This window comes from Balaenoptera ricei, chromosome 4, assembly GCF_028023285.1.
Source record: "Balaenoptera ricei isolate mBalRic1 chromosome 4, mBalRic1.hap2, whole genome shotgun sequence".
NCBI classification, from domain to species: domain Eukaryota; kingdom Metazoa; phylum Chordata; class Mammalia; order Artiodactyla; family Balaenopteridae; genus Balaenoptera; species Balaenoptera ricei.
This window is the reverse complement of record NC_082642.1, coordinates 77,205,947-77,325,116: the sequence shown is the minus strand read 5'-3', so window position 1 is coordinate 77,325,116 and position 119,170 is coordinate 77,205,947. Positions and strand designations below refer to the sequence as shown.

The 119,170-nt window shown below is 40.3% G+C and overlaps 2 protein-coding genes and 1 non-coding gene across 6 annotated transcripts; all 3 read left to right on the top strand.

Moving 5' to 3' along the window:
- Positions 1-15,436: 15,436 nt before the first annotated feature.
- Positions 15,437-39,367, top strand: LAMP3 (lysosomal associated membrane protein 3). The gene is made up of 6 exons (XM_059922049.1): positions 15,437-15,485; positions 22,197-22,927; positions 23,808-23,936; positions 33,532-33,589; positions 36,674-36,844; positions 39,228-39,367. The coding sequence occupies exons 1-6, from the start codon at positions 15,437-15,439 to the stop codon at positions 39,365-39,367; spliced, it is 1,278 nt and encodes a 425-aa protein (XP_059778032.1).
- A 16,690-nt stretch (positions 39,368-56,057) lies between these two features.
- Positions 56,058-118,820, top strand: MCCC1 (methylcrotonyl-CoA carboxylase subunit 1). Of its 4 annotated transcripts, XM_059920595.1 has the most exons (19): positions 56,058-56,280; positions 58,647-58,693; positions 61,535-61,671; positions 64,748-64,843; positions 76,630-76,751; positions 77,169-77,316; positions 77,405-77,526; positions 85,312-85,423; positions 87,002-87,083; positions 94,557-94,684; positions 97,858-98,041; positions 100,282-100,391; positions 102,157-102,373; positions 104,776-104,862; positions 110,060-110,109; positions 113,300-113,437; positions 114,736-114,843; positions 117,588-117,659; positions 118,447-118,820. In XM_059920595.1, the coding sequence occupies exons 1-19, from the start codon at positions 56,192-56,194 to the stop codon at positions 118,573-118,575; spliced, it is 2,178 nt and encodes a 725-aa protein (XP_059776578.1). In that variant the 5' UTR covers positions 56,058-56,191; the 3' UTR covers positions 118,576-118,820. The 4 variants fall into 4 exon arrangements, with proteins under 4 accessions (XP_059776578.1, XP_059776579.1, XP_059776580.1 ...); XM_059920596.1 differs by lacking the exon at positions 61,535-61,671 and having other exon boundaries at positions 56,191-56,280; XM_059920597.1 differs by lacking the exons at positions 61,535-61,671; positions 64,748-64,843 and having other exon boundaries at positions 56,191-56,280.
- TRNAR-UCU (transfer RNA arginine (anticodon UCU)) lies at positions 64,881-64,953 on the top strand. The gene has a single exon. It is a non-coding gene; the product is annotated as a tRNA-Arg (tRNA).
- Positions 118,821-119,170: the final 350 nt, after the last annotated feature.

Genomic DNA, 119,170 nt, shown 5'->3' with positions numbered 1-119,170 from the left:
GCAGGGCCAAATCCAAAGCTGAACCCCAAGAACTGTGCGAACAAAAGAGAGAAAGGGAAATTTCTCCAAGCAGCCTCAGCAGCAGTGGATTAAATCCCCACAATCAACTTGAGGTACCCTGCATCTGTGGAATACCTGAATAGACAATGAATCATCCCAAAATTGAGGCGGTGGACTTTGGGAGCAACTGTAGACTTGGGGTTTGCTGTCTGCGAATGACTGGTTTCTGATTTTTATGTTTACCTTAGTATAGTTTTTAACGCTTGTTATCACTGGTGGATTTATTTGTTGGTTTAGTTGCTCTCTTTTTTTTCTATTACTTTTTTATTTCTTAAATTTTAATTATTTTTTAATTTAAAAAAAATTTTTTTTTCTTTCTTTTTTTTTCCCTTTTCTTCTAAGCCAAGTGACTGACAGGGTCTTGGTGCTCCAGCCTGGTGTCAGGCCTGAGCCTCTGAGGTGGGAGAGCCAAGTTCATGACATTGGACCACCAGAGACTTCCTGGCTCCAAGTAATGTCAATTGGCGAGAGCTCTCCCAGAGATCTCTGTCTCAACGCTAAGACCCAGCTCCACCCAATGGCCAGCAAGCTACAGTGCTGGACACACCATGCCAAACAACTAGCAAGACAAGAACACAACCCGACCCATTAGCAGAGAGGCTGCCTGAAATCATACTAAGTTCACAGACACCCCAAAACACACAACCAGACGCAGCCCCACCCACCAGAAAGACAAGATCCAGCCTAATCCACCAGAACAGAGACACCAGTCCCCTCCACCAGGAAGCCTACACAAGCCACTGAACCAACCTTACCCACTGGGGACAGATACCAAAAACAACGGGAACTACGAACCTGCAGCCTATGAAAAGGAGACCACAAACACAGTAAGTTAAGCAAAATGGGAAGACAGAGAACTATGCAGCAGATGAAGGAGCAAGGTAAAAACCCACCAGACCAAACAAATGAAGAGGACATAGGCAGTCTACCTGAAAAAGAATTCAGAGTAATGATAGTAAAGATGATCCAAAATCTTGGAAATAGAATGGAGAAAATACAAGAAATGTTCAATAAGGACCTAGAAGAACTAAAGAGAAAACAAACAATGATGAACAACATAATAAGTGAAATTAAAAATTCTCTAGAAGGAATCAATAGCAGAATAAGTGAGGCAGAAGAATGGATAAGTAACCTGGAAGATAAAATAGTGGAAATGACTACCACAGAGCAGAGTAAAGAAAAAAGAATGAAAAGAATTGAGGACAGTCTCAGAGACCTCTGGGACAACATTAAATGCACCAACATTCAAATTATAGGGGTCCCAGAAGAAGAGGAAAAGAAACTGTCTGAGAAAATATTTGAAGAGATTATAGTTGAAAACTTCCCTAACATGGGAAAAGAAATAGTCAATCAAGTCCAGGAAGCACAGGGAGTCCCATACAGGATAAATCCAAGGAAAAACATGCCAAGACACATATTAATCAAACTATCAAAAATTAAATACAAAGAAAAAATATTAAAAGCAACAAAGGAAAAACAACAAATAACACACAAGGGAATCCCCATAAGGTTAACAGCTGATCTTTCAGCAAAAACTCTGCAAGCCAGAAAGGAGTGGCAGGACATATTTAAAGTGATGAAAGGTAAAAAACCTAAAACCAAGATTATTCTACCCAGCAACAATCTCATTCAGATTTGATGGAGAAATTAAAACCTTTACAGACAAGCAAAAGCTAGGAGAATTCAGCACCATCAAACCGGCTTTACAACAAATGCTAAAGGAACTTCTCTAGGCAGGAAACACAAGAGAAGGAAAAGACCTACAAAAACAAACCCAAAACAATTAAGAAATGGTAATAGGAACATACATATCGATAATTACCTTAAATGTAAATGGATTAAATGCTCCCACCAAAAGACACAGACTGGCTGAATGGATACAAAAACAAGACCTGTATGTATGCTGTCTACAAGAGACCCACTTCAGACCTAGGGACACATACAGACTGAAAGTGAGGGGATGGAAAAAGATATTCCATGCAAATGGAAATCAAAAGAAAGCTGGAGTAGCATTTCTCGTATCAGATAAAACAGACTTTAAAATAAAGACTATTTTCGAGAGACAAAGAAGGGCACTACATAATGATCAAGGGATCAATCCAAGAAGAAAATATAACAATTGTAAATATTTATGCACCCAACATAGGAGCACTTCAGTACATAAGGCAAATGCTAACAGCCATAAAAGGGGAAATCGACAGTAACACAACCATAGTAGGGGACTTTAACACCCCACATTCACCAATGGACAGATTATCCAAAATGAAAATAAATAAGGAAACACAAGCTTTAAATGATACATTAAACAAGATGGACTTAATTGATATTTATAGGACATTCCATCCCAAAACAACAGAATACACTTTCTTCTCAAGTGCTTATGGAACATTCTCCAGGATAGATCATATCTTGGCTCATAAATCAAGCCTTGGGAAATTTTTAAAAATTGAAATTGTATCAAGTATCTTTTCAAACCACAACACTATGAGACTAGATATCAATTACAGGGAAAAAACTGTAAAAAATACAAACACATGGAGGCTAAACAATATGCCACTAAATAACCAAGAGATCACTGAAGAAATCAGAGGGAATCAAAAAATACCTAGAAACAAATGTCAATGAAAACACAACGACCCAAAACCTATGGGATGCAGCAAAAGCAGTTCTAAGAGGGAAGTTTATAGCAATACAATCCTACCTCAACAAACAAGAAAAATCTCAAGTAAACAACCTAACCTTACACCTAAAGCAATTAGAGAAGAAAGAACAAAAAAAACCCCAAAGTTAGCAGAAAGAAGGAAATCATAAAGATCAGATCAGAAATAAATGATAAAGAAATGAAGGAAACAATAGCAAAGATCAGTAAAACTAAAAGCTGGTTCTTTGAGAAGATAAACAATATTGATAAACCCCTAGCCAGACTCATCAAGAAAAAAAGGGAGAAGACTCAAATCAACAGAATTAGAAATAAAAAAGGAGAGTAACAACTGACCCTGCAGAAATACAAAAGATCATGAGAGATTACTACAAGCAACTATATGCCAAGAAAATGGACAACCTGGAAGAAATGAACAAATTCTTAGAAAAGCACAACCTTCCGAGACTGAACCAGGACAAAAAAGAAAATATAAACAGACCAATCCCAAGCACTGAAATTGAAACTCTGATTAAAAATCTTCCAACAAACAAAAGCCCAGGACCAGATGGCTTCACAGGTGAATTCTCTTAAACATTTAGAGAAGAGCTAACACCTATCCTTCTCAAACTCTTCCAAAACATAGCAGAGGGAGGAACACTCCCAAAGTCATTCTATGAGGCCACCATCAGCCTGATACCAAAACCAGACAAAGATGTCACCAAAAAAAGAAAACTACAGGCCAATATCACTGATGAACATAGATGCAAAAATCCTCAACAAAATACTAGCAAACAGAATCCAACAGCACATTAAAAGGATCATACACCATGATCAAGTGGGGTTTATCCCAGGAATGGAAGGATTCTTCAATATATGCAAATCAATGTGATACACCATATTAACAAACTGAAGGATAAAAACCATATGATAATAGATGCAGAAAAAGCTTTTGACAAAATTCAACACCCATTTATGATAAAAACCCTCCAGAAAGTAGGCATAGAGGGAACTTACCTCAACATGATAAAGACCATATATGACAAACCCACAGCCAGCATTGTCCTCAATGGTAAAAAAATGAAACCATTTCCACTACGATCAGGAACAAGACAAGGTTGCCCACTCTCACCACTATTATTCAACATAGTTTTGGAATTTTTAGCCACAGCAATCAGAGAAGAAAAATAAATAAAAGGAATCCAGATCGGAAAAGAAGAAGTAAGGCTGTCACTGTTTGCAGATGACATGATACTATACATAGAGAATCCTAAAGATGCTACCAGAAAACTACTAGAACTAATCAATGAATTTGGCAAAGTTGCAGGATACAAAATTAATGCACAGAAATCTCTTGCATTCCTATACACTAATGATGAAAAATCTGAAAGTGAAATTAAGAAAAGACTCCCATTTACCATTGCAACAAAAAGAATGAAGTATCTAGGAATAAACCTACCTAAGGAGACAGAAGACCTGTATGCAGAAAATTATAAGACACTGATGAAAGAAATTAAAGATGATACAAATAGATGGAGAGATATACCATGTTCTTGGATTGGAAGAATCAACATTGTGAAAATGACTCTACTACCCAAAGCAATCTACAGATTCAATGCAATCCCTATCAAACTACCACTGGCATTTTTCACAGAACTAGAATAAAAAATCTCACAATTTGTATGGAAACACAAAATAGCCAAAGCAATCTTGAGAAAGAAAAACGGAGCTGGAGGAATCAGACTCTCTGACTTCAGACTATACTACAAAGCTACAGTAATCAAGACAGTATGGTACTGGCACAAAAACAGAAATATAGATCAATGGAACAGGATAGAAAGCCCAGAGATAAACCCACGCACCTATAGTCACCTTATCTTTGATAAAGGAGGCAAGCATATACAGTGGAGAAAAGACAGCCTCTTCAATAAGTGGTGCTGGGAAAACTGGACAGCTACATGTAAAGGAATGAAATTAGAACACTTCCTAGCACCATACATGAAAATAAAATGGATTAAAGACCTAAATGTAAGGCCAGACACTATAAAACTCTTAGAGGAAAACATAGGAAGAACACTCTTTGACATAAATCACAGCAAGATCCTTTTTAACCCACCTCCTAGTGAAATGGAAATAAAACCAAAAATAAACAAATGGGACCTATGAAACTTGAAAGCTTTTGCACAGCAAAGGAAACTGTAAACAAGACAAAAAGACAACCCTCAGAATGGGAGAAAATATTTGCAAATGAAGCAACTGACAAAGGATTAATCTCCAAAGTATACAAGCAGCTCATGCAGCTCAATACCAAAAAAAAAAATAACCCAATCCAAAAATGGGCAGAAGACCTAAATAGACATTTCTCCAAAGAAGAAAGAACATATACAGATTGCCAACAACACATGAAAAGATGCTCAACATCACTAATCATTAGAGAAATGCAAATCAAAACTACAACGAGGTATCACCTCACACTGGTCAGAATGGCCACCATCAAAAAATCTACAAACAATAATTGCTGGAGAGGGTGTGGAGAAAAGGGATCCCTCTTACACTGTTGGTGGGAAAGTAAATTGATACAGCCACTATGGAGAACAGTATGGAGGTTCCTTAAAAAACTAAAAATAGAACTACCATATGACCCAGCAATCCCACTACTAGGCATATACACTGAGAAAACCATAATTCAAAAAGAGACATGTACCGCAATGTTCATTGCAGCTCTATATACAGTAGGCAGGACATGGAATCAACCTAAGTATCCATCGACAGATGAATGGATAAAGAAGATGTGGCACAATATTACTCAGCCATAAAAAGAAACGAAATTGAGTTATTTGTAGTGATGTGGATGGACCTAGAGTCTGTCATACAGAGTGAAGAAAGTCAGAAAGAAAAACAAATACCATATGGTAACACATATATAGAGAATCTGAAAAAAAAGATGGTTCGATGAACCTAGGGGCAGGACAGGAATAAAGATGCCGATGTAGAGAATGGACTTGAGGACACAGGGAGGGGGAAGGGTAAGCTGGGACAAAGTGAGAGAGTAGCACTGACATATATACACTACCAAATGTAAAATAGATAGCTAGTGGGCAGCAGCTACATAGCACAGGGAGATCAGCTCAGTGCTTTGTGACCACCTAGAGGGGTGGGATAAGGAGGGTGGGAGGGAGATGCAAGAGGGAGAGGATATGGGGATATCTGTATACATATAGCTGATTCAGTTTGTTATACAGCAGAAACTAAACACTGTAAAGCAATTATACTCCAATAAAGAGGTTAGAAAAGAAATACTACACAGGGGAATTCCCTGGCCATCCAGTGGTTAGGACTCTGCACTTCCACTACAGGGGCCACAGGTTCGATCCCTGGTCAGGGAACTAAGATCCTGCAAGCCACATGGCATGGCCAAAAGAAAAAAAAAACACTACATGTTCTACTCCTCTCTTGGTTGATCCCAATTAGTAGATTAAGGGAGCTGAGAACTCTTTCAGGAAGAAAGTCTGTATACTTTTGTTAAGCTCATGATTTCCCAAACTTATTTGACTACAGAACCCTTTTCTTAGTGGAATATAACATCCCATGTGTAAAGGGAAAGAGTAAGCTGCTGTAACAAAGATATCCAACAATAGAGTGACTTAAAGAATATTTCTGTCTTGTGAAACCACCTGGGTTGGGCCTGCAGGCTGCTGTGCTCCACACGGTCATTTAGTGGCCCAGGTTCCTTCCTTCTGGTTTTTCTGCCATCTGCTAGAGCATTGTCTTTGCCTACATCATCAAAAGCAGGTCTCAGGAATGTCCAGTTTCCAGATCGCAGGAAGGGGAAAGAACTTGGAAGATACGCATGCGTAATATTTTAAGGCCCAGTGTGCAAGTGGCATGCAAAATCTTTTCTTATATTCCCTTAGTGAAAGCTTTGTTGCATGGCCACACCAAGCTGCAAGAAGTATTGGGAAGCTAGCTAGGAGGCCATTGCCCAACTACAACTTTATTACTGTGCGTCAGTGTCACCCAGCCAGCCTGCAGCAGAGGAGGAACTAGAATCCATGTTTTCCAACTCCTAGGCCAAGATTCTAAGTTACCACACTAGCATTTGCTTATCAGTCAACAAGTATCAAGTGTCTCTTGAGTTCCAAGTTTATTGTCAGATGAGGATAGAAAGCTTTTTAAAATATAGTTTCACTAATCCTCTAGAAAATATTTGTCAATTACATCTTTAATCTGGTAGCTGTTTTTGTTTATGGATAAGCTTTTCAAATATGGCTATTATAAAAGTAGCAAGAATTGTAGGTGTATACCATAATATTTTAATTTGCCAGGGAACATATACCATGGAAATTAACAAAAGGAAACCAGGGTAGAGAATCTTGAAATGGACCCAGATACATCTCAGAATTTATAAAAAAGGCATTTCAAATTAGTTCTGAACCAAAAAGATAAATGTTTTGTAAAAGTGGTGTTTGGACCACTGGATAGCAATATGGAAAAAATAATAGTAAGTTTACCTCAGCCCTTAAAATCATTCATATCAATGCCAAAACCTCGGCCTCTGTGCACTGGTGCCAAATCGAATCTCAGAGACAGAATTTTGGGTGAAGTAGAAAGAATAACTTTATTGCTTTGCCAGGCAAAGGGGGCACAGTGGGCTTGTGCCTCTCAAAAACAGTGTGTCCTCATCCCAAAGGGATTTGGTGAGCAGTTTTATAGCAATGGTTCAAGGCCAGAGTTGCTGATAAGGATTAGGGTGTGTGCAGGGCCTGCACTCCTTTAATCTGGCCTCAGTTGGTCTCCTGATGAGCTTCTGTGGTTCCTTTAATCTGGAATGAAGAATGCTAACATCTTCCATTTGTTGGACGTTTTAATTCTGTAAAGAGCTTAAAGATATTGTTATGTGTATCCCTTGAGGTGGAACCAGGACCTGCCCCAGGGCTGCACTATTGTTTCTTGACTGCTCCTCCTTTGTCTCTGCATTGCTCCCTTCCCACAGGGTCCTGCTTTGTTTCACTATTGTTCAAGTGTGTGACTTAAAGAAATCATGGGGGCTTCCCTGGTGGCGCAGTGGTTGAGAATCTGCCTGCCAATGCAGGGGACACGGGTTCGAGCCCTGGTCTGGGAAGATCCCACATGCCACAGAGCAACTAGGCCCGTGAGCCACAACTACTGAGCCTGCGCGTCTGGAGCCTGTGCTCCACAACAAGAGAGGCCATGATAGTGAGAGGCCCGCGCACCACGATGAACAGTGGCCCCCGCTTGCCACAACTAGAGAAAGCCCTCGCACAGAAACGAAGACCCAACACAGCCAAAAAAAAAAAAAAAAAGAAAGAAAAGGAATCATGAAAGTCACAACATTTTAAAAAGAATCTTGAATAGGATAAAGTCTTTCCAGGCAAAAACTAAAACCAAAAGCTACAAAGGAAAATCTTGACAAATTAAGCTATGTAAGAGGCAAAAACTTATATGTAGAAAATAGGAAAAATTAAAACTCAAAAGGTAAATACATTCTCAAAACATATGACACAAGACTAATTTCCTTGGTGTACAAAGAGTGTTTACAAATCAATAACAATGGAAAAAGAAATGGGCAAAGGACATGAATACATAGGGAAAAAATTCAAAATCCAGTAAATATATGAAAAGAGGCCAAACAATGATATATCATTTTTCATTATCAGACTGTCCAACATTTAAAACTTTGATAATACCCAGTGTTGGAGAAGCTATAGGAAAACCAGCACTCTCATACACTGTTGGTAAGAGTGTAAATTAGTACTATCATTTTAGAAGAGAATTTGTAACAGCTTTTAAAGTTTAAAATAAGTATATGATTTGATCCAACAGTTCCACTTCTAGGAATTTATTTTAATGATCAACTCATACAAATGAGCAAAGAATTATATGTACAGATGTTCATTTTAGGATCACTTTTAACAGGAAAACATGTAGTGAGAAATTGGAAACAACCTAAATGTCTGTGGTTGTGTAAAAATGTATCCCCAGATTGAGACTCCTTCCTTCAAAGAGTGGAGTCAAATTACCTTCTCTTTAAGTGTGGGCTGTACTAATGACTCAGGAAATAGAATGTGGTGGAAATGATGCTCATTGACTTTCAGGACTAGGTTATAAAAAGCATTTTAGTTTTTTCCTCATTCTCCCTCTTGGGTTACTCACTGTAGAAGCCAGCTGCCATATTGAGAGGACACTGAAGCAGCCCAAAGGAGAGACCTGCGTGGCAGGAACTGAAGCCTCCTGCCAACAGCCATGTGTGTGAGCCCCTGGGGGGTAGACTCTCCAGCCCTAGTCAAGCCTTCAGATGGCTTCAGCTCCAGCTGATGTCTTGGCTGAAACTTCATGAGAGACCTGGAGTGAGAAGAACCCAGCGAAACCACTCTTGAATTTACTACCAGAGGGCCATGAGATAATAAATGTTTGCTGTTTTAAGCACCTAAGTTTTGTTAACAACAGATAACAAATATATTAAATATAAAAAGCTGATTGATAAAATATTGTACTGACATACAATGGAACTCTATGCAGCTATTAAAAATCTTCTTCTTGAGATGTAGAAAGCTAGAAAGAGCACTATCCCCACACTTGCAAGATCAGATAATCTGGAAAATATGCAAATCCACAACTTTTTGTGGACCCATGAGAGAGCTGAGTTCACCCGACACCCATATAGCCTGAAGACCAAGGAAAGAGAGGCACCTACAAAGAGAGATGGAACTCCAAGCACTTGCCTACCTGGAGCAGGCACTGCTATATGCTGACAAAGAGAGTTCTGCTAAATTTGTTAGTGGCCCAGTGTAGGCTTGCAAGAGAAAATAGAAACCCAGGGACCACAAACATAATGAATATTTGCATCCACGTGCAGACTTTTCTCCTCCAGTGGTCTCACTGGGCACTCACAAAAAAGATTAGTAGAAGTCCTGAGAAAGCATCCTTGAGGCCATAGCCTGGGGAAGGGGAATATCAGTTGCTGCAGGAAAGACATGAGACAAGGCTTGGATCCTATTGCCCCATATTTCTGACAGAACAAAAGTAGAACCAGCTGCCCAAGAACAGGCAATAAACACACCCTTACAGGGCTGGTAAATCCAACTGCAGTTGGGAAAAAATAATGGAATAAAAACCAAACCTCTGATCCTGGGAGAGAGGTGGAAATATGTGCTGTGCCCAAAACTCCTGCTGGGGGAGGGATAGAAACACTTTGAAGGTCACACCCCCTCAAGACCCAGGGACAGAGTGCCTGCCTGCCTGAGACTTAGAACAGAGCACCTCACAGCTCAGTCCCCAGCCCCAGGCTAACAAGCACTGACTATCAAGTAACAGTGGAGTCTGCTGGGAGAGCTACAAGGGCATGGAGAGACTCTGACACATACCAGGGAAGACCTAAAGCTGAGGGTGCAGCACACATTGAGAAAAACATTTGGTCAAACAATGCCATACCTTAAACACAGGTAACACTTGAGGAATCTGAAGTGCATGGTGTACTTAGGCTAACTGTAGCAACAACAAACTCAAGGATCTACACAAAGGAGTGAAGACTGCAGGAAATGGTAATCACATAAGTAAGTATTGAAGCTTTTTCCCCTCATTATTTATGTCTCCTTAAAAGATAATTGACTATTTAAATAAAAAAAGAACAAGAATATGTTGTGGAGTTTATAACATATACAGAATTAAAACGTATGACAAGAGAACAGAGGCCAAGAGGGAAAAAACTGAAGTACACTGTAGTAAGATTCTTCTATGTGAAGTGGTATTAAGATCATCTGAAGGTACACTGTGATACTGTAAAGATATATACCATAAACTCTAAAGCAAACCCTAAAATAAAATGACAGAGTTATAACTAATAAGCCAACAGATGAGATAAAATGGAATATAAAAAAACAGCTAATCCAAGAGTGGGTGGAGAAAGAGGAGAAATGAGACCACGAACAGGTAGGAAAAATAGAAAACAGTTGCCAAGATGGTAGATATAAATGTAACCATATCAATAATCATGATTTGAACACCCCTATTAAAAGGGGGTTGTTATCAAATTGGATATTTTAAAAATAAAAGAAGAAGAAAAAAGACTTCCCTTGTGACCTACAAGAAACCCACCTTAAATATTGTTAAACAAGGAGGCCTTTAGACTGAGGTGGCTTTAATGCCTTAGTAGCCTATGTAAGCAAACCAAAACCTACACCGGAAATGCCTCAAGGTTAAGAAACTGAAACCTAAGGACAACCAATCACAAACAGCCAGCTTGGCTCTCTCAAATAATGCAAGCACTTAAGCTATAACAAATCAAATAATTTCCTTGCTTTGCTTGTGCCTCTTCTCTAGAAAAGTCTTTCCCCTAGCTTTTGTCAGCGGAGCTCTCCCAACTACTTCTGGTTTGGCCCTGCCTGATCTGAATTGAGTTTTGCTCAAATGAACTTAAAAAGTTTTTAATATGCCTCATTTTATCTGACAGTATAAAGACACAAATATATTAAAAGTAAAAGGATGGAAAAAGATATCCCAAACTAATAACACTCATTAAAAGAAAGCCAGAATGACAATGTTAATATAAAAACAAAGTGGGTCTCAGGACAAAGAATCTGACCAAAAATCAAGATCATTTAAAAATAATAAAGCGGGGCTTCCCTGGTGGTGCAGTGGTTGAGAATCTGCCTGCCAATGCAGGGGACATGGGTTCGAGCCCTGGTCTGGGAAGATCCCACATGCCGCGGAGCAGCTGGGCCCGTGAGCCACAATTACTGAGCCTGCGTGTCTGGAGCCTGTGCTCTGCAACAAGAGAGGCCGCGATAGTGAGAGGCCCGTGCACTGCGATGAAGAGTGGCCCCCGCTTGCCACAACTAGAGAAAGCGCTCACACAGAAACGAAGACCCAACACAGCCATAAATTAAATAAATAAATAAATATTTTAAAAATGTATATTAAAAATAATAAAGCGGTTAATCCATCAAGAGGACATACCAATCCTAAATGTTTACACATCAATAACAGAGCTTTGGAATACACAAAGCAAAAACAGAACTGCAAAGAGAAATAAACAAATCCACAATTTAATCTGATATTTCAACTCTTCTCTTGTAAGAATTGATAAAACAATAAAGAAAAAATCAGTAAGAATATAGAATACTTGAACAACACTGTCAACCAATTTAACCTAATAACATTTATAGAACACTGAATCCAACAACAAAAGAATACACACATTCTTCTGAAGTTCACATGGAACATTTAACAAGACAGACCACTGTTATGGGCTGAATTGTGTTCCCCCCTGCTGTTTGGTCCCATCCTGTTGATGGTGATGCTCTTGCCTAGGAACTAGGAACACCTGAGGCACTCACCCAAGCTTGTGGGGCCAGTGTTGTGGCTGGACTAGTCCGTGTGGTTCTTATAATGGTTGCAGTACACACTTCAGCCAGAAACCATCAGGGAGCTTTGAGGAACAAGATTTACTACTCATAGGTCCTGGCGGGTACACAGCACACTCAAGGGTCATGAAGCAAGGTCACAGGTTGAGAGAGACAGAGAGCACAAACCTGGGGCTCTGCCTTTGTTAGGGCCCAAGGGTGGGGTGTTTAGGGTTTCACAGGTTCACTCTTTATTGGTTAATTTAAAGCATAAGAGAGGGAATTAGGGAATGGAAAGGGAGAAGCTAAAGAATGTTGAAGAACAAAGTTGGAGGGCTAATAATACCTGATTTCAAGGTTTATTGTAAAGTTACAGCAATCAAGGCAATTTGATCTTGACATAAAGATAGAAAATTATATCAGTGGAACAGTATAGACCCATATACATGTGGACAACTGATATTCAACAAAGGTACAAAAGCAACAGAGTGAAGAAAGGATAATTTTTTCAGCAATGAGCTAATCCACATCTCAAATCATATGGAATTCTCAATAAGAGATTTCTCATCAGAAACCATCAAGGCCAGAAGGCAATGAGATGATATATTAAAGTGCTGAAAGGAAAAAGACTGTCAATTAAGAATTCTATATCCACAAAACTGTCCTTCAAAACTGAAGGAGAAATTAAGACATTCCAGATAAACAAGAACTGAGATAATTTGTCACTAAAAAACCTTCCCTACAAGAAATGCTAAAAGGAGTCCTTCAGAAATGAAAAGTTACTAGACAGTAACTCAAATCCACATGAAGAAATAAAGAGCACCAATAAATGTAACTACATAGGTAAATATAGCAGATATTATAAATATATTTTTTTTGTTTGTCATAGTCAGCTCTGGCTACTGTAACAAATTACCATAGACTGAATAACTTAAACAACAGATTTATTTCTCACAAGTTTGGAGACTGGGAAGTCTGAGATCAGGGTGCCAGCATGGTGGCATTCTGGTGAGGGCCAGTTTCCTGGCTTGTAGACAGCTGCTTTCTTGCTATATCTTTAAGTGGTGGAGAGCAGAGAGAGAACTAGCTCTCTTCCCCTTCCTATAAGGACACTAATCCCATCATGAGGGCTCCACCCTCATAATCTAATTACCTCCCAAAGTCTCCACTTTCAAATACCACCACATTAGAGCTTCTGTATATGAATTTTGAGGGAACACAAACATTTCCTCTATAGCATTGTTTGTAACTCCTTTTTCTCTTATCTGATATAAAAGATAACTTCATAAAGCAATCATTATAAACCCATGATGGTGGATATACAATGAATAAAGATGTAATTTATATGGCAATAAAAGGAAGGGGAGACAATGGAAATAGATAGAAGCAAAGTTTTTATATACTATTGAAGTTAAGATAGTATTAATCCAAACTAGATTGCTATAGGCTGAGATGTACAGTAATCTTCAGGGCAACCACTAAGAAAATAACTCCCCAGGCCCGTCCAGTCAGGCTTATCACCACTCAAGAGATTTTGCTCCTGTGGCCAGCAGAAAGGGCACAGGCTTCAGGGCCAGACAAGCCATGATGCAAATTTTAGCCTGTTATGTGATGCTGGGTGGTTCATTCTCCACATCAGTAAAGTGGGGATTTAAAAAATCTACCCTGTAGAGGTGCCATATGCATTACACAGTGTCAGGCACATAATAGGGATTCCTTATATGGAAACCATTATTACTGCTATTATTATTATTATTATTATTGCTATTCTCCAAGTACCCAGATCCTCTATGACCTTCAGTCTCTCCAAGGTTCAACCCCTATAAAGTCATCTCTGACTATTCCTTTCCTCATCTAGTGTGTTTCTAAGTAGCAAACAATTGGTCACTCTCTAGCTATTTATATCAATAAATGTTGTTTCTCAACTAGGCAGTAAGCAACTTGAAAGCATATATTATATTCTAGTCCAGAGCACCTCTTCAGCGGTAGTACAGCATAGTGCTTAAAATCCTAGACTTTCAAGCCAGACTGTATTCATAGCCCAGCTTCTTCATTTATTATCTAAGTGATTCTGGGCAAGTCACTTGACCTCTCTGTGCTCAGTTTCCCCATCTGTGAAATGGGACAACAATAATACTATAGTGCCCACATAGAGTGGCTGTGGGGCTTAAATGGAATAAGAAGAGCGTCTGGCACAGAGTATCTGCTTAATTATTGTCTGTTGAATAAAGTGACTCAAAGTCCAGAATTCTATATAGCGAGTAGCTGAAATTAGGTCAACTGACACAAATTAATCTTCACCTTCCACCATAAAAATTCAATGTGGAAACACACCCCTTGCTTTGGTAAATTTGCTTGATTAGAGCAACATAGTAAGATAAAAAAGTTGCCAAAGTTGTTTTTCAGGAAATTGTCTGAGACTAAACTGAAAGCCCTAAACCTAGTAATCAGGAGGGTATCCTCATAAACTGCCTATATGTGTGTTCCTCACGGGGACTCACAGCTCTGGGAGAGAGACCACCATTGTTTTGTCTAATTAGTAGAGGAAGGAGATAAGACATGAAAAGGTTACCTTTTGAAGATATTCAATATTATTTGTGTTCCAGGAAAACCATCTGGGAGTAGTCATTATTATCCCTGTTATACAACAGAAGAAACAGAGGCTCAGAGAGGTTACCCAGGGTCATACAGCCGGTGAGTTGGCAGGGCCAAATTCAAACCCAGATCTCCCTGATTCCTAAGCTCACATGCCCCCCCCTCCCCACAATGTGAGGTTCCCAGGTAAGGCTGCTTTGAGCAGAGAACAGGGCTGCCTCAGACTTCTTGTGAAAACACACAGAGACAGACAGCACTCTACCCACGGAGTTTTGACTCCTGCTCACCCTCAGGACTGAGGGACTGGTTTTCTCCTGGCTGAGAAGGGTCTCTGGGTTTACAGAAATGTACTCAAGGTCTTAGAGAAAAATGGAGACCCAACTTATGAGAGAAGGAAGCAGGCACTGCCACAGATCCACCACCTCTTGTGGAAAATGATCTCAGATGCCCTTCACCTTGGCTGGGGGACATGCCCCATCCCCCATCCCGTCGCTCACAAACACTAAAGGCAGAAATGAAAGTGCCTGCCTTCACACAAGGGCCACTTATGGTTTCCCTCCCCGCTCAGCGCACCACTTGGGAGGGCCTTTCAGTTACTTCTCATAACGCAAGTGACTTTGTTTTCTCTGCCACCAGTGAATAAGGGGCAGAAGGAGGTGTCTACTTTGTTGCCAGAGCCTGCCCTGGAATTAGCCTTGCACCATTCGGAAGACCCAGCCGTGCTGAGCGCTGAGCCTAGCAGCCCCTTGGCGAGGCAGTGGTACTCCCTGGCTCTCCAGTCATGTCCTGGCAGCTCTCTGCAGTGGTGGTGCTCTTCGTGTCCCTGGCCGGTGAGTGACACACATGGCTTTCCATGGTGACCCTGCTGCATCCAGTCCTATTAAATGTAAATGCATTCTAGTGCCAGTGACCAAGGTGGGACAGGACAGACTGGAGATAGCTGTAGTGGCTTCAGCTACTGTGGGTATTTGACTTGGGAATGCCTCTTTATTACCTTACGTGTGGAGCACACCTTCATTTTTTTTTCCAGAGGCTTTCACAGTTTGGACTTGTTTTCCATGAGTCAGGCAGAGTAGGTGTCAACCCTGGAAGACAGTGACACTGCCCCCGGTTCCCAAATGGTCTCTAGGCACCTGATTAGGGAGAGTTTGTAGAAATCTCTTCGATTTAAGAGATGGAGAACTGAGCCAGGGCTTAGAAATGGGGCTCTTGCCAAGAGCCTGGGGAAATCATGTCATGCCTTGCTTTTTCTGCTTTTCTTAAATGGAGCGCTATGTGTATATTATGTAACAGTGAGTTGTGAAGATGAACGAGATGTGGTCTGACAAACTGTGCCATCTCAGAAAGATGTAAGCCAGGGCATCAAAGATTTCTTGTTTCATTACCAGTATAGGTCAGATCAAAGAGACTGTCTGGGAAGCTGAGATTTTAATGATTCTTTTATGTCTGTGCCCCCTGCTTTCACCAAGAACATTTTCTCCCTAGGACATTGAGTCCTCTTATGTGCTTTATCAAGTTTGCTGGTTGATTCACAATTTCTTCTACTACCACTGACTTGAACATGTGAGGGAACTAGCTCTGTCCACGTGGCCTCACTAACACGCTCAAATGGGAGACACAGCTGCAGTTGAGTGTAACATGAATTGTCATGAAAGTTGGGTGAAAGTTCAGGCCAGCTACCCTAATCCAGGCTGTTTTTCTTTGTGCCACACTTTTAGAATTAGAGTTTCACATTCTTTTGGAGGCAAAATGAAAAGTAATCATTATATTTAGCAGAGCAAGCCAATAAAAAAGCAGAAGATCTCAGTGTAGCAGTAACCCTCAGTGACCTGTCTGTGGGCACCAGTTCGATGGCTGGCAGACGACTGGTGGATTCAGGAAGGCAATGAACATGTGATAAATGCACAGGCAGGTGGAAAGGAAATGCCCACGTTGCCCTTTCGTCTCCGAGCTGTACATTCTTAGAGGTGAACATGGGTGCTCAGCTAACAAATGGCAGCCCTGAGATTTGCACCCAGGAAGTTCAGCTTCAGGGTCCATGCTCTGCACTTCTGCACTACACTTCTGCATGCGTATGTTCAAGAAATACTTGTTGAATTGCATGTGAGCGAAAACCATTGGACATTTTGCTTGGAGAGACATAGATTTTAGGTAAGCTAACTATGTAATCTTTATCCAGTCACTTTGCTTCCTGATCTCAAATTCGAACCCCATAAAATGAGATTTAAGTTTGTATCAGTTAAGTTTAGGTTCAGCTGCACATAAGAGACAAGCGCCAAATAGTGAATTAAACAAGGTAAGTATTTGTTTCTCTCTCAAGTGAAAACAAGTCCAGAGGAATTCAGACCAGGTCTGTGTGAGGACTCATTCTTGTGGACCCACCATCCAATGTGTGACTTCCACCTGCAAGGTCTCCTCATGGTTCTAGATGTCTGCTGGAGCTCCAGCCATCACATACACATTGCAGGCTGATTAAAGGAGGAAACAGGAAGGCAATAGAGAGGCCCCCTAGGTGACTGAGCTCCCTTCAAGCAGCCTTCCCAGAGGCCCACATACCCTACCACTTTTATTGCTTTGGCTTGAACTCAGTCACACATTCCTACCCATCTGGAAAGGAGGCTTAGAGTTGGGGGGCTTTATTCCACGCAGCAAGTGCTCAGCTTAAACTCATGGTTCGGTTACTAAGGAAAAAGGAGAGACTGGATTTTGGCATAGTCAGCCAGCAGTCTCTGACACAGGGCTAGAGCCCCTTCTGCTCAAGGGTTTTCTTTGAGCCTCAAGTCCCACAGAAAACTGACAGAGGCAGGATTTACATCTCTCTGCTAAAAGGCCTAAGATTAAACTGTGAAACTGTGAGCAGAATCTTGTCAAGGGCCCACCCCTGCTGCCCCACACATCCAGAAACCGTCTTCCTGCCGCATCCAGCTAGGGCTACCTCTGCTGCCCGGGGAGGTGCCAGAGAAAGTGCTCAGGAGTTAAGCTCGACTCCCTGCCCCTGGACATGGCCACAGCACTCCATTTACTCCTCAGCTGTGCTCCTTAGAGCTCTGCAAAAGGTAGCCTCTGAGACCTGCCAGGTCTGCTCCCTGCTGGCCCTCCCCTGACCCCTCCTCACACCCTCCCAAGCTCCCATAATGCTGACTCCTTGCTGTTCTGAAGAGACATGCCAGGTTCTGAAGCCCCAGGCTTTTACACATACTCTTTCTCCTGCCTGTGGGATGCCATCTACTTTCCTGTCTGCCTGAAGAATTTCTCCTTGTGATGGATTCCCCACCCCACCCCATAGCATTCGGGGCCTGCTTCAATAATAACACCTGTCACACTGAGGAGTGTAGTCCATTTCTGTGTCTGCCTCACAAGGCTTTGCGCCCCTGAGAACAAAGACCTACCCCCAGTGCCTGGCCTGGAGCTTGGCTCAGAGGAGGCGCCTCTGTATCTGTTGAATTGGGTGTGGTGGGGAAACCAAACTAAGGCTCTCTGGGAAGGCCCGACTGTCTGGGAAATACCTAAAGAAGCAGTCCTTGTGTGGTCACTGGCTTTCCCAGGGCCTGGCCGATGGGTTATCTCTCAGCTCCTCCTGCAAGTTGTAGGGAAACCAAAACCTTCTCACGCCCCTTCCTGCAGTTCACCATCTAGAGGAATACAAACAAGGGGTTAAGGCTCTGGGGTACTCATTTGCTGAGTCTCTTGGAGTGGGAGCTTGGCAAATCAGTGTGTGGACTTCAGGCTGTGTTCTTTTGAGTGGAAGGAGAACTGAGAGAGTCTGAGCTATGCCCTGCCCTTGCTTCTGCCCACTGCCCTCTTTGTGGGTTTCAGACAGACCAGTGAACTTGACTAAACCTCTAGGTCAAAGATCCCATTTAAAAACTATGACCCAATTTTGACCAAGATTGGTCATATATGTGTGGTCATAAACATAGATTTTGTAAAACAGAGTATTTTTCAGAGTATTATTTCCATTGAGTACCTAACAAACACATGAACTTTCTGGGTTGTATTTCAATGCACAGCATAGCTACCTCTGTCAAATTCCCATCTAATTGCCTGCCCATCTTTTATACCCCACACTCCTACGGGGAGATGAGGAGAGGAGGGGAGGGACCAGAGTGGAGAAGGAGAAGAATATTAGAACAATATTTCCCAGACTTGTTTAATTGTAACACACTCTGTTACTTTCAGTCACTTTTGGTCCTGCCACCTACCAGCCCAGGCTCCTGTCCACCACAAGGTCACATACCATATGGAGACACCATCACCTCCAGGCACCTCACAAAGACTTCCTATATACCAAGCACACTTGACAGTGTACCATGAGTCTTCTTGTCCTGTTTGGGGTGCTGTGCATTCATGAATGGCCAATGTGTTTTTTTCCCTTACTTGAGTTCATTCATCACTGCTGAGAGAGGAGTTCTAATTGCATTATGGGGAAGGCTCCCCCTTTGAAAGGGTGTGCTACTCAGTTGAGGAAATTCTACTCGCTTGAGAAGATTTGCTTTAGTTCATAAGCATAAGCTGTACACAGTGGGATTTTATCAAGGACCTAATCTTCCAGGAGAGCAAAAGTCAGGTGGTTCCCAGTCTCCCAGAGTTCTCTGCAGCAATCTTTGCTTTTTACTACAAGATATTCCTAGATACCACAACTGGGAGTGAATTCTATTTCTTCATAGTAATACTATGACCCTAACTGGGTTCCCGTTGGGTTCTTGCTGTTCAGCCCAAATGAATTATGCAAGTAAATCTTCAACAACTGTCAACCTTCATAACAATCTTGAAAGGGAAAATCTTGCTCCAAGCTCTACAGTATGAGCATGAAGACTCCATGTATGATTTTACAAAGATTTGTAAAGTAAATCTGTAGCCCATAAAATCTGCAACTCTCAAATATCATACATTTCAATTGTCCAAATAAACATTTTAGATACAAGAAAAGACTCTTTAGTAATAGCCTCACGTAACTTAATGTCATTAATAATGTCTTCTTTAAAGGTTATCAAAGGCATTTTGAACTGATACTTTTGTCCTTCCCATTTTGCAAACCAACTGTGCAGAAATAATTTATAAGTGTTACTACTGGGCTTAAAGTTAGCCTTTTCTTCTGGAAAATAATCACTCTTTTAGCATGTGGACCTTTGAAAGACTCACTGAGGACCACCATTATGAGGGTTTAGTGAACTGGGGTCACTGGAGGGGCACCCTACTCTCCTCTCCTCTGCTTTTGTCTCTTCTCTTACCATTCTTCCCAGTGACATGCACCACCTCCACCCATCCCCAGATCCAAGGGCAGACTTTGGTTCAGACAGGGGCTTGAGTTTCAGCTTCAAAATTTACTAGTTGTGTGATTATGGTCAAGTTAATAGAATTTTCTAAACCTGAGTTTCCTCATCTGAAAGACAGATAAAGATTAGTACCCATCAGAGGGTTTTTGAGAAGAGCTGGTGAAAGAAGACCCTTGACCTGAGGCCTGCCATGTAGTAAGTGTTCAGTAACTTGGAATTTTTGTTGCTATGGGGAAAGTACCCACCTAGAAATGTATTGGATGAAAGGGAGAGATAGTAAAGGTGTTTACGGATGACTTTAATTAGATATGAAATTCAGGACTCTATAAACACCAGCATAGAGTGATCTTCTTTCCCTTTTCCCTGTGTTTTTCCAAGTCACTGCCCAGCACCGGGCAGTAACAGCTCCAATGAGTGAAAATACAAGGCGTAAACATAGTGAAACCATAGCACTGAAGAGACAGCGCCATCTCTCAGTGTACCTCATCATAAGCTCCCAAGGGACATCATCTGCAGTTGTCTACTTTCTGGCTTGCTCTGTGCTTGGAAGGAGACAAGGATAGAACTATTCTGGTTGAAAAAGATTCAGAGGCCTTCGGCCCTGAAGGGATAGCCCAGGAGAGAACCTATGACAATAATACACACTCTAGGTATGCTTAATATTCCAGGAAGGCTTTCACTCAAACCACCTTGTTTGAGCCTGTTAATAATCCTAGGAGGTCTACAATGCTATAACCACCATGTACACATTCAGTTATTTATTCATTCATTCCGTATCCACTGAAAACCGTCTATGTGCACGCACTGGTGGTGAAAAAAATTACCCACAGTTCCCACCTTGAGGTTGCTTTTCATCTAGTGGGAGAGAGGCACAATTAATAAATAAACATATAATCAGGGCTGATATTCTGCTGGTACACACTGTCTGGACAGGCTTATTGTTAAATATTTGAATACCATCCCCTTATATAATTACAAGCTGTGATTAGTTCAGTGAAGGCAATGAATATAATACTGTGATGGAGAATTGTGAGGATGGGGAGCTGTTTTATGTGGGGAGGATGGGGAAGACTCTTTGAGAAGCTGACATTTAAGCCAAACCATGAAGGATGGCACACCAGATATATCAGAGCACTTATGGATTAATTTAATTTCTTAGTTGGAAAAGTCTGCACCACTCTAAAGGTTAAGTAAGGGAATGACAGAAACTGGGCTACATTTTGAAAACTGATGGCGGGCTTCGCTGGTGGCTCAGTGGTTAAGAATCCGCCTAACAATGCAGGGGACACGGGTTCGAGCCCTGGTCCAGGAAGATCCCACGTGCCACGGAGCAACTAAGCCCGTGTGCCACAACTACTGAGCCTGTGCTGTAGAGCCCACGAGCCACAACTACTGAGCCTGTGCTCTAGAGCCCGTGAGCCACAATACTGAGCCCATACACCACAACTACTGAAGCCCAAGCGCCTAGAGCCCGTGCTCCACAACAAGAGAAGCCACGGCAATGAGAAGCCCGCGCACCGCAAGGAAGAGTAGCCCCCGCTCGCCGCAACTAGAGAAAGCCCGCGCGCAGCAACGAAGACCCAACGCAGCCATAAATAAATAAATTTATTAAAAGAAAAAAAAATAAAACTGATAGTGAAATAAAAAATGGAAGTGAACTGAATCTCTTGTCATTGGAGGTAATTATGCATAGATTGGCGGAACACATGTCAAATATCCAACAGTACAATTCATACATCAGATTAGGGTTTGTACTAGATAATCTTTAAGGTCCCTTTCGAACCTGGGATTATATGATTCTCTGAAAACTATACAAGCTGTGTAAATCTTTATTACTGTTATTCATGCTGCCCCAGCTCTGTCAGGTCGTCACAGCAGCACCCTACCCAGGAGCACACTCTACCCAGGAACTGTCCGGATTCACATTTGAAGATGGAAAATGAAGAGGCATTGGCACTTAGATATCTAGCTGAGCACGCTCGCTGGGGTGATAGTACGACACCCCACACAGAGAAAGGGGAAGAACATCTCCAGTATGCTCACAACCCTGTAAAAACATGGGCGCAACCAAAACGTTAAAATTGTGGCCTTGTGGTAGAATTTTGAGTGACCTTCACTTCACTGTTAGTTCCTTGTAAATTTCCCCAAAATCTGAAAAACACATGTTAATTTTTAATGAAGAAACCTTAAAGTGGGAGTGGGGGAGGGCTTCACTCATGTGAGCCATTGGTTGGTGTATTAACATTTTTGTTTCCTAATTTGCAGTGATTTTGCATTATGGCAGTCATATGAGAGCAAAAGCGTTTCCAGAAATCACAGGCTATTCTCCACCTGCAACAGTACAGGCCACAGCCAAACCTTCTCTCCTGCAGCCAACGAACCGTGTGCCTCAGAAAACTTTAGCAGCAAGGTCAACAGATGGACATGTCACCTCTCAGATAGCTGTCACAACATCCACCTCTGAGACCCTAACCACACACACAACCATAAAGATTCTAGCGACAGCTTCCCTGGTAACTACAGACAGCACCCCCTCCACCAGCCCGACAGCCCACACCCTAGTCACAGCCCTGGCCACACCCAACAAGTCACACACGGCTGCTCCAGTCACTGAGGCTACGATCAGCCCCAGCACCAGTCCCAGCCCACCACCACCCACCGTCACCCCGCCAGCCCACAGAACTGGAGCCAGGCCGTCGACTGTTGGCCACACAACTGGGAAGACCACCCAACTCCGTAACCAGACCACCCTGCCAGCACCTTTGTCCACCTCACCACACAATAGCACAGCCAGTCGGAAGCCTACTCAACCCCCCCACACCCCAGGGCCCACCAACACAACCCAAACAGCCTCGCCTGCCACCGTAGCTCCCAGGCCCACCCTCGCACCCCAGCCATCGTCAGCCAAGACTGGAATTTATCAAGTTCTGAATGGAAGCAAGCTCTGTATCAAAGCAGAGATGGGGATAGAGCTGACGGTTCAAGACACGGAGTCGGTAAGTCCGGCACAGGACTATAGCACTGCTTCAAAAAGTTTGAGTGGGGAGTGCCTTGCTGAAAATGAACGTTCCCCTGCATCCTGTATCTTGGAATGAAGTAGGTATCTGCGGGCTCCTCTTTCTCCAAGGTGCTCCGTTACGAGGTGGATCTGTTTCAGGACACATACAGAAATAGACACTGATAGCAACTGTATGAATGAAGAAAGGCACACACCAAAATTTTAAATATGCACACCCTCCACTTTTAGCCACCATGGGCAGGGTGTTGGGTGTGGCCAGCGTTGACCCCAGCCTGGCCCTGCTCCTCTGGATGACTTCCAAGCCTCAGCAACTTTCCTGGGAAATGAGAGGTTTGCATTAGACGGTCTTCGTGGTTCCAGCCAGCTGTGACATTAATATGAAAAATCCAGGTTAATGAGAAGATTGGAGGGGGTGGGAGTGGGGCTTAGATTATTTGATTTGCTGAAAGAATCACTATAAAAATTCTTCCTTTTTTTGCACAGTTTTTATGATTTCAAGTAAAATTTCTACGTTCGGTTTTTATTTGAAACAGAAGTACATTAGATAGCAAAACCTTTCCTGTAGCGCCCAACATGTTTGCTTGAGCAAAAATTAAATTCTACATGGTTTTTCAAGAATATACCTGCCATGAATTATCTATCAAGGAACTCCTCTCTGTGAGAGCACTCCTTCTTTTAAAAAAATCTTTTAAACATAACAGTTTGGAAATGAGAGGTGTCTTCCAGGGACTTTGAAATTCTCCAGTGAGCACCCACTAGCCTGGAGTTTCAGGCTCAATTACCAGCCTGTGCTTCTGGTCTCCCGGCTAGAGTTTTCTTCTACATTCCACTGAGCCAATCTATTTTATTTGGTTTAGGTTTTTTCACCTCAGAAATACTTCAACATCGACCCCAATGCAACCCAATCCTCTGGGAACTGTGGCTTCCGAAAATCCAACCTCCTCTTGAATTTCCAGGGCGGATTTGTGAATCTGACATTTACCAAGGTGAGGCTGAACTCCTTACACTAACCTGCTCTAGCATCGCTTTCCCTGTCCCTCACCCTGGGGCCCGGTGGTGCAATCCCACACTTTAAGTTCCAGGGGAAACAGACCTCAGAGCCTTTCGAGATATTCTCTGATAAGAATGAGGGTTATGGAGATGGAGAGGAGGCAAGTGTCGACATCTTCTGTTTGCTTTCTTCCCTCTTCAGCCTCCTCTGTGCAGCCCAAGAAGGGCTTTGATGCCTCTTGGGAGAGATGTGGCCTTGGGGAACCTGGCCAAAGTGCCATTTGCAAACCACCCCAAGGAGGAAGCTGTACGGATGAACAGACCCATAGAAATACCCAGTGGGCAAAAAGAAACAGGATTACTCTGAGACCAAAGTCAAATGTCACAATAGGTTCTTTCCAACCACAGAAGGCAAAATTCAGGGACTAACCAGGGGCTGGGTTTTCCAGGCCATATGCTGGAAGGGGGTAGACAACTGAATAGAGTGGAAAAGCATGGTCGTGAGATCAGTCTTGGCTACAAATTTGACTCTGTCACTTGTTCTCCTTTTGACATCAGGCAGGCAACCTAATCTGTTTGAGGTTTGTTTATTTGTTTGTTTATCATTTTAAAAATGGGGAAAATAATGAAAGATCACTCCCGTAAAGAGCTTTGTTCAATACATGGAAAGTGGATGCTCAATAGCCAGTAGCTGTGATTACAGTGACTGAAATGGACAAATGTCTTGGGAACACAGTGATGGTCAACCCCCTCTCAAAGGAGAGACTTGCCCCTGCTTGGCCCAAAGTGTCTTTCAAATAAGCCAAGAGGACCCTTGTAGCTGGGACTCGGTGTGGGCCTCCTTCTTACCTGTCTAACGTGACCCCTGAAGTTAGAGGGTCTTGGTTAGCAGATCTTGGAGAGCAGTGAACACAGACTTTGGGATCAGACAAATCAAGATTGACTCCCAGCCATAATACTTACTAGCTGCATGACCTTGGACTAGTTGGGACATGTTTCCTCATCTATAAAAAGGAACTAGTTATAGCTACTTAGTGGTATACGTAAACCGTCTAGCACAGTGCGTGGTACATGCAATGGTCTTTATTGCATGGAGTTATTATTATTGTTATTGTTAATGTTATTGACTTGGTCTCATAAGCTTTTTTTTTTTTTTTAAACTGGAGTATAATTGCTTTACAATGTTGTGCTAGTTTCTGCTGTACAGTGAAGTGAATCAGCTATATGTATACCTATATCCCCTCCCTCTTGGACCTCCCTCCCACCCCCATCCCATCCCATCTAGGTCGTCACAGAACACTGAGCTGAGCTTCCTGGTCTCGTAGGCTTTATCCTCCTCATGATACTTTTCTCCTTAAGGTAGAGATGCCCCTGAGAATTTGGTGGTTTCCTTTCAGTACCAAATGGAAACAAGCATAGTCCTTCACCAGAAGAACATTCAGGGCAGAATAAATGCTCTATTCCTGAGCAACTGAAGTTAATCCTAAAAGGTGTCAGGGATTTTTTGAAAGTCACTTTGGCAAAATGGCAGAGGATAGGCATAAGCATTTATGCTTTTGTTTAGGGCTTGATCCCACCCAGCCCACTGCCCCTGTGAATAATTGCCTACAGAAAGGTGTCAGGAACCTCCAGTGTCTGTGTGGGGCACACAGTGGCCACTGCTGCCAGACCGCAGGCAGAACTGCAGGCAGGAGTGTCTTGGCACCTTTCGATGTCTTTCTTTGCTCCTTTCCTCTGTCTCTGGGAACGATGCCTTCAGGCTGGGCTCTATTTGACCAAGCTCCACCCAAGTGCCGAATCCCAGCAGTTCTGGAAATCCTCTGTGCCTCCAGAGCGTGGACAGGAAATGAGTGTCCAGTAGAGCTGGAAGGACCAGCAGGGCTCCCTGCCCCCAACACCTTCGGGAAGGAGCAAGGTGAGCCGCTCTCAGTCCACGGCCCCAGGTGTTGCCACAGCTGCTTTGCCTGAGTCTCACCAGCCAAACTCACCTTATTCATTCCACTGCCAGCACCAAAACCCGGAGCAGGCAACCTTAGCTATGCCCCAAGAGAAAGCAAAAAGGCTCATAGAAAGTAAAAGTTCCCACCAGCCTTAGCCCTTCTGGGGAATTTATGCATTTTAAAAGAGACGTTGTTTAAGCCAGAGCGGTGGGCCACAAATCCAAAGATTACAGGGGCTAAGCATAGAACTTAATGAGTGAAGTAGTGAAAAAGTAAAAGTGTCTTTTTCCTTGAAATGGGCAGCCCTTATTTTTTATTTTGACACCTTTGGGGAAGACTTTATTTCCCCATTAAATCTGCATAAGAAAAATGTTAGAGTAAGTGTGAGATGACAAGCGGCAGCCTCAGTAGTGAGGGGACAAGAGGGAGGGGTTGGGAGTGCCCGTCCTCCCCACCAGCCGCTCCTCAGCTCCAGCTGGCGGGGTTGGTGGCGGGGCTGGCATCTAGCCCTGGGGACTGTCACTGTCCTTTATGGTAGGTGTTCATTCTGGACGGTGGGGTTTCCTGCATGGCCACTGCCCTACTGTGCCCATTAAATATTTACACATCACCTCTATCAGGTGGTAATAAGAGACCAGTGTTTGTCAACCCTTATTGTTCAAGAGAAGGTAGAAATCCCAATCTTTTTCTGAAAGCACATGACTTTTTAGTGTTGGCAACACATTTTTTAGACATTTGAACACTCCATTGGTCAAACAAAACAAAACACAGCTGTAGGCCCGCTTTGGCCTGTGGATCCCGGCACTGTGCCTTCTGCCCTAACAGGGGAACTATGTGAAATGCATTTAGGCAGGAAAGATGTCTAGATTATTCCACAAGAGAAGTGGGCTCAACAATTCAGTCAACCACTTTTCACATGTTGCTACCTTCTACGCCAGTGCTTCTCAACAGCAACAATATTAACACTTGGATTTAAACAGATAAGTCTTTGCAGCAGGGACTGTCCTGAGCCTTGTGGGACGTTGAGCAACATCCCTGGCTGCTGCCTACTAGATGCCAGTAGCAACACCCAACCTCAGCTGTGACAACCCAAAATGTCTCCAGACATTGCTAAATGTCCCCTGAGGGGCAAAATCACCCTCAGTTGAGAACCAGTGCTCTAGAGAAAAAAGAGAGCCTTAGAAAATAGGAATACATGTTAGTTGTAACATAATAGATGTTATAAAGAGAACCAAGTTGTAGAATGATAAATGGATGCTGATTAGCAAGACTGATTTGTCAGCCAATTTACCAATAAGAATTTACTGAGCACCTACTTTGTCGCCAATACTGAGCTAGACATAATGGGAGAAATAAAAGAAATATAGGCTATAGTTTTAGGATTCAAATCATATACAATAATTTGTCATTTTTAATATTGAAATACTGCCAATGACAGAAACGTAAAGAAAAACTTGCCTCCTAAACTTGCCTCACTTGATGTTGTTGTCAGTCAAGACTTAACTTATCCATATTATTACTGTGTGACCATGGACAAGTCACTAGCTCTCTTTCTGAGCCTTAGTTTCCTCCACTATAAGATGGGACCAACCAGGACCTATTTTGTTGGGCCACTGTGAGGGTGATCTGGGCTGGCATATGTGAAACTGCTGAGCCAGGCGTCTGGAGAGGTGGGTTTCCTGTCTCGTTTCTCTCAGTTTCATTTTTTAAAGAACCAAAAGCGTTTCCATGTGAATGTCTCATTTGATTAAGGTGATGGCGGAAAGCTGTTCAGACCTTTCAGCTGCAAGATAAATATATCTCCTTTCCCCCTACTCCCCACAACTTCCTTGTTTTAAAGGATAGTTTGTTTTAAAAACATCTTTCAGTAACTTTGTGTAGAGTTTATGTTTCTGTTCTCAACACTATCCCTTTCTCATCCACCTGGTTGGAAGGACAGTGCAAGCCTCCAGCGCCGGCTCTGGGACCTGGGAGAAATCAGTCACCAGGAGAGAGGAGCACCAGGGCGAGGCAGTGAGTTGGCCAGACAACGAGGTCTGGATGTCGAATAAGGCCCACCCACCTGGTGTTTCTCCAGAGCCTTTCAGGGGCATTCGGAGCCCTCTTAGCTTATAGACTCCTGAGAACTGTTATCAGTGTTCAAATGTTAACACACACAGAGTGCACTGTTTAGAACTTCCCAAGTGTGCGGCACCATTTCCTGCCCTGTTTTCCCTTGTGGGGTTCCCTCTGCCTGGAATGCTCCTCCCACCCCTCATTCATCCTTTGAGATGAATTATTAATTCATCTTCACTCTGTGAAGTCTCCCCACCCCAATCCCCACCTCCATCCCAGGTAAAACTGGGACACTTTCTTCTCTTGGTTTCCTGACCCTCCATATATTCCCCGACCTCCATAAATGCCCTTACCACACATTTTGCCATCTTGAAGGCAAGTCTTTGACTTATTCACACTCCTCTCTCTAGTGCCCAGCCCTGACTTTATACATAGTATACCTTTAGCAAACGAATCCATAGAGGAGTGAATCTAAATTTCACAGAGAACTCTGGGGCAAGTTGCCAAAAAGTAGATCAGCAGCTCTAAGGAAATAGCCTCCTTGGCCTCTTTTTGTGACATTCAGAGCTGAGATTTCTTTCTTCATTTCTTCCTTTCTTCCTTTCTTTCTTTCTTTTTCTTTCTTTCTTTCTTTCTTTCTTTCTTTCCTTCTTTCTTTTTTAACTTTTTATTTTATATTGGAGTATAGTTGATTAACAATGTTATGTTAGTTTCAGGTGTACAGCAAAGAGATTCAGTTATACATATACCTGTGTCTATTCTTTTTCAAATTATTTTCCCGTCTAGGTTGTTACACAACACTGAGCAGAGTTCCCTGTGCTATACAGTAGGTCCTTGTTTGTGATCCATTTTTAATATAGTAGTGTGTATATGTCAATCCCAAACTCCCTAACTATCCTTCCCCACCCCCGAACACACTTAGGGTTCATTCCCTAAGTCTGTGAGTCTGTTTCCAGAGCAGAGGTTTCTTGATGAAGTCGACAACATTGAACAAAAAAGGCCTGATTGATGTCCACATCCTGAACATCTGTGACTGTGAAACTCCCACGATACATTTTGCAGAAGTTGAGGAGAGGACCCTGGGCCTCACAGTCATTGGCAAGCTGCATTCCTGGGCAGGCTTGACTGGCTGGCTTGCTCTGGGCCCAGTCCTTTGCTAAGGAGAGTGTTTAAGTTCCTTGCATTAGGATCTTTGGATGAGATATTGCAGAGTTCTCTTTAAACACTGGCAGTGAGGAGCCACGTGGTCAGCAGACATTGGTTGAGTAGTGAGATGGGACTTCTGCAAATGGTCCATTCAAATGGACATGCTATAAGTGCTAAAGTACCATATTCAGCTATTAGGAGTCCTTGGCCCCCTTTTGTCACTCTCCAACCTCAACCCCAAATGAGAAAAACATCTGGCAGAGAATAGCCCCGTGGGTGTCAAAGGAGAAAGCAGGCACTATAAATTGCAGAATGTGTGGCATGTAATTTCCCTTGGGCTTTGGGTTAAATCTGACACCTGCTTGAAGCTCTCAACCTCCCCACCACTGCCTTCCTCTGTATCCACCCCATTCCCATCCCTGAGAGCTGAGGTTTCAGCCTGGTTCTTTAATCCATAGGGCTAGCAAAGCTTAGCTCACTGGCTTGCTCTCTCTTTCTTTCTGTTTGTGGTGGATCTGAGCTCTAGGTGATAGATTAAAAATTATAATTTGAGCTCAATAAGACAGGTTTACTGGGAAGGGGAAATCTTTTTATTACTGTTGTTAACAACACCAGTTAAAATTTGAGCAAAGACTTTGTGATAAGTTTTTTACATGGTTTCTTCATTTAATACTCACATCAACCTAAGAGGTAAGTCCTGTTACTATTGTCCCCATTCTGCTACTGAATAAGAAAAAAAATTAAATTTTTGCAATGTTCACCAAGATTCAACAACTTAACCTAGGTTACATGGGAACAGAGACATATTTTTAAAATAGTGTTTAAAAATTCTTAGCAACACTTTATTCTCCCAAATAGGAGGTTAACCACTCTCTTTATGACATTTCATAACCAACTGATTTGCTCAGCAACTTTGTTCTTTATAGATGGTGTAGCCCAGGAGTCAACAAGCTATGCCCCCCCGACCCCCGACCAAATCCAGCCCGCCACCAAAAAAATGTACAGTCTATAAGCTAGGAATGGCTTTTACATTTTTTAATGGTTGGGAAAAAAAAAAAGAATATTCTGTGAAACAGGAAATCATATAAATTCAAATTTCAGTGTCCATAAATGAAGCTCTTTTGGAATATGTCACACTTATTTGCGTATGTGTCATCTGTGGCTGCTTTTGTGCTAGAATGGTGGAGTTGAGTGGTTGCTACAGAGATCCACAAAGCCTAAAATATTTACCATATGGCTCTTTACAGCAAAAAACTTGCCAACCCCTCCTACAGAATAAACTTCAGCCCTGTTACCATTCAAATTAGGCCAAATTCTGAATTTCTGAGTCTAAAAAAAAATGCTTTGCTCTAGTTTAAATAAAAGACAACTTTATTTTCTTTAACACAACTCCACAGAAAAAGTGGGTACCATGGTCTAAATAAGACTCATTTGATATCAGCAGCATACATTATGTAAAACTTGGAATCTCAAGGAAACTAAACATTCCACTGACCTCTTGTTTACAAAAGTTCACCTAACAAATGCTCTTCCTTCACCATGAAGATAGACAGCAGCTCAGTCCCAGTCAACATCTGGCTAATTTTGACTCGGTCAAAACAGAAGGAAACCTGGATACAGTCTCTGGACTCAGTCCTGTTACTTTATGAGATAAACTTGCAGGGAGTATGAGCACTGCCATCTGCTTTGGGAGACCTCACCTTGGGCATTAGCCCGATAAAGCGCCAGTTCTGGTGGAGCAGGTGCAGCCCTTCCAGTCAGGGCGTGCAGCTGGGAGGGCCCATGCTTGCTTTAATGCTTTACCTCTCCTCTTGGAATTCTTTTTTTAATTTTATTTATTTATTTATTTATGGCTGTGTTGGATCTTCGTTTCTGTGCGAGGGCTTTCTCTAGTTGCGGCAAGTGGCGGCCACTCTTCATCGCGGTGCGCGGGCCTCTCACTGTCGCGGCCTCTCTTGTTGCGGAGCACAGGCTCCAGACGCACAGGCTCAGTAATTGTGTCTCACGGGCCTAGCTGCTCCGCGGCATGTGGGATCTTCCCAGACCAGGGCTCGAACCCGTGTCCCCTGCATTGGCAGGCAGATTCTCAACCACTGCGCCACCAGGGAAGCCCTCTTAATAATTTTTGATCTTGCATTTTTATTTTGAACTAGGTCCACAAATTATATAGCTGGTCTTGCTTCCTATAGATGATTATATATAGGCAAATACATTCCAGGGAATGTGAAAGAAAGTCCTTGCACCGCAAATTTTTTCTCTATAACCACATATCCCATGAAGGAAAGTGTAGAGCAAGATCCCATAGACAAGATCTTGCTTTGTCTCACCTACAGACAATGTGAATCAGAGGTACATGCCTCCCTCCTCTGAGCTCTTTGTTCTCCGCTGTAAAATGGGCTGAGAACATTTATTCTGCCTCAAGGGGGTTGTCGTGAGGATCAAAGAAGGCAGGAAAATGCACTTAGTAAACTGTAAAAGGATTAAAGAAATAGAAAGCACCCATTCCTTACGGTGAGGATAGCTCTAGGAGATGCCCAGGAGAGGGAAGACTCCAGGCGGTATCCCGTGGAGCTCAGAGCTGGCCCCAGCCGCTGTTCTCCCGCTGCTCTTTAATCAGTCTCTTGCTGCAGCCCAAGCCATTTCCAAAAACAAAGCCCTCATGTCACTGCCCTGCTTAAAACCCTTCAATGGATTCTCTCTGCCCTTAGGATGGGGCAGGGATTTTATAACAGTGACTGTGGGCCCTGACATACAGGTCTCTCTTATGCTAAAAGGGATCCCAAGTAAAGAATATCCTGGGAATTCCCTGGCGGTCCAGTGGTTAGGACTCTGCACTTTCACTGCCAAGGGCCTGGGTTACTGGGTTACTGGTCGGGGAACTAAGATCCCACAAGCTGCAAGGCGTGGCAGAAAAAAAAAAAAAAAAAAGAATAACCTGAATAAACTGTATGTAAAAGCAACCCAAGGGCCTGGGTCACAGTTGTTTTTCTCTAAAACAAATGGATGGTCCAAGCACATCATCCACATCATCCAACTTGCCTTTGAGACCCAAGACTGAACACCTTGAATGAGGCATCTGGGTCTTATTCTTCCCCCAGGACCTAGAGCAATGCCTGGTCTGGAGTGGATATAAGAGAAGTTAAAGGCTAGCCAGGTGGCTTGCAGTCATATCTTCACCTGCCAACTATTAGGACTGTGACCTTGGGCAAGTCACTGAGCCTCCATTTCTTCTCCTAGTGGTTGTGGGGATTAAATAAGGTGAGGCACAGAGGTGCCTGCCACACAAGGTAAGAAGTGCCTGGCACGAGGTAAGAAGCCAGTGTGTGGAGCTGCTTCAATGAACTGTAGGATCTAGAGTTCAGTGCATCGATAGCAGTCACCTCACTGGAACAGTTTGTATTTCTGGAGCCCTTATTGTGTAAGCAATCATCATTTCGTCTACAAACAATATATAAATGGACTAGAATGTGGTCAAGATTATTATTGCTAAGTTCCTTTAATGACTACTAAAAGTAATTCAATTTCAGATTCTGATTTTGGTTGCTCTACTGTTTTTGGCAACTCACTTGCAGATAGTTTTCTAATGAATGTTTAAAAGCAATAACACTGTAAATCACCTACTTTAAAAATAAAAACTCCTTTTCCAACTTACCTTTCATATCTCAATTCAATTCCTTTTAATGTTCCATACCCTGAGTCTCTCAGGAAGTTATAGGGCTGTTTTGTAGGGTGTTTTGGTTTGTTTTTTGTTTTTCCAAAAGGACAGTCCCTGGATAAAACGTGGAGCACTGCTTTATAATTCTGAACACAACAACCTGGGGTCTTCTTCTAGAGAACAGCCAGTAATCTCAGGGTTAACCATTTCTTTCCAGAATCCTTCATGGTCCCATGTAACCATTTTGGAGACATGAACCCATTAATCTGTTTAAAGTAATTGATACCCTATCCAGGAAAGTCCACACACAATTTTGCGTACACTGTTTTTCCCAGGGGGTTTATGGACCCCATCAAATCCACCCACGGTAGCCTTAAGGATGAGTGGTCTCAGCTTGAATCCCTACCCTAAGATATTAATTACTAATAAGGGCTTAATGTATGCCCCCCCCAACCCATCCACCTTCCAGATGTATTTGCATTATAACAGGGGGAAACTTGGCCCAGCTGAAGGGACTCAAATCGTACCAGTGGAATTTGAATTTCAGGCTGTAGCAACAAGTATGCAATAGAGAAATTTTCAGCCAGGGGCAAGCCATTAGTTATTATCTGTTTATTGTATGATGGATTTACTTCTTTGGAAAATTTCAAACACAGTTGTGGCTCCATACCAACATACCCCAAGCCCCCATATCAATGATGTAATAGCTGGAATCCTGCCTAAACAGTCTGTAAACTAGGATCATAAACATAAAAACAGAGATTACCCAAAAGTTGACACACTGCTGTTTTACAGGATGAAAACTCGTATTATATCAGTGAGGTGGAAGCCTATTTGACCATCTCAAATCCAGGTAAGTAGTTGGAGAAGCCTGTCCTACCAGCGATGATGCTATGTTTCTGGTTAGCTCAGTTTTCATCTCGCTAATACGTGACGCTGCCTTTGAGAAACAGACTGAGAGAGCAGCCAGCATTGTAACTTTGGGGGGACTTATTATTGATACATCTCTGTGTGCTTCAGTCTGCTTGTCTGCTCATGAAGCAAGTTGGCTACATTGTGTCAAATCAGCAACAATAGAGTTGAGTGACTTTTGGACAGATTTGCTGTTAATGGTGAGGTTTATTTTACACTCTCGGAATCATGCATTCATTCTACGAAAGTGTACCTAGTGCCTGCTAGGTTCCAAGCCCTATAGTATGTACTGGGTATCCCTAATTATCTAAACATATAGTCCCTGCCCTCATGGAGCTTACATTATAGAAGTGGGGAGAGGGCCGTAAACAGATGCATTAAATTACAATATACAGTTAAATAGTGCTAGATTCTATGAGCAAAAAAAGCAGGATGAGGATGGAGAGGACTGGGAGGGGTAGTAGGGAAGCCCTCTGAGGAGAAAGCCCTCTCTGAAGAGGGGAGGTTTGAGCAGAGAGCTATCCCCATTTGGGGACATCTGGGTCTGGGGCAGCTCTTTCCAGGCTGCAGGAACTACAGCTGCCCAGGCTCTAAGGAGTGAGCTTGCTGGCGCACTCAAGGACCAGCAGGAACCAGTGTGTCCAAGAGAGTAAGCAAAGCAGCCAATGAGGTCTGAGGGCCAGCCAGGCCAGAGCACAGAGAGCCTGTGGGTAAGACAGGGTGAGGACTTTGGGTTTTATTCTAAAGTGTGAAAAGATGCCATTGGAGGGCTTGGCGTAGGGAAATGATATATCAGATTTATATTTATAAAGGTTCACTTTGGTTGCTATATGAAAAATTACCCAAAGTAGAGCAAGTTGAAAGAACTCCTACAATGTTCACTTCTAGGAAAGTAATGCTCCCAGTCAAGTTGAGGGAGTTTCTCAGTGGCCTCAGATGTTTCTCCAGAAAACCTAGACTTAGATAACACACTGTTAGTGAGCGCTTCCTCCGTGCCAGTTCGTGTACTAAGAGTTTTCATGTCTCTTTTCTCCTCTTCAAAATTCTTTTGACTGGCTTAAACTTATTCTTTTATTAATTAAGGAACTTATACTAAAGAAACTTGCCGAGAAATGAAAATGTGAAGCTATATCTATTTTAAATATTAGCAATATTACATTGGTATTGCTCAAAAAGTTGTTGTCAATGATTATCGGTTAAATGTAAGTCAGATGTCACAGTTGACCTTTTCATACGCATTATCTCAAACAAGTCTCCTCATATCGACTGGGAAATAAATATTGTGCATGCTAATATAAAGCAGCTAATGTTATCACTGGATAAGGACCAAATTTTAGCTGCTAATAGGGTAGTAATGTCTCAAGGGGCAGGAGAAGGGAAAGTCAGACCAGAAACTAATTGAGAGGCTGAGGGAGGGGAAAAATCTAGGTCCCCATGCTCAAGGCTCAGCAGTGACAGCAGGAACTGTCATACTCATAGTAATGATGATTTTCATGTCAATGGTGGCAGTGGTGGTGGTGTGAGTACAATAGTTAGTTGTAGTTACAGGGGTAGTGACCGTGGTGACGTTAGTACGAGCAGTGGTAGTAGACTACCCCAGGATATAACACAAGATACAGTAGTGTACATGGATAATTCAGTACATCATGTAGGACGTTTGCATGTATAAATGCAGGAGTCTGCAGTAAATACAACAGTAATGGGCAGGAGACACAACAGCACAGTAGTTAAGATAACAAGCTCTAGAATCAGACGGCTTGAGTCCAAATATCACTTACTAGCTGTATGTTCTTAGACAAATGTTTTCAACTCCGTCTTCTCATCTGTAAAATGGTGACAGTAGTACCTATCTCAAAAAATTTTTGTGGGAATTAAACAGGAAAATGCACGTCAAGTACTTGCACAGCACCTGAAACACAGTGAGCCGACCCTCCGTGTGAGATGTTATCTCAGATGCAAGTGAACACACCCGCAGCAGCAAGGAGAGGAGGGAACTTCCGGACTCCCTCACTAACAGCCCATGGGTGAATTCACTGAGGTCCATAGTCTGGTCCTCAGCCCAGGAAGCCATCAGCGGCTGTTTCTTCAAGGAACCTGATGTTAAACCAAGGTCATAAAACTGATGTATAAAATCAGAATGCCAGTTTGTTCATTCATCATGCTACTGTTTCTTATTGTAACTGCAAGGGGAGCAAGACAGTTGGGTACTCTGCCAATGAACTTTCTCCCATTCGGGAAACCAAACTATATTCAGAAGGGTGCCTGGTGGAGGTGGAATTAGAGCAAATGGAGTTATTAAATTTTTTTTAACATCTTTATTGGAGTATAATTGCTTTACAATGGTGTAAATATTTTAAATGTTTAACCCCATGGGCCTTGAAGCACTCACCTCCTTGAAACGGGTGTGCCTCTCATGAGACAGGGCCAGTCCTTGAGCAGGTCCTTCTCTCCCAGCAGCACTCAGGTGGATGGAGATGGGCCTCTCCCTTCTCTATGCTTCCATGAATGATGCAACAACCCCTCCCAATGATGGGCTTAGTCCTTCCGTTTGCTATATTAATGCATTCAGTGTGGTGACATGCAAATACTCTGCTTGGTAACTTTGCATGTCTCTGCTCTGATTCATTACGAGTTCATGTGATTTTTGTCTCAGAACAATCTTACTTCTTTTATTTCTGAAGTTTCTGTGGGCACTTTTTTGTGCTCAAGCACTGACAATAGTCCCCATTGACTCTGCCCCCAATGACTTAAAATAACTGAAGAAAAGATTCCAAAGAGTTTTTATTTCAATGTTATCATATTCTAATTTATGTGAGATTGCCCCCGTAGATGGCAAACAGAGCGTCAGGAAAAAGTCCCCAGACAGCACCAGGGTGATGTTTCATGAGGCGAAGGTGTCAGAACTCCGGAGAGCCACATCTAAGGAAGGCCATTTAACTGCACATGGGCCACCCAGCAACAGCTGGGGCTCAGTGGATATTTGCCAGGATTCTTACATGTCGATATTTCACCTTTGTGTTTTCAGAGAAAGTTTACCAAGGAATGAAAAGTGCAATGGTGATGTTTGAGACTGTGGCCGGGCATTCCTTCAAGTGTGTGAGCGAACAGAGCATCCAGCTCTCAACCCACCTTCAGCTGAAAACAATGAATATCCAACTTCAAGCCTTTGATTTTGAAGGCAACGACTTTGGAAATGGTAAGTTAAGGGATCATCATGTCACAAACATAAACTTCTGAGACCCAGGAGTAGTTTCAAGTTGTTTTTGTTTGAAGCTTTCAAAGGGACAAGAATCACATGAACTTCCCAGAAGAGTATGATTCCACTAAGCTCTCACGGTCAAGTTTCTCTGGCCAACCCTCCCACCCACCATTGTATGAGTCAATACCAGCCTCAAAATCAGACACTTAAACCCACTCATGTCCACTGCCCTCCCACAGCAGAATACATTCTTCTTGTCTGACCAAAATACACATTCTGACTCATTTAAACACACACACACAGTCAATCAATCAAAGAGTCAGAAAACGCCATCAGTAACCTCCCCTGAACAAGCTGTTGAATACTGGTAAACCCAGGTGTCTTTGGAGAGCACCTTAAAAATCCTGAGTATTAGTGATGTCTAAAATTCAAGATTTCAGAATAGATTCTTTCCCACTTACGGAGGGAAAAGAGAAAGTTGTGATCATTCTAGACAGAAATACACTCTGTTGGATCCCCTCTTCTCAAATCCAAGCTGTTCCACCCGACTAGTGCTTCCTCATAATTAGGCTTAGTTTCCATGCAACTTCTACTTTGGGTTTTTACCACCACAGAGGGAAGCAGTTTCTAGCAAGAAGGCCAGGGGCAGCCCAGGGTGACTTTCCAAAAAAGCCCTTTTCTCCCCACCAGGAAAACAGTATTACAAGGGTTTCTACATATGGGCAAGAATTGAACTTCAGTTTCTAAAACATCTCTCTCATAATAAGTCAATGACATTATGAGTACTTCTCAGCTATCAAAAATAGATTTAGCTAGAGGTGCAGCTGTAAGTTAAATTTCTATAACAGGAGTCTGATTTCTACTTGAATTCCACTGTAAAGCTGAAAATGTGTCTGGCAGAAAACTTCTGATATACCTGGTGGAAAGCATTCAGCAAAGGCAGTATTAAAGTGTCTCTTGCCTTGGATCCCCTGATATCTGTAGATTTGGTCTGAGTCCTACAATCTCTATCTTAATTTTGGACCTTTACCAGGGTCCTAAGATTAAATATTAAAATTTGCTAGGAGGTATTTCCCCCACTCTGTCATCTTGTCTCAAAATATCCAATTTGGGAAACTCTTTTAAAAATTTATTATGAAGACTTGAAAAACCTCTGTATTTAATCATGTGGTCTTAAAAATAAGACACACACTTGCTCTTCCTCACCCTCAGAACCTGTGTATAGAAGGAAGTAAGCAGGTCTGGGAAACCTCTTGGTGGCAGAGATGAGAAATAAAAACCTTTTAGCAGCACACCTGGCCTGCTATTAAGCAGTGCTCACGAGGAGATGTAGAAAGCTATCTTTTCATTTTTTCCTCTCCCTCCTTCACCCTCTCATATAAATAGTCACAAAACCCTATCAATTCTATCTCCAAAATATTTCTCTGGTTCATTCCACTGTCCCCGCTTCAGCTCAGCTCCTTATTCCCAGTCTTTGCACCTCAAATTTCACTAAAGGTGCTCAAATGTGAAGTTGTATGTCATCCTGTAAATAATATTTTCTACCAGAGAGTAAGAGAAGAGAGAAAAAGGAGCAAGTTAAAAAATAGAAGTTACCATACAATATGGCATTATAAAAGGCATAAGTACAAAAGGCCGTGGGAGCGCAGAGGAAGGCATGAGGAACACAGCATTGCAGGAAGGGGGTCAGAGAAGTCCTGACAGATGGGTGACCCTTCAACAGGGGCTCGGAGAACTGGAGAGGAATCCAGCAAGTGGATCGCTCAGCCTTGTCAAAGAGAACGGTCATCCGAAACAGTAGGCCCCTGACCCCCTTTCTCAACCCCTTCTCTTTAAATCTCAGAGCCTGCAAAAGCTCTCTCAGGTACCAGGAGCCCGGGGTGTCCAGCAGTCCCTTCAAGAAGCACAGAGTTTAAATAGAAAACTTTGGCCAGGTGATATGGTCCAGGTCTGTGTTTCCAATGTTGGGAAACAAGGCTCCCGTGCTTACCCTGGCTTGAGAGTCAAGACACAATTCTGATCCTGACCCTCTGGACCTAATCAGTGTTCTTCAAAGTTGGATCTGCCTCCCAGCCGTATCACAATCACCTGGGTCCCACCTCCGACCCGCTGAATCAAAACTGCTTGGGTGCGGGGCCCGGGGATCTGCAGTTTAAGACACTCCTTAAGTGATCACAGGCGCTACAAGTTTCAGCCCACTGCAGTGACCCCTTCCCTTCTCATCTTCACCTGTCCATATGTCTGAGGCAGCAGGGACAGGCCCCGCAGCTCCATCTCTCGCTCAGTTTCCTTCTCTGTGAAGCTGAGGCGGGCAGGGGCAGTATCACTTCCCGGCATTGTGGCCAGCCTGTAACACCTGTTACTCTGACTTCAATTACAGCGGATGAATGCTTCAGTGACAGAAACAGGAGAGAAATCCCTGTGGCCGTGGGCCTGAGTATCGCAGGATTGCTTGGCGTTTTGCTAACAGCATGCCTGGTGACCAGAAAGAGGCCCAGGAGAGGATATGAACGCATGTAAAGCCCCACCTTCCTCAAAATGTGCAAGGTTAAGGCCTTGGGAATGCTGGCTGCATATTTAGCCTGAAGTGAAGGAATCAACTTTTCTAGTTGCCAACCCCACCCTCCAAATCCGATTAGGAAATTAGCATTCCACCAGAGGCCATCAGGCTAGCAACAAGACAGCTCCCACCCCACTTCTTCCTGGGTCATATGGGCTTGAGTTCCACCATCCACACCTGAGAATACAGGCCTGGCTGTGAGAATTAGGGACAAGAGGCAGGGATGTGAGCAGGGTCCTGTGAGAAGGAGAAAACAAACACCCAAAGGGAAGATTGTGTGAAAGACATTTTCAGACTGCACTGCTTTTTCGTATACATTTTTAAGAGTCTCAATATCTAGTTTTTCTTAAAAACTTTTTTACTTTTAAAAAACCTATCCACTTCAAAATAAATTCTAAAGTGATTTTAAACTCCTGGATTTTGCCCAACTCCTGATTTACTTAAATGATAGTCTTGATAGACTATCTTTTTTTTTTTTTTTAGATTGACTGAAGGTCTTTTTATTTTGTTTTATAAATTTATTTATTTTATTTATTTATTTTTGGCTGCATTGGATCTGTTGCTGCATGTGGGCTTTCTCTAGTTGCGGCGAGCGGGGGCTATACTCTTCCTTGCGGTGCACAGGCTTCTCATTGCGGTGGCTTCTCTTGTTGTGGAGCACGGGCTCTAGGTGCATGGGCTTCAGTAGTTGTGGCACGCAGGCTCTAGAGCGCAGGCCCAGTAGTTGTGGCACACAGGCCCAGCTGTTCCACAGCATGTGGGATCTTCCCGGACCAGGGCTCAAACCCACGTCCCCTGCAATGGCAGGGGGGCTCTCAACTACTGCACCACCAGGGAGGCCCTGGAGGTCTTTTTAGACTATCATTTTTAATATATGGTTTTTTCTTTTTTTTTTTAATAGCATTTACTTTTTTTTTTTTTTTAACTTTTGGGTTTATTTATTTATTTATTTATGGCTGTGTTGGGTCTTCGTTTCTGTGCGAGGGCTTTCTCTAGTTTCCGCAAGTGGGGGCCACTCTTCATCGCGGTGCGCGGGCCTCTCACTGTCATGGCCTCTCTTGTTGCGGAGCACAAGCTCCAGACGCGCAGGCTCAGTAAATTGTGGCTCACGGGCCTTGTTGCTCCGCGGCATGTGGGATCTTCCCAGACCAGGGCTCGAACCCATGTCCCCTGCATTAGCAGGCAGACTCTCAACCACTGCGCCACCAGGGAAGCCCTAGACTATCATTTTTAAAAGGGCATATTCTACACTGTTATAATGTATTATTAGTTAAAAAAAAAAAAAAAAAAAAAACTAGAAAACTTCTCAACATTCCGTTTTTTAATGTAAAGGATATACCAAAGATCTTGGCAAACAAAAGAGGCTTCATAAATGTTAGTTTTCCAGTCCTTCACCTTAATTTGTTGTCTGCCTTCTTAATACCTTTTTTCTGCTCTGTCTCTATTTTTCTTTGATTTTAGTGTATCCCTGTAGATTTGTTAACTTGGGCCATCGTGGGGGGCGGAGGTAGGCAAAGCATCTAAACAGTCAGAAATGGCAAAGAGAAGAGGTAGATCTACCCAGATTATTATCCACTTTCCTTTTTTAGCAAACATTTACCAAAACAAAACAAAACAAAACAAAAAACAAGAAAAACATAAACCAGAAAATTCCTGATTGAGAGTGATTGGTGTCTGGAGGAAAAGTTCTATTACAATATGGCTTAGAATGTTATTCATGTTTTTCTATTACATTGACTGTTTAAATAGCAGAACTGGGGTGGTCTTTCAGAGAAAGGGGAGAGTCATGGACTTCTGGATGTTTTTAACTGTTTTTACTAACAGAAACTGTTCTTGTGTTTCTGTATTTTCCAGAGGTGTTATTCATTATTTTTAACAGGAAGTTTATGAAAGTTGGCAACCACTCTATACCCACTGCTTATCTAGGACGTGTACTGCTTTCCTTTGAGGTATTTTAGCTCTCTCCACTTTCTCAGAAGTGAGGGGGTGGGGAGGGCACACAGCAGCTTCAAGAGAGCTTCAAGAGCCCTTGAAGATGGCAGGAGGGTGAGGACATTCCTGTTTCCTCCTCACACCAGGAGGTGCTGATGCAAATCTGGGATGTGAGGACCCAGTGTTCCCCAAAGTGACTCGGGTTGAGCAGCAAGGGCGTGGCCTCGGAGAGGTGCCATCCATCTGTCTCCATCTCCTTCCTCCAGTGGGTGTCAGCCAGTACCCGCGCTAGACTCCCATTTCCAGTTCAACCTCAAGTGTGCTTGTTAGGTTCTAGACCGCAGAGCACGGGTTGTTTATTCACCGTGCCACTAACCACCCTGTAGAATGACTAAAGGGAGGGGTTCTAGTACAGAAATTTCTCCCACAGCAGAGGAAAACGAAGTCGAATTAAAATCAAGAAGAGAGAGATAAGGCAGTTCGCTTGAGTTTAACTTTCCTTTCTACCATCTTGAATGAGTTCTTGGGAGTGACGGCTGCTGCTTAGACTCCTGTGATCTACCCCTCCCCACACACACCAATTATCTTTAAAATTGCTTTGAATTAACATCCTAGTAACCGAAAAGAACACAGGTTTCCTTGGAATGATTAGTAAATAAATGCCTGGATGCGTTATTGCCTCACAGTTCTGCCCACTGTTGCAATGATGTCCCAGGAGGGTCCTAGAGGGGAAAGTGCTGGGATTGGGATTGTGGTAGACTGGGCATCTGGAAGCGGCCTCTTCTGTGTCCTGGGGTTCCCCCCCGCCCCCCGCCAGCCCCACCCCGTGCTGCCTCCAAGTCGTCTCTTAGGGCTGCAAGGCTTACTGCAGAGCGCTGCTTGTCCCTTTCTGAGGTTGGGGCAGGAGGCTGCTGTGTAGGACTCCGGAAAGCCTCACAAGGGGCCTCTGATCCTCTCTGGCGGCACTGGCCCCTGGCCTTTGGCTCTCCTGCTGCTTGCCCTTCCAGCTGGTTTCAACTCAGTTTCTCCCTTCTGCTGACGGTAGAACACCTGAATTTACCCCTCTCTCTGCAACCTACCTAGAGACAGTAGAAACCTTCACTAATGCCCACGTGGAGATAACCTATCCATTGTTCATTGTGTACAGTTGACCCTTGAACGATGCTGGGGGTCAGGGTACCCACCCTCCCACGCTTGAAAATCTGTGTGTGTAACAGAGTTGGCCCTCCGTTTAGGTGGTTCCCTCTGTACCTGTGTTCCTCAACCACCTGCGGATAAAGTAGTACTGTAGTATTTAATGTTGAAAAATATCTGCCTATAAATAGACCCGTGCAGTTCAAACTGGTGTCCTTCAAGGGTCAACTGTATTTCTTTCTCAAGAATATTGTTTTACAAACTGAAAGCACACAGAGGACACAGTTTGGTATCCTTGTTCCATAAGCATTTCTCCATGCTGCTAGAGGTACAAAGTGTCATTACTATGGCTGCTATCCTGAATATGCTATCAACATTACACAATAATTTACTTAACTATTCTGTTATTACTGGGAATTTTTATTGTTTCTAGGTTTTCACAACGATAACGTGAATAAAGAATTACGTATGAATTACATACAAAACAGACATTGATTAACAAATGTGTATCAATGTGTGCCCGAATTTTGGGTTTGCTTCATAAACTGTTTAAAATGGTTATAATTTATACTTCACTACTAATTCTTAATTTTTAAGAAACAAATGGGAGCAAAAACACGTAGGTTGTGAAAAAAAAATTTTAAGCACTACAGAAATATATGAAATGAAAAATTGGAGTTAAAATAGTGACTAGAATTTTCCTCACAGAATTTTTCTCCCTCATTGTCTAATAGATTGAGGGGGGGAAATTTTTTTTTTTAAATCACCAGTAGCAGTCAAAAAGACATCACCTAATGCAATAAACATTTTAAACTGATGAACAACAAAGATACAAGACTGAGAGGAAGAGTGGAGAGGGGGCAGCTGAGTGGGTTTCTAACCCTCCCCAGTACACCTACCCCAAGGAGCCATACTGTGAAAGAAACGCATCCTGTGGATGCTGACTACTATTCCTAAAAGTGGAGAGAAAAAGAGCAGCCACTTGGGACTTCCCTGGCGGTCCATGATTAAAACTCCACTCTCCCAATGCAGGGGGCCCAGGTTCGATCCCTGGTTGGGGAACTAGGATCCCGCATCTCTTCAAGCTAGGTAGGAGTAGTGAAAATGGCTACTGCGGAGACAAGGCAGAATAAACACACACTGCTGGAAATGAACTGGGAGCCAGCCCCAAACCAGAGGACACCCCAGTCTGTAGCTAGTTCCCAAGGTATAGAAAAGAAAATAGAATCCAATTAGTTAGCTCAATGGGAAACGAGTAAGATGACAACAAACTACAAGACTACAATGCAAAATTACTGCAGGAAAAAGTAATATAAGATTAAACTAAATTATAGATTCAGAGTTTTCATTTTGCAAGATGAAAAAAGTTCTGGAGATGGATAGTGGTGATGGTTGCACAAAAATGTGAATGTACTTAATGTCACTGAAGTGTACACTTTAAAACAATTAAAATGGTAAATTTTATGTTGTGTATATTTTACCACAAATTTTCAAAATTAAAGGAGGGAGGGTTAGAAAGGAATATAGTTGATAAAATACAAAGAAAACCTAACTCAAGGAACAGAGAGAAATACCTGTCAATTGGTTTTTTGACAATTAATAAGAATGTGAATTCCATATAACCAGAGCTCATAGAGGAGAAGTTATAATGAAAGAGTGAGGTAAATAGGACATTTCATTCCTAAGAAAACAAATTGAGCATCAAAGCAACACGCTTCCATAATAAATGGAAATAGTAAAAGGCAGAACAGATAGAGCTGAAAACTGAATTATCTTCGTAGAGAAAAAGACTGAGTTAACCAGTTAATAAAAATTAAGATTATAACATTATAGGGAAGCTGCTAGGTATGAAAGCTATTCAGATCATCTAAAATAAGGATAACTGGTGCCTCTGAAGTACAGAATTAAAAAATAAAAAGAAGATATATTTGATGATTTAAGAGGTTTTCCTTAAAATAAATAATTGAAGTTGCAGATTGAAAGTGCACGGTGTATCTATCCCAGGGTGGGAGGAAAAAAAAACCTGACACAGAAAGCTTAACATTAAGATATATCCAAAGTAAGCCATAGAACTTTAAAGCTAAAGAATTCTTTAGACATACAAACTCCCCCTTCCCCTAAAAAAAGCAAATCACCTATAAATGGGGAAGGTTAAAATTGGCCTCAGATTTCTTTACAATAACATTTAAAGCCAGAAAACAATAGACCAATGTCTACAAAATCCTAAGGGAAAGTGTGGCCCCAAAATATAATCTGAGTAAAAAGGTAATAGACCGATATCCTCAAACATGAAATAATTCAAGGGATACAACACAAACGAGCTCTTCTTAAAGATACAGCTTGACAATGAAATTTGATCAGAGAGAAGCCACATTACAAGCAAGGGTATCAGCAAACATCTTTCAGGAATAGAGAAGGCACAGTTTTGTTTTGTTTTTTAAGGCATTTTATCTATTTGAAGAGTTAAATATAAAAAGCATTAAACAATTATGGATCTGAGATTTTGTCGTTCCTTCTCATATATAAAATGATATATGTGCATGCTTATTCATCACAGAATTATTTGTAATATCAAAAGATTAAAAACAAACCAAGGGTCCATCAATCTGGGACAGATACATTCCACAACAGAATACTATACAGTTATAAGAAAAGAATGAGAACATACATGCTTGTGTATGTATAAGGAAAGTTATCCAAAATATATTGTTAAAAAATGTATAATGCATAATAGTGAGAAAAATGGGAAATAAAGTATATTTTCACTTTTGCTTATATCTGAAACATTGGAAATATATAAGAAACTAAGTAGTTGTCTAATATTGGCAGGGGGAACTAAGAAGGTGGCACAAGGGTAGAAGTGAAACTTCTCAATGTACAGCATTTTGTATTATTTTGACTTTAAATAGTAAATGTGTTCTAAATTTGAAACGAATTTTTAGAAATTATAGGAATTATACTTATCAAATAGAATTGAAATATTGTAAACCTGAACAATGTTTCTAAAAATATGTATAGCTATTCAGAATTTGAGTTGGGAAGACCAGAAATAGAAGGGAATCTGTTAGTGTTAATCTTTCAAAACAGAATCAATAGATAATGTCTAACTGGAAACACAGAGTTTAGAAAACATGTCTCTAATTTATTTTATAACCTCTTAATGCATTTCATAATCATTTATTTATTTTCTACTTGTGTATTTTTGTCTCTTCTTTGAACCTTAAAGAGATCTTTTATGCAACAATATTTCCCATGGCAAAGACACGTTTATTTGAAGTGCAGTAACTCCTCTAGTTTTGTTTTAGTTTTTTTCTTCCGTGAAATTCAAGTAACATTAAAATGAACAATTTTGGTTAAAATAGCATTTGTATAATCCCATTTTGATAAAACCACTTCTATTTATTTTTCTACCCATCTATTCTTACAGTTGTAAAGGAAGACGCCTGAAATAATGTTTGTCCATGTTTTACTAATGATAATTTCTGGGTAGGTGGTTTTCATGAGATTTATAATGAGCATATATCATTTTAAAAAATACAATGATTTTTCTTTACGCATACACATGAGCACACACACACACATACACACATATATGTACAGAGGAAACAAATGCCTCAAAGATTTATGGTGATTAATTCAAGTGGAAGAAACATGGTGATTGGATAACTATTTTCTTTGTTTACTTTTCTACATTTTGAAGATGTTTAAACAATGTCATATTAAATAGTATAAAACTACATAGAAAGTAAAAGTTGCCTCTATTCCCATCCCAGTCTTCCCCCAGCTTCTTGTGTATTTTTTTGCTCTAGGCACCCATGCAGTGCTTCACAGATCTTAGGTAACTTCCCTGTCAGCACATGGAAATCTACCACATTCCTTCTGATGGCTACATCATAGTCTATTGTATGAATATACAATTGTAAATTTTTGATGGATATTTAGATTGTCAATTTTCCTCTCATAAAAGGAGATTATTATTACATATTTTTGTGTACTTTATGAATATATCTTCAGTATAAATTCCTAGTGGTGGAATTGCTGGATCGATAGGTATGTGCTTTACATTTTGTTTTGACAATTCTGTATTTTTTTTCCAAATTATTTTAACTTCTTCGATTATGTTCTTTCCTATCTAAGAAATATATATAAATATTTACATGTACAATGTTATATTTAATATAACAAAATTATACATAATTTTAACAAATATGTAAATAACAAAATTATCATATACTCTAAAAGGATTCATGAAAAGCAACATTTCCCTGTCCCTCCTCTAAGAGACAAAGCACTTTAACTAGTTTTAACAGTTTCTTATGGTAACTATCTCCATAATTCTCTAAAAAATAATAAAAAGCTTATCCTACTATTTCTTAATTTATCAGCTTTAAACCTCTTGCTATGGAAGATAAGGGTTTAATACTTCTTACACCATCCTTTTTATGGTTATATCGCTCTTTTTTTTATTAAATCAATAAGGTATGCATCATTATAATGCAAATATTGTCCACTGCCAAATCAAATAGTGTACTACCGGCACAGTTCCTGTCTTGTATAGATTTCGTTTTTTTCCCCAGGAGTCTCTAATTACCTTTCCCTCTTCTCTGGCCCCTCCTGATTCTTTTTACTTGGACCTCAGGTGAGAATTGGGTTAATGGTGATTCTTGGTTCAGGGCATAATTTCAATATTGGTTCATGGAAGACCTCAAGGGCATATCCTCTCATCTATTCTTGAATAAGATATAGATATAGTTCTCCATTTATTTGTATTCAATTAAGTTCCCTTTTATTCCCAGGGCCTTCCATCTTTCTCCAGTCAAGACTGCTTACATTTTAAATGAACTGAATAAATAGTCTCTAACAGAATAAAGAAAAAACAATTTTGACAAATTTGCAAACTTTCACTTTTAAGCTCTCATAAATAATTAGGTCTATTTTCTAATATTTTTGGCTAACTAAAAACAATAAAAGAGAATTCTAAGTGTGACAAAAATGAATGTTTTAAAAAGTGGAGAAACACCACATGTTTTCAAGAGATAAGGTTTACGGTGACACAGTCTGTTTTACGTAAGCACATCCCACTTTGCAGAGAGCAACACCTGGAAGAAAACAGGACTAACAATTATTAAATATTTATTAATTTCTGAGAAGAGAAAGTTATCTTATTTCATCCTCCAACAATTTTATATATTATTTGCTTCCTTTATAAACGAGTAAATTGCAGGGTTAAATAACCCTCCCAGGTTCACACAGTTAGTGGTGGAAGCAAAAGCAAGCACAGGTCTGACTCCAAAGCTCATATTCTCCCCACTCTAGCCTGCTTTCTGGTCTGTCCTCACTAAACCTTCGTGGCTGTGTTTGTTTTTTCTCTTAGTGGACGAATGTTCATCTGACTACACAATTGTGCTTCCCGTGATTGGGGCCATCGTGCTTGGTATCTTCGCCGTGGGTTTGATTGTCTATGGAATCCGCTTAAGGCGTGAATCTTCTGGATACCAGAGAATCTAACTGGTGCCCCGAGGGAAAAGAAAAAGGTGGAGTTTAGAGAATTCTTTCATTGTTTCCAGGATGTTGAAGACTTCCCTTGGAGTGTGGGTCCTTCCAACCATGTAAACCACTATCTTTCACAAAAACCAAATTTCTGACGTAAGTTCAAGCAGTACATCAATTTCAAAATATTTTTTGTTCATTTTATGAAAGATCTAGTGAGATGTTTAAGAATATTTTCTAGTTTCCTTGAAAATATTTTAACCAAAGTCAACATTTGAGATACATTAAATTAACATAATGTATGTAAAGTGGTATATGCTCCATATTATAAACCAAAGCATCAATTGTAATTAATGTTACCTGTGTTCACATTGGGGATTTTATTTTATCCTTGATCTTTTCCACTTTTAAAAATGCTTCTGCTTTGCCAGTAAAATGTATTTTCAGTGCTTTTACTATCCATGTTTTGTAAGATGTATGTGTCTGTCAATTGACCTACCTCCTTTTCCACTTTAAATGTTTTCTAAAAATCGTCAAAAAGAACAACATATCATAGGTTGTCTAGATATTTGATGTGACACCAAGAGGAATAGATCAGCTTGTATTTTTATCTTGATGACTCCTCCAGAATCACTAAAACTAAGAATTAGATGGCTACAGACAACAGAATTAAATAATAAGCAAGAAACAATAATAATGGCCTTTCACTATTGAACACATATGTGTCAGACACTAGGCTAAGCAGTTTATGTACATCTCATTTAATTTTCACAACTTACATGTGAGTAAACTCAGACTTAAAGAAATTAATCACTTAAATGTCACCCAGCTAACAAGTGGCAGAGCCTGAATTTGACTTCCTGTTGGTCTGGTACCAAGGTCTCTGGTCTTTTCACTACACCAAATTGCCTACAAGAACAATGACAATAAGTGCTGCCTGAAGCCTCATACTGGCATATGCTCCCTTTTACAGAGGAAATTATTTTGTCCAGAATCACGAGAGATTATGGTACATGAAAGGAGGGTTTGATGGGAAATAAAATAGCCTATCTTTAATGAAGTTCTCTACTCCCTCGAAGAAAACTGAGAGGCTCTGTAAAACATTCGTTTCTCATTTTTATGGGATTGTTAAGCTGTGAGTCTAAGGATAAAGGAATGGAGTAAATTTCTCAAGGCATTTTTTATTTCTTTGAAAGAGAAATTGAACCGCTAACCAACTTTTCTTTCTTGAATGTAGATCCCCCTCTTGTGGTAACTTGCTTCTTCTGCAGTTTTATGGCCACGTTTTCACTCTAGTTCACGTTTTTCTGTAGAGCAGCCAAGAATTTTATTCCTCCTTGTTTTTACTACCAAAGAAATGTTAACAGAAAAGACCACACACCCCTAGCATTCGTTAGGAAAGGAATAATTCAAGTCACCCTGGAGAACATATTCACTTTCCTGACTTGTTCTCTTATGACTCAGTGGGGTTGGCAAGGACCTGCCTTTAGTCTTAATAGAATATTGAATTGTATTAAAAGTTTTTGTAATAAAAACTTACTTTGGAGATTTATGTCATTCGTTCCTTATAATTCGGTTTTTGTGCTATTAAAAATTTTGTTTACAACCTTAGTGGAGGTTGTTGCTTGAATCAGTAAGTTAAATCGTCTTCCTAGAAATAATTTATTTTGTTCTATTCTCCACTGCCACATTATTACTAGGTAGGAAGACCTATTTGAGAGAAACTGAAATTCTGAGAAGATAAACCATATTAAAGTTATAAATTAAATTTCTCAACTCTCAGCCCAGACTACCTGACTGGATTACTGGTTTATTTAAGTGCTGCCACAATTACCCATTCATTCATTCATCCAACCAACATCGATTAAGGACTTCCTAAACGCCAGACAGTCTGGTAGGGGCTGAGATAGATCAGAAGAGGTCCTGTGTTAGTTATCTATAGCTGTGTAACAAATTGTCCTGAAACATAGCAGCTTAAAACAACATTTATTATCTCACACAGTCTCTGAGGGTCAGAAATCTGGGAGCAGCTTAGCTGGGTGGCTCTGGCTCAGGGTCTCTCACCAGGTGGCAGTTCGGCTGTTAGCCAGAGCTGCAGTCATCTGAAGGTTCAAATGGGGCTGAAGATTCTACTTCCAAGTTCACACCATGTGGCATATCCAAAGGAATGCTCACGACATGGCAACTGGCTTTCCCCAGAGCAAGTGACCCAAGAGAGAGAGACGACCACCTAATCACAGAAGTGACATGCCATCACTTCTGCTGTATCCTGTTGGTCACATTGACCATGCCTGGTACAATGTAGGAGTGAAGACCAGGAGAGGTAGAAATCAAGGGGGGCTGTCTTGGATGCTGTCTACCCCACGTCCACTGTCAAGGTAGAATTACTGGTTTACTTCTGGGGGGAAACTCGGGTATAGAAATTCCAGTGCATACACAAAGAAAAGTGGTTTAATAGGAACCTATACAAAAGGTAATGGGAGCAGGGCTGATTCCAGCCTGCTTCCACCTCTGCCCCAGATGTAGCACACCCCCAGGAGAACAGCCTCTCAAGCCCTGGCACTGACAGTCTATGGACCAGCCACTGCTCAGGCTGACTTGCCTTTCTACGAAGGCTAGTTGTTGGCCCATGCTCTGTAATATTCATTTATAGCTTTGCCCCAGGAACTTGTCAACTCTCCTGTCCTCTGTCATAATGTAATCCAAAGTGATCTGGACCGCACAGACATCCCATGGAATATCATTGAACCACTACATTGATGACATCATGCTAATTATACAGGACAAGCATGGAGCAATTATTATGCTGGACGCCTTGGTTAAACACATGTGTTCCAGGAGGTATGAAGATTCAGGGACTGACTACTTCATTGAAGTATTTAAGGACGCAGAGGATCAAGGACATGCCAGAATATCCCCTCCAAAATAAAATACAGATGTCTTTCATCTTGCAACCTTTCCACAAAGAAGGAAACACAGAGCCAGTTGGGCCTCTTTGGGTTCTGGTGACAACATTCTACAGCTAGGAAAATTCCTCTGGTCCATTTACCAGGTGACATAGAAAGCAATAAGTTTTGAGTGGGGCCAGATCAGGAAAGGGCAGTACAGCAACTCCAGGCCACGATGCAATCAGCCCTGCTGCTTGAGCCAGACACTCAGACAGACCTTACGGTGTTGGAGGTTTCAGCAGTGAGCAAAGGTACAGCACGAAATTTTTGGCAAACTCTAGTGGGAGAATCATAACAGGCCCTGGGCATTCGGGAGCAAGGCCACGGCCATGCCATTTGCATCAGAGAAATATATACCCTTTGAGAAACAGCTCTTGGCATGTTACTGGGCCCTGGAACACTTGACCTTGGGACACTAAGTGACCATATATCCGGAATTGACCATTTTTGAGCTGGATTCTGTCAAATCCACTAAGTAATAAAGCTGGATGGGTCTAACAGTAATCAATTGCAAGATGGAAATGGTACATCCAGGATCAAGCCCAAGCAGGTTCAGAAAGCATGTATAGGTAAGAGAATCTCTTTGTTTTAGGAAATACACATTAAAGTAGTTAGGAGTAAAAAGGGCATCATGTCTGCAACTTACTTGCAAATGGTTCAGAAAAAAAAGTATGAGTATATGAGTGTGTGTGTGTGTGTGTGTGTGTGTGTGTGTGTGTACATGGAGAACAAAAGATAAAGCAAATGTGGTAAAATATAAACACTTGGGATTTATAGGTGAAGGGTACTATTCTTGTAGCTTTTCTGTAAGTCTGAAGTTATGTCAAAACAAATCCAAAGTATGTAAAAGGGTGTATAATAAAAAGCTGTCACTATCCTGCTATCCTGTCCCTGTCTTGGAGCCAACAACTTTTCTTTCCCAGAGGCTATTGCTACATACATAAGCATGTATGTTTTTTCTTTCTCCTATTCTTACACAAATGATAGAATAATCACAGTTCTGCACATTGCTTTTGTCACTCATCAATGAATCTTAATATATGAGTACATATAGTGCTGTCTCATTCTTTTTTTAGTGGCTGCATAGTAATCCATTAAATGTAACCCATACATTTATTTAACCAGTCTCTTTTAATTAGTTTGTTATTTCCAACAATGAAACAATGTTTCCTTAATAGACATCATTTCAAATATCTGTGAGTATATCTTGGGTGATTTCTAAGAAATAGCTTTGCTAGTTTCAAAAGTTTGTGAATTTGCAATTTTGATAACTATTACCAAAGTACTCTGCATAATGGTTGTACCAATTTTCACTCAATAACGGTAACACTCTCATGCCCCTAATTACAGTGTTATTAAACGTTTGATATATGCTAATGTGACAGGTGAAACATGGTATATCATTATAGTTTTTTTTTTTTTTTAATAAATTTATTTTATTTATTTTTAGCTGCATTGGGTCTTCATTGCTGCACGCGGGCTTTCTCTAGTTGCGGCGAGCGGGGGCTACTCTTCGTTGCGGTGTGCGGGCTTCTCAATGCGATGGCTTCTCTTGTTGCGGAGCATGGGCTCTAGGCGTGTGGGCTTCAGTAGTTGTGGCGTGAGGGCTCAGCAGTTGTGGCTCACGGGCTCTAGAGCGCTGGCTCAGTAGTTGTGGTGCACGGGCTTAGTTGCTCCGTGGCATGTGGGATCTTCCCAGACCAGGGCTCGAACCCGTGTCCCCTGCATTGGCAGGCAGACTCTCAACCACTGCGCCACCAGGGAAGCCCTATAGTTTTAATTTGTATTTCTTTGATTTGTAATAAGGTCAAGTGCCTTTTACATTTATTTACATTTCCTATTCTGTGAACTCCTCATATTCTTTTTTTTTTCTTTATACCTGTTAGTTTCCCCCTTAGCTTTATTGAGGTATAACTGACAAACAAAATTGTATATATTTAACATGTACAATGTGATGAGTTGGTATATCTATACATTGTGAAATTATTACCACAGTCAGGTGATGAGAATACTTAAGATCTACTCTCTTAACAAATGTCAAATATACAATACAGTATCATAATTAGAGTCACCATGCTATACATTAGATCCCCAGAACTTATTCATCTTATAACTGAAACTTTGTTCCCTTTGACCAGCATGTCCCCTTTTTCTCCCACCCCTCAGCTCCTGGTAACCACCATTTTACTCTCTGTTTCTATATATTTGACTTTTTTTTTTTAATTCCAAATATAAGTGAGATCATATAGTATTTATCTTTATCTGGCTCATTTCACTTAGCATAATGTCCTCCAGGTTCATCCACATTGTTGCAAATGGCAGGATTTCTTTCTCATGGTTGAATTATATTCCACTGTGGTGTGTTTGTGTGTGTATAGTCTTCATTCATTCATTCAGTCAACAGATACTTATGTTGTTTCCATATCTTGGCTTCTGTGAATAATGCTGCAATAAAGGTGGTAATGCATATATCTCTTCAAGATACTGATTTTGTTTCCTTCAGATATATGTCCAGAAGTGGGATTGCTGAATCATATGGTAGTTCTATTTTTAATTTTCTGAGGACTCTGAATAATGATGCTTTCTATAATGACTGTCCAATTTACATTCCCACCAACAGTGTACAAGGGTTCCCTTTTCTCCACATCCTCACCAACACTTGTTATCTTTTGTCTTTTTGATAATAGCCATCCTAACAGGTGATATCTCATCGTGGTTTTGATTTGCATTTCCCTGATGACTGGTGGTGTTGAGCACCTTTTCATGTAGGTGTTGGCTGTTTGTATGTCTTCTTTGGGAAAATGTCTATTTGGGTCCTTTGCCCATTTTTAATTGGATTATTTGTTTTTTGCTATTGAGTTGTATAAAGTCTCTCTACATTTTAGATATTAACCCCTTGTCAGACGTATGGTTTGTAAATATTTTCTCCTATTCAGCAGATTCCCTTTTCATTTGTTAATTGTTTCCTTTGCTGATGAAGCTTTTTAGCTTGATGTTGTCCCAACTTTATTTTTGCTTTTTTTGCCTTTGCTTTTGGTGTCATATCTAAAAAATAAAAAACCAATGTCAAGAAGCATTTTCCCTATGTTTTCTAGTGGTGTAAGGCAGGGTCCAGTTTCATTCTTTCGTATGTGGATGTCCAGTTTTCCCAACAGTACTTATTGAAGGGACTATTCTTTCTCCATTGGGTGCACTTGGCACCCTTGTCAAAGCTTAGTTGATCATATATGCGTGGGTTTACTTCTGGGCTCTCTATTCTGTTCCCTTGGTCTCTTCATATTCTTTGAAGCTTTTCTCTTGCATTATAGATCTTTTTTCTTATTGATTTGTAGGAGTTATTTATATATGAAGGAAAGTAGACCTTCATCTGTGATAAGAGTTATAAAATTATTCCTAGTTTACTTTTTTTCTATATATATGTTTAGTTGTGCAGATTTTCAAAAAAAATTATGTAGTTGAATTTATCAATTCTTCTGTTATAGTTTCTGAGTATTGTGTTACACTTAGAAAAACCTTTCCTTCTTTAAGATATCCTATGATATATTCTAGCACTCTTATGATTTCATCTTTTATATTTAATCTTTTATCCATTTGGAACTTATTTTGGTGTTAGGTATGAGGAGTGAGTAGGGATTCAACTTTTTTTCCCCCCATAGGGCTTGCCACTTGTCCCAATACCACTCTTAAATTATTGAGTCTTAAAATCTAGAATGAATGTTGAATTTTATCAGACCTATTAAGCATCTATTAACATGATACAATTTTTTCTCTTTTAAACTATTAATAAAATTAGTTATATTAATATTGAATCTTCTTACATTTCTGTAATAAACCTTAATCATGGTGTATTACTCTTTCCATATGCTACCAGATAATTTAGTTAGTAATATACTTGGGATTTTTCCATTAATATTCATAAGTGAAGAAATTGGACTATAGTTTTGTGTGTGTGTGTGTGTGTGTGTGTGTGCTATCTTTGTTAGATTTTGGTGCCAATGTTATGCTCACCTCATAAGATTTTGGAGGACTTCCAATTTTTTCTGTGCTCTGGGTCAGAATTACTAGCATTGGGGTCAACTACTATTTACCATTTTGGTGGAGTTTCCTTGTGAAACAAGGTGAGTCACATGCTTTGGGGATGGAGGTGAAGGTGGAAATGAAGGCAGTAGGAACGATAGGTCTTTGATAATATTCTCTTGTTCTTCTGTGGTAATGGTTTAATTAGATTTTCTATCTCAGGGTCTATTTGGGTAAACTGTATTTTCTTATCTTGAACAGCATCCATTTCATCCAGGTTTTCAAAGTTTATTTGCTTAAAGTTGAGCAAAATAGTCTCTTACAAATTTATAATTTTTTTCTATACCTGCACCTTTTCCCCACTTACCTTTTTTTTTCTTTTTAATCATAGCAAGTGTGCATTTCTCCCCTTTACTTCTGATTAGATTAGTTAACTATTTTTTTTTTATTGACTTATTTTCTGAACTTCTGGACTTAGTGCTTCGATATTAGTTTTCTTAATTCATTTATTTTTTTTTTAATCTTTACTGCTTTCTTTATTATGCTTTATTTATGTATTTTTTTCTAACCCTTAAATTGGATGATTAATTTACGTTCACTATAATTCTCCTATAAGCCCGGCTTTAGTTAAATCAAATAAGCATATATATGTAGTGTTTTCAGTACTTTTGTTTTCTAGATATTTTGCAATTCGGTTTTGACTTCCTCTTTTCCTCAACAGTCCGTTAAAACACTTTTTTAAAAGCTCAGGGTGGTTTTAAATTTTAAGTTTAATTTTAGTTATTTATTTTATCCATTCTTGAGATCACTAGAGAATTTTATCTTGCTCTCCACCCCATTTGACTTTTTCCCCATGACTCTGCCTCGCCCACTTCCTTGCGGCTTTAATAATAATGGTCAGGAGCAGTGTTCCAGAACGAAGGAACGCCGAGGGCCAAGGGAAGAAACAGCGATCCGAGTCCAAGGAAGGCTGAGGACATAACCGACCCCTCCTCCGGTTGGCGCAAGGGGCGGAGGGAGCGGCGACCGCGCCCCCGCGGCACGCGTACCGACTGGCCAATCGCCGCCACCCAAGCCCTGCTCTGTTCTTTGATTGTTTTGGTGGAGACGCCCCCACCGCCCTTCGGTTCGCCTATTGCTTGGCTCTGACCTGGACGGTGGCCGGCGGAGGACAACAGGCTAGCAGAGCGGAGGCAAGGTTTTGCAGTGAGTGGGACACAGCTGCTGTGTCTAAGCGTCGGAGAGTGACGGGGCTGCCCGGACATGGCGGCGGCCTCTGCGTTGTCGGTCCTGCTGGTGGCGGCGGAGAGGAACCGATGGCAGCGAGTCCCGAGTTCGCTGCTGCCGCCGAGGTAACGGCGGGTGGAGGGGCGGTGGATCAGTGTCGGGGCCGGGGGTGAATGGATTCGTGCGGCGTGTGAGAGGCGCGGAGGGACCGACGGTAGAGGGGGAGGAGGGGAGGACGGAAGAAAAACTCCAGCCCGGTCCGGGGGAGGTTCTGCTTTCAGTCTCGGCATCGGGAGGGAGACACACACTTTCTTCTCCCTTCCACACATCCAGCCTTCAGCATTCTGCCCATTTTTGTGGAGTGGGGGAGGGGTGGAGCTGGGCCTGCCGTCTCCATGCTCCCCTCGCCATAGGGGCAAGAATAACGCTTGTACAGCTCCTAGCCATTAACACTGTGTTTTCACTGCATTCCCTCCTTGTGGAGCGTTGTTATGATCCCGCTTCTGGCGAAGTCCGAAGGGGTCAAAGACTTGCCCTAGTTTACACTGGTGGTAAGAAATGGCGCCAGGATGCTAAAGACTCTTGGAGTTCTTTCCCTTTGCTGAAATGAATCAAGTTAACAAAAGCAAATTTGTCTCCGGAGACCTGAGAGGTTTTGTCAACAGCTTTGTACACACATTTGAACAAAGCTATCAGATGACTCACTCTAACTAACCTGACTCCAGATCAGTTTCAGATTTTAAGCTTCCGAGACGATTACTGGCAGTGAAGACACCTTCAGGTTTCCAGGTAGCAAGCTTCTTTAGCTTCCTTTGCCTTCTCTTCCCTCCTCCTCCATCATTCTGGAAACATAGTATATAGCTTAGTGCTGAAGGGCACAGACTCTGCACTCAGAAGGCAGGGGTCTCAGCTTTGCTACTCTGGGTGTGTGAGTAACCTTGAGAAAGTTACTTATTATCCTCAGTGCTTCAATTTCTTTACCTAGGAGGAGGTGATGATACTATCGCTAGAAGAGATAATACTAGTGCCTTAGACTGTGTGAATTAAATGAATTAATGTTAATGTAAAGAGGCTTAAACAATCTGATGCATATGAATCAATCCATAGATGTAGCCTTTGCAGACTCAATGATTTGTCTTAAGTTTTTTTTATTGCTTTTATTATCCAAAAGTTATTGTATGGATGTAGATTTTCAGTTACTTAATTGTAGCAGAGCAAAACATGACAGTTGATGAAAGCAATGTTAGTGCTCTTCTTTTTCTCCTGATTTTTCTTTTCTTAGGTTTCCAGGGCTCTTCAGGATATTACAGACCCATTTTCTCTCACTTCCCTCTCCCTCTCAAATCTTAGCTATTATGTATAGAACCATTCTCAAGTGGTTGTCACCCTGGAAAATGTTAGAGTTGTTAATGGCATGTAGAATTAAAATCTTATCGGTATATAGGGTGTTTACATGTCTTTTTATGTCATGATTTTGTAGTAACTCAGCAAAGAAATCTAGTCTAGTGGTGGAATTTTAAAAACGAGGAGAAACTGGTATAGAATTTCTTGAATCGGTGGAATAATCGCATGGAAGCAACTTCTTAACGTTTTTTAAGCCATTTTAAATTGTAGTGTAGATAATGGTGAAAAATGGAATAGACCAATCAGAACATCACTGGGATAGAAGATTATAGTTAAGTGGTGTGTATGTGGGAGGTGGTTGTCTCTTGGTTTTCACTGGAAAATGGCAGAAGAAAACTTTAGTTCAGCAATGTCCTTAAAACCAAATAAGAGTCTTAAGCTGGATTTACCAAGAAGCAGCCATTTTATAGACACATTGCCCGGGACAGGCCTTGAATCTTATTGGTAAGCCTATCTGAAGATTGTGATGGGAGGATGCTGTGATCCCCACCTCCCCATTGAAGATCAAGAAAGCGAGGTCAGTTGATTGGAAAGATGTGGGAAAGCAGTAGCCTCCTGAGAAAACCATCTTGTGGAACTCAAGTGCCTAACCTGTGGGTCTTCCCAGGACATTTTATTTAATAAAATGGAATAGAACAGGAACTATCGAAACATAGGGGAAATTTTCTTTCATGAAACTTCTGTGTGTGTACTGGCTTGTGAAGTCAAACATAGTTTTTACTTTGGGTTCTGGTGAAAAAAGTTTGAAAACAAGCTGAACTGGATGATCTTGAAGTACCTTGGCTTTCTAATTGTCTCTGACTCCGTGGTCATTTGCCAGCCTCAGGAATGAGCCAGTTAGGTGTTCTGGTCAAGGGCACTTAGTACCGGGGAGAACAGCCAGAACTGCAACTTTGGATTTCTAGATTCGTTTTCTTCCCACAAAGTAAATCTTATTGAATCACTCTGTAGGCTTAAGGTTTAAATGTAACTAAAGTCATATCTAGACTTGGTTGCAAGTTTTTAAAAATTGAGATTCTTTTGAGAGAACAATGACAGATCTTACATATCCTGTTTAATCATAATTCCATTTGGATTCATTTTATAGGGGATGGACTTGGAAGCAAAGAGCCATGAAGTATGCAACTACCACAGGTACTGACACCCTCTTCTATTTGGCCTTGTTTCAGGTTATGAAGTAAGAAAGGGAAATGTTTAATGATTTAATGTGTGCATAATAGAATTAGTTTTTATATACTTCTGGCGTTTTGGATATTCATGATTACTGTCTTAGTATTGAGTCAATGGTTTTCACCTCTTATGTTAAATCTCTCTTGCTTTTGAGTCTAAAATATACAGGTAAATAGTTCAGGACATTTTATGTTTATATTGTTATTTGTTTGCCCCTCTTTAGTGTATTGAATTGAAAAAGCATAAATATGATGGTCTAAATCAGTGCTTGAAAACAGTTCTTTCAAGTAGCTGGAATTTTTTTTTTTTTCAAATAAAATGTTACGTGGAGTTCCCAACTGTAAACATTTAAAAGTGTAACTTCCGGTTGACTGAGTGTAGCCCCCTCCTCCAACGTATACATGCATGCTTCACCCTAGCACCCCTTGTGACAGCTTGGGCTCTATAGATCCCTGTTGAAAAACACAGTTTTTTGTTTGTTTGTTTTTTATAATGATGCTGAGCTTTTTTTCTTTTTTAAAAAAATATTTTTTGGCTGCGTCGGGTCTTAGTTGCGGCACGCAGGATCCTTCACTGTGGCGCGTGGGCTCCTTGTTGTTGTGCACAGGCTTCTCTCCAGTTGTGTCACGCGGGCTGCAGAGCACACAGGCTCAGCAGTTGTGGCGCGCGGGCTTAGTTGCCCCGTGGCATGTGGGATCTTAGTTCCCCGACTAGGGATCGAACTGGCATCCCTTGCATTGTAAGACTGATTCTTAACCACTGGACCACGAGGGAAGTCCCGAAAAACATACTTTTAAATTATATAAAACTTTATTTTTTGAGAAAAATAAATATTATAAACTGTCAAAAACATTTATTTCATGTGTGATGATGGAAGTGTATTTTATTTATTAATACAATAACATGTCATATGACACTGAAGCCAGTGAACTGGTGCAGTATTCATTTATATTGCAAGAACCACACACCCCTGTGTACAGAGGGATAGAGGCAGTGGAGCAGAGTGATGAAGAGCTCACATTCTGGAGTGAAGTTAACCTGGGTTCAAATCCTGGAGCTACCATTTTTTTTAGCTCTATGATTTCAGGAAAGCAGTATCTCTTTCAATCTTAATATCTTCATTTTCAAAATTGAGATAATAATAATAGCGTCTGCTTCACAGGATGACTGTGAGGATTTAAGTCCAAGTTGAGTCTTCAGCAGAGGACCTGGGGCATAGAAAATCGGTATTAAAGTTTAGTTATTATTAACTGTGCTTTTTTTTTTTTTTAGCTATTGTAATTTGATCTTTGACATAACAAAGCATCTTTTAATTTTATTTTAAATGGAAGAAGCTGAGTAAGAATTTATGTTAATAAGAGTATCTTGAATTTCATGACTTCTAAAGGCTTATTAACAGCTCTCCCTGATCTGATCACACTGACATTGATTCTAATCAAGGTCAAAATGGAAAGGCAGCAGAAACTAACACACCACTGTAAAGCAATTATACTCCAATAAAGACGTTAAAAAAAAAACAACCCACAATGAGGGGGTACTTCCCTGGTGGTCCAGTGGTTAAGACTCCACACTCCCAATGCAGGGGGCCCGGGTTTGATCCCTGGTCCGGGAGCTAGATCCTGCATGCATGCCACAGCTAAGAGAGCGCATGCTGCACCTAAGGATCTCGCACACCGCAGCAAAGGATCCCGCATGCCACAACGAAGATCCTGAGTCCCGCAGCTAAACCCGGTGCAGCCAAAACAAACAAACAAACAGTCAAACAAAAAAAATGAAAGGCAAAGAAGATAACTTTGTTTACCCAGAGAGACAGTCTACAATAAAGACAATAGAGACACTATAAATTAAAGTGACCCTATCTCTGCCAAGGTCTAACTTTATCCTACACAAGTAGCAACATCTACAAATATTGGACATTGAAAAGAAATGCACTGATATTAGCTAAAATGGTTATTTGAGACTTTGTTATGCTGATTTTACCAAAACAAATGTTTATAACCTAGTTAATATCATAGAATATTTACATTTGGCCCTCTAGTATCCATAGGTGCCGCATCTGCAGGTTCAACCAGCCAAGGATCAAAAATATTTGAAAATTCCAGGAAGTTTCCAAAGCAAATCTTGAATTTGCTGTGCACTGGCAACTATTTATATAGCATTTACATTGTACTTACAACTATTTATGTAGCATTTTTTAAAAAATTAATTACTTTATTTATTTATTTTTGGCTGCGTTGGGTCTTCGTTGCTGTGTGTGGGCTTTCTCCAGTTGCGGCGAGCAGGGGCTACTCTTCCTTGCGGTGCACGGGCTTCTCATTGCAGTGGCTTCTCTGTGTTGCAGAGCATGAGCTCTAGGCATACAGGCTTCAGTAGTTGTGGCACATGGGCTGAGTAGTTGTGGCTCACGGGCTCTAGAGCACAGGCTCAGTAGTTTTGGTGCATGGACTTAGTTGCTCTGCGGCATGTGGGATCTTCCCGGACCAGGGCTCGAACCCATGTCCCCTGCATTGGCTGGGAGATTCTTAACCACTGTGCCATCAGGGAAGTCCCTGTAGCATTTATATTATATTAGGTATTATAAGTAATCTAGAGATGATTTGAAGTAAACCGGAGGGTGTGGGTAGGTTATATGCAAATAGTACACTGTTTTATATAGTATTAGTATTTATGCATCTGCGGGTTTTGGTGTCTGCAGGGGTCCTGGAACCAGTCCCCCATGGATACTGAGGGACAACTATATTTTGCATTCTCATTCCTTAATTCCCCAGTAACGTTTGTGTATGGTTTTCATGGTATTTTAAACAGGACGAAACATTACCAAGGTCCTCATTGCAAACAGAGGAGAAATTGCCTGCAGGGTGATACGAACAGCCAAAAAAATGGGCGTACAGTCTGTGGCTGTTTATAGTGAGGCCGACAGGAATTCCATGCATGTTGACATGGTACGTTGTTAAAAACTGGAAGTCAAATTTTGTAAGTGATCGTATTTGTTTATTGTGTCAGTATTTTACTTCTTTGTTGACAGCTTATATTTGCTAGTATTAACAGTGTCTAAGTAGGTAAGCTCAAACTGCTCACTAAAAATTTATCTTGGGAACCTTTTCCAAATGTAACACCAGTGGAGCTACACTGTGCGCCTAGTGGTGTAGTTGACTTCTAGGCAAGGTCCCGTCTCATCAAGGATTGGTTAAAACGGTTCAGAGAATGTGGCTGGCCCACAGATCACACTGTCAGTGGCGCACATCCAGATCCCTGACGTACCAGGAGAAGGATCGAGGTCAGTCTTAGCAACTACCAGTTACTGGCCAAGGGATCTTAGACAAGTCATTTAATGTTTCTGAGCCTTGACTTAACTGTAAAATTATGACGAGCTTCACCTGGGCTTTCCACACTGCCACTTTTCCCTTGAATTCTGTGCAGGGACTATCTCAAACCAGTTTTGCTCCATTCCAACCTCTGACTCTCCCTCTACCACCTATTCTCAGCAGACGATCTTGAGTCACAGAGGACATAGAACTGAGCTTCCTGCCACAGAATCTGCTCGCTGCATCTGCATCTGTCCTCTTCCTATCCAAGGCTAGTTGTCTTCCTGTGTTGTGGAGTCCTTTTCCTCTCCCCTGTTAAGAATCTTCCATTTTCTTCTTTTCTCACTGTATACTGTCACTCTAGATCATATCATCAACTGCTGTGGCTTTGCTAAAAACTTCCAAATGTCTATTTCTAGCCCAGACTTTCTTTTGAACATGATACATGTCTATCCAGCCTCCCACTCAACACCTCCACCTGGATGGGCACCAAATCAATATGTCTGAAATTGAACTCATCACCTTTCATCTGTACTGAGCATGCTTTTCTTGCAGACTTCCCTAACCCAGTAGGTGGCAACACCATCGCTCATAAAAATAATAATGCCAGAGATCTGGGAGTCTTTGAATATCTCCCATCTTCCTCCCCTCTCTACATCCTTCCCCCTTCCCCATCTAGACAATCTCCAATTGCTGTTAGTTCTGCTTCTCAAACATTTCTTTCCACTTCTTTCTGCCCTCTACCACCTGCACCTTAAGTCAAAGCCGCTATCATCTTTGCCTGGTCAAGTGCTGTAGCCTTGTATGTGGTCTCCCTACTTTACCCTTGACCTCCTCCCACAATATTTTCTACACTTCAGCCAGACTGATAGCTTAAAAATCAGATTTTTTCATGTTACTCCTATGCTTTAAATGCTTTAAACCTTTTTATCATCCTCCAGATTGTCAATAATTTAAAAGATGGATAGTATTCAGTGTTGGTTAATGTGGTTAGAAATTAGGTTATTGATGGAAATGTATATTAGTGACACCATTTCAAGGGATGATTAACCAAGAGCAATTAAAATGTCATATCTTTCACCCAGCCCTGCAAACACTCCTCTAGATCTGTGTCCAGAGACATGCTCACACATATGTGCACCTAGAGGCATGCACAAGATGCTGCCGGCATCCATTTGCCATTACAGCTTAAATGTCCATTTAGAGGTACCTGATTAAATGAACTATGGTACCTTCATACTGTGGAACGTTATGCAATTGTTATAAAAAAATGAGGTAGACGTGTGTACTAGCAAGGAAAGAGCTCTCAAGACATACTGTTAGTGAAAAAAACAATTGCAGAAGATGACTCTAGAGTTTGATCCTATTGGTGTAAAAACAAAAACTAAAACTGTTGTATGTTTATATAAATATATTCAAATAAATAGGAATGTGGATATGGAAAGGTATGTCCCAAATTGATCATAGAGGTTATATCTGGAAGGGGTTTAGAATGAGGGAGAGGGGCAATGCCAAAGGACTCCTTTGCTTCTGTATTATTGTTCACAGTCTTTAGAATGAGAATGGATTTGTGTATTGTGGAATTAAAAGTTTAAATTAAAAACACACACTTTAAAAAGTCTCATCATGTGTCCCCTTGGGAGACAATCCAAAGCTTTAACCTCCCACAAGGCCCTCTGAAATCTGCATCCCCCTGTCTTCCAGCCACATGTCTGGTCCCTAACCCCTGATACTCATTGCTCCAGCCACACAGCCTCCTTCAGTCCCTCAAATGGGCCAGATTTCTTCCCACCCCAGGACCTTCGTATGTGTTGTTTTCTCTGCCAGTGAGGCTTGCCCCCATCTGCATTCCTGTTCCAAACTCCACCGCCTCCGCCTGTTTGCCTGTCCAGGTCCCAGGTCAAGGAGCCCCTTGACCTTCCCTCCCAGCCTTTCCCTGACCAGACTAAACCTGATCCTCTTCCTCTTACCTGCATTGTGTCCTCTGTGTTTCCTTCTTGGCCTTTATCACAGCTGTCATTAAGTGTGTGGATGTATGTTTGATGTTTGTCTCTTCGTCTAGACAGAGACACTTGTCCTATTTTCTTTTTTTTTGTCCTATTTTCTGATGTATAGGCAGCTTCACCTCAAAGCATGGCACATAGTGGGCATTCAGTAAGTCTTTGAATGAATGAATGATGTTGTGTATCTGGTCTGCTTCAAGGGGTGCTATGATTATATGAAAGTTTTAAGGGACAATATAAAAATAGTTCATAAATGTATAGAAGGGGTATTATCATACTCTAATAATTATATAAACTTAAGGAAACTTTGTAATTTTATTTCTTACTGTATACATCTGTTGTATATTTTGTCTCTGTTGTCAAATTGTACATTTTTGGCATTAACTACATTTAAGGTTACTATTGTTGCTAATAATAATACTGTGACTAATGCCTCTTGCCTTCTAACCCAAGGCACTTTAATTTCACTCTAAGTGTGTGTTTTATACATAAAAGTCAAGTTTTGGTACCCTCCTCCTGTGAAAGATTCCAAACTGGCTTATTTTTATAATATAGACATGAGCTGCTACTTCTGTTTCTCAATTCTTTCATTGTTCTTAGGAGCCAGCATTTTTATTTATAATAATAAGATGACCCAGCAGCAGTTCTGTATAGTGTACTAGTGTGTACCAGCTGTGTGGTCTTTTAAGCACGTAATATTCCTTCAACAGGCAGATGAAGCACATTCCATCGGCCCCGCTCCCTCACAGCAGAGCTACCTTTCTATGGAGAAAATCATTCAAGTGGCCAAGATCTCCGCTGCACAGGTACAAGAGTCATGAAGAAATCTGCGTTGCAGGGACTTCCCTGGTGGTCCAGTGGTTAGGATTCTGCGCTTCTAATGCAGGGGGCGCAGGTTCGATCCCTGGTTGGGGAGCTAGGATCCCACATGCCACGTGGTGTGGCCAAAAAAAAGAAATTTGCATTGCAAAAGGAATAAGTTTTGTACAGGTTACACAAAATTGCTTACTATTTACAGAACTTGTTCTCTATTTTTAGCTGTTCCCAAGATTTTTACATTTGATTATGGGATTGTTATTGTAAAGTAGGCGTGTCGCTTCTCACTGCTCAGCCACTCTACCGTCTTACTGAGTCCTGTGCACTTTAGATCTTTGGGGAAACAGGTGGAGGGAGGGTTTAATTACAAATTTAAATGAAGAGGGAATTCAGCTCTTCTACCTTCAAAGCCAGATCCTAGGAACATCGGATTCTTTGGGAGAAATAGATGGTGCTCTAAATTACAAGGAAAAATAGAATCAAGAAAGAAATCCTTTTCCCTCTTGACTTCCCAGTCTTATTCTAAGGCCCCGCTCCCTGTTTTTCCAATATCCTAGACTCAAAATTTTGCTGTTATTATATCTGTCATCCTTCAAAATAAAATAGGAACCAACTTGTGTTGAATCTTTCTTTGAAATGTCTCCAGAAGTTGTTCTTTTTAATCACACAGCCAGACCTTATGATCTCTTATCTGGATTTCTGATTCTCAGCTGGTTTCCCTACTTCTAAATCCCTTACCCATCCAATGAGTTGTGCTAGACAGATAACTGCTAGCAGTTGTTTTTACTGCAAGACAGATGTAAGACAGATGTTTCTTAAACCCTTGTTTCATTATTACCACCTGCTCTTTTTTTTTTTCCTCAATAACTTCACCCCTTTCTCATCCTGTTCCCCACTTAGTAAATCTTTTGTGGTTATAAGATAAAGTTCAAACTCTTCAGCCTAGCATTTAAGAGTTTCCAGTATTTGTCAAAACTTATTTCTCATCGCCACTTGTTTATTATGGTTGCAATGAACTTTCCTCTGTCTTTACATATCATGCTTATTTCTCTAGGCATTTGCTTATATTGTTCCATGTGCCGGAAATGCTCTTTTCCTCCTTCTCATATCATTCATGCATTTATTCACTCAGCAAACGTTACTTGGTCTCCTGCTTTGTGCCAGCTTCTAAGCATGTATGCAGGGACTTCCCTAGTGGTCCAGTGGTAAAGGATCCTCCTTCAAATGCAGGGGACGCAGGTTCGATCCCTGGTCGGGGAACTAAGATCCCACATGCCACGGCGCAACTAAGCCCACGCGCTGTAGAGCCTGTGTGCCGCAACTACTGAGTCCGTGCACTCTGGAGCCTGCCCACCACAACTAGAGAGAAGCCCGAGCACCGCAATGAAAGATCGCGCATGCCGCAACGAAGATCCCGCGTGCTGTAACTAAGACCCGATGCAGCCAAATAAATATAAATATTTTAAAATAAAGCATATATGCAGCAATGACTAACACAGTTTATACCCTATGTCTGAAGCTACACTCTTGTAGGTGAGGCAGAAAATAAATACTGGGTTGGCCCAAAAGTTTGTTCGTAAGATGTTACAGAAAAACCTGAACGAACTTTTGGGCCAACCCAATATTTAAAGGAGTAAAGAACTAATGTAGGGCTTCCCTGGTGGCGCAGTGGTTGGGAGTCTGCCTGCCAGTGCAGGGGACACGGGTTCGTGCCCCGGTCCGGGAAGATCCCACATGCCGCGGAGCAACTAAGCCCGTGTGCCACAACTACTGAGCCTGCGTGTCTGGAGCCTGTGCTCCGCAACGGGAGAGGCCGCGACGGTGAGAGGCCCACGCGCCGCGATGAAGAGTGGCCCCCGCTTGCCACAACCGGAGAAAGCCCTCGCACAGAAACGAAAACCCAACACAGCCTAAATAAATAAATAAATAAATGTATTAAAAAAAAAAAAAAAAGAACTAATATAACTAGGAATGTTATAAGTGGTGGGAAGAAAGTAAAGCCAGATAAGGGAGTAAAGACTGGTTAGGAAATGCTTTTAAATAGGGTGATCAGTGGAGGCCTCTTTGAAGAGGTGACACTTGAACAGGGACCTGCCTGATGAGAAGAAGCCAGCCATATGAAGCACTTGACGAGAAAGGTTCAGTCACATGGGACTGCCAGGACGCTGAGATGAGTATAAGCTTGTGGTCAAGGGACAAAAATATTCAGTGTGGATGGAGTGAAGGCAATGAGGGGCTGTGTCATTCAGGATCCAGTTAGTAAAACTGAAATTCCATTAGATATTTCAACAGAGGGAGATTAATTTAGGGATTAGTTCCACCAGTGTTAGAGGACTAGAAGAGAAAAAAGTATGTTGAAATTACCTACTGATAAAACTACAGGTATTGATAACCACCCCTTGGGCTGGGGAAGAGGTTGGAGGAAGGACCTTCTGCAGCTCTGGCTCAGTTCTCTATGGAGGGGCCCTACCTGGCTGCAGGGAGCCTAATGAGGCTGGTTCTGGAAGTACCAGGAGAGACTAAACACGGGAACTGCTGCTGCCCAGGGTGGAAGAACAGGAAGCTTCCCTGGCTTCCAGTTTCCCTACAGTGACCCCTGCTGGCAGAACCTGATGGGAAACCAGCTGGCAAGAACAGTAATTTGCAGGGCCCTGTCGCCAAACTCAGTGTGGGAGGTTGGGTTTGGAGCTGGAAAACCAACTGACACAGGAGGGACGTGGTAGATGATGAAGCTGAGAGTGGTAGAGACAGCATCATTCAGAGCATTATAGGCCTTACTGAGGAGTTTGCGTTTCATTCTAAGTAGCTATTGGAGGATTTTAAGTAGGGGAGGGAGGTGATCTGATTTATATTTTAATAAGATCATTGTGGCTGCCGGTGGGGAATAGGCTAGCGGGATGGGGCAAAGGTGGGGTGATAACAAACACAGTAGGCAGAGTAATTAGGAGTCAATTGCAGTAGTCTTGCCCTTCACTGCCACTGGAATTCCTGCCTCTTACAATTACTTTCATGACTCTAGTCAGACTGATGTCTCCCTTTTCCTTTAGCATTTGCTTTCCTGTTCCAGTCATCTTTATACTTAATTAGCTATTTTCTTGTTTAACAATTTTAATGCATATCATGACTCCTCAACTCACTTGTGCTCCGTTTAAGAGAAGAACCCACAACTGAGACTTATTTTCTCTACCTCCTAACACTCCCATGACCTGGCACAGAGGGTCATTAATTTGAATTAATGAATATATGCGGTTGTTTTGTATTTATATGTTTCTGCATCTATGTTCTCTTCTTTAGAATCAGAGTTTCTAGACTGAACAATGTAGGCACTGATTTATACACACAGGTATTTAAAATATGCTTGTTTCTAAAGCTTTTTAGTTATCATTTGGAGTAAAAGGCCCTTAGGAATCCAGGCACTTTAACATAATTGTCACTTTGTATTTATCGCATGTTTGAGCTTACATGAGACAGTATCATTACTGCCATTTTACAAATATAAAATGCACAGGATACGTGATACCCAAAATCATCTAGTCTCACTACTCAAAGTGTGGTTCATGGCATCATTTGGTAGAAATGCAGCTTCTTAGGCCAGACTCCAAGCCCACTGTAATTTACATTTTTATGCATAATTTGCATTTTTTCAATATCCTCAGGTACTTTGAAAGCAAAACTCGTCTCATCATTGAAAGAGAAAGAATTAAACAAAAGTATCCTGACTCTCAGCCCTATTGCCTATTTCTTTAAGTAACGACTCTATAGCAAGTTTATGATATGTTAATTCTGGAGAATTTGTGAACTCTGTCTATCTGGATTAGTATTATGTTAGATGCCATAATAACACAAACAATGAGAAAAGAGTAAATAATTTTCACACATTTTGCCTGGATAGTCAAGATTTGAGGTGACTTGCAACATTACAGATAGTGGTTAAGACTAAGATAAAAGCAAAAAATAAGTAATATGGGACTATTATTGGGGCATAGTGGTTGGAATTAAGTCAGAAAACTTAGGCCAAGGAAAGCTTCTTTAGTTCTTCCTGGCAGCCCTGATCAAAAAGGAAATTTGGTGAGTTACAATTTACAGGGCTCTTTAATAAGAGGATATTTACCAATTAAGGGAGCAAACCTTGCCCTCACTTTGACTTGGAAGAAGAATCATATTGATCCTTCTAATAAAGCAGCGGTCCCCAGCCTTTTTTGACACCAGGGACTGGTTTCGTGGAAGATAATTTTTCCACAGACCGGGTGCAGGGTGGGGGGATGGTTTGGGGATGATTCAAGCACGTTACATTTATTGTGTACTTTATTTCTATTATTATTACATTGTAATATATAATAAAATAATTATACAACTCATCATAATACAAAATCAGTGGGAGTCCTGAGCTTGTTTTCACTTGCCACTCACTGATAGGGGTTTTTTGGTTTTTTTGGGGTTTTAAAATTTTATTTATTTATTTATTTATTTTTGGCTGCGTTGGGTCTTCGTTGCTGTGTGGGCTTTCTCTAGTTGCGGTGAACTGGGGCTACTCTTTCATTGCGGTGGCTTCTCTTGTTGCGGAGCACAGGCTCTAGGTGCAAGGGCTTCAGTAGTTGTGGCACATGGGCTCAGTAGTTGTGGCTCGCGGGCTCTAGAGAGCAGGCTCAGTAGTTGTGGCGCGTGGGCTTAGTTTCCCTGCGGCATGTGGGATCTTCCCGGACCAGGGATCGAACCTGTGTCCCCTGCATTGGCAGGCGGATTCTTAACCACTGTGCCACAAGGGAAGCCCACTGATGGGGTTTTAATATGAGTGTGCAAGCAATTGATTTACTATGGTCTCTGTTCAGTCAAGCCTCTCTGCTGATGATAATCTGTATTTGCAGCCACTCCCCAGCTAGATCCCTCGCGTGCGCAGTTCACAGTAGGGTTCGCTCTCCCATGAGGCTCTAATGCTGGCGCTGATCTGACAGGAGGTGGAGCTCAGGCAGTAATGCGAGCAATGGGGAGTGGCTGTAAATGCAGATGAAGCTTTGCTCGCTCGCCCCCCCGCTCACCTCCTGCTGTGCAGCCTGGTTCCTAACAGGCCGTGGACTGGTGCCAGTCTGTGACCCAGGGGTTGGGGACCCCTGTAATAAAGGACATTGAATGACATGTGCATAGTGATTTTGAAAGAAGTTTGCCAAAAATGTAGAATTCTTTTTTTTTATACAAATAAAATTTTTAAAGGGTATGTTCCATTTACAGTTATTACAAAATATTGGCTATATTCTCCAAGTTGTACAATATATTCTTGTAGCTTATGTTATACATAATAGTTTATACCTCTTAATCTCCTACCCCAATTTTGCCCCTTCCATTTTCCCTCTCCCCACTGGTAACCACTAGTTTGTTCTCTATATCTGTGAGTCTGCTTGTTTTTTTTTTTTGGGCCGCGCAGCACGGCTTATGGGATCTTAGTTGCCCAATCTGGGATCGAACCCAGGCCCCTGGCAGTGAGAGCACCAAGTCCTAACCACTGGACCACCAGGGAATTCCCTGCTTCTTTTTTGTTATATTTGCTAGTTTGTTGTATTTTTTAGATTTCCTCATATAAGTGATATCATAAAGTATTTGTCTTTCTCTGTCTGACTTATTTCACTTAACATAACGCCCTCCAAGTCCATCCATGTTGCTGCAGATGGCAAAATTTCATTCTTTTTTATGGCCGAGTAGTATTCCATTGTATACATATACCACATCTTCTGTATCCAGTCATCTATTGATGGGCACTTACGTTGCTTCCAGATCTTGGCAATTGTAAATAATGCTGCTATGAACATTGGGGTGCATGTATCTTTTCAAATTAGTGTCTTTATTTTTTTCAGATATATACCCGGGAGTGGAATTGCTGGGTCATATGGTAGTTCTATTTTTAATTTTTTGAGAAACCTCCGTACTGTTTTCCACAGTGGCTGCACCACAGTGGCTGCACCAATATACATTCCCACCAACAGTGTAGAAGTGTTCCCTTTTCTCCATATCCTCACCAACATTTGTTATTTCTCTTCTTTTTGATGGTAGCCATTCTGACAGTTGTGAGGTGATATGTCATTGTGGTTTTGATTTGCATTTCCCTGATGATTGGTGATGTTGAGCATCTTTTCATGTGCCTGTTGGCCATCTGCATTTCCTCTTTGGAAAAATGTCTATTCAGTTCTCCTGCCCATTTTTTAATCGGGTTGTTTGTTTTTTTGATGTTGAGTTGTATGAGCTGTTTATATATGTTGGATATTAATCGCTTATCAGTCATATCATTTGCAAACATTTTCTCCCATTCAGTAGGTTGTCTTTTCGTTTTGGCAATGGTTTCCTTTGCTGTGCAAAAGCTTTTAAGTTTAATTTGGTTCCATTTGTTTATTTTTGCTTTTATTTCCTTTACTTTAGGAAATGAATCAAAAAAAATTTTGCTGCAGTTTATGTCAGAGTGTTCTGCCTGTGTTTTCCTCTAGGAGTTTTATAGTATCCGGTCTTACATTTAGGTGTTTAATCTGTTTTGAGGTGTTTTTTTTTGTGTATGGTGTTAGAGAATGTTTTAATTTTATTCTTTTACATGTAGGTGTCCAGTTTTCCCACCACTTATTGAAGAGACTGTCTTTTCTCCATTGTATATTCTTGCCTCCTTTGTCATAGATTGACAGGTGTGTGGGGTTTTTTTCTGGGCTCTCTATCCTGTTCCATTGATCTGTGTGTCTCTTTTTGTGCCAGTACCATACTGCTTTGACTGCTTTCACTCTGTAGTATAGTCTGAAGTCAGGGAGCATGATTCCTCCAGCTCTGTTCTTTCTCAAGTTTGTTTTGGCTATTTGGGGTCTTTTGTGTTTCCATGTAGACTTCTAAATGTGGCCATTTTAACATAGGTGTTTTTATAGATGCTAGAGTAAAATTTACACTTGAGCTAAATTTCTGGTGATTTGCCTGGTAACATGACTGTATCGAGAGAATCTAAAAGATGTAATGGTAAGCACACTCATTAGGCTAGTCCTCTTGACAGTCAGTTTTCTCAGGCCTTCTCTGGCTGGGAAAGAGGTAGTAGTAGTAAGTGCTGGCTGAAGATTAGAATCACTGAGGAGCCTTTTAAAGAGAATGTTGATACAGTACTGTGGGAGGGGCCTAAAGTCACCTGGAAGGGAGCTTTATGCTCTCTGGTGGAATGCTAGTGATTATTTCTTGAGCTGAGTGTTGTCTACACAGGTGTATTCAGTTTATGAAAACTATGTTTATAAAAGCTGTATACTTATAATGTGCACTCTTTTGTAAGTATATTATTCTTTAGTGAAAAGCTTTTGCCAGACCTCAGTTATTCCTTTAGTTATCTGGATTAGATCCTGAACATGAATGTTTTGTAAAAGTGCTCCAGTTTCTTTTAATGTGCCACCAGGAATGAATAACTTTGTTCGAGATGTTTCAAAATCACTGACAAGTAACTTTAATGAATATAGCAAGTTATTTAACTAAATACTGGTCATCTATGTGGTTGACCAAAAGGAAATCCAAATGTCATAAGAATCACAGATGTGGGTAGGAAATTCTTGGTAATAAGAATTTGAAAAAAAAAAGAATTTTTGAGGGAGTTCCCTGGTGGTCCAGTGGTTAGGATTCCAGACTTAAACTGCCGGGGGCCCAGGTTTGATCCCTGGTCGGGGAACTAAGATCTTGCAAGCCACGCAATGCGGCCAAAAATAAAAAAATGTTAAAAAAAAAAAAAAAAGAATTTGAAGAGTATGGCTTGTCCCCTCCACCACGGAAAGGACACATCTCATTTTTGCTGAAGACAGAGCTAATAACAACAACAACAACTTTGGACCTGTGCATATGCTTGAACAAGCACAGAGCAGAATAGACACAAACTAAAAACATGGAAGAAATTATTTTGGCAGAGATTTAAGGGTAGGAGATGATGCCAGTTTTCTGTCTTTATTGTTAAAGGCATATTAGTACTATGGGATGAACAATCTAAACAGGTTTACAATCCTGTGATCCACCAGGGTGAATTGGCAGCTAGATACATGCCTGATGGCTTGGAATTAGCCTGCTGGTAATAGTAGTATTGTTAGATTTCCTTTTTAATCAATTCAAATGCTCGAGGATACTGTGGTTTGGATATATTAAAGTGTTCACCCTAAGAGAAATTAATTAAACTTCTTGAGGCCATTCCCATAATGTGTTTGAATATTATTTTTTGCAAGGAGACAGCTGCTTTTCTTCTTAGTTCTGAAGGGAGAGTATTTATCTAGTTAATCAGGGTTCTGTCAAATTAAGTATCTGTTCCAAAAGAAAGGAGGCTAGCAACCAACACTTTGAAAATGAAATTAAGGAAACAGTTACATTTGTAATAACATCAAAGAAAATCAAATACTTAGTAATAAAGTTAGCAAAAGCAGTTCAAGACCTATGTACTGAAAACTATAAAACATTGCTGAGAAAAATTAATGAAGACTTGTACATGCATGTTTATAACAGCATTACTCATAACAGCCAAAAACTGGGAAAAATCCAAATTAATAAAAAACAAAATATGATATATCCATACAATCTGTAAACAAATGTGCTGTATTCGTCCATGTTGTGGCATGCATCAGTATTTCATGTTTCGTTTGTGGGTGAACCACAGAAAATTATGCTAAGTTTAAGAAGCCATACATATAAGGCTACGGACTATATGATTCCATTGTATGAGACTTCTAAAAGAGGCGAAATTATAGAGAGAAAAAGCAGGTCAGTAGTTGCCTGGTTCTGTGAGCAAGGATTAATCATTTGTGCACATGGGTACATAGGAACTTCTGGTAGAAGTGTTCTAAAACCGGATTATATTTATAGTCCAGTTATAGCACAGTTGTATAAATTTGCTAAATTCATCAAACTGGAAATGAGTGAATGTTATGCATTGTAAAGCATACCTTTAAAAAAGCTGTTAAAAAACCAGGGAGGACTGGGATGTAGGCCTGTTTTACTTTGCCTAATATAAATAATATTTGACATTTCATGAAAAATGACTAAAATTAAACTTTGGTTTAAAAGGAGCAAAACTCCAGGCTGACATCAAAATGTGATTATTTAACATTTTATTCACTATCTAGCATTTTGCTGTTTGCTGTCACTAAGATGTGGGTTTTTCTATTCACATGAGTTTCCCAGACATCTGAAGCTTACTGCTTTTATTTTGAAATGTTCCTTGGACATAACTATTTTGAAATGGGGTTGGATAAGCTTTTTACTTTTACATTCTCTTGGTTATAATTAAACGTACTTAATTATTATTTTAAAAGAACAAAAATGCCCTCAGAACTATTGAAGTTGGAGAATTGCCTTATTCCTCACTAAACCATTTAAGCCTTTTTGCTTTCCTCTGTTTCCGCCCTTTTCACTGTCAGCATGTTTCTCTTAGCAGTCTTGCTGTCATTCAGTTACTGATTTTCCTCTTCTGTGGCCTAGAAAGCCAAGTAAATAAATTTCTTAAAACTCTTGAGTAAGTTGCAAGTGGTTAGGTTAAAATATGAGGGGGGTCCTCTTTCACTGAAGTATATATAGACTTTAGTACTCTATGACCTTTTGTTTGCTTCTTAGCTTTTTTTCTGGAAAGGTGACATCTGCAGATAGTGACCTGAAGCTAAATGAGTTAGTATTATGCTAGGGTGCTCTTTTCAGCTTTTGGATACGTGGTTTCAGTTCTAGGCCAGCTTTATATGGAGACACTGCAAACAACCGCCCACTCCCCTTACCACTCTGAAGCCCTTTACTCCTACTTGCTGATATTACTTGACATTTCGTGTATATTGGGCTGGCCAAAAGTTTCATTCGTTTTTTTCTGTAAGGTGGCTCTAGTAGCACTTAGTTGTGTTTAACTTCATTTGAAACAATTTTGTTAGGTTGTATGTGACAGCTGTCATATCAGCGTGCATTTAAAAAAGACTTATCAAAATTGGTGAATTTTTGTGTAGCCATTTTAATACTGAAGATGGAAGAAAAAAAGCAACATTTTCTGCATGTTATGCTTTATTATTTCAAGAAAGGTAAAAGTGCAACTGAAACACAAAAAAAGATTTGTGCAGTGTATGGAGAAGGTGCTGTGACTGATCGAACATGTCAAAAGTGGTTTGCGAAACTTTGTGCTGGAGATTTCTCGCTGGACGATGCTCCACTGTTGGGTAGACCAGTTGACGTTGATAGCGATCAAATCGAGACATTAACTGAGAACAATCAACATTATACCATGCGGGAGATAGCCGACATACTCAAAATATCCTAACCAAGCGTTGAAAATCATTTGCACCAGCTTGCTTATGTTAATCGCTTTGATATTTGGGTTCCACATAAGTTAAGCAAAAAAGACCTTCCTGACCATATTTTCGCATGTGATTCTCTACCTAAACGTAACGAAAATGTTCAGTTTTTTAAACAAATTGTGATGGGTGATGGAAAGTGGATACAGTACAGTAATGTGGAACGGAAGAGATCGTGGGGCAAGTGCAATGAACCACCACCAACCACACCAAAGGCCGGTCTTCATCCAAAGAAGGTGATGTTGTATATATGGTGGAGTTGGAAGGGAGTCCTCCATTATGAGCTCCTTCTGGAAAACCAAACGATTAATTCCAACAAGTACTGCTCCCAATTAGACCAACTAAAAGCAGCACTCGATGAAAAGCGTCCAGAGTTAGTCAACAGAAAACGCATAACCTTCCGTCAGAATAATGCAAGACCGCATGTTTCTTTGTTGACCAGGCAAAAACTGTTACAGCTTGGCTGGGAAGTTCAGATTTATCCACCATATTCACTAGACATTGCACCTTCGGATTTCCATTTATTTTAGTCTTTACAAAGTTCTCTTAATGGAAGAAATTTCAATTCCCTGGAAGACTGTAAAAGGCACCTGGAACAGTTCTTTGCTCAAAAAGCTAAAAAGTTTTGGGAAGATGGAATTATGAAGTTGCCTGAAAAATGGCAGAAGGTAGTGGAACAAAAGGGTGAATACATTGTTCAATGAAGTTCACGGTGAAAATGAAAAACGTGTCTTTTATTTTTACTTAAAAACCAAAGGCACTTTTTGGCCAACCCAATACCTAAAAGAATTTAAAGCAGGAACTCAAACAGGTATTTGAACACCAGTGTTCATAGTGGCATTATTCACAATAGCCAAAAGATGGAAACAATCCACACGTCCATCAACAGATGAATGGATGAACAAAATGTGGAATATACCTGCAGTGGATCATTAGTCAGCCATAAAAAGGAATGAAATTCTGATACATGGATCAACCTTGAAAAACACCATGCTAAATAAAATAAGCCAGAGACAAATGGACAAATATTGTATGATTCCACTTTTATCAGGTACGGAGAATAGGCAGATTCATAGAGATGGAAAGTACAATAGAGGTTATCAGGGAATGGGGAATTACTATTTAATAGGTATAGAGTTTCTTTGGGGGATGATGGATGATGGTAATGGTTGCACAACATTGTGAATGTACTTAATGCCACTGAACTATACACTGAACAGTGGTTAAAATGGTAAATTTGATGTGTGTATTACCATAATGAAAAGAAATATAGATTTTTCTGGTTTGGGTAAGGCTTTAGAACTTTAGTATTAAAGTTCTAAAGAAACCTCTCTTTAGAAACATATTCTGATAGAGACCACAGTATACCTATCACCAGTATAGGGAGAGGCCTCCCCAGAGGAAGATTCCATCACCTGCATCAGAGTCAGCCAGTGGAGCACTAGAAGGTTTATCCTTTCATTTCTCCTTTCTAGGCTATCCATCCGGGATATGGTTTTCTCTCAGAAAACATGGAATTTGCCGAACTGTGTAAGCAAGAAGGAATTATTTTTATAGGTCCTCCTTCATCAGCAATTAGAGACATGGGTATAAAGAGGTATGAGTTTATATCTTTTAAATACAGCCATAGGAAGACTAATTGAAATGGTTTGTTTTAACTATAATAGACATGTTAATTATACCCTTTTGTCATCATAGGCAAAAGTTATTTATTTGCCACTACAGTGAGTTACAGAAAATATTCAACTAATTAGTGTTTCTAATCAATGTGTTAATCAGTTTTGGGGGATTAAAAACAAGGTGGAATGAGCTACCACATGAAAACTGGATTGAGAAAACTAATAGATATTTTAACATTTGTATTAATATTTGTTGTCTCAGACTATAGTCCTTTTACCTATGGAATGTTTTATTTTTAAAGTTCCATTGTATTTTATAGACTAGGAAGTATTTGTGTTTCCCTTGTATGAAATAATTCATAGATTTGGGGCATCTTGGTTTTTTTATTCTAAAGCACAGCCAAATCCATCATGGCTGCTGCTGGAGTGCCTGTTGTGGAAGGTTATCACGGTGATGACCAATCAGACCAATGCCTGAAAGAGCATGCTAGGAGAATCGGTTACCCCGTCATGATTAAAGCCGTCCGTGGTGGAGGAGGAAAAGTAAGATTGCGCATGCTCGTGTTTTCCATCTTGGGCTAGTCTAATTTGTTTTACTTACGTTGTAGTTGTAACTATCTTTCCATCTTAGGGTATGAGGATCATTAGATCCGGAAAAGAATTTCAAGAGCAGTTAGAATCAGCGCGGAGAGAAGCTAAGAAGTCTTTCAGTGATGATGTGATGCTGATTGAGAAGTTTGTGGACACACCAAGGTGGGTTCAGCTTTTTTTTCCGACTCAAATTTTTTTTAATTAATTAATTTATTTCTGGCTGCGTTGGGTCTTCGTTGTGGTGCGCGGGCTTCTCATTGCAGTGGCTTCTCTTGTTGCAGAGCACGGGCTCTAGGCGCCCGGGCTTCAGGAGTTGTGGCACGTGGGCTCAGTAGTTGTGGCTCGCGGGCTCCAGAGCACAGGCTCAGTAGTTGTGGCGCACGGGCATAGTTGCTCTGCGGCATGTGAGATCTTCCCAGACTAGTGATCGAACCCGTGTCCCCTACATTGGCAGGCGGATTCTTAACCACTGCGCCACCAGGGAAGTCCTCAATTCATTTCTTGTTGATGGAATTTAGAGTCTTTTCAAAATAAAAAAAAATTCTTGTAAGAAACTAAGCTTTATCTTACAGATAAAGCATCATTTGAGATGCTCAGAAAATGGTAATAGTTAGCCAAATTGAATTGTGAGTGATATGTTAACAAATATACTAATAGCTCACCCTTGTATTGCACTTAACCATGTGCCAGGTTCTAAGTATTTTACATATACTAAGTAATAATCTTGCTATCCTTCTATTTCTAGTCTAATTCCTGCAACAATCCCATTAGGTGGACCCTGTTCCCATTTTTCAGGTGAAAATACTGAGCAACAGAGTGGTCATCTGACTTGCCTGAGGTCTCCCAGCTGGAAAGTGGTGAAGCTGGGATTTGAATCCAGGCAGTTTGACTCCAGAATTCACACTCTAAGTGACCACACCGAACTGCTTCTCTGGGTACCACTATAGCAGATACTATGTGGATTTCTATTTTATTTTATTATCAGGAATTTTATTTTCATGTGTATTGCTTAAAATAAGATATTGATTATAGAAGCTTCTTGTTTCATAGATTTTGTGTTAAATACAGACACACACACACACACACACACATACACATATATATAAACCTGTAAGTCAAGTGACTTTATAGAGAAAAATTCATTTGGGGACCATGACCAGAGAGAGATTTACCTTGAAGGTAATGAACTAAAGCTTCAGGCCCTTCTCTTGCATGAACCTCTTTGAAGATCCTGTACCCAATTTTGTACTCATCTTAAAGTGGGCTCCCAAATTGTTTTTGTTTCAAGCCCTACAAAACTTAGAACTGTCCCTGAGCATGGCACAGTAATTAAATTCATTTAGAATGTGATAGTTAAAAAAACCAAAAAAGTCAATCTCAAAATAGGCCAGTTGATTAGGAGAGCACAACGTATGCCACGTATTAGTGGGAAATAAGGCAAAAATGGAGGAAGTTCTAAGATAAATTGAAGGTTCCTTTCCACAGTATCTTTCCGAAAAGGATAGGCTAACTATCCACGTTGGCATACTCTTGAGTTAAAATTGTTGTGGAGAGATCAGCTAGCTATTTCAGTGACTGTAACTCAATGCCTGCGACATTTTTGAAGATGTAGATTCTTTACTTGTGAAATGTTAGCTAAATATTACCTCACATTGTAATTTATTCTCTCAATACCTGGAAAGCTCCTGGGAATCAAGCACCTGGTAGTTTCTTTGTTTTTATTTTCCCATATATATTACCTGGCATTATTTTCTTCATGATAGGCATCAGTAATATTTTTTTAAATATAGAAATAATATGAATACATTACAAACTTGGAAAATACAAGAGATGGAAAACAAAGTCAGTCATAAGCTCATTCTCATATAAGTATTAGCATTTCTACATATTTCTCTTCTGTGTTTTCTAGTAATAGCATTTCAATATCATGATAATCACTATTTTATATTCTGCTAAATAATTATCTGTTGAGTTAATGGAGTACCAGAAGATTGTCAAGGTGGTGCTGATAACTGAGAAAAGTAGAAATCAAGATGTACTATATAATAAATCTGATCAGACCTATTGAGCTTATCTGAAAGGTTGGGATAGATAGCAGTCTTCAAAGTGTACTATTTTAGAGGATTAAAAAAGAATCAGATTCCTTCCTCACGTCATATTCAGTGCACATTCTAGAGGGATTAAAAATGTGAGAGGGTATCATGATCCCTGTTACAGATGGAGAAGCAGGGCCAGAAGGTTAAGTATCGACCAGTTCTCAGAGTCACGTCTGCCTGCCGATGCCTGTCTGGCCGCTCCAGGGCCTCCAGTAACTGACCTTGTATAGCACCTTCATGAGCAGAAGACTCAGATCCAGCTCCTGACCTGACACACACATGAATCATGAGACCAGGACCCATTTCCGAGGCATGTGACCTGGGCAGTTGCACAGGGCCCTGAGCTCAGAAGGGTCCATATTTGGTTTAATACCCCATGGAGGCATCTTAAAATTCTTAATAACATTTTTAAAGGGACCCTGCATTTTCATTTTGCAATGGATCCATAAATTATGTAATGGGTCCTGCATGTGACTTTGGACGAGAAAAGGAACAGATGAGATGAGGAAATCTGGCTGGGGCAGCCACAGAGGAAGCAGAGGCCAGGAGTTGTGAGGGCTCTCTCTTCTTGGTTTTCAGCGGATCCCTCCATCCCCTGCTTTGAAAGGAAACAATGGCTCCTGCTTAAGAGGCTTCACCTCACCAGCCTTATGGGTCAAGCAGATTCTGCATATGAGTCATATATGATATTTGTCTTTCTCTGTCTGACTTCACGTAGTATGATGGTCTCTGGTTTCATCCATGTTGCTGCAGATGGCATTGTTTCATTCTTTTTGGTGGCTGACTGATATTCCATTGATATATGTACCTCATCTTCTTTGTCTGTTCGTCTGTTGATGGACATTTGGGTTGCTTCCATGTCCTGGCTATTGTAAACAGCACTACAGTGAACACTGGGGTGCGTGTATCCTTTTGAACCATGTTTTTCTCTGGATATATGCCCAAGAGTGGGATTGCTAGATCGTATGGTAGCTCTATTTTTAGCTTCCTGGGGAGCCTCCATGCTGTTCTCCATAGTGGCTGTGCCAGTTTACATTCCCACCAACAGTGCGGGAGGGTTCCCTTTCCTCCACACCTTCTCTAGCAGTTACTGTTTGTGGATTTTTTGATGATGGCCGTTCTGACCGGGGTGAGGTGATGCCTCTTTGTAGTTTTGATTTGCATTTCTCAATTGCACTGTTTTTATGTGAAAAAGGAATGGGACTTTTTTTTTTTTTTTTACCTTTGGGTAGAAACTATAGGGAGGTCTATTTTAGTTAGATCTTTGTAACACAGCGGGTGAGGGAAAGTTTTGCGAAGGTTTTTAAAGACAGTTGAGAGAGGAGGAGATGTTTCCAGAGGGTTGTGGAGTCTCCTCTGGGCCGAACCCTGATAGCCACGCAGGCCACTCCTGCTCTGTCCAGTGGAAGACTGGCTACTGCACGTCTCTTCATCTTACTGATAAAGCTTCTAGGAGGCAAATATTTGTCAAAGCCAATGCCCTGGGGCTTCCCTGATGGCGCAGTGGTTAAGAATCCGCCTGCCAATGCAGGGGTCACGGGTTCAAGCCCTGGTCCGGGAAGATCCCACATGCCGTGGAGCAACTAAGCCCACGAGCCACAACTACTGAGCCCGCGAGCCACAACTACTGAGCCCATGTGCCACAACTACTGAAGGCCACACGCCTAGAGCCTGTGCTCCGCAACAAGAGAAGCCACCACAATGAGAAGCCCACGCACCGCAACGAAGAGTAGCCCCCGCTCGCCACAACTAGAGAAAAGCCCATGCACAGCAACGAAGACCCAACGCAGCCAATAAATAAATTAATTAATTAATTAATTAATTTTAAAAATCCATTTTAAAAAATGTGAATAGGAAAATAAAAACTTTAGAACTCTTAGAAAACATCAAGGCATTCCTACTAGAAACCAGCTGCATCTGTCTATCTTGCCAGACCCCAGCAGTGGCTGAATTGGAGTGGCTGGGATTTGATGCACTTCTTGGTTCTCAGACACTGTGCTCCAGAATCTCTACGTTAGATAAAGCAACACAGAAAAGGATCATCAGAAAAGGGAAAATAACAAGAGTGATTTGACAGCCACAGAAATCCTAACAGAACACAGATCCTCAATGAGCTTCCCTTGTAAACAACCAAAGGAAAAGTGTTTCCAGCTTCTGAGAAGTCAGAAAAGAGCTGTTGTGCTCCTGGTGGGGCCCCCCGTATGTTCACTTCAGAACCTAGAGTTCCTGCTCTAGTGCCTCCTTCCCTGGAGCAGCTAAAGGATAAGGGAGAGTCAGTGGACGTGGTGAAGTTTTACAATTGGAAATTGAAAAACAAACAGCTCAGCTCCAACATGCAAAGAGCATAGAAGTTGTTACTCACACCCAAAAAGCAAGTAAAAATCTGAACAAAATAAAAATCAATGAATTTTAGACCCATCAGAGAACTGAGGCCACAAGGCAAACCACCACCCTGAAATCTGGGCAGGCAAGTGAAGACAGCAAATCCCAGCCAAGGTCAGCTAACCTAGAGCAGAAGCTGCGGGAGCCATCAGCTGATAGGGACACTTAAATGGGAATTTAGACAAGTTACTAGAGGCTGCGTGTGGACTAGCTTGATGGGGAGGGCCCAGTGTTAGGGGGAACCCCACATTTTCATAGGTTTTTCCTCCAAGGACACCACCAAGTTCTCAGAGTGAAAATCCAAGAAAAATTCCCTCACATTTTGGGGCAGGAGGAGGAAAAAAGAAACCATTCTGAAATAGGCCCAGAGCTGTCTCTTCTCCCTACCAAAGGCCAGCACTCTAAGGGAAACTTTGCCAGAGCCTTTTCTGTCCCGGGGGAAGGGCAGTTAGCCAACTCTAGTCTTCCTGTTTCACGTAAGGGAAGAAGAAAAAAAAAGCTAAGAAACACTTTTGAGGGACACAGACCCACTGAAAGACCGAGATTTAATCCTAAGATTATAGAATGCTTTCCCTCGCCCACACCCTACTGCCATGTCACCAGGGCTCCTGTATAATAACCAGGTTACAACTGAAAGAGCTGCAAGACACAGACTCTGATTAAGGAGTTCTTAGGGAAACCCAAAGACAAAAGGAGAAAAAACAAAGCAAGGACACTAGAGGGAACTGAAGCCTCTGGCACCTGTAGCTACTGCAGACATTGAACACAGCCTGCCTCCTAGCCAGGCTAACGTAAAACCTCACGTGAAAGTTTTGTTCACCTCAGTTCCTGTTCTGTGACTCATTATGCCTGGCATTTAACCAAAAAAAATTACAGGGCATGCTGAAAGACAAGAAAAGCATGGTCTGAAGAGAAAAAGCAAGCATCAGAACCAGACTGAAATATGACACAAATTTTGGAATTATCAGGTTTAGAATTTAAAGTAACTAATATGTTAAGGGCCCTAATGGAGCAGTAGGTGACATGCAAGAACATATGGGTAATGTAAGCAGAGAGATGGAAACTCTAAGAAAAAAAATCAAAAGAAAATGCCAGGAATCAAAAACATTGTAACAGAAATGAGGAATGCATTTGATGGACTCAGGGTAGACTGGACACAGCTGAGAAAAGAAACAGTGACCTTGAACTTATGTCAGTGGAAACTTCCCAAATTGAAATGCAAAGAGAAATAATGAAAACAAACAGAACATAATATCTGAGAATTGTGGGATAATTTTAAAAGGTGTAATATATGCGTCATTTGAATACTACAAGGAGAAGAAAGAAAGAGGCAGGAGAAATATTTGAAGTAGTAATGGCCAAGATATTTCCAAAATTAATGACATAAACCAAATTATAGAACCAGGAAGTTCAGGGTATACCAAAAGCAGGATAAATGTCAAAAATTTTTTGAATCATATTAAAACTGCAGGAAACCAAAGACGAAAAAAGCTACAAGGGAAAAACACCTTATCTATAGAGGAGCAAGGATAAGAAATACATCAGACATAGCTAGTAGGAAGCAGCCACATAGCACAGGGAGATCAGCTCAGTGCTTTGTGACCACCTAGAGAGGTGGGATAGGGAGGGTGGGACGGAGAAGCAAGAGGGAGGAGATACGGGGATATATGTATATGTATAGCTGATTCACTTTGTTGTACAGCAGAAACCTACACACCACTGTAAAGCAATTATACTGCAATAAAGATGTCAAAAAAAAAAAAGAAGAATAGTGGGTTGTGAACAAATTAAAAAAAAAAAGAAATACATCAGACTTAAGAATAGAGTGGACTGTTAAAATAAACACTGCATATTTTCAAGAAAAAAAATGAATAGAGTGGAGTGAAATATTTTTAAAGGGTTGAAAGAAAAAATAATCAGCCTATAAATTCTGTGTCCAGTGAAATTATCCTTCACACTTGAAGGAGAAATACGGACTTCCTCAGACAAGCAAAAATTGAGGGAATTTGTCACCGGTAGACTTGCTTTTACAAGAAATGGTTAAGTTCTTCAAGGAGAAGGAAAAGGATGCAGGTCAGAAACTTGGATCTCTATAAAGAAAGGAAGAACGATAGAGAAAGAATAAGCAAAGGCAAAATAAAATCTCTTGGTTTTTTTATTCTTAATTGATCTCACAGATAAGTTTATTCAAAATAATAATAGCAAGAATGTGTTTGGTGTTAGTAGCGTAAGGGTAAATAAAAATAGGAGGAACGATCAAGGAGGCACATCCAAAAGGAAGAAATCAGCTCCTGTTATTTTGTCAAGAGAATATGTTGGACAAGTTGGGAAATTTTTAAATGGAACATTCAGTAGAAATGATATATCAAGAAAAAAAATTCTTGCAGTTGGTTTAATGAAGCGTTTCATGAGGTAAACAGAAAGGAAGGGAAATGAGCCACTGTGCTGAAATAGTACATTTATAAGACTTTCTGGGTTTTTAAAATATTTCTTCTATGTTTGACAATTTTTATTTTAAAAACTCAACAGAAAAAAATGTTTGCTGGTCACTCATTTCTGTATTATGGTGGTGAATGTGTGAGGTGAACTACAGTGTGAACATATCAAAATGAATCTGAGAAGAATGCTTTCATGTTCACCAAATGGTCTGTGTTACCCTTATTTTCTTAAGTGTTACGTGCATTTACTCTTTTTCTCTTTTTTTTTAAATAAAGTTATTTATTTATTTATTTTTGGCTTCATTAGGTCTTCGTTGCTGCACGCGGGCTTTTTCTAGTTGCAGTGAGCAGGCTTCTCATTGAGGTGGCTTCTCTTGTTGTGGAGCATGGGCTCTAGGCGTGCGGGCTTCAGTAGTTGTGACATGAGGGCTCAGTAGTTGTGGCACACGGGCTTAGTTGCTCCGCGGCATGTGGGATCTTCCTGGACCAGGGCTCAAACCCATGTCCCCTGCATTGGCAGGCAGATTCTTAACCACTGCGCCACCAGGGAAGTCCTGCATTTACTCTTAATATGATTTCTGATAATTTTACTATTTTACACTCAACATTAAAGTTCCTTTTTTTTGTTTTTTATGATTTAATGTTAGTATATTCTTAAAAAACGAATGATCCATATAAATTTATTTCTTAACCTTTCTATGGATGAGCCATTATAATTTCCAGTCTGCCTTAGTTTATAAAATCTGACTGTAAGAGTTGCTTTTTTAAAATCCCCTGATCATAAAAGTATACCTTCATTGACTTTTTGAGGATACATGAATTGTGACTATAACTTGTAATTTTGATGTATTCAGATTTATCAGTCTTTTCCTTGGCAGTTTGTGCTTGCAACTTGCCCCTACTGTGAGGTCATGAATATGGTCTCCAGTGTTTTCTGTCTTTTCTTATTTCTCACTCATTTCATATATATAATTTTTTTTTCTTGAATGTTCAACCTAGAAATGGAAACTTCTCATTGGGTTTTTAAATAGGCATGTGGAAGTCCAGGTGTTTGGTGACCACCATGGCAATGCTGTGTACTTGTTTGAAAGAGACTGTAGTGTACAGAGGAGACATCAGAAGATCATTGAGGAGGCCCCAGGGGTAAGGATCTTGTAAAGAAATTTGTCAGCTTCTCTATATTGTAAATCTCAGTCACTGACTTTTGGGTCAGAAATCTGTGAAGCTAGTATTCCCCCCAAGTCCTGCTGAACAACATTCCCCAGTAGTAATACAGCCTCACTGCAGTGTTGGGGATGAGGAAGGGTTGATATTCTGGGGCTACCATACTGAGGGCACACTAAGACTATGATCCTTCTGGATGGTTTCTGGGAAGATCTGCTCTGATCCAAGTAGTATCTGACTTACAGTGAACAGCTACCGTTTCCATGCAGATTTTAAATTGTAATTAATTAGCGTGTTTGAGGAATGGAATGGTCTTGTTAATTGAATGTATTTTTTATGAAGAACATTCTTTTAACTGGTGTTTCAGATGTTCCTAAAATATATTAATCATCTTCCCAACTTAAAGGTTATGTTGTATAGAGGAGAGATTTGGATTTGCTCTTATTTGGCCACTTTTGCCCCCTTACAATTGTTTACATCTGAGTCTACCTCTTGATTGACTCAGGTTGTCACCCGGGTCAAGGCCTACTCCTAGGACTACCTATTTTCAGATTTACATTTCTTTGGAATCTGCTACTGCCGTAGGCCTCTTGTCCAAAGTTATATGCATGTTTTTTTCAATATGTATTTCTAAAAGGTCAGAGATCTAAGGTTTCTGATTAATCAGTTAGTTATTCTCATACTGTATTCAAAACTTAATTTCTGTTGCAGAGTATATTATACCGTCTGAAGTAAATGTCAACAATAATTTCAATAAAGCCTTATTTTCAAGCAGTGATTGCTTAAATAAAAATCTGTAGAGCACCATTTAACAATGTTAAAAAGCTTTGCCTACTTATTGATAGACATTTTATGAACCTTTTTTTTTTTGGCCGTGCCATGCACGGCACGCGGGATCTTATTTCCCCAACCAGGGATTGAACCTGCGCCCCCTGCAGTGGAAGTGCGAAATCTTAACCACTGGACTGCCGGGGAAGTCCCTGAACCTTTCTTATTAACTTGCAATCTCAACATTTACCATTATTCCAAGATAATTATTGGGCATATGACCCAGATTGCTTTATCATCTTGAAACAAATAGAAATTTTTCAAAGTTTTTGTATTGATATATGTAATTTTAAGTGGACATATGATCATGAAAGTTATTTTGGGGAATTCTGTGGCAGTCCAGTGGTTAGGACTAAGTGCTTTCACTGTTGTGGGCCTGGGTTCCATCCCTGGTTGGGGATCTAAGATCCTGCAAGCTGCACAGCACGGCCAAAAAAAAAAAAGAAAAGATAGTTATTTTGTAGGTACAAGGGACAGAGATATGTCATTATGCTAAGTAATATCTGCAATTCATAGAAATTACTAACAGAATCATTAAACTTTGGTATAGGGACAGTTGAACTGTGGTATAAGACAGTATTTCATGATGAAATGTATAACATTAGATATTTATCCTTATTATCTCTTTAATGCAATATTTGATACATAGAAATGTACTATTGAATCTTAATGGAAACTTCTAGTAGAACAAAGTACTAATGGAAATTTATTTCAAATATTTTTTCATAGCCTGGTATTAAACCTGAAGTAAGAAAAAAGCTCGGAGAAGCTGCAGTCAGAGCTGCTAAAGCTGTAAATTATGTTGGCGCAGGTATGTCAAGATTGGCTTCTAACAGAGGAGGAGGAAAGTTCATTTGTGTTTTGAAAGGCAAACGAAACATACAGCTTTGAAATCATTGGCTTTAAAACTTTTTTGACTATATCCACATTAAGAAGTACATTTTACGTTGAGAACCAGTATGTGAACGTGTTTATGTTTATATACATGTATATTGGGGGAAAAAAGTCACTAAACAGTACTTAGCCTAATTCTGTATAATGCTATTTGATATTTTCTATCCTATTTTGAAATAAAATCGCTAAAATGATTTTTTTGCATTTTTCAAAATTAGTAAACTTAAATGTTTTAGAGCAGTTTTAGGTTCACAGCACAATTGAGCAGCAAGTTCAAAGAGTTCCCACACCCCCTGTCCCCCCCAACACAGCCTCCCCCACTGTCGACATCCAGCACCAGAGCAGTGCTTTTGTTACAACTGATGAACCTACATGGACACATTATTATCACCCAGGGTCCATAGTTTACATTAGGGTTGCTCTTGATGTTGTACATTCTTTGAGTTTGGAGAAATATATAATGACACGTGTCCAACATGTATCCACCATTGTAATATCTTACAGAATAGTCTCAGTGCCCTAAATATGCTCTTCATTCCTCCCTGCCTCCAACCCCTGACAACCACTGATCTTTTTATTGCTTCTATAGTTTTGTCTTTTCTAAAACGTTACATAGTTGGAATCATACAGTATGTAGCCTTTTCAGGATGGCTTCTTTCACTTAGTAATATGTATTTAAGTAGTATGTATTTAAGTTTCCTCCATATCTTTTCATGGCTTGATAGCTCATTTCTGTTTAGTGTTGAATAATATTCCATTGTCTGGATGTACCACAGTTTGCTTATCTTCTGACCTACTGAAGGACATCCAAATTTGGTAATTATAAATAAAGCTACTATAAACATCTGTGTACAGGGTTTTGTGTAGACACAGCTTCAGTTCATTTGGGTAAATACCAAGAAGTATGATTGCTGGATCACATGGTAAGAGTATGTTTAGTTTTGTAAGAAACTGCCAAAGCGTTCCAAAGTGGCTGTACCATTTTGCATTTCCACCAGCAGAGTATGAGAGTTCCTGTTGCTCCACATCCTCACCAGCATTTGGTGTTGTCAGTGTTCCAGAATATGGCTACTCTAATACGTGTGTAGTGGTATCTCAGTGTTTTAATTTGCATTTTCCTGATGACATATGATATGGAGCATCTTCTCATATGCTTACTTGCCATCTGTATGTCTTTGGTGAGGTGTCTCTTCAGGTCTTCTGCCCATTTTTTAATTGGGTTGTTTGCTTTCTTATTGTCGAGCTTTAAGTGTTCTTTATATATTAGATAACAGTCTTTCATCAGATGTACCTTTTGCAAATATTTTCTCTCAGTCTGTGGCTAGTTTTTGCATTCTGTTGACATTGTCTTTCACCAAGCAGAAGTTTTTAATTTTAGTGAAGTCCAGTTTATCAATTATTTTTTTCTTGGATCATGCCTTTGCTGTTGTATCTAAAAGGACATCACCATGCTCAAGGTCAACTAGGTTTTTTCCTGTGTTGTCTTCTAGGAGTTTTATGGTTTTGTGTTTTACATTTAGGTCTTTGAACCATTTTGAGTTAATTTTTGTAAGGTCTATGTTGAGATTCTTTTTTTTTTTTTTTGCATGTAGTTGCCCAGTTGTTCCAGCATCGTTTCTTGAAAAGACTGTTTTTTTCTCCATTGTATTGCCTTTGTTCCTTTGTCAAAGATCAGTTGTCTATATTTATGTGGGTCTATTTCTGGACTCTCTATTCTGTTCCACTGATCTATTTGTTCTCTCACTGGTACTTCACTGATTTGATTACTGTAGCTTTATAGTAAGTCTTGAATTCAGATAGTGTCAGTCTTCCCATTTTGTCATTTTGTCAGACTGAGTTGGTTATTCGGGTCTTTTGCCTCTCCGTATAACCGTTAGAATCAGTTTTTTGATATCCACAAAATAACTTGCTGGGATTTTGATTGGGGTTGCATTGACTCTATATAACAAGTTGGGAAGAACTGACATCTTGACAATGTTGAGACTTCCTACCCATGAACATGGAATATTTCTCCATTTATTTAATTCTTCTTTGACTTCTTTTACCAGAATTTTATAGTTTCCTCTTATAGATCTTATACATATTCTGTTAGATTTATACCTATTTCATGGGGGAGGGTGCTAATGTAAATAGTATTGTGTTTTTAATTTCAAATTCAATTTGTTTGCTGGTATGTCGGAAAACAATTGACTCTTGTATATTAACCTTGTATCCTGCAACCATGATATGGTCACTTATTAGTTCCAGGAGGTTTTTTGTCAACTTTTTTGAATTTTTTATAAAGATGATCAAGTCATCTGTGAACAGTCAGTTTTATTTCTTCTTTCCCAATCTATATACCATTTATTTCCTTTTCTTGTCTTACTGTATTAGATAGGACTTCTGGTATGATGTTGAAAAGGAGTGGTGAAAGTGGACATCCTTGCCTTATTTATGATCTTAGTGGGAAGACTTCTAGTTTCTCACCATTAAGTATGATGGTAGCTGTAGGTTTTTGTTTTTTTTTTTTTTTAATTTTATTTATTTATTTATTTATTTATTTTTATTTTATGGCTGTGTTGTGTCTTCGTTTCTGTGTGAGGGCTTTCTCTAGTTGTGGCAAGCGGGGACCACTCTTCATCGCGGTGCGCTGGCCTCTCACTATCGCGGCCTCTCTTGTTGCGGAGCACAGGCTCCAGACGCGCAAGCTCAGTAATTGTGGCTCACGGGCCTAGTTGCTCCGTGGCATGTGGGATCTTTCCAGACCAGGGCTCAAACCTGTGTCCCCTGCATTGGCAGGCAGATTCTCAACCACTGCACCACCAGGGAAGCCCTAGCTGTAGGTTTTTGTAAATCTTCTTTATCAAATTGAGGAGGTTCCCCTCTGTTCCTAGTTTGTTGAGAGTTTTTATTATAATTGGGTACTAGATTTCATCAAATGCTTTTTCTGCATTTATTGATATGATCACATGGTTTTGCTTTAGCCTGTTGATGTGATAGATTACATTAATTGATTTTCTAATGTTGAACCAGCCTTGCATACCTGGGATAAATCCTACCTGGTCATGGTGGGATTTTTATACATTGTTGGATTTGATTTGCTAATATTTTCTTGAGGATTACTTCATCAGTGTTCTTAAGAGATATTGGTCTGTAGTTTCCTTGTAACGTCTTTGGTTTTGGTATTAAGGTAACGCTGGCCTCATAGAATGAGTTAGGAAAAATTCTGTCTTCTGGAATAGATTGTAGAAAATTGGTATAAATTCGGCCTTCAGTGTTTGGTAGAATTTACCAGTGAACCAATCTGAGCCTGCTGCTTTCTGTTTTGAAGGTAATTAATGATTGTTTCAATTTCTTTAATAGATATAGGCCTATTTAAATTCTGTTTTTTGCTTGTGTGAGTTTTGGCAGATTGTGTCTTTCAAGGAATTGGCCCATTTCATCTAGGTTATTAAATTTGTGAGCATAATGTTGTTAATAATATTCTTTTATTATCCTTTTAATGTTCATAAGGTCTGTAGTGATGTTCCTTCCTTCATGTCTGATATTAGTAATTTCTGTCCTCTTTTTCTTAGATAACCTGTCTAGAGGCTTATCACTTTTATTGATCTTTTCAAAGAACCAACTTTTGGTTTTGTTGATTTTTTTTCTATTTTCTGTCTTCAGTTTCATGAATTTCTACTCTATTATTTCTTTTCTTCTGTTTACCTTGGAAGTCATTTGCTTTTCCTTTTTTAGTTTCCTAAAATAGAAGCTTAGATTAATTTTAGATCTTTCTTCTCTTCAAATATATGGATTCAATGCTATAAATTGCCATCTAATACTGCTTTCTGTGCATCTCACAAATTTTGAAAAGTTGTATCCTCATATTCATCTAGTTTAAACAATTTTTAGATTTCTTTTGAGATTTCTTCTTTGACACATGTGTTATTTAGTAGTGTGTTGTTTAATCTGCAAGTATTTGGGGATTTTTTTCCAGCTATCTTTCTGTTATGATTTCTAGTTCAATTTATTGATTTTTAGTTTAATTGTGGTCTGAGAGCAGACATTATATGTTATCTATTCTTTTAAATTTGTTAAGGTCTTTTTCTATGACCCTGAATGTGGTCTGTCATGGTGATTGTTCCATGCAAGTATGACAATATGTAATCTGCTGTTGTTGGATGAATTAGTCTATAGGTGTCAATTATTCCATTTTATTGACTGTGCTATTGAGTTCATTTATGTCCTTACTAATATTCTGCCTGCTGGGTTTATCCATTTCTAATAGAGGGGTATTAAAGTCTCCAATTGATTAGTGGATTCATCTATTTATTCTTGCAGTTCTCAGTTTTTACCTGATGTATTTTGACACCCTGTTTTCAGATGCGTAAACATTAAAGATTGTTACGTCTTGGATTATTGACCCTATTTCATTTCCTTCGTTATGAAGAACTTCTTTTAACATTTCTTGCAGGGCAAGTCTACTGCCAATAAATTCTCTCAATATGTGTTTATCTAAGATAGTCTTTATTTCTCCCTCACTTTGGAAGGATAACTTAACAAGGTACAGAATTCTAGGTTGATGGGTTTTTTTTATACTTGACTGACTTTCTTTATAGATTTTTGAAAATTATTTATTTATTTATTTATTATTTATTTATTTTTGGCTGCATTGGGTCTTCGTTGCTGCACATGGGCTTTCTCTAGTTGCGGCGAGCGGGGGCTACTCTTTGTTGCGGTGCGCGGGCTTCTCACTGTGGTGGCTTCTCATTGCGGAGCACAGGCTCTAAGCACGCAGGCTTCAGTAGTTGTGGCTTGTGGGCTCTAGAGTGCAGGCTCAGTAGTTGTGGCGCACGGGCTTAGTTGCTCCGCGGCATGTGGGATCTTCCCGGACCAGGGCTCGAACCTGTGTCCCCTGCATTGGCAGGCGGATTCTTAACCACTGCACCACCAGGGAAGCCCTTGATGATTTTTTTAGACAACACTTTAAATAGTTCACTCTGCTGTTCTTGGTTGCATGGTTTCTGAGGAGAAGTCAGATGTAATTCTTATCTTTTCTCCTTTATAAGTAAGGTGTGTTTTTTTCCCTTGGGTTCTTTCAGGATTTTTGATTTTCTGTACTTTGAAAATGATATTGTAGGTATAGTTTGCCTAGGTGTAGTTTTTCTGGCATTTATCCTGCTTTGTGTTCTCTGACCTCCCTGGATCAGTGATTCAGTGTCCAACATTAAATTTTAGTCATTATTGCTTCAGATACTGCTTTTGTTCCTTTCTTTACTTATCTTATGGTATTCCCATTATGCATATGTTACACCTTTTCTAGTTCTCCACAGTTCTTGGATAATCTGTTCTGTTTTTTTCAGTCTTTTTTCTCTTTGATTTTAATTTTGGAAGTTTCTGTTGTCATATCCTCAAGCTCAGAGATTCTTTCCTTGGCTGTGTGCAATCTACTGATAAGTCCATCAAAGGCATTCTTCATTTCTCTTATGGTATGTTTGATCTTTAGATTTTTTTTTTTCTTTCTTAAAATTTCCATGTCTACTTATATTTAACTGTTCTTACATGTTGTGTACTTTTTCCATTAAAACCCTTAACATATTAATTAAAGGGTTTTTAAGTTCTTGTTCTGATAATTCTATCAGATAATTATGATAATTATAATTCTATCATACCTGAGTCTGGTTATGATACTTTTTCAGTCTCTCTAAACTGTGTTTTTTGCCTCTTAGGATGCCATGTAATTTGTTCTTGATAGCCAGACGTTGATGTACCAGGTAAAAGGAACTGTGGTAAATAGGTCTTTAGTAGTGTATTGGTTAGGTACAGGGAAGGTGAAATGTTCTATAGACCTGTGATTCAGTCTAAGTCTTTTGGTGAGCTTGCACTCTGAACTGTGAACTTCATCAGTGTTTTTCAGTTGGTTTTTGTTTGTTTTTTATTTATTCCCTTATGTGGGACAGAATGGCTGTAGTTGTGTATTTCTCTTCTCTCAATTACATTAATTAGGCCCTGATAAAATCCCAATAGTTTAGGCTCTAATAAAATAGTTTCTCTTAAGGACAGATCTTGTTCAGAAGAACAGAACTCTGGCATACTTCATATGGTTCGTTTTCCCCTCCCACTGCTAGAAACTCAAGGATTTTTTTCTCCAGTGTTCACTGTGAGGACCTGGTAGAGCTTCTGGAGGTAAAACTTATAAAAGTGTTGGGAGCTCCCTATAACTTCATCCCCCCTGGGGTTTTTAACTCTTGGAACTGTCCACACTGAGCCTCCAGCAATTCGTCAATTACAGTCCAGGTTTTCCTTCTCTAGTACTTGTTCCCACAGAGGTTTTTGCTCATGGGTTTCTGTTCCAGTAAGTTGTGAGTCTCTGTTTTCACCTTTCTGTCTCTCTAATTTGGGGGGCAGCGGTTTGCCTTGTAACCTCATGTCTGTGATGCATCTAAGAAGAGTTGTTGATTTTTCATCTTATTCAGCTTTTTCTTGTTGTCAGAATGGAATGGTAACTTCTAAGTTCCTTCCATGCTGGGCCAGAAACTGGAAGTCTTCACTAAATTTTTACAATCCACTAATAGGTTGTGATCCACAGTTGGAAAAGCAAGTTTTAAATTATATGGAATTAGCCTTAGGCTAAGTGAAAAAAATTCAAACACAAAAGACTGTATACTATATGATTTCATTTATATGACATTCTAGAAAAAACCTGTGATAGAAAGCAGACCAGTGATTGCCTGGAGCTGGGGCCTGGTGAAGGGACTGACTGCAAAGGGAACAAGGGAATGTTTTGGATGATGGAAGTATGTTGTATTTTCATTGTGGTGGTGGTTATATGACTGTATTCAATTGCTGAAACTCAGCACACTATATTTAAAATAGATAAATTTTACTGTCTGGAATTATACCTTAATAAAGTTGGGGGAAGTGTAGTACTTAATAGAATGTCAGTAGATAAGACATTAACACAGTGTTTAGTTACTAAGTAATCTCCCCATGGGTCACTAGCAAAAGGACTTTTAAAGACACTTCCAAAGCGCACAGTCAGGAGAAAAAAATGTTGTGTTTTTCTCCACAGAGTTAGAGTGAGATGGGATGTCACAGTGAGGTTTCCAGGGGTCTTGGTACGCAGAAGCAGTAACACATGGTCCAACCATGTTCTAACTGCTACAACAGCTGAGACTGATTCATAACTTGGGCTTACCATTTGCTTGAAACCCCAAATATACTTTTCTATTGTTAAATTTCATGTGGCTCCGTATTTTTGATTGAGAATCATTTGCTGCTGCAAAATATGAGATGTTTTCTTCATGAAATGCAAAATGTTTACCATTGAATGAAGGCAGCTGTAAAACTTGATATGATCTATCAAGAAAGATTTTGATTCCTACTGATTATATACTGTTGAAATGTGACGACTGTATTTTATATTTAGGAACTGTGGAGTTTATTATGGACTCAAAGCACAATTTCTACTTCATGGAGATGAATACAAGGCTGCAAGTGGAACATCCTGTTACTGAGATGATCACAGGAACTGACTTGGTGGAATGGCAGCTTAGGGTGGGAGTATTTTTTCTGTTAAAAATCAGTGTCGAGAATACATTCCCTTCTTAAAACCTCTTGAAAGGAGGCATCGCTTTGGACAAGGGTTCAATTCTTAGTGGTTGTCATGAGGATAGGAAAATGGGAGGTTAAAGGTGGCATTACATTTGATGCAGTTTATGGACTCAGATCCTAATCTGTCACTTACCATCTTTCCCCCTTAGACATGGGGCAGCCAGCAGGCGAGCTGCTGTCACTGAGGCTTGCTTGTGACCACACTGTCTCAGCACAAAGCCTTGTGCTCTGAGACCACATCATTCAGGTCCAGACCATCATGAGATTTTAGAGGCAGGACAGATGCTAGCCAAGGTGAAATAAGCTAAGGAAAAGATGGGAATGAAGAGCCAAGGGAAGGGTCTGGATTAACAGAGGGGTCCACATGCAAGTGCTGACAGACTGTTGATGGCCCATGAAGGGATAAATGTAGCCATTCAGAGTAAATGTTTAGAAAATTTTAAAGCACTTTAACATTTCTGTGACACATCTACTGAATTTTACTGAAGTCTTAAGTCTACAACTGTTCTTCACTGGCCTGAACCTGAGTTCTACAAGCTTATTCCTTCAAATATTTATGATAATAACTTAGTCTGTTTTGTTCTCTTTATTGAAAACAGTAGATTTTTACAACCTGTTGTTTAATATAAAAAATGTTTTTAAGTAGTATGAATATTCTTGATCTCTGTAGGATTCTTGGTTCTTTATATAGCCTGAAACGAAATTATTTTTTCCACGTTGTGATGCTAAAGTCTTGATTATTTTGATAATTTTGTCTTTGCAGAACTTCTGTGGACAGTAATATAACATTCCTTTTGCTGGTTCCTTGGGGATGATTGGTGGTTTTAATTGAGCCATAAGATTCTTCTGGGCCTTCTGGGCATTGGGAGCTAATGATAACCAGGCACATCAGGCTAGTAAGTGTTAGTAAGTGTCAGGAAAACTGTAGCGGGTTTATAAACTTTTGGAAAGAGTGCTTATGTTTCCAGAATTCAAGGAAAGGAATATTTTTTTTCTGAAGCGGTAACCACAAGAATCCAGAATTTTGAAATCATGAAGGGTAAAGGGTTTCCAAGGATTAAAGAGGAGAAAGCTTTTGGACATTAGGGGGACCAGCAGACATTTATTTCTGCAAGTCAAGAAACTGTAAGAGCTTTAGAAAGAGAAACAGGCTTTTATCATCTGGGGAGGGTTTCTAGAACTTAGGGATGCCATCGGACCTTGTTTACAGTGTTCAAGGTACTTTGGAGTCTGGCTTCCAAACAGAGGTAAAACAAGGGGTGTCTCCATGTGGTGAGGCAAGAGTTCAAGTTCCAGGACCTGTCTGTGGAGCCACCAGCTTCCTAGAGCAAGGGAGAAATGATGTGAGCGCCCAGGCTGCAGGTTCAGATGGTTAGTGGTTTCAGGAGAGGCTGGTGAAATATCCAAGGTCCAGGGCTTCCAAAGAGTCAATGTCTAAGCCCCAGAGAACTCAGATGGTACAAATTTCTAAGTACCCAGAGGCATGGTTGGGTCAGTCTCTTCTGGGCCCAGATAGAAGCCAACTTCAGAGGAAAACAGATAGGCAAAGATAGCCAGGTTGAAATTGCGCTATATAGTCAGCAATAAGATCACATCTTAGAATACGGACATATGGTCATTCTTTCCCTTTTTTATACTAAAACAAATAGAATTCTTTTTTTTTTTTTTGAAATAGAATTCTTTATTAGAACATTAAAGAGTATTTTATTATAAAGGATTAGAATGAAATGATAATAGCTAACACTTACATAGTGCTTACTTTATGCCAGGCATTTTTCTCTGAAGCATTAAGAGGTTACAGAGGGCTTCCCTGGTGGCGCAGTGGTTGAGAATCTGCCTGCCAATGCAGGGGACACGGGTTCGAGCCCTGGTCTGGGAGGATCCCACATGCCGCGGAGCAACTAGGCCCGTGAGCCACAACTACTGAGCCTGCGCGTCTGGAGCCTGTGCTCCGCAACAAGAGAGGCCGCAATAGTGAGAGGCCCGCGCACCGTGATGAAGAGTGGCCCCTGCTTGCCGCAACTAGAGAAAGCCCTCACACAGAAACGAAGACCCAACACAGCAAAAATAAATAAATAATTAATTAATTAAAAAAAAAAAAAAAAGAGGTTACAGAAACTTACCCAGAATATGAGTATGCCCAGAACAGAATAAGTATAGAGACAGAATTTGAACCCAGGCAATACGGCTGCAGAGTCTTTGGCTCCAAAAACCATGGCATAAAGCCATTCAATTTAGTCCATTTTCCTTTCATTTTAACTGTTGTGGTTCCTGATTTTTCTTATCTACAGATTTAAAGAGATGAAACCTTTGCTTGTTTTACACTTACCTGTCTAGTTCAGTGTGCTGCTAAGTTAGAGTTTTTCCCTATATCTTTTGCCATCTCAGTTTGTCATTTTCTCATCTTGGAGGAAAACTTAAGGGGAGAGAGAAGAGAGGGACAGTGTGCCCTCCAATAGCCTTTTCCAAGTTATATTAGTTGAAGAGAGAGATTTGTTGTATTAGTATATAAGCCAAAATAATAATAATTACAGTAGTGATAAACAATGCTGATCATCCTGTTTATAATCTGGTATCTTGCAATATACATAAACATAACAAAATTTAAAAAACATCATGTTCCCGTTTGTTTTGCTTGATCACTTGGTGATGAAGATGACAAAGATGACTAATGCCACACTTTAGGCATAGCTGTGAAAATAGTCCTAAACACCAGCTAATAATTTACTATAAAAAAGCTTGATTTGGTAACTGAGTGCTAATGTTTTAAATGAAAACTGAGAATATCTTGCCAGTAAGAAATTTCAGTTTTCATTATATTGAAAAAGCACTGATACTTACATTTGTGATTTAGTCATTGGTTTGCCTGTTTTCTCTATTTAAAAATTCTAGAAACCCATTGTAATTAGTACAGTATTTTCAAGCTGCATCTGTTTTTTAATCTACTTTTGCTTTTGCCCAATACTCGAGTGGGTGGATAAAATAAGAGTTTTTATTTGGCTTCATTATAAAGTCCTGATGTACATTTTACGTAGAAAAGAATAAGACCATCGACTAAGTCTCATAGCTGCTAGAAGGTGTATATTCATAAGAAGCACATACTCTTCTTTTACCAGATTGCAGCAGGAGAGAAGATTCCTTTGAGCCAGGAAGAAATAACTCTGCGGGGCCATGCCTTTGAAGCTAGAATATATGCAGAAGATCCTAACAATAACTTCATGCCAGGGGCTGGACCATTAGTGCATCTCTCCACCCCTCGAGCAGACCTTGCCACTAGGATTGAAACTGGAGTACGGCAAGGTAAAGTGAAATAAAGCAAAAAGTCTCAGTGTTTAAAAATTGTTAGTACATTATTGGTTTTGTATGGGGTCTTTTCCCTATGTCTTGTGGATATATCTAGTGTGCTTTAAAATAAAGGATTTAATTGATTTCTCTGTAATCTTTACTTTTCCTTCTGGAATAGTCATTTTTAAAGAGTAACTAGTATTTTTAAGCAGTACTACTCTCTTTTTTGAAATGCAGCAGCACTTAGTCAAGCCTAAGCAACAAATATTTTGTGGGTACTGTTTTATATTTTTTACTTTGCCTAGTTCCAAATATAATTTAAGGTGACTGATAACTGCTATGTCCAAGGCACTCTGCCTTCGAGGTAGTGAAAGTCAAGCTGAAAAATTAATAAATAAATTTAGTGCAAGCTAAACAGTAATATATGAAAGAAAGAAAAGTAAAAAAATGACAGTGCAAGAACTGTCACGATTCACGTATGATTAATAACGATGGTCATAACAGTTATTTAGCACTTACTATGTACAGGCACTGTTCTAGGTGATTTTTCTACCTGGGCTCCTTTAACTATGAGAACTACCCTATGAATAGGTGTTATTATCACTCCCATTTTCCAGATGAGGAAGCCAGGGCACAGAGAAGTGACTTGTCCAAGGTCACCCTTGGAGCCAAAATTCAGACCCAGGCATTCTGGCTCCAGGTTTTATGCTCTGAGCCACCACTGTCTACTGCCACCTTAACTTTAGTTGCCAGAGAAGTTATACAGATGGTGAGTGATAAAATACAGCAATTCTCAGGAATAACAGGTTATGTTAGGCTGGTATAATCAGGACATGTTTCTAAGAGGAAGTCTGGAGTGGATTTGAGTAGGCAGATATAACAGCATATCAGAAAAGTGAAGAAAAGAGGGTTTAACTAAACATGTGTTTGAAGAACTGTGAGAAAATATGTGGCTGGAGAAAAGGGTTCAGGACAGTGAGTAGTTGGAGATATGGCTGGAGATACAGAATGAGAGCAAATTGTATAGGGTCTGGAAAGCCAAAATGAATGAGGACTTCTTAATGATAAACAGGCAGCATTTTGAGAGTTCTGGCTAACCCACAGCAAGATTTGGTAGTCAGTAAATTTTTTCATATCAGCGGCACATCATAGAGAGAAGAGGGAACTTGCAATAGAAAAAAAAAAAATCTGTGAGGCAAGCAAAGCTTGCAATATACTTTAATAAAGGTGCTCAAAGGATAACAGATGTAATTCTAAAACAGACTCCCAGATTCACATCCTGGCACTGAGGAGGATAATCTAGTCCAGGAAGCTTCCCCCAACCCCTCTCTTTTGTGTTCCCTGAGTCCCTTGTGTATTCACCTTGGGCATTGCCCTTTTATATTATCTTCTGATGATCTTTTACTCCTTGTCTAGCTTCTCCATTAGACTATAAGAGCCTTAAGAGAGGGACTGTGTCTTCTATGTTATATTTGCAGGACTTTGCTCAAGCCTAGGCCTAGAAGGTGTTCACTATGTGTTGGTAGGTGGGTGGGTGGATGGCTGGGTGGATAAGGGAGTGTGATCTAACCCCTTGATTCTACAGATGAAGACTCTGGGGTTCAGAGGGGTCCAGTGGCCTGTCAAAATCACAGAAGGGTCCCTAGAACAGTATTCTGTGTAACACACCACATCCTTTTGTCTTGAACCATTCTAACCAGTGAGATGTGCATGGTTCACATTCTTGTTCTCTGAGACTCTGGTCACGGTAATGACAGCTGCTATTTGTTTATCAGCTCTGCCAGGTATGGCATTTGGCACTTGATTGTCAATCCTCCCAACAAGCATATAGGATAGAGGAATTATTGTCCTTTTTTTTTCTGATGAGGAAACTGAGGGGGTGGAGGGAAGGAAATGCCAAGGACAGAAGTGATTGTGATATGAGAGGGTAGAGGGAGTTTGTACTGACTTCCTAAAATGAGAAGGGAAAAGAAGGTTCAGACGAAGATAGGATGGGGAAAACCAGCCTGTGTGTCATTGAATGACTATTTGGGGCGTGGTGCTCTTGGATGGCCACACCCTCCTTAACAACTTCTGTTTTTAAACCCCCGTGAGCCTCAGTTCCTCATGAATAAAATGGTGGTAAGGATATCTGTGGTGCAGGAGTTTGTGAGGATTAAGTGTGAAATGTACATAAAGCCCCAGGAGAATGTCTTACTTATCATACTTGCTCTCTTTAAGTTTTAACTTTGGTTACTGTGGTTTTTCAATTTCAGGAGATGAAGTTTCAGTGCATTATGACCCCATGATTGCAAAGCTGGTTGTGTGGGCTGCAGATCGCCAGGCAGCGTTGACGAAACTGAGGTACAGCCTTCGACAGTACAGTGTGAGTGACCTGGGGCCGTGTCAGTGGCCCTGTTGTTCTCTGCCTCTCTACAGCCAAGCGTGACTGTTACGATTGGTCAGCTTTGTCCTTGTCAACTTATTTCCTCCAATTACCCATATGTCACAAACAGAATAATTTCACATGGGAGAATTTCCTATGGGTCAGAATAGAGTTTGAGGACTTCTTAATTTCAGCTAGAAAAGAAAGATTGCAAGACTAAAACTATCAGCATCAGTGTTGACCTCAGTATGAAATTTCTATTCATCCTGTAGATGAGGCCACGACACGCGTGTGGCCTATAGTCTGGTGTTATTTTCTGTGAAGGAAGATAATTATGTTCAGTCTTACCCATTTGAAAGATTTTGTTGCTTTTCTGTAGCCATTCATTTCCTTGGTGCAGTAAGTCCCGTACCACATTGATTTAGCTTCATAGAAGGACTTCTTATTAACCTGTGATATTCAAATTATTATATATCGTGAATTTGATCAAACCTCCTTTTTCTGTGGCTCCACCCACACTGGCCTCTTTGCTACTCCTTAGACACACCCAGCATGGAGCCATGTGTTCCCGTTCTCCTTTCCAGAATATTCTTCCCGCACATGATTCCCTCCTCACCGTCCTCAGCCCTGCTCACTGTGACCCTCAGAGTCCTTCCAGGCCACCCCACAGAACCCTTTGCTGTTCTCTCTTCCTTTAGCCAGCCTTCTTTCTCTTCATATCACCTGACATTATATTAGATATTTGTTTATAGATATTGCTGTCATCTGTCCCTTGAATGTAAGCTCTGTGGAGGCAAGGACTGTGTTTTGTTCCTCACTGTGTCCACAGTATCCAGGTCAGGGCCTGGCACCTAAAAGGCACTCAGTAGGGGGCTTCCCTGGTGGTGCAGTGGTTGAGAGTCTGCCTGCCAATGCAGGGGACACGGGTTCGAGCCCTGGTCTGGGAAGATCCCACGTGCCGTGGGGCGACTAGGCCCGTGAGCCACAACTGCTGAGCCTGCGCGTCTGGAGCCTGTGCTCCACTACAAGAGAGGCCACAATAGTGAGAGGCCTGCGCACCACGATGAAGAGTGGCCCCCACTTGCCGCAAGTAGAGAAAGCCCTTGCACAGAAACGAAGACCCAACACAGCCATAAATAAATAAAATTTTTTAAAAATAAATAAAATAAAAGACACTCAGTAAATGGCTATAACATAAATGAATGAATGGATGAATGAGTGAATGAATGAATGAACCCAAGGCTCAAATAGCAGTTTTGCCCGGGATCCCATTTATTGGGTGGATTTGGGTTAATTTTATACCTTTTTAAATTTTTATATCAGTGTGTCAAAGTTGGATTTTAGTGTTGGAAGGAAGCTCTTTTCAGGTCGTATAATCCTACCCATCCCCAGTGCAGCAATCTTACTCTGTTTGCGGTTTTCCTATTTCGTGGGTGTGTTCTGAGCGGCAAGTCTTCAATATCTTGCAAGTAAATCTCATTTAAGTTTCTTAACGTTTACTTGCTTTCCTAACCTGAGTCAATTAAACGTCTCCATGCTACCTACCCAACACCATTTCCTACGTTGTCTTCATCATAGTAAATTACATAGTGTTGTGTGCAGATGTATAGTGATGATGAAGTGGGTTTTTTCATTTTGTTTTGTTTTTCCTGAGGGTTATTCATAGTAGAAAATACTTAGTAGAAAGAGCAGATGCCATAGAAATGTTTTTCTGAATATGTTGTTTTCCCCACTCACTGGGGACATCGGCTTTTCTTTCCCCTAGATTGTTGGGCTGCACACCAACATTGACTTCCTCCTCAAACTGTCTGGCCACCCAGAGTTTGAAGCTGGGAATGTGCACACTGATTTCATCCCTCAGCACCGCAAAGAACTGTTGCCCCATCGGAAGACCACAGCCAAAGAATTTTTATGCCAGGCAGCTCTGGGGCTCATCCTCAAAGAGAAAGCTATGACTGATGTTTTCAAAATCCAGACACAAGGTACGGAATGCTTTTCTCTTTCTTCTGCTTATCAAGATTTTATGAATAATCATTGAACATGCTTTTTTTTTTGGGCTGTGCCACACAGCTTATGGGATCTCAGTTCCCAACCAGGGATTGAACCCAGGCCACAGTAGTGAACGCCCAGAATCCTAACCACTAGGCCACCAGGGAACTCCCGCTTTTCTTTCTTTATGCCACTCCTACCTCCCTTTTCTTCTGTCAGTGATTGACACCTTCCTCTGCTAAAGTGTTTTTTAGTGTGAAGTAGAGCTCCTCACATCAACACCCTTAGAGCGCCCATCAACACCCTTTAACCCGTTAAATATAACTTAACTCATCACCTAACAGCGTAATGTAGAGAAGGAATTATTTTCAAGCAAACACTGGTTCTCCCCACATCCCATGCTGATATCCCTTCCAACTTTTTTTTTTTTTTTAATTTATTTTTCACTTCCTTCCAACTTCTTTTATTCACCACTCCTTGTGGCCTACTTTGTTGTATCCTCTGTACCTACAGCAACTTCCTTGGTCCTGGAGACTAAAGACAGAGCGCCAGAGATGCTCAGATTCCCTTGGGTTACCCATGATTTATTGCTGAGTTAGCTCCTCCTCTCTTTTTCTATTCTGTGATCAAATTTCTGACTAGCTAGACACCTAGGTACTTCACTGTATCATAGAATCTGGGCACGGGGGGGACTCTGACAGATTCATCCTGGCTGCCACACGCGTGCACCCCTGCTTCAGCATCCCTGCTGAGTTGTTGCCCAGCCTCCTAACACCTCAGGAAGCTGGAAATTCATAATGAAAATTCGTTAGTTAATTACAGTTTCAGTCAGTTCTCCGTTAAGAAGTTCTTCCCTCTAAATTGGCAAAATCTGAGCTCTCCCAAATTTGCTCCATAATGTTTCCTCAGGCTATCTCTGATCTTTGGAGCAAACAGAAAAAGAAAAAATTGAATCCATTTATCCCTTCATTATTATTAGGATTATTATATTATTATAGGATCCTGTTATTGGGATCTTTAATTTCTAGATTCATTCAAGAAAGTTACATTGAAAGCTTAAAATATATAACTATATTTGGAGATCTGTGCTCTGTCCTCATTTGGTCCTTTTACATTAAATAAATGCATCTAACTATACCCCATCTGGTATTCCTAAGCCTGGACTTAGCATTTTTAGAATGGAGTGTCCTCTTACTCTCACTTTCCTTTTTAAAATTTATAACCAGCACAGTGAGGAGTTTCAGAATAAATTGCTTCAATTTAGCTACTCTGTAGCTCCTGGATATTGTCTAACAGAGGGTGAACACACAAATGTCTGGGGTGGACCAGTAACAGAGAAGAGTAAAAGAGGCCAGGTAAAAGAAAAATAGTGAGTGGTGAGGATTTGGGTGACCTGGAATGCGTTTGTCCTGTCAAAAAAGGTGACCACTGTGCAGTTTACGTCACCAGAGGATGAGAGTTGAGGCTGCAAATATTCTGATTTTCAAGAGAAACTGGGATTTTTTTTCATATAAAATTTCCTGAGCCGTAAATGAAAGTGTCTAATTTAAATTTAAAGCAATGAGGGGGCTTCCCTGGTGGTCCAGTGGTTAAGAATCTGCCTTCCAATTCAGGTGGCATGGGTTCGATCCCTGGTCAGGGGACTAAGATCCCACATGCCACAGGGCAACTAAGCCTGCGTGCTGCAACTACTGAGCCCACGTGCCACAACTAGAGAGCCCGCATACTGCAACTGCAGAACCTATGCACTCTGGAGCCCACGAGCCACAACTACTGAGCCCGCACGCTCTGGAGCCCACATGCCACAGCTAGAGAGAAGCCCGCATGCCGCAACAAAGGATCCCATGTGCTGCCACTAAGACCCAAGGCAGGCAAAAATAAATAAATAAATATTAAAAAAAGAAAAAAAAGGAAAAAATAGCTTTAAAAAAAATTTTTTTTTAATAAATTTAAAGCAGTGACTAGAACAAAGAAAACACATTTGTGCTGCCAATATAGGACCTCTTACGTTTTCTTTTGTTAGTAAGCTTTTTTTTTTTTAATTTTATTTATTTATTTATTTATTTATTTATTTTTATGGCTGTGTTGGGTCTTCGTTTCTGTGCGAGGGCTTTCTCCAGTTGAGGCAAGCGGGGGCCACTCTTCATCGTGGTGCGCGGGCCTCTCACTATCGCGGCCTCTCTTGTTGCGGAGCACAGGCTCCAGACGCGCAGGCTCAGTAGTTGTGGCTCACGGGCCTAGTTGCTCCGCGGCATGTGGGATCTTCCCAGACCAGGGCTCGAACCTGTGTCCCCTGCATTGGCAGGCAGACTCTCAACCACTGTGCCACCAGGGAAGCCCCTGTTAGTAAGCTTGATGTTCATTAATTTGTTGTTGAATTTTAAATTTTTTCTAGATCAATACTCTCCTTTTGTATCCAGCAGTGGAAGAAGACTGAATATCTGTTATACCAGAAACATGACTCTTAGGGATGGTAAAAACAGTAAGTAATGTTTTATTAAAAGAGGAATGTGCTTCATAGAAATATAGCACATTTACCTGAAAAAAAAGGATTCAGTCTGGCCACTATCCATTACATTTTTTAAGATCCCTAGCCTAAACAGTGGAAGGAAGCATGCTAAAATAATAGAATTGATTGGCTCTGGGTGGTAGAGTTAATGATATTTTTTTTCTTTTTTACACTTTTTCTATATTTGGTAAATATTTTTAAAATATGTCGTAAAACGTATATAGCAAAATGGCTGAAATGAAATATGACAAAACATTAGTGAGATTACCGTTGGATGGTGGGATTTGAGGCAGTCTTTCTTCCGCCTCTTCTTTGTACTTTCTTTGCTTTGCAGTTTTTCTTCAGTGAGCATGTATGACTTTTAAAGAAGAAAAACAATAACCAAAACTACTCCAGGGAAGAAGGATTGTCCATTGCTCAGGCAGCATTAATGAAGGGGAGTCACTGTTTTACTCACCTATTGGTGGTGAAACTGAGGCATGGGAGGTGCAGTAAAACTTACTCAAGGCTAGTAAGTGGCAGAGCCAAGATTGACACCCAGTCTTTCTGACCTTGGCCCCTGTGCTATTTCCACCACTTTTCCAGTGGAAAATTGAGTTTTGATTGCAAACTAATTTGAATAGGCTCAGGAGGGGACCTGATTTATTGTAACTTAAGTCAGGAAGGGCTGAAACCTAAGCCAGAAGGTGGTTTATAAACTTATGGCTGGAACAGTGTATCAGAGGAACCAGAATCCTGTGATAGCAGGTGGCTGTATCCCTTTTGCTGCAGGACAGTTTGCCTGGCAAGCCAGATGGGTGCAGAGTCAGGGCTGGGAGGACTGGATGACCTTAAATGTGAGGTGTCAATGAGCTGTGCTAACTCCATTATCAGAATGTGCCTACGTTCTACATGTAGAACAGAATGCTCCTGCCAGCTCATCACAGTGCCCTCTGCCCCAGACAGAGTGGAATTTTCTGTACCTCAACTCTGTGTAGATATCCAGTCCCTTATTAAAAGATTCTTTGTTCACAGAAGTTGATTGGGTTATAGCTCTTTAGGTATTTTTTTTCATTCTGAACCTAGATGGTCATTGCCCTAAGTGCCTTGAGTACATGGAAAGAAAGTTTGCAAACATCCCTTATAAAGTAGCATTCTGCAAATGGTTAACCTATCCATTTTATACTGGTGTATTTATTCATTTCATCCTAAAAAGCAGCCTCCAAAATCTGGGAGTATCTTACTCGAGACTCCCATATGCTGAACACAAGTATCAGCAGCAAAGTTTCAGTGACCTCTTCAACCTAAACTAAACAGAAAGATCACGTGTGTGACTGTAACTCAGATGAGCCAACTGTACTTTGGCATGGATCTTCACTCAGGCTCTGAGCAGTGTTGTGAATTATGCTGCATTTTGGGGGATTTTGTTTTTTTAATTTTTAAAGTAAATAAATATATAATTGAAAAGCCAACATGCATGCTGTTCACTACATCCTTTTGGTAGTATTTTTCAACAGTAATCCAGGTCTGAATATAACAGCTTTCAGAATGTTACGGTGAGTCTCTAATATATGCTAATCAGTAGTGACCATGGTTGAATAAGAGAGTGCTCCAAACAGGAAGTCTAAGGGCCCAGAAGCATTTGTGAATCTAAAGTAGAACCAACTCCTAATGTTCTCAGTAAGAACGACCCAGCATTTTAAATATTCAGGGCTGGAAAAATAATCTTCCTTTGTTACTATGATCATGTTTCACAGAACCCTGCCCTACCCTCAATAATAATGGCTAAGATTTACTGAGTGTTTGGTATATATCAGACACTTTGTTAAGCACGTTCCATGGATTATTTCATTTGCATTTTCAGAATAGGCCAATGAGATCAGTGTTATTATTAGTGTCAATTTTATAAATTGAGAACCAAGTCTTAGAGAGATTAATAGTTTTCTTGTAGTCACACCAAAACTAATTGGTGGAGCCAGAATTTGAACCCATGCTCCAGGGTACATGTGCTTACCTAACACTACACCATGCTAAACTTATATACTTTATTAAGTATGTAAGAGGATATTAAACATATATTAAATTTATAAGAGGATGTTTAAGGTTCTCTTGTGGGAGTCAAGAGATACCTAGAGGAGGGAGGAACAAATTCAGTTACCCTATAATATATAAAGGAATTTAGAGTTTTCCTGACAATGTCTTTACTATGATTCTTTTTTTTTAATTTTTAAAAAATTTATTTATTTTATTTTTTTATTTTTGGCTGCATTGGGTCTTCGTTGCTGCGCGCGGGCTTTCTCTAGTTGCGGCGAGCAGGGGCTACTCTTCGTTGTGGTGCGTGGGCTTCTCATTGCGGTGACTTCTCGTTGCAGAGCATGGGCTCTAGGTGCGCGAGCTTCAGTAGTTGCAGCATGCGGACTCAGTATTTGCGGCACGTGGGCCCTAGAGCGCGGAGGCTTCGGTAGTTGTGGTGCGTGGGCTCAGTAGTTGCAGCGCGTGGGCTCAGTAATTGTGGCTCCTGGGCTCCAGAGCACAGGCTCAGTAGTTGTGGTGCACAGGCTTAGGTGCTCTGCGGTATGTGGGATCTTCCCGGACCAGCAATCAAACCCGTGTCCCCTGCATTGGCAGGCGGATTCTTAACCACTGAGCCGCCAGGGAAGTCCTTTACTATGATTCATTCGGCATTCATGTCAGTTAAATTCTTTTCATATCTTATAAATTGAAAGAAAACTGATCTGGTGTAATTGGATGTATTTTCTTATAAGAAAGTTTAAATATATTGGTAAGATATAGGGGGAAAGTTTCATTCATTCATACATTCAGTACAAAGTTTTTGAAAAAACAGATATTCTGAGTAAGGTAAAGAAGAGAAAAAAAGATGTAAGAAATTTACCATTTGGCCAAGGAGAAGTGTATATGTTGGCAAGACGGATGGTGTAGTGGTTAATAATGCAGGCCCTGGAGTCAGACTGTATGGGTTGAATTCCGCTCCCCTCTTGTCTGTGACCCTTGGGCAAGTCACACTCTCTAAGCATCTAGTGTCCTCAGCCGTAAATGGGGATGGTGCTGGCAGTTACTTCCTTGGGTTGTCGAGTATATTAAATGAGGCAACACCTATAAAGCATTTAGCTCATTAGCATTTAGCCCATTGAATGACCTAGAGCAAGCAGTCAATAAACAATAGCTATCATCATCATCATCATTATTATTAAATTATCCCCTTGCTACTATGAAAAGAACAAAATAGATATGTATGTCACATGTTAATTTTTAAAAGTTGGTTGCAGAACAATATTATAAGAATATCCTATTTTTATAAAAGAAAAATATAAATTTGTGCATTTGAAAAAATCTAAAAGGATTCACACATTAAATGTTTAATAGTAGTACATCTGGGCAATAGAGGGGACTTTTTAGTTTATGAACTTCAGTATTTAACTTTTGTGAATATTTTTATTTTTGCAATTTTTAAAAAATATTTTATTTTATTTAATTATTTATTATTTTTGGCTGCATTGGGTCTTTGTTGCTGCGCGTGAGCTTTTCTCTAGTTGTGGTGAGCAGGCTTCTCACTGCGGTGGCTTCTCTTGTTGCGGAGCACGGGCTCCAGGCGCATGGGCTTCAGTAGTTGTGGCGCACAGGCTTAGTTGCTCTGTGGCATGTGGGATCTTCCTGGGCATGTGGGCTCTTCCTGGACCAGGGCTCGAACCCGTGTCCCCTCCATTGGCAGGCGGATTCTTAACCACTGTGCCACCAGGGAAGTCCTATTTTTGCAATTTTTAAAAACAACTGATAAAGAGAGAAATCACTGTCATATAAAACTGGATGAGGGGAGAATCATAATGGTGTTTTATATGCTGAAGTCTTAATGTTCAGAGGAGAGAATTCATTCCACCTAGACAGACTCTTCCCAAGGACAGCGAGTGAGCGTGATGTGTCGGTTGGTGTGACTTAGGACCAGCAAAGTGTGAAGGAGGAGCATGAGCAAAGAGGTACAATTGTGGGGAAGGCTAGAGGCACATATGGAGAATATTAATTGGCCCATTTTCCCATTTGTTTGGAACACAGGGCTATGTAGAAGAATAGTGGGAAACAAGACTGGGAGTTTGGTGCCTTCCATACCAGACCAAGTATTTTGAATGTGGTGGGGACATGCTAGGCAGCATCGGCTGGAACGGTTGAGACAGGAAGCAGGAAGTTTTGGAAGGACCTCTTTGGAGGCAGCCAGGCCAGAAGCTGTGGGACTGAATCAGAGTAGAGCGATGGGAATGGACAGAAGGAAGTGTAGAGGACAGGTCCTCCAGGGGAAGAATTTGGCAGCTTTGTGGTGACTCTTGGAGGTGGAAAGCAAAGGAGAAGGAGAAGGCAAGAATGATAGGTTATAAACCTGAATGACAAGGAAAATGGTGTCAGTCATGGAGCTCACAGGTCAGGAGGGAAGGCAGGCGGACTGGGGAGGTGATTTGTTGGCTCCACCATGTTTATTTTAAAGTGCCAATGGAGGATCCTGCTAGGAGTGACTAACTAGAGTTCTGGAGAAGGAAGGTCAAGGCTGGAAACAGATCTGAGCTGGAAGCATCAAGATGCTGGTTGATGTGTCAGGAGTAGATGAAATGACTTTGGTCTGCATTCTCTACCCCACAAAATTTCCATCTCCTAGGATAGTCTTTAACCTATTCTGTATTCACATAATGATATAAATATATTGTATATTATATTTGTATAGTCTGCACTTTCACATTTATTTAATCATTTACATTCTCATACCCAGTTGATGGGTCAGAATGGATCAGAAAAGCAAGATTTTAAATGACTCGGTCAAGATCACAGAGGTGATCATGCCACAGATGGCAGATTTGGGTCTTAAGCCAGAACTTCTCTTTTCCCAATTACTTACATTTTCTACTATGACACTACAGCCTTTCTTGTTGAGGGGAAAGTATCTGAAATATCCTATAAACTTAAAAGAGCTAAAACTCCAGTTTTAAAAAAGAAAAGTTTGAAATTCACCTTTATTGAAACCTGTCTGATTTTTAAATTTTTTTAATCTTTATTGTCAGGGAGTTAAAAGATGCTGATATCCCTAACAACTAGTTATCCTTAGGTTGAAAGTGAGGTTTTCAGAATCTCAGTTACTGAATAAGTGAATGTCTTCTAATTTTTCTTCAATTTCCCCCCTTTCTCCGTAAAGATGTAGCCATAGCTGTAACATATAACCGTGATGGGTCACATAGCATTCAGGTAAGCCTTTTTGGTTTTGTTCTACAGCTCAGAGCTGAATCTGATCTCTGTCATACTAAGTAGAGTATTTTTTAACTCTCTACTTTCTCTTAAGCCATTGATTATTATGACTATAATTAGGAGAATGTCATGAGCTTTTATTTCAGACGAATTTGGAGAAATTACCCCCTATACATAGTTTCTGATTATTTATTCAGTTTGGCTGTGGGGTTCCTTAAGAATAAAAGATTGGTGAAAAAATAATAATAATAGTTTTGAATCAGACATGTAACAAGCCCCTAAATTATGTGAATGTATTTATATCTAAAGTAGTAGTTCTCAAATTTTTTGGTCTCAAGACCTCTGTACACTCTTAGAAGTTATTGAGACTCCCCTAAGAGCTTTTGTTTGTATTAGTTACATCTATTAATATTTACCATTTAGAAAATTACACTGAGAAAAAAATTATTATTGTTTTAATGTATATTTTTAAAATATACATAATATATAATTTACCATTTTAACCATTTTTAAGTGTACAGTTTAGTGGCATTAAATACATTTACATTGTTGTGCAACCGTCACCACCATCCATCTGCAGAACTTTTCTCCTCTTCCAAAACAGAAACTCTGTACCCATTAAACAGTAAGAGCCCACTCCCACTTCTCCACCCACCCCTCCTCCAGCAATCACCATTCTACTTTCTGTCTCTGTGGATTTAACTACTCTAGGTACCTCATATAAGTGGAATCATTCAGCATTCCTCCTTTTGTAATTGGCTTATTTCACTTAGCATAATGTCTTTGAGGTCCTTCTGTTGTTGTAGCATATGTACAAATTCCCTTCCTTTTTAAGGCTGAATAATATTCCATTGTATGTATATACCACACTTTATTTATCATCTTTCAATGGACACTTGGGTTGCTTCCACCTTTTCCCTATCGTGAATAATGCTGCTATGAACATCAGTATACAAATATCTCTTCGAGACCCTGATTTCAATTCTTTTAGGCATATACCCAAAGAAGTAGAATTGCTGGGTCATATGGTAATTCTCTTTTTAATTTTGGGGGGAACTACCATACTCTTTTCCATAGTGTCTGTACCATTTTACATTCCCACCAGCAGTGCACAAAGGATCCAATTTCTCCATATCCTTCCTTCCAACAATTATATTCTGGTGGGTTTTTTTGTTTTGTTTTGTTGTTGTTATTGTTGTTTTTCTTTTTTTAAATAAACCATCCTCATGTGTGGAAGTAATATCTGACTGTGGTTTTGATTTGCATTTCCATAATGACTAATGATGTTAAACATCTTTTCGTATGCTGATTGGCTATTTGTTTATCTTCTTTAGAGAAATGACTATTCAAATTATTTGCCTTTTTTTAAAAACCAGGTTGGGTTTTTTGTTGAGTTGCAGGATAAACAGAGAAAAGATTATTACAAGCACACATTCCATTAGCCATCAGAGCAAGAACATTATCACGTGTCCTGCAATCTCTAGAAAATTCCACTGTATACTTGAGAGAATGAGGGTAAAAAAAGACAAATAACATTATATTATTATGAAATTGTTTGACTTTGTGGAACTCCTAAAGGGGTTTTTGGGGCCCCAAGGGATCCACAGGTCATACTTTAAGAATCTCTAGTCAAAATTTTTATGATAGACCTCAATTTTTAAAAGTCCATTATATTGGCAAAATGAAATGCTAAAAGCGTTAAAAAACAGTATGAGAACTCAACCAAATTCCTATAGTAAGTATTCAGAGAATAGAATAAATCATTTTTAGTACGAGCTAAGAGATTTCAAATCCTGCAAAATGAATTTATGAATGATGTGCTTTAAATTACACAACGCTTTGAGACACATTGGTTTTCTTTCTCTGAGATTCAGACAGATGATGGGAAATCTACTTAATTTAGTATGTGAGGGTTGCAATTCATATTGGTACCTCTGGTTTAGGAACCCCTTCTTATCCCTTGGTAAATGGTAAATTAAATTGCAGGTTTGTTCTAATCTGCTCATGGAACTACATTCACGAACTTAGAATGTGCTTCTGTAGATCTTTAAACAAAACTGTTCCCAATCTAACCTTTATGTCCTGAGAATTCCACAAACATTCAAATGGCTGTTTTAGTAGGTTACAAAGCAGAGTAAAATGTCATATTTTTTAACTTAGGATAGATGAGAACCATGTATAAATACTGCAGTGTGACCTATTTCACTTTAGCCTACATAATATATTTGAAAAGAATAGCCACAGGACTCTGACACTAATATGGGAATTGAAATGAAAAATAAAGAAAGAAGATTTAAATGAATTTTCTGTGTGTAAGGGAAATCTGTTTCTTGAGTGTGTATATGAGAAAACGTCCTTTTAAACAGAAAGGTTTCATGTCCTTTCGTCAGCTTCCTTGGAAGATTAAGTGTGAAATCTGTTCTTCGGTACTCTCTCTCTCAGAGTAAGAAAATTGTGGTCAATCTCCAGCTAATTTATCTTCTTAAATCATAACCGAAACCCATGAATTGGATCTATATGTTGGTGAAATCTATCTAATTATGGGGTTCTGGCTTTTTTCGTTACTAACTTTGGCACAGTAAAACTAAATTTGACTTTGGGTACTCAGAAATGAGTACTAACATGTAATATACTCAACTGAATTTTAATAATTTTGCTTACTTTGATCTGTATTTCTATTTCACTTTTTTATTGCTATTCTTAAATGAACCTTTATCTGTAGCAGTATGATGCTATAGATATGTTCTATAACTTTTTTTTTCCTTTTAATTATCTTACTGCTGTTTCTTTTTTTTTATTTTTTTTTTTTTATTTTTTTTTTTTTTTTTTATTTTTTCACACACACACACACTGTATTTTATTTTTACAAGAGATAAATCGACTGACACCAAGCATTGTACATGGATGACCACAACAAAAGCAACAATGATTGCAATTACCAAACATGAAACACACTCATACTATGTCATAGTATTGACATTCAGTCCAGTAATCCTCCACTGTAACCTGCTGTTTCTTTCTAGAGTATTTTGTTTATGAATCTTAGGAGGAAATTTCCTACATGACTTTTAAAAAAAAAATTTTACCTATTACCTTTTGAAACTTACTAGTAAAGAATTGATTTTGATTTTAATTCTGTAGGGTTGTTCATTTATTTTATTTTAAGGATCTTATTTTTCTGTTTTTTCAGATTGAAGATAAAACTTTCCATGTCCTTGGTGATCTTTGCAGTGAAGGAGACTGCACTTACCTGAAATCTTCTGTTAATGGAGTTGCTAGTAAAACTAAGCTGATTATCCTGGAAAACACTATTTACCTATTTTCCATGGTAGTGTCTTTTCTTTATAATAACACTGTTGGAGTTTGGGAGAAAATTGCTTGACCAGAGGTATTCCACTGAGATAGTAGAAAGATCCTGCTTCCTTCTCTCACTGCTGTGACCTTTTCTCTGTCTCCCTTTCAGTCTGTTTCTTTGTCACATTTCCACCTTCTCTATTTCTCCATTCATCCCTTTTGTTCTCACAGATTCTCACTGACAGACACATACCCATTTCTTCCTTTAATTCTCAAACACCCTTACCCACTTCTTGTCAGAGCGAATCTCCCTGCTCAGGGGGCAGTGTTCTCTCAGGGATTTGAGGCCCCTGAAAACTTCCCCCAATCACCATCCTCCTGGCACTGGGAATCCTGGGGACTTGGGAGGGTGACCATTGCAGGAGGAGTCTGTGGACCGGATACTCCTTATGGGGGAGGTGGGTGGGGTTAGTGGTGGTCTCGTGGCAGTCAAAGGATCGTTGGGGTAGGCTTGGCATGGATTTGGTTAGGAGCTTGTTAGGAGACCTTGGTGTTCTGCATGGGCGAAGAAAGGGAATGGATTATCAAATATACTGTGGCCTCTTCAGAGTCTTCTCACATTTGGGAACCATCTTCCAGACCACAGTCCTTTGTGATGAGATGCCTTTAGTGTTCCAGTAATTAAACTACATATTTGGAGTCAAGGTTTATCTCATTTTACCCGGCATTTCTTGCCATAGTCAATGTGCTAGAACAATATGACGGCAGAGGCCGTAGAGTGGAGTGGTGAAGAGCATGGGTTCTGGAGTATGAAGCTGCTTGGGTTCAAATCCTGGCCCTGCCAGCATCTGCTTGACCTTGAGCAAGTTAAACTCTCTAGGCTTCAGTTCTCCCATCTATGAACAGAAATAAATAAATAACAGTACCCAACTCATAAGGCTGTTGGGATCATCAATGACATTATATATACATATAGTTGTTAAGAAGAGTTCCTGGCTTAGACTAAGCACCTTATAGTGGGGTTGCTACTAAAAATGGCTTCCAGACAGTGGCTGTCTTTTACCAACAGTTATATACTTTAATTCTTTTAATCCCCTGTGAGGCATGTATGCCATTACTTCTTTACAGTGGGAAACCAAGAGTGAGGGGTTTAGTAATTTGCTCAAGGTACAAAGCTAGATTAGAACCCTGGTATTAAAGACGACTGATATTTAACAAATAGTTTGAAAATAATCATCACCTCAGGTCTATTAGTAAAACTACAGTGATCTTAATTTCATTTCTGATTTATGTTATAAATATATATCCCATAAATATCATTTCTATTTATAGGATGGAAGTATTCAGATTGGCATTCCAGTCCCCAGATACTTGTCTTCAGTGAGCTCAGAAGGAACCCAAGGAGGTGCCGTAGCTCCTATGACTGGAACTGTTGAAAAGGTAATGATGTGAACGTATGTAGAATGATGTACAATAAGTCCTAATAAATGTCTTTGTTGAACTTTGTTGTATATATTCTTTTTCCCCCTCTCTAAATCTTGCTCATAGGAAAGCATCCATTTCAAGAAAACAAGAGGACCTATTATAGATTCAAGTTCTATATTACAGTGAAAATACCATTTACCTAATTTTTTTTTTTTTTTTTTAAGACTGTGTCGGGTCTTTGTTGCTGCGCACTGGCTTTCTCTAGTTGCGGCAAGCAGGCGCTACTCTTTGTTGCGGTGCGCGGGCTTCTCATTGCAGTGGCTTCTCTTGTTATGGAGCACGGGCTCTAGGCACGCGGGCTTCAGTAGTTGCAGCACACGGGCTCAGTAGTTGCGGCGTGCAGGCCCTAGAGCACGCGGGCTTCACTGGATGATGCGTGCGGGCTTGGTAGTTGTGGCTCCCGGGCTCTAGAGCACAGGCTCAGTAGTTGTGGCGCACGGGCTTAGTTGCTCCGCGGCATGTGGGATCTTCCCAGACCAGGGATCGAACCCGTGTCCCCTGCATTGGCAGGCGGATTCTTAACCACTGCGCCACCAGGGAAGTTCCCATTTACCTAATTTATGATAAAGACTTCTTTGAAGTGGGAATTTCCATCAAAGTACAAATAATCAAGGTTGTCTTTATATGATTAAAATGGAACATTCACCAAGCATTATCCAAAATTTGAAAGGTATTGGTGAAGAACAATGTGGTTTGGTGTTGAATGCCGCATATATTCAGAGTTGAGATCCATACTGATATAACTTCCAATGGTGGTAGATCAGTAGTCTCCTTTTATATACTTACATATAGTAGAGTCCCCTTAAATGCATTTAAGTCATAAAAATTCAACTGTATGTTCTTGGTACCCATAAATAAAAGAAGAAAACAACTATTTAAATAGTGTGAGTGATTTCACCCACCATTCCTGTCTGGAAATGTTTGCCCCAGAAGGGCAACAGACTTGAGGGACGTGGACCTGCCTTTCGCTCATTCAGTCTCAGTTCCCACAGGCCTCTTGTAATATGGGAATTCCCTACTCAGGGTGTACTTTTTTTTTTTTTTTTTTTTAGAAAGTACTTGAACTGCGTTTTTTAATTTTTTTAATTTATTTTTATTTATTTATTTATGGCTGTGTTGGGTCTTCGTTTCTGTGCGAGGGCTTTCTCTAGCTGTGGCAAGTGGGGGCCACTCTTCATTGCGGTGCGCGGGCCTCTCACTATCGCGGCCTCTACTTCTTGCGGAGCACAGGCTCCAGACGTGCAGGCTCAGCAGTTGTGGCTCACGGGCCCAGTCGCTCCGCAGCATGTGGGATCCTCCCAGATTAGGACTCGAACCCGTGTCCCCTGCATTAGCAGGCAGACTCTCAACCACTGCGCCACCAGGGAAGCCCTCAGGGTGTACTTTTAAACATGCACTTTTTTCCCCCATAACTGACCTAAACCCAGATCATTGATTTCATTGCATGCTACTAAAGTTACCACCCAGCGTTGGGTGATTGTGGGGCTCTCAGACATGTTTCTCATTTTTCACAGTTTTGACTGTACACATTGACTTTAGAACCTAACTCTACTGTGTGATGTTTCTGAAAACTACTTGATAACCATGTTAACCAAGAAGACAGTAAAACCATATGGGATATATGAGTTCATTTATACTTGAAAAAAGGAAAATAGAGATATTTTTCTGTATTGCCAGTAAGTTTAATTCTTTCACATGAAGATTGTCTATGCATTTACTACACAAGGCCCTAAAGACCTGAAACACTATCCTAAACAACCTAAACACTAGAAAACCAGGCAAGACCCTCCACCCTGCCTATTGTGAAAACATTTAAGTGTAGTACAGGCATACAGCAGAGATATTGCAGGTTTGTTTCCAGACCACCACAGTACAGCAAGTCACATGAATTTCTTGGTTTCCCAGTGCATATATAGGTTATGTTTAAACTACACTGTAGCCTGTTAAGTGTGCAATAGCAGTATGTCTTTAAAAAAATGTACATACCTTGATTAAAAAATACTTAGATATATGTATAACCGAATCACTTTGCTGTGTGTCTGAAACTAACACAACATTGTAATCAACTATACTCCAATATAAAATAAAAATTACAATAAAAAAACTGTATTGCTAAAAAATGCTAACCATCATCAGAACCCTCAGTGAGTCATAATCTTTTTACTGTAGAGGGTTTGAAATTTTGCAAGAATTACCAAAATGTGACACAGAGGCACAAAGTGAGCAAATGCTGTTGGGAAAATGGCACCCATAGACTTGCTTGATGAAGAGTTGCCACAAACCTTCAATTTCTTAAAAAGAAAAAAAAAGCAATATCTGTGAGGCACAATAAAAGGTGAAGAGCAATAAAACGAGGTGTGCCTGTAGTCAGTCCTTCCCTGTTGGTGATATGTCTTGTCTGTATATTCATGAAAACACAAAAGGATCTTGAAATACATTAAGTGTATTCATCTGATTCAAGGAAAACTCAATGGGTTGGGGGGCAGGGATGGGTAGCTAAGGAGTGCCCCCCACTGACAACAGTGCCCGCAATGCCAGACTGACCTATGGGTCTCTGATTTATGCCAGTATGTTTGTCTTTGGCGGACAAGACAACCACATAGACACATACTTCTGCTGTGTACGTTTATATACCAACTCTGTGGACCACAAAGGACCTCTGTGTTTTTAAATATTAACCTGTCACTCTGACTCTCTAGGTGTTTGTGAAAGCTGGAGACGAAGTAAAAGCTGGAGATTCTTTGATGGTTATGATCGCCATGAAGATGGAGGTAAGTGAAATCACGGGTTCACTTGCCAAATAAACTTTGGAAACTATCAGTCCCAATCATTCTTTTGTCTTATTTTGTAAATTAAGACCATTTTAAATACTAAGAACCATGGATTGATGAAGCATTAACCGCAGGAAACAAAACCAAACCATCCTTCTCTTACATTTTCATTTTAATTTTGTGAGATCGTGCCTGTCATTTGTGATTCTGAAATTATCAGTAGCTTAGATTCAGGCAGTAACCCAACAGAATATTAGCTACTGGTATTTTCTAAGGCCATACCTAGGATGCCAAATATCAGTATCAAAGTGAAAACCTCAGTCAAGTTAAATTAGCTGTTTAGGTTTTTCGATGGTTAGAAATTGTAGGCCATTGGTTCTGAGCCCCGGTCACAAATTGCACCTAGGAAGCTTTTTGCAAAAGTACCTCCCAGACCAGCTGAACTGGGATTTCCTGTAGGGGAGCCCAAGGATCAGTAGTTTTTAAAAGCTTTCCAGGTGAGAGTCTACTGTGAAGCTTGAGCTGAGAATTACTAGCTAATGCAGAGCCTCCCAATTATTGACCAGGTGCATCAAGGTAGTGATTCCTCTCAATCCCCAAGCGCACCATAAAACTGTTATTATTTTCTCTGTGTGCTGTGATATGAGAAGGGTCGGGAAGCACTGACACATGACAAAACATCTAAATAATTGGCTTCATTTTTCACTTTCCGTGTTTCTTGACTTGGTGTGTGCTCAGCCCTCACTAGCATCACAGCCAGTGTTTGTCATGCCTTCTGTCTTTGCAGCATACCATAAAGGCCCCAAAGGATGGCACTATCAAGAAAGTGTTCTACGAAGAAGGTTCTCAGGCCAACAGACACGCTCCTTTAGTCGAGTTTGAGGAGGAAGAATCTGACAAAAGGGAAGCAGAATAAACTCCATTAAATAAGCGGCCAATTAAGCAGCCTCCTAAGTGTAGTATCTCTATACCAAAATGGGAAAGTGCCTTCCTGCTTTTCTCGGGGTCTGATGACCAACACTTTTACTAAATGATTGTATGATTGCGCTTAAAACCGTTTCGTATTTAAGAATCATGTACTTGGGTCACAAATACAATAAATTATGTCAAAATACTTCATACTAATAAAATTAAATTATACTTTTTTATTGGGAGACAATATAGTTTGTTTCTGCCTCAAATTTTATACAATGTAGTGTTTTTTTAGGAAGGTGAGCAGCAACTTGATCAAAGAAGAACGACTGAAAGAGAAAAGGTCATTTAACTAAATGAATTATTTCCTAGTCACAGTCATGACGAAAATGGACAGTAACATATTTCAGAGACAGATGCCATAGCACTAAACCTAAGAGTTTTTTGCCAAAGAGTAACTTCTTAGGTAGTTTAAACACATGGATGCTATTTGTTTCTTGTTTTTGTGATTGGAAAGTTTCTATCTAGACTGCCTCTGCCTTTATTGTACATTCTAAGCTTGTATAAATATATATACACACACTTATGCTTTTGTGTAT

Excerpts from the sequence above, each read along its gene's own strand:
- MCCC1 (XM_059920595.1), top strand. The coding sequence starts at position 56,192 with ATGGCGGCGGCCTCTGCGTTGTCGGTCCTGCTGGTGGCGGCGGAGAGG. Across the intron at positions 87,084-94,556 it reads TGTAAATTATGTTGGCGCAG|GAACTGTGGAGTTTATTATG; the intron begins GTATGTCAAGAT and ends TTTTATATTTAG. Across the intron at positions 100,392-102,156 it reads ACAGCCTTCGACAGTACAGT|ATTGTTGGGCTGCACACCAA; the intron begins GTGAGTGACCTG and ends TCTTTCCCCTAG.
- LAMP3 (XM_059922049.1), top strand. The coding sequence starts at position 15,437 with ATGTCCTGGCAGCTCTCTGCAGTGGTGGTGCTCTTCGTGTCCCTGGCC. Across the intron at positions 15,486-22,196 it reads GCTCTTCGTGTCCCTGGCCG|TGATTTTGCATTATGGCAGT; the intron begins GTGAGTGACACA and ends CCTAATTTGCAG. Across the intron at positions 23,937-33,531 it reads TGAATCTGACATTTACCAAG|GATGAAAACTCGTATTATAT; the intron begins GTGAGGCTGAAC and ends GCTGTTTTACAG.